The sequence below is a fragment of the Sturnira hondurensis genome, unplaced genomic scaffold (genome assembly GCF_014824575.4).
Source record: "Sturnira hondurensis isolate 20B ecotype Veracruz unplaced genomic scaffold, ASM1482457v3 Scaffold0005329, whole genome shotgun sequence".
NCBI classification, from domain to species: domain Eukaryota; kingdom Metazoa; phylum Chordata; class Mammalia; order Chiroptera; family Phyllostomidae; genus Sturnira; species Sturnira hondurensis.
The window spans coordinates 4,070,321-4,192,216 of record NW_028077960.1 but is presented as its reverse complement, the minus strand read 5'-3'; the positions used below and the strand labels follow the sequence as shown (position 1 = coordinate 4,192,216).

Here is a 121,896-nt window from a genome sequence, read left to right as displayed (position 1 = left end):
CTCTGCTGTGACTGTAAAACCAGGCAAAGTCATATGGCAGGAGGATTGCTCTGGCTCTCCGAAGTGTGGCTCCAGTCATCGCGGCCTGGGTTTCTCCAGCACCACCCTTAAAAGGGTGGGCAGTGGTAGGGGTTGCCCAGGGATGACTGGCTGCACATTCCCTCATCAGCCAAAACTAAATGTGCAGCAGTACCCAACCTTTTCCCAGCTTCCAGAAAACCATCAAGTGGGACGAACGAAACCCTCCTACTTTCAACTACTCCCTTCTCGGCTTAGGCCCCTCCCACTTCCCTAGTCCTACAACTTCCACACAGTTGCCTGGGAAACTGCTTACTTCCGGCCGCGCAGCCGTGGGCGGAGCCAAGATGGCTGAGGAGAGGGCTGTGATGGTGAGTGCAGATCACGTATGGTTCCTCGCGAGGCGGGACTGGACTGAGCAAGGCCGTTCTGGTCGGGGCGAAGCGGAGTGGAGGGCGAGGCAGGATGTCAGGTGGCTTCTGCCCTTGTTCTAGTGCAGACTAGTGCCCCGGGCGAGCGGCTTCCAGCGAGCGCCTTGCGGCGGGCGGGGCGCCACGGGCCAGCTCCCGAGAAGTGGTCCGTCTGGGAGCAGGGTTGAATTCTTTGCAGTGCTGGGCCCGTGGCTCCTTTTGAGACCCACTGGCCGGAAAAGGCAGCTTTTAATCAAAAATGGCTTTTTCCTAGCCCCATCTTTTCTGTTGTATTGGGTTTTGAAAGGCACTAAACACCTTATCTGCAAGGCAGGCAGTTTCTGTTAATCCCTTGGATTAGGAATTGAATGAGACAACCTGCAAGCGTTTAGCATCACTGCCTTCTGCCGGTGGGGCGGGGCCAGGTTTTTTCCCACGGGATTAAATTTAGGAAAGGACTCTTTAGGGATTAAACTCCACAGAGTTGCCTAGTGGAGTGACCTAGTAGTACTCATTTTTGAGGTGTACGTTCATAATTGGGTATTCTTTATAAAGCCCCAAGTGTGAAACTTTGTTTACCTTATTTTGGGTATTGGGTTTCAGAGCTTGTTCTACGCATTTGTTAGAATGACTTTAGTTATTCATTCGGAATTTATTGCCATTTGAGACGCTCCCTGGAAAGCATAGACAAATTTTGGCTGTTAAAGAGCAAGGCCGTTGTTATCTCCCAGAGGGGCCATTTGTTTTCTATTCTCTTTATGTTAGCAGAGAAGTCAAATTATTTTAGTGTAATCAGGAAACTAGGAGTATAGAGGAGGACGCCCAACGCAAAGATTTTTTTAAAGCTACGAATTAAAAAAAGTATGATTAGTGTTACTAGGTTTTAATATTGGAAACATACCAAAAATACTTCGCCTACATAATCTTAAATGTAAGATATCATGGTAACATGGCATTTGCTCCAAATATAGTTTATACTTTAGTGCTCATTGCAGGTATTGAAATGTGTTCACGTACTATTGTGAACTAGATTTCTGAGATGGCAGAATTGTCCTGTGCGTTTCAGTTTCTAATAGGGTTTTATTTTTCTAAGAGAAAATGATTTTTTAAAAAGACTTTATTTATTTCTTTAGAGAGAGGGAATAGGAGGGAGTAAGAGAGGAAGAGAAACATGGATGTGTGAGATACATTGATTGGTTGTCTCTCACACGCCCCCATCTGGACACCTGGTCCACAAACCAGGCATATGCCCTGATTGGGAATGGAACACAGACTGGCGCCCTATCCACTGAGCCACCCCAGCCAGGGCTCTAATAGTGTTTTAAATGAAATGGCTTTTTTATTTTGATACGACTTTAGCACTTGAGCCTGAAGTTTAATTACTTTCATTATTGTCAAATTTATTGCTAGCAGTGTTATATTTACAGTAATATTTTTTCAAGTTACCACTGCATGGAAATTTGAGTTTCTGGGGTTGTTTTGGGAATTGTCATCTTTTAATAAAATGATCCAACAGTCCTCTCAGACCAGTGTCCTATCAAAATAAAAGCAAAACATATGCATATAGTACAAGGATATTTGTTGCAGTACTGCTTATGGTTGCAAAAAGCTGGAAACGGTAAAGGCCCATTGGTGGAGTAGTGGATGACTTCTGATATTTCCATGTGTAAGAAGATTGTGCAGCCATTTAAAAGAATGTTAGGCCCTGGCTGGTGTGGCTCAGTAGATTGAGTGTGGATCTGTGAACTCTCTTGTGCCCCGCCCCATCCTGGGGACCTAGCCTGCAACCCAGGGATGTGCCCTGACTGGGAATCAAACCTGAGACACTTTGGTTCTCATGCTGGCACTAAGTCCACTGAGCCACACCAGCCAGGGCATAAATTCTTTAAAAAAAAAAGTAAGAATGTTAGAACTATATATGTTGACCTGGAAGGATTTCCATGGTGTATATTTAAATAAAAGGTAGATGTGAAGTGGGGGTACGTTGTGTAGTCTTAATTTTGTGACACAAAGGAAAAAAACAGATCTGTAGATATGGGTATATAGATGTGGAGAAGACAGACTTAAAACTCCCAGAGAGAACTTTGAACAAACACATAAATAAAAGTCTACGAATGCTGTACTAATGGCCTTGAGGACAGGTGACATCCCAGCATAATGGAATGAAAGTAGCCCACAGAAATTCTAATTTACTACCCACATTATTTAGTTTACTAGTTCCTTAGGGAGGAACTAGTTCCTTAATGGGGGCTGACATTTATATTTTATTTTATTTAAGAATATAATAAATGGTTCAGAGATCTTTTTGAAAAAACTGAGCAAATAACTGGTGTCCCTGACCTGCAACATTTTTTGTGATTCTCTACTTCCCATTATTTGATGTATTTGTATAAACAACTTTCTTCCAGTAAAGTTTTTCAGAACGTAGCAAAAATCACTACTGCACTAGTTGATTTGGTTCAAATAGAGTACCTACCACATGTCAAGCATGACCTAAATATTTGTTAGATGTACAAATGATCACAGAACTACATAAAAATGAAGAAAGAACCCCCCCCCCCAAAAAAATTTTATTCTACATATATCCCAGCTGTAAACAAGATCAAATGGGTTAATAGAATCCAAGACTGTTCTGGAAAGTCTTTTGAGGGACACATCAAAAAATATATAATTTATTTTACTTCTACTTTGTGTAGGAAGAAGTGTTGCTGATTCATGAAGATGCTTTTTGAACCATTACAATTTTTTACAAAACAGTATAGTTCTTTGGGGTATAATTATATATACCATAAAATTTACCCATTTTATTTATTTTTTATTTTTTAAGGATTTTATTTTTAAAGAGAGGGGGAGAGGGAAAGAAAAATAGGAATAGAAACATTGATCTGTTGCCTTGAGTACTCCCCCAGCTGGGGACCTGGTCTGAAACGCAGGCATGTGCCCTGACTGGGTGTTGAACTGCGACTGCTTGGTTTATAGGCCAGTGCTCAATCCACTGAGCCATACCAGCCAGGGTAAATTTACCCATTTAAACATGAAGTTTTATTAATTTTAGTAACTTTATGTAGTTGTGCAAACATCACCACAACTCACGTCCATCACTCCAAACAGTCCCCTTGCATCAGTTTGCAAGCCAACCTGTACTTACAACCCCAGCCCACTGTTGATTTGCTTTTTGCCTCGATAGTTTTGCCTTTTCTTGTAATTTCACCTAATGGAATCATAATATGTAGTCTATGTGTCTGACTTTAATTTAGCATGTTTTATGAAGTTCATATTATATGTGACAGTAATTTGTTTTTATTTCTAAGCAGTATTCCATTTTATAAATATATATACATTTTATTTATCTGCAAATTGATGGGTATTTGAATTGTTTCTTGGTTTTGGCTATTCTGAATAATGTTTTGAGTATTGGCATACAAATTTATGCATGGGTATGTTTTTGTTTCTCTAGGAGTGAGATTGCTGGGTTGTGTGGTAAATGTATATTTTAAATAAAACCTGCCATACTGTTTTCCAATGTAAATGTAAAGCATTTACATTCCTTGAGCAGTGCATGAGCGTTTTAGTTTTTCCACATCTTTGTTAACTTGGTATTGTCAGTGCTTTTATTTTTTTAAGCCATTATACTGGATGTGTACTCATGGTTATTTGGGTTTTAATTTTTATTTCTGTAAAGGAAAATGATACTGAGTACTTTTTTTATGTGCTTATTCATCTATATCTCTTGGTGAAGTGTCTCTACAAGGTTTTTTTTTGCCAATTTTTAGTTTTATATTTTTTCATGTTTTCTTTGCCCATTTTTAAAATTTATTTATCTTTTAGAGGGGAAAGGAAGGAGACAAGGAGAGAAGTATCAGTATATGGTTGCCTCTCGTGAGTCCCCTGCTGGGAACTGGCCTGCAACCCAGACATGTGCCCCGACTGGGAATCGAACTGCGATCGTGTGGTTCGCAGGCCCGCACTCAATCCACTGAGCTAGGCCAGCCAGGGCTCTTTGCCGATTTTTAAATGGGTTATTTGTTTTAGTATTAAAACAGTATTTAGTATTTTCTGTTTGTTAAATTAAGACAGTTAGTTAAAAGAACAAATTGTTCTCTTGTGTTTTAAGGATTAATTTTTGTTGTTATGAAATACATCTTCTAAAAGAGTGAATAAAAAGGTAAATAAATCTTTAAAAATTAAAAAAAGCTTTATTGAGGTATAATTGACAGAGTTGTAAGATATTTAAAGTGTATGTGGTGATCTGATACACATATATTGATACATTTTGAAAGGATTCCCACCATTAATTTAATTGACATAGCTATTACCCCAACCCCATTTTTTGTGAGAACAGTTAAGTTCTACTCTCAGCAAATTTCATTTATACAATACAGTATATTATTGTCAACTATAATCACCATGCTATACATTACAGCCTTAGGCTTTATTCATCCTGTAGCTGAAACTTTGTACTCTTATACCAGCCTCTCCCTATGTCTTCCAACTCCTGGGAACCGCTTCTCTACTCCCTGTTAGTTCAGCCTTCCACTCCCCATCTGATTTTCAGTTATTAAAAAGAATGCTGCTATGAACAGGGCTAGGACTAGGGTAAGGCAAAATTTGAGAAGTAAGAGTGTCTCAGACGTACCTATGAACATTCTTTTGCAAGGTCTGCCCAGAAAGTATCCTTCCATGTAATATGAAAAATGGAGACATTCATAAAGAAGATACAAGAAACATTGTACATACGACAGTGATGCCTCAGTCCTCTTGCAAGTAGTCATGTTGGGACCTCACAGTTCTGCCAGCGTCTCTTCCACTGTTCAAAACACTCTGCAACGTTTTTTGTTGGGATCACCATTGGCTGCCCTGTCGTATTTTCCTGAATCTCATTGATGGTCTGAAATCTCTTCCTTTTCAAAGGTGATTTTAGTTTGGGGAAAAGTCAGCAGTTGGCAGGGCACCAAATCTGGGCTGTAGGAGGGCTGAGTCACGTGGGTGATTTGATGTCTTGCCAAAAAACTTCAAGACGTGATGCATGAGTGGGTGCATTATTGTAGTGAAGTCACCAATCTCCGGTTGCCCATAGCTGCAACTGTTTTCATTGGTATTGCATCTCTCAACTGATGAAGAACATAGAGTTAGTACTTCTTATTAATTATTTGTCCCGGAGGTGGGGTACTTGTGATGGACAACACCTTCCCAATCAAAAAACACAGTTAACATGGTCTTGATTTTGCTGCTACTTTGCCACGTTTTCTTTGGACAAGGAGAACCAGGCAACTTTCATTGGGATGACCGGGCCTTCCTGTCCGATCATAGCTGTAGACCCACAATTCATCTTTAGTTAGGACCTTCTTGAGGAAATCTAGTTCATTGGTAGTGGTTTGAATCAAGTCATTAGCAACTGCAGCACAATGTTCCTTCTGCTGTGGTAGCAGAAGTTAGAGGATGAATTTTGCTACAACATGTTTCATGCCAGGATCCAGCATGAAAATCTTGGACACAGTAGTTTTTGGAATCCCCACATCAGCTTCTAGCTCTCACACTGTCAGTCACTGATCTTTGTTGATTGCAGCCCCTACACATTCAACAGTCTCAGGTGTTCAGCTTGTTGCAGGTCTTCCAGAATGTGGATCACTTTTCAACAGATTCTCAACCATCTTTGAAGTGTTTGTGCCACACTTTTACTTGTGATGCACTTAATGCATTGTCCCTGAAAGCCTTCTGAATCATCTGAATAGTTTCTTCTGAGGAGTGTTCAAGCTTAATACAAAATTTTGTGCAGTTTCATTGCTCTACTCTCTCAGTCATTTGGAATGTATTGGCCACACAGTGCACACGCTCACTCCATGGCATCTACCACCTCCACTGACTAGTACAGTGAAATCATCATTTTTCATGGATGAGCATTCCAGTCCACTGCCCTAGGTTACCCCAATGTTGTGCATACCATTCTCATTATATTAACCATGGCTGGACTTCTCCTGGACAGACCTTGTATATCTATCCTTATAGAAAAGTTTAGGGTATTTCTACAAGTGGATTGCTGGACCATGGGGTATGTACATCCTCAACCTGATTACTTATAGGAAACTCGAAGGTAGTTACAACAATTTATGCTGCTACCACCAGTTCCTGTTGCTTATGTCCTTGGTACTGTTACTATTTAAGCTTTTGTCAATATGATGGGTATGAAATGAAATGTTTTATGTTATATTAGTTTATCGTTCCTTGATTATTAGTGAGGTGGAACATAATAGGTTGTTACTTTGTCTTCTGTGCAGTGCTGGTTCATGTTTTACTTAGCTTTCTATTTGCTGTTTTTCTTATTGATTTGTAGTTATTTATAGTTTCTGGCCTTTTTTGGGGGGGTTGTGTTCTGTAGTGCAAGTATCTTTTAGTTTTCTGTCTTCCCTTTTGGAACGGAAGTTACTAATTTTAATGTAGCTGAATATTTAGATATTTTTCTTATTTTAATTTATTTTCCAATCACAGTTGACATAAAATAATGTATTAACTTCTGGTCTACAATGTAGTGGCTAGACATTTAAACATCCTATCAAGTGGTCATCCTGATCAGCTTAGTACCCATCTGACACTGTACATAATTATCACAATGTTATTGGCTATGTTTTCTATGCTGCACTTTATGTCTCCGTGACTGTTTTTAATAACTGGCAATTTGAACTCCTTAATCTGTTTCATCTCTGCCATCCATCCCCCCAACCACCTCCCGTCTGATGACTATCAATTTGTTATTTGTACCTGTGAGTTTGTTTCTATTTTGTTTATTTTTCTTGTTTAGATTTCACATATAAGTGAAATCATATGTCTTTCTCTGTTTGACGTATTTTACTTAACATAATATGCTCTAGGCCCATCTACGTTGTCACAAATAGTAACGTTTCCCTTTTTCATGGCTGGGTAATGTTTCACTGTATATATTTACCACATCTTCTTGACCCATTTGTTTATCATTAGACATGTAGTTGCTTCCATATCTGGGCTAACATAAATGATGCTGCAGTAACCATAGGGGAGCATGTAGTTTTTGAATTAGTGTTAGATTTCTTTGGATAACTAAACAGAAGTGGAATTGCAGGATCATATGGTAGTTGTATTTTTAATTTTTTGAACAACCTTTGTACTGTTTTGCACAGTGGCTGCACCAACAGTGCATGAGTTTTCTCTTATCTCCATATCCTCCCCAAAACTTGTTGTTTATTGATTTACTAATGATAACCATTCTGAGGTGTGCAGTGGTATCTCACTGTGGTTTTAATTTGTATTTCTCTGATGATTAGTGACATTGAGCATCTTTTCATGTCTTTTGGCCGTCTGTATGTCCTCTTTGGAAAAGTGTCTATGCAGGTCCTCTGCCCATTTTTTTTATTTGTGTGTGTGAAGTTTTGAGAATTCTTTATATATTTTGGATATTAACCCCTTACAGTGTGTATCATTCTCCCATTCAGTACATTGTCTTTTTGTTTTGTTAATGGCTTCCTTTGCTGTACAGAAACTATTTTAATGTAGTTTCATTGGTTTATTTTTTCTGTCGTTTCCCTTGCACAAGGATTGCATATCCAAAAAAAATATTGCTAAGAGTAATTTCAAAGAGTTTTACTGCCTGTGTTTTCTCCTAGGAACTTTATGGCTTCACATCTTACATTTATGTCTTTAATCCATTTTGAGTTTTATTTTTGTGTATGGTGTAAGAAAATGGTCTAGTTTCATTTTTCCCAACACCATGTATTGAAGAAACCATCCCATTGTACATTCTTGCCACTGGGACAGCGGGAGTTTATATTGGGTTCTCTATTCTGTTTCACTGATCTGTGTTTTAGTTTTCATGGCAGTACCATGCTGCTTTGGTTACTCAAGCCTTGTAGTATAGTTTGCTATCCAGTTGCATGACACCTCCCACTTTGCTCTTTTTTCTCAAGATTTCTTTGGCTGTTCAGGATCTTTTGTGGTTTTATATAAATATTAGGATGATTTGCTCTAGTTTTGTGAAAAGCACCATTGGTATTTTTATAGGATTATGTTGAATTTATAGATTGCTATGGGTAGTATGGACATTTTAAGGATGTTAATTCTTCCTGTCCATGAACATAGTATATGCTCCCATTTATTTGTATCTTCTTCAGTTTCTTTTTTCAGTGTCTTATAGTTTGTCAGGTACAGGCCTTTTATCTCCTTGGTTAAATTTATTCTGGAGTATTTTCTTTTTTTAAAATATTATTTTCAAAATGGAAGAGGGGACAGATATCCTCACCTGAGGATGTGTTTATTGATTTTACAGAGAGGAGAAGGGTGGGGGAGAGAGAGAAACATTGATCTGTTGCGTCCCATATGGGGGTCACACCACAACCTAGGTGTGTGCCCTGACCCATAATTGAACCTACAGTCTTTCGGTGCATGGGATGATGCTGTAACCAACTGAGACAGGTGGGGAGGGATATATTTTACAGAAAGATTTTATTTATTTATTTTTAGAGAGAGGGGAAGGGAAGAAGAAAGAGGGAGTGAAAGATCAGTGTGTGAGTGAAAAACATTGGTCAGTTACCTGTCACATGCCCCCAACTGTGGACCTGACCTGCAGGCCAGCCCTGATTGGGAATCGAACCAGCAACCTTTTGATTCGCAGGCCAGCACTCAATCCACTGAGCCACTCCAGCCATGGCTGGGTGTTTTATGTACGTATGTATGTATGTATGTATGTATGTATTTAATGCAATGTAACTGGCGTTATTTTTTTAATTTTTCTTTCTGTTAGATCTTTTCTAATTGGTTTGTGCTTTTATATCTTGTGGAAGTAATCCTTCCCTATCTTACATATTTTAAAAGGTTTTAAAATTTGCCTTTTCCATTTCAGTCTTCAATATTTTACTTCATTTTCACTTCTCTGATAAGGTTTTTTCTCTTGAAGTCTATTTTGTCTAATGTTAATATTGCTACTTTGGTTTTCATTTTGTTTCTATTTCTGTGGTGTATCTTTTGCCATTTTTTACTTTGTGTATCTTATTCCTTATATTTTAGGTTTGTCTTTATACAAATAGCATAAATCTATAGTTTAAAAATTCATCCTCATAATCTGTCTTTTCATTGGGGAATTTCATTTTTTTCTTATATTCACTGCCACTCCCTCCCCACCCCCCTACCCCTCCACTTTTGGACTGGGTTTCTTATTCTTTTCCTTCTGTTTTTCTCATTTCATTCCTTAGAAGTTATATATTCTATTCTTTGGGCTTCCTTTAGTGAGTACTCCAGTTTTTAAAATAGTACATGCTTAAAGTTCAAACTTAAATTTGAATAATACAGGGATCCTTGAATGATTTATTGCCCATTGCTTTCTGCCAGTTATTGCCATTGTTGTTCATTTTTGTAGTTTTTATATTTTTCAATTTAACACCACAAATTCCAGAGATGGGCGGGGGGTGGGGAGCACTGGGGGGGTGCAGGGCTGGGAATACAAGAAAGAAAACTGTACTTGAACAAAAGTTAAATAAAAAAAAAAACACCACAAATTCTACCTCCTAATCTCTGTGTTTTTTTTTTTAGTTAAAGATTTTATTTATTTATCTTTAGAGGGGGAAGGGAAGGAGAGAGAGAGAGAAATATCAATGTATGGTTGCCTCTCATGCATCCCCTGCCGGGAACTGGCCTGCAACCCAGGCATGTACCCTGACTGGGAATCGAACCGCGATCGTCTGGTTCACAGGTCCGCGCTCAATCCACTGAGCTACACCAGCCAGGGCCGAAGTGTTTTTTAAAGGGCCAAAAATAAGTATTTTGAAATTTGTGGGCCATACAGCCTCTCATGTAACTCAGCTAGGTAGTTCATATTGGCTGCAGAAACACTTAACACTGAGAAATCACATTATTTTAATGTAATCAGGAAACTCAGTGTACAGAGCAGGAGGTCCAATGCAAAGATTTTTTTGAGGCTATGAATTAAAACTGACACTTATTCTCTGTGGTGCAGGTCCCTGTAATGTATATAAGGGTGGATTTATTTTCATTTAACCTGGTCAGAACTGGTTTGAGTATCCAGAATCTAAAGATTAGTGTCTCATTACTTCTGGAAATGTTCATTATTTTTTGCTCATATCATATCAAACATAGGAGGTGGAAAAATACATTTGAAGATTTTCAGCAGAATTATAATGTAAGATGTTATTTATTATATTATTTAATATGGTGTATCCCTTAAAAAAACTCCCTTCTAGTATATTAAGTGCTACACAGTTTTTGTGTAGATAACCTCATAAACTCCCTTTTTAAAACTTTTACTGTATACTGTAAAAGATCTAGAAAACTAGAGCTTCAGTTCTTGTTTTTAAAAAGCCATTAAGCTTAAGAAAAACCAAGTACAGAGTACAAAACTGCAGTAAGGCCATGGTGATTCCGTGCCGTCTACCTCCCCAGTCCTTCACACAGAGCAGTGGCCTCAGTCTGGATATCACGCTGCTCTGCTGTGAGGACACAGGCACGTCCAGCTGTGGGGTGGGGTGGGGTGGGGAGCAGAGCTGTATCTGGGTCCTGTTGTTATTTGGGTATTCTCAACCTGGAACAGGCCGCGTAAGACCAAGAGCCAGCTGGCATGAAGGATCAAGTTGAAACATTCCCTTCCACTCTACCTGCAACCTTTAACGTCTGGGTTTTGGTTCTTCCCAGGAACTGTGTTGGGTTCTTGTAAGTTGACTGTTAAACTCTGTTCACAGTAGGGCCTTACAGCTTGGTCTGATGGGGTGACTTCTGACGCGCTCTCATGTGCTGCAGTCTCATTTCACTGTGTGCTACAGACGAGGAATTTAGCTGACCTTCTCTCACTATCCCTGCTGATCTGCCCCTCATGGAGATCTCACAGCCAGTCGCTTGAAATGTTCTGGAAGATCAGCATATTCATTTCAGTAGCAGATGACCTTAATCCTTTGTCCAGCATGCTTTCCCAAAGCTTCTTGAACTCATCTCCATCTCCTCTCTGAACTGATATGAAATGTTCTAAGTCAGACTTATGCTTGATGACCTCCAGAAAAAGGACTTGGAAAGTGATGTCATCCACAGTCCAGTCACAATCCAGGAAAAGAAATTACTTGTTTTTGTAGAGTTTCTGAATCTCTTGTAACTTGAGCATTCCTGAGCACATTCTGATACCCAGCTGGATGGAGGATGTGCCATTAGGGTTACACACCCATGGGTGTGTAACATGGTCAGCTTCTGCTTCTCTTGAGCCCACTCTAGGACTTTTTTTTTCACCAGTAAGATCAAGGGATTTGATTATTGACATTTGTAGTCAAGACCAGGGCTCCATTTTCCGTCAGGTGAAGAAGTGACTAAATAGCTGTTTTCCAGAGTCTTCCATCTTTGACTCCAAATCATCAAATACTTTATACAAGCAGTCCTTGAAGGCTGGTGTGTCTCAGTGGATTGAGTGCCCACCTGCAAACTGAAAGGTCACCAGTTCGATTCCCAGTCAGGGCTCATGCCTGGATTGCAGGCCAGGTCGCTGGTTGGGGTGTGCGAGAGGGAACCAATTGATGTTTCCCTCACACAATGGTGTTTTTATCCCTCTCTGTCTCCCTCCCTTCCCCTATCCCTAAAAATAAATAAATAAAATCTTTAAAAAATAAAAATAAACAGTCTTTGAAAAATATGGTTTGGACATTACTAGTACGAGGAGAGAGTTTCTGGTAAAAGTAATGGGCAACATGAACAAGATTCTTGTCCTCATGGAGATATTTCTGAAAATTTTTGCTTTCTTCATCTTCTGTTTTTATTTATTTTTAGAGGGGAAGGGAGGGAGAAAGAGGGAGAGAAATATCGATGTGTGAAAATACATCAATCATCAGTTGGGTGCCATGCCCCTAACTAGGGACCTGGCCCACAACCCAGGCATGTGACCTGACTCAGAATCCAACTGGGAACCTGGCGGTTCGCAGGCCAACACTCATTCCACTGAGCTACAACAGTCAGGGTGTCTCTTCATCTTCTAGAAGATCAAATTCAGTGGCAGCATCCAGTAAAGCCTGAATTAGCCTGAATTAACTAACCTGGTTCTAGAATTTCAGGCCAGGAACCTGAGGTACAAATGCAGCATTAATTGGCATTCCAGTCACTGGCATAAGTTCCTAAGGCTTCTGATTTTTTGATCTTGGAACCATCTTCCTGGGCTTTTTGTTGGTGGAGGCGGGGGCACCATCACTGAAGAATACAAAAATCTTGTCTATGTCAGACACCTGGCTCCTGTAGAAGCCATCCAGTTTCGTGCAAAGAATGAGAACTTCATTGTCACTGCTTTCCCTGCGATGAAGCTTCTGAGAAGGTATACCATCCCTGGAGCATCCCTTGTCTGCTCCCAAGGCTGCTGCTCTAACTCATAAGCTTCCTTTTATTAAAGTTAACACTTCTTTTGGTTTAGCTGCTGAGAAGTAGAGCATTAAGCATGATACTAATAGTATGTAGTGTCTTAAGAACTTAGGACATTTATTTGCACACATCATGGATGATAATTATACATATAAATACATGTAAGTATATATTAAAATATGCATTTTACATTATTAATAGTTTGGCATTTGTAAACTATATTCAAAGTAGTTATTTATACCTATATGCAGTTAGTGGATTAATTGCATGATTGGAGAGCTACTTACTGATGATTGTTATTGGAATGGTGGTGCTTTAACACAGACTTCTTTCATTTCAGAGAACTCAACTTCCTGCATCTGCTGAATCTCAGAACCCCCAGCTAAAAAAAGGTCTGTATGCAATTTCATTGTATGTGTATGTTTGCAGATTTCTTTTATTATTATTTTTGTTCTATTCTATGTGCATTAGAGCTTTTAAAAATGTGATTGTTGACAAAAGCACTATTAGTGTAAATGTTTTGCCATACTTAATTTTTATTTTATGGAGTCGTTAGATATGAGGGTATTGATTTTACCTGTAAGTGTTTTTAAGTGGAGTTTTATTATTATGTAAATGTGTATTAATTTTGTACTTGTGGAAAACTACTCTAAAATTCCCATAAGTACATATCAGGCCTCAAATAATTTCATGTATATGTTAAGTAAGTGTGAAGTTTTGTAAATACTGAATCTGGGAAGCCTAACTTGATAAGGACCTATAATATAAAGAACTGCATTTTACACCCTTGGAATCAAATAACTAAGTTCCTACCTTAAGAAACTGAATAAAGGCCATGGCTAGTGTGGCTCAGTGGATTAAATGCCAGACTACAAAGCAAAGGGTCACCAGTTCAATTCCCAGTCTAGGGCACATGCCCAGGTTGTGGGCCTGGTCCCCATTAAGGAGCACGAAAGAAGTTAACCACACAGTGATGTTTCCTTCCCTTTCTTTCTCCCTCCCTGCCCCACTCTGGAAATAAACAAATAAAATCTTAAAAAAACAAAAAGAAACTGAATAAAGGAGAGCAAATTAAACATAAGAAACAATTAGATCAGAGCAGAAACCAATGAAATTGAAATAGAAAAGCAAAGAGGGAAAAATAAAATAAAAACCTAGTTCTTTGAAAAGATCACTGAAATGTATAAACTGGCAGTCAGACGAATTGAGAAAAAGAGATAACAAATTACCAAAAGCAACAATAGAGGGACATCATTATACATCCTACAGATACTAAAAGGAAAATACATGAGTACTGTACATATAATGCCAGTAAGTTTGATAACTGAGATGAAACTGACCAATTTCTTTGAAAGAAAATCATTATCAGAGCTCTTTCTAAAGAAATATATAACCTTAATAATCCCATATCTATTAAAGAAATTGAGTTTGTACTTTAAAATGTTCCAATCGAGAAAAATCCAGGCCTAGATTGCTTCATGGTCACATTCTAGAAAACATTTAAGAAAGAAAGAACACGGAGCCCTGACCGGTGTAGCTCATTTGGCTGGGGGTCATCCTGCAGGGTGAGAGGTGGCAGGCTGATTCCCCCGGCTTGCAGCCCCGTCCCTGGTCAGGATGTGTGAGACAGGCAACTGATCAATGTTTCTTTGCACATTGGTGTTTCTTTCCCTCCCCTTCTCCCTCCTTTCCCCTCTCTTCAAAAATAAATAAAAAAAATGTTTAAAACAAACAAACAAAATAACATCTATTCTATATTCTATATAGAAATAACACCTATTCTATATAAAATCTTCCAGGATTTCCAATACAAGAGGGAATAGTGCCCAACTTGTTTGAGCCCAGCATAACCCTGACACCAGAGGCAAAAGTATCACAAAAGAAGAAAACTATAGACCAACATCTTTAGTGAACACAAATGCAAAAATCCTTAACAAAATATTAGCAAAGCCCTGGCTGGTGTGGCTCGATGGATTGAACACTGGCCTGCTAACCAAAAGGTCCCTGGTTTGAGTCCCAGTCAGGACACACACCTGGGCTGCAGACCAGGTCCCCAGTTGGGGACATGTGAGAGCCAACTGATCAGTGTTTCTCTCCCTCCTATCTCCTCTCTCTAAAAATAAATAAATCTAAAAAAATGTATCAGCAAATTGGATCAAGCCATATATAAAAAAGGTTCATACATGAAAAATGAACTTAGATCATTTTTTTTTGTTACAAGCATTTAATACTTCATATGTCCTTCTAAACAGTGCTCATGTGGTTTATACACATTTCAAGTGTTTTAACTTTTATACAACTTTTTTTATTTTTATGCTTACCTGAGGGCATTTTTAAAATTGCTTTTTAGAGAGAGAGAAAAGGAGAGAGAGAATTGGTTGCCTCTTATATGCACCTGGACCGGGGATTATACATGCCCCAGACCAGGGATCAAGTCCACAACCTAGGTATGTGCCCTGACCAGAATTGAACCGCAACCCTTTGGTTACCAGACGACGCTCCAACCAACTGAGCCACACCGGCCAGTGCACAACTCTTTATGTTTAAATTAATAATAATTTTTTAATATCACCAAATTGTCATTGTTCACATTTCCTTTTTTAAAAATATATTTTATTGATTATACCATTACAGTTGTTCTATTCCCCCTCCCTTCATTCTCCTCCACCTGCACACTCCCTCCCCCACCATTCTCCCCCCCTTAGTTTATAACCACGTGTCTCAAGTTCTTTAGATTCTGTATTTCCCCCACTATTCTTGCCCTCCCCCCTATCTATTTTCTACCTACCATCTATGCTATTTTCTGTACCTTCTCCCCGCTTCTCCTCCTCCCACTCCCCTGTTGCTAACCCTCCATGTGTTCTTCATTTCTATGGTTCCACTCCTGATCTAGTTGTCCTCTTGGTTTGCTTTTGTTTTAGGTATGGTTGTTAATAACTGTGAGTTTGCTGTCCTTTCACTGTTAACATTTTTCATCTTCTTTTTCTTAGATAAGTCCCTTTAGAATTTCATATAATAAGGGCTTGGTCATGATGAACTCCTTGAACTTGACCTTATCTGTGAAGCACTTTATCTATCCTTCCATTCTAAATGAAAGTTTTGCTGGATAAAGCAATCTTGGCTGTAGGTCTTTGGATTTCCTGACTTGGAATACTTCTTTCCAGCCCCTTCTTGCCTGTAAGGTCTCTTTTGAGAAATCCGCTGACAGTCTGATGGGCACTCCTTTATAGGTGACTATCCCCTTATCTCTTGCTGCTTCTAGGATTCTCTCCGTCATTTTAGTCTTGGCTAATGTAATTATGATGTGCCTTGGTGTGTTCCTTCTTGGGTCCAACTTCTTTGGGACTGTCTGAGCTTCCTGGATTTCCTGGAAGTCTATGTCCTTTGACAGACTGGGGAAGTTCTCCTTTATTATTTGTTCAAATACATTTTCCACTCGTGGCTGTTTCTTTCCCCCTTCTGGTACCCCTATAATCTGGATGTTGGAACATTTAAAGATGTCCTGGAGGTTCCTAAGCCTTTCCTCATTTTTTTGAATTCTCATTTCTTCATTCCTTTCTGGTTGGATGTTTCGTTCTTCCTTCTGGTCCATTCCATTGATTTGAGTCCCAGTTTCCTTTCCATTGCTATTGGGTTCCTGGACATCTCCCTTCATTTCAATTAGTTTAGCCTTCATATGTTCCTCTAATTTGTGACTATAATCAACCAGTTCTGTGAGCATCCTGATAAACAGTGTTTTGAATTGTGCTTCTGAGAGGCTGGCAATGTCTCAGTCGCTGAGAGTTACTGGCCCTGGGACTTTTGAGTTCTTCTTGCGCCATCTTTCAGGCTGTTCGTGCCTGTTCCGTAGCAGGATCGGAGCCCTAAAGTGTTCACTAGATCAGGGCAACTCAGTCGCTGGGTTGTGACGTTGTATGTGGGGGCCGGGTCAATGAGGAACTGTGGCGTCCAGTCTGCCGCCTCCCGCCGTGGCCCCCACAGGTGCTGCAGCTGCCACTGTCACCGGGCCCACGCGTTTCCTCCCACTGCACGCAAGTGTGCCACCGCCGTCAGCCCTCGCCCCCTGGGGCCTGCGTGGTCTGTCTCACTGTGCGCGAATGTGCGACCGCGGTCAGTCTGCCCCACACCCTGACTGGTTCCGGGCTGCCTGCACGCCTAGGTCGGGGGATCTGTCCTGCCAGACCCTGCTCTGCTGCTGGCTCTGCCCCTCTTACCGTCCCCCTTGAATGGTTAGTAGTTGTCGGACTTCCGTATAATTCAATTTTCTGTTTTTTGGCTGTGTCTTTGTTCTCCAAACCTTTGTTGTATTCAAACTTGGTTGTGGGAGAAGGCACAGTGTTTCCACCTATGCCTCCATCTTGGCAGAAGTCTGTTCACATTTTCTTGATTGTCTCATAAATTAAATATACAGTTCTTAATATTTAACATTTTCCTTTGTGTTCCCCTTTGACCATGCATTATTAAGAAAAGTATTGATTAATTTCCATATATTTGGAGATGCTTCCAGATATCTTTTGTTATTGGTTTCTAGTTTAATTCTATTGTCGTTACAAAGCATACTTTCTTTTTTTAAAATATTTTATATCTTTATTTTTAGAGAGAGAGGAAGGGAAGGAGAAAGAGAGGGAGAGAAACACCAATGTATGGTTGTCTCTCACAGGGCCCCCACTGGGGACCTGGCTCGCAACCCAGGCATGTGCCCTGCCTGGGAATCGAACTGCGACCCTTTAGTTCACAGCCTGCATTCAATCCACTGAGCTGCACCAGCCAGGGCTTACTTTCTTTTTTTAAAAGATATTTTTATTTTTATAGAAACATAGGAAAGGAGAGAGAGAGGGAGAAAGGGAGAGAAACATTGATTGGTTGCCTTCAGTACAGGCTTTGACCAGGGATTAAAACCACAACCCAGGCACGTGCCTTAACCAGCGTCAAACTGGCAACCTTCTGGTTTGTGGGATAATGCTCAACTGAGCCACACTGGCTAGGGCTTAGAACATACTTTCTTTTTCTTTTGTAATTTTATATAAATATACACACACACATATGTATGTATATATGTATATGTATACATTTTAAATTATTTTTATTGAGGTATAATTAGCATATTATATTAGTTTCAGGTATAGAACATAATTCGATATTTGTATATGTTACAAAATGGTCATCAGAGTAAGTCTAGTTAAACATCCATTACCTCATTTTGGTTTTGTTTTTCCATCACCCCCACCCACCCCAGCCATCCACAGGGAACATACTTTCTTTTTTATTTAAAGATTTTATTTATTTATAGAGAGAGGGAAAGGGAGGGAGAAGTAGAGGGAGAGAAACATCAGTGTGTGGCTGCCTACTGGGGACCTGGCCCACAACCCAGGCATGCACCCTAGACTGGGAACCGAACCAGCAACCCTTTGGTTCACAGGCCAGTGCTCAATCCACTGAGCCACGCCGGCCATGGCAAAATTCACCAATTTTTTTAGTATGGTGTTCTGGGAATTTTGACAAATGAAAATGAACATGTAACTACCACCACAATCAAGAATTAGAACAGCTTAATCACTTTCCAAAATTCGTTTGGACTTTGTAGAAACCACTTCTTCCACTTTCTATTACTTGCAACCATTAATCTTTTTTTTTCTTCTTGTACTGTCGCCTCTCCCAGAGTGTCATAGAAATGGAGTCATACATTATCTAAAATCTGAGTGGCCTTTTTTTCAATCAGGATAATGTTTTTGAGTTATCTATGTTGTTGTATGTCTGATTTTTTTAATTGATGGGTAGCATTATATTCTATATTTTTGCCACACTTTATTCATCAGTTCACCAATTGAAGGACATTTGGGTTGTTTTCTGTTTTTTTTTAATCTTACAAATAAAGCTACAAACATTTGTTTTGTGTAAAATTTTCATTTCATTTGTGTAAGTACCTTGGAGTGAGATTGCTGGATAGTGTTGTGAATATGTTTTTAACTTTATTAGAAATAGTGAAGGCCCTGGCTGGTGTAGCTCAGTGGATTGAGCACAGGCCTATGAAGCAAAGGGTCACCAGTTTGATTCCCAGTCAGGGCACATGCCTGGGTTGTAGGCCAAGTCCCCCAGTGGGGGCCACGTGAGAGGCAACCACACATTGATGTTGCTCTCCTTCTCTTTCTCCCTCCCTTCCTCTCTCTCTAAAAATAAATAAATAAAATGTTTAAAAAATAGAAATAGCGACAATGTTTTCCAAAGTAGTTATATTTCCTTCTACAAAGTATGAAAGCCCTAGTTATTTCACATCCATGATAGCACTTGGTATTTTCAGGTTTTTTTAAAGCCTTTCTAGTAAGTATGCAGTGGTACCTCATTGTTTTCCATTTGCATTTTCTTAATGACTGTTGATATTGAACATCTTTTCATGTCCTTATCCACAATCCCTATAGTTTCTTTGTTGAAGAGTATAAATAATATGCTCCTTAAAAATGTGTTCTCTCTTCTAATTATTTTTTCTTTTTTTTATATATTTAAAAATATATTTTATTGATTATGCTATTACAGTTGTCCCATTTTTTTCTCCCCCTTACTCCCCTCCACCCTGTACCCTGCTTCCCACCATCATTCCTCCACCTTAGTTCATGTCCATGAATCATACATATAAGTTCTTTGGCTTCTCCCCTTCCCATACTATTCTTAACCTCTCCCTGTCTATTTTGTACTTACCATTTATGCTTCTTATTGTCTGTACCTTTTGCCCCATTCTTCCTCCACCCCCTCCCCGCTGATAACCCTCTGTGTGATCTTTATTTCAGGGAATCTGTTCCTGTTCTAGTTGTTTGCTTAGTTGTTTTTTTTTTTTTTTTTTTTTTAGGTTGAGTTGTTCATAGTTTGTTGTCATTTTACAGTTTGTATTTTTGATCATCTTCTTTTTCTTAGATAAGTCCCTTTAACATTTCATATAAGGGCATGGTAATGACGAACTCTTTTAACTTGACCTTATCTGAGATGCACTTTATCTGCCCTTCCATTCTAAATGATAACTTTGCTGGATAGAGCAATCTTGGATGTAGGTCTTTGGATTTCATGACTTGTAATATTTCTTTCCAGCCCCTTCTTGCCTGCAAGGTCTCTTTTAAGAAATCAGCTGACAGTCTTATGGGAACTCCTTTGTAGGTAACTGTCTCCTTTTCTTTTTCTGCTTTTAAGATTCTCTCCTTATCTTTAATTTTTGGTAATGTAATTATAATGTGCCTTGGTGTGTGCTTCCTTGGATTTACCTGCTTTGGGACTCTCTGAGCTTCCTGGAGGACTTCCTGGAAGTCTATTTCCTTTGCCAGATTAGGGAAGTTCTTCATTATTTTTTCAAATAAGTTTTCAATTTCCTGCTCTTCTCTTCTCCTTCTGGCACTGGTATGATTCGGATGTTGGAACGTTAAAGTTGTCCCAGAGATTTCTAGGCCTCTCCTCATTTTTGAATTCTAGTTTCTTCATTCTGTTCTAGTTGAATATTTATTTTTTCCTTCTGGTCCAAACCATTGATTTGAGTCCTGGTTTCCTTCCCTTCACTGTTGGTTCACTGTACATTTTCCTTTAGTTCACTTTTTATAGCCTTCACTTTTTTCTCTATTTTGCGCCATACTCAACCATTTTTGTGACCAACCTGATTACCAGTGTTTTGAATTGTGCATCTGATAGGTTGGCTATCTCTTCGTTGCCTAGTTGTATTTCTTTCTGGAGCTTTTATCTGTTCTTTCATTTGGGCCACTTTTTTGTTTAGGCATGCCAGTTCTATAGTAAGGGGTGGAGCCTTAGTTATTCACCATTGGGGTCAACCCATGTTTTGGTGCTGTACGTGGGGAAGGGGCACAAAAGGGAACAGTGCTGCTTGCTTGGGTCTCGGCTGGCTTTCAGTCACTTTCTCTCCCACCCACAAGCAAATCGGGCCCTTCTGGTGCTGATTCTAGGGTGGGTGGGTTTGTGTGCATTCTAGGACCCTGTGGTTCTCTCCAACAAATTTTCCTGTGAGGCTAGGAGTTTCTCCCACTGTCGCCTCAACCCCCACAGGTGTTTTCAGTCAGAGGTTTTGAGGCTTTATTTCCCTGCTCTGGAACCCTGGGTTGCCTGGTCCATCTCACTCTGAAGTTGTTCCTCTCGGTTTATCTCCACACAAATGTGGGACCACCGACTCCACCAGCCATCACCTCGCCTGTCTGTGAGCCACTGCCTTGCTGTGAGTCCTCTTTGTCCTGCTACCTGTCTCTGCCCCTCCTACCAGTCTGGATGAATGTTTCTTCTTTAACAACTTGGTCGTTAGACTTCCATACAGTTCGATTTCCTGGCAGTGTGGTTATTTTTGGTTTTAAATTTGTTGTCCTTCTTTTGGTTATGGGAGGAGGCACAGTATGTCTACCTTTGCCTCCATCTTGGCTGGAAGTCCCTGAACCTGCAATCCCGGCATATTAAGATGATGAAGCTCTGACCACCTGAGCTAACCAGTCAGGACATAATTAACTAATTTTATTGTTTCTCCATCATGAATCATTTTTAGTAACTCAAATAGACTTTATTTCCACTCCTGTGCAATAGTGCTGTTTTTAAATATATAAAATATTTTTGGTCCTCTGATCAGATGTGACATTAACTGTGTTACATATGAGAGTATATATATTTTGTTAGTAACATTCATGAAATATTTTTTGGACAGTCTTCATATTTACTTTGTATCTAGGGGAGAGTGAGGAGAAGAGACTAAAAATGATTTTAGTTTTTTTCTGGCCAAGTTTCACTTGAAAAACTAACGTAATCTACACAAAGTGAAGGAAGCATATATTTAAATATTTATTTTTTGAGGGGGCGGGTAAGGGAGAGAAACATCAGTAGGATGCCTCTCGCATGTCTGCAGTCAGGGACCTGGCCATCAACCCAGGCATGTGTCCTCACTAGGAATCTTAACAGGTGGCCTTTCGGTCTGCAGAGCAGTACCCAATCCTCTGAGCCACACCTATCAGGGCAGAAGCATATATTTAATGTGTACTAGTAGACGTGTGTCACTTAATAGTCTATATACTTTTGATGCATGGTATTCTTATGGTCAGCACCATGAAGAATTTAATTTGATATTGCAAAATGCTTGTGGTTAGTTTAGATGTGAGGAACAGTGACAAAGGAGAAAACCTAACAATAACTGCATTCTTTGTTTTGTCACAATATGCTGCCCAGCTCTAGAGTTTCCTATTTTGGAGAAGCAGAACTGGTTGATACATCTCCACTATATCCAGAAGGATTATGAAACATGCAAGGTGAGAGATTGCAATGATAGTGAAGTTTGGTTAGGCAGCTAACTGTGTCTGTCCTACAGTTTGTCGCAGTGTCTGTCCCATTAATAATGTATAAGTTACTGTTTCCCCACACTTGGTGTCATTTGTTAGCTTTTTCTATGATCCTGGTGCTTAACAGCCTCAACAGTTCAGTGGCCTCCAACAATAGACATTTATTTATTGGGCCTTCATATTGACTGTGGGTTGGCTGGGTTGGAGTACAAGTTGTGGGTCAGGATCAGGCATGTTCCACGTGTCCTCTCATTTAAAGACCAGGGCGAAGGGGCAGTCGTTCTCTGGGACTTGTTAACCACACGGTGGAGGGCAGATGTTTAACACAGCATAGTATTTTACTTGTTGATCCTTGGTAAGTGAAAAGTGGTATTTTATTTAGTTTTGTTTTACAATTCTCTTGTTCTGGTAAGCTTTATCATTATTACTTTTTTATTAAAAATTTTATTTATCTTTAGAGCGAAAGGGAAGGAGAGAGGGAGAGAAATATCAATGTGTGGTTGTCTCTCGTGCGTCCCCGGCTGGGAACTGGCCTGCAACCCAGGCATGTACCTTGACTGGGAATCGAACCGCGATCGTGTATTTCGCAGGCCCGCATTCAATCCACTGAGCTACACCAGCCAGGGTGCTTTATCATTATTTATATATTTAAAAACCATCTGTATTTCCTTTTCTCTACACTGTATCTTTATATAACGTACTATATGTTACGTATTTGCTGGCAAACAGTAGTATAAACATGCAAGATACATCCTTGGTATTCAGAGATTTGTCATGTTTTTGAGGTTGTGGTTTTTAATTTATACCTGTGGCATTTATACTTATAGCAGTGCATAGAACTAGCACTGATTAATACCAGTCTGAGTCTTGAAAGGTTTCTTTCTTTCTTTTTATGGTGTTATCTTCTCTTTGTTTTCCTTTTTCTTATTTGACCACTCTCTCTGTTTCCTTGTTTTGGCATCTCTTTCTCTGCCTATTTCTCTTTCTCTTTCTATTTCTTAAGAATTGGGGCTATTCCTGTGTCCTCTCCTTGAACTCTTTATCTGCTCATGCCACACACTTCCTCGTGATCTCCAGACCAACCTAACGCCTATTGAATACTTCACAAGCATTTCAAATTCATCTTTCTGTGGCTGAATTTATTTGCTTCCTTCTAAACCTATTCCTTCTCCTGCTTCCTGTCTTAAAGATAGGTACCATCATTCACCCAGCTGTCTGGGTCAGAATCCCCTGAGCCACTTTCCCTGATATAATTTAGGTAATCATCAAATTCTAAAGATCCTTCTCTTACTGTCTCCTGAGATTGTCCACTTTCCCCCACTCTCCATGCCTTAGCTAATCCCATTTACTTTAAGTTAAATTACGACGAATTCTTATATCAACCTTGCCTCTAATTTTGCCCCCTGTCTAAAAATGTTTTTTATTTAATAAAGCAAATAGAATCAGGTTACTTACTGCTTAAAACTTATCAGTATTTTCTCATTGCTCTCAACCTTTAGCATAGCATTTGAAGCCTTTCTCTCTCTGAGTCTCCCCACCTTCTCCATCCCCTGCCAACACAGGATTTAAAGCTGGTGACTCTGGAAAGCTTTGCCTGATCTTCCGAGTTAGAATCAGGTGCTTGCCCTGTGAGCTCCCATAGCACCTGCAGTTTAGCCTATTGTGGTAGAAAGGTAGGGCCTGTGTTTTGCTTGTCAGAGTCCCGGGTAGCATCTACAGTGGTGCTTGGACATCTTTTCATCTTTTTCTTAGCTTGACTAGGTAGATTCTAGATAGAGGTTGGCAAACTTTTCCTGTAGTGGGCCAGATGGTATATATTTTAGGCTTTGCAGGCCACATGCTATCTCTTTTTTATAAGCTTATTACTCCTTTATTTTATTTTTTACATCCTCACCCAAGGATATGCTTTATTGATTTTAAAGAGAGAGGAAAGAGAGAGGGAGAAACATTGACATGAGAGAGAAACATCAATTGGTTGCCTCCCACACGTGCCCTGAGTGGAGATCAAACCCACAACCTAGGTTTGTGTCCTAACTGGGAATCGAACCCTTAGCCTTTTGGTGCACAGGACGATGCTCCAACTAACTGAGCCACCCAGTCAGGGCTTATTGCTTTATAACCCTTTAAAACTATGAAAACCACTTCTAGCTTGAGAGCTGTACAAAAGTAGGTTCTGCGGGCTAGATTTGACCCATGGGGTATCGTTTGCCAACCCCTGTAATCTAGAATAAATTATTATAACAATAAATTATAATAACAAAATAAATTATTAAAAAATAGTAATGAACTACTTTATTAGTAATTATTAGTATCTGGAGTCTTACATCTTTTCTTTGTCCATATCTGCCTTTTCTTAAAAACACTCAGCACTTGAAGACAACCATTCCTCAGAAGTATTTTTCTTTCTTCTTCAGGCTGTTATCAAAGAACAGCTTTGGGAGACCCAGGGGTTATGTGAATATGCTCTCTATGTCCGAGGTAAGACATGTTGTAGATACCTCTTTTCTTCTTACTAGAGGAATGCACACATTGCCTTGCTTCTGGAAAAAGATCAGAAAACTTATAAAATGCTTAAATCCAAGTAAGTGTGATACGAAGGTCTTTTTCAGTATTGTTGTTGAAATCAGAACATTATTCCTATGCTAGATTTGACCTCAGAAATGACTGCTTTGTTTAAATAAAATGGTTACCATACTTCACCCATTTTCTAGTTTCTGGTTGGTGGTTTTCAGAATGGATATTAAGGTCCCTTCGTCATGCAGCAGATTCAGGCCCAGAAGAGGCTTTTGAAAGGGTTCCTTGTAGTCAGGCTCCAAACTTTGAGGAAAGGCTTGAGGATTTTTAGTAAGGTAAGTCAGGATAAAGGAAGCATAGAGATATACAGGATAACGCAGAGACACCTTATTTAAAAAGGTTTTAGCTTGGCTGCACCTCTGCTCTGGGCAGGTACCCCATAGCCGCCAAGGTCATTTCTCCTGGTGATGCAAATTCCTGATGCCCACTTCCAGCATCCACTTCCCACCGAGGTCTTCCAGCCAACAGGAGCAACGTCTGAAGCTGATGGGCAAGAGCGATGGTGGCTGGCAGCTGGAGAGGCCCACGTCTGGTCCTTTTGCCGCCACTCCCACTGCCTCCTAGCTGTTCAAAACCAGGTAGTTTAAAAAGGTGTAGCTGAAGCCGGAAGGAAACTGAAGTGACTGTATTTAAGATTGTAACAGGGCTCTGGAACATCATTTTCAATCAAACCTCTTCAAGGTGCAATGGCCTGTGAAACTTGAGAGCAGTATCAGAAAGCTTATGTGGATTATAAAACAATGTTTTGCAAATACACTACAGAATCCAGAAAGCAAATGACAGTATTAACAGGAGAACAAGAATTTTAATGGGTGTGGATAGACTGAGCTGGCAGGAAAGCTGTTACCCATTCCTTCTGTGCTCACTTCTGTGCTACTGTAAGCTTGGCAGCCTGTGGCGAAGATACCCCCAGACCAAGTGGGAGATTCCTGGAGCCATCACCATCAACTTGGCATCACAAATGAAAAAAACATTTAAAACGTTTACTTAAACAGGGAAATTAAATGTGTAAAGGACCAAAATTACAAAGATGTCCTTGGAAAATAATGTAAATGCTTAAAGAGTCACAATAAGGGATATACCATTTACACAAACAGAGCTCTCTGTTACTTGAAGCTGTGCCACTTTGAAGAGGCAAAGCATGATTGTGACCAGGTGTTTCAGATCACAGGAATGTGGAAGCATGCTGTAGACATGCTCTTGCTCAGAAAGGTCAAGAATCATCAGAAAAGTTTAAACAGTCTCAATAAAGTTCTACTAGACTCAAGAATTGTTGAGTCAAAGGTGGAAATGGTAACCAGTTTCCTTATATTAAGGAATCATTAGGAAACAATAGGCATCATTCAACAAGGAAAAGGAGAGAAGGAAAGTTGAGATTCAAGCGGAGAATGAAGGCTGTGAAGAGCCCGATAGGACCTCGGAGGAGGTCTCTACTGGCTGTCTTGCCTCTGGGAAGGGGGTGACAGAAGCAGTGGGCCCCTAGAGTACTATGGAGAACTTGTCTGCCAAGCAAGCCAGTGCCTGTGAAGGCACTAACAGTGCCTGTGGAGTTAGGCAGCTTATAAACCCTATCACTACTGGGAAAGATAAGCCATTGCACATCATTTAGCCATCATTGAAAGGTTTGCCGATGTTATTGAGTAACAGACTTGAAGAAGATATATTCCTTATTCCCCTTCAGCCTCTGAAAGATAATCTTATTGCCAAATATTTAAATGTCTTCTCCCTTCTCTTTTAAACACGACTATATTTATTCCCTGAATAAAAACGAAAAGTGAAGAACTCATCATACTGAAAGTTCCTTGGTTAACTGAGTCAAAGTAAAGGTATTTCTTACAATAAAACATACAGGTCTCCAAAAAAGAGAGAGAGAACGGTTTTAGAATGCCGATAACTTTGTTACATGTTCCATCCCATCTGAAGTCATATGTTATGTCATGTTAAAGATACAACTATCCAAAGAATTTGTTTGTTATGATTCCCCACCTCCACTTCTTTAATTTTCCTGATACCAGGCTCCATTCTTCCCAGAACATGATTTTCTTTTCTTTGTTTTGTTCCTTGGAAGCTTTGATATTTCGCCTGGAAGGAAATATCCAAGACTCGCTGGAACTCTTTCAGACGTGTGCTGTTCTCAGCCCTCAGTGCGCTGATAACCTCAAGCAGGTGGCCAGATCTCTGTGAGTAAGGGCAGCCTGTGGCCCCGGGGCACTCGCAGTGTGATGAGCATTCTCAGGCCGAGGCTGCTTCTGGCTGCCTGGTCCGCCCGACACCTAGGGGAAGGGATCTCTAAAGGTATACTGGAAGAGTGTAGGTTTAACTTTAAAATTTAACAAAATAACTCATATAAAGAAACTTATATTTCAAACACCATATTTCAAACACCGTATTATTCTAGTTTGACAGAGGAACACTGATACTGGTTATCATCTACATAGTGAGCCTTTGTGCCCTCAGGCCCCTAATCTTATTGCCAACCCATGGTAATTTTCTCATCCAACACTAGGGTAGTGCTCTGTTGAACCTCAGTAGGTTTTTAGTGTTTGTTAGTGGATGCCCTGATGTTTTCTGAATGCAAGTGACTTCCAAAGTCCTTCTAAACTGTTGGGTACACTAAGGGCTTTACTATACCAGTAAAGTGCTCCAATAAAGCAGTAAAGTATTCTGTGGGGTTCTCGTCATTGCTTTCTTACCTACATTGTGATTTATACCTGCTCTACCTTTGTGCAGAGCCCATTTTTCCTGTTTCTCTGGAACCATTATCCAATATCGGGGACAGAGACTTAGGCTTGGGAGGGCAGGCCGTGTCCCTCATAGACGATGGTGGCAAATGATGGCAACTCTTGCTTAACATGCTATATTATTTCGCTTGTCCCTTTTTTGGTCTACATTTGTAGTACACTGTAGAAAGGAAAGTACAGAAGACCCACTAACATTGGTGTAGGATGGGACCAAGGCCCTGGGACTGCACCAGTGTAGTCCCTAGTGAGGAAGTTCTGTTCTTGCTACACAGCAGCCTCACTGGCCAAGCCGGCACAATGAGTTCATAGGGAGAAGCTTCCAGAACTCTGTGCTGGATGGACTATGAGTCAAATGTGGGACTAGAGAGGTTAGGGTTAGAAAAGCTTTGAGTTAATAGTTAATGGAAAATGTAGCCCTGACTAAGTGGTTCAGTTGGTCAGTGTCATCCTATACAGTGTATAGTGTACACCGAAAGTTTGCAGGTTCGATTCCCGGCCAGGAATACCTCAGTTGTGTAGGAGACAGCCGATCAATGTTTGTTTCTCACATCAATGTTTCTCTCTGTCTAAAGTCAGTAAAAACATATCCTCAGGTGGGGATTTAAAAAATTATTATGAAAAATGTATTTCTTCCACAGATTTCTTTTGGGAAAACATAAAGCTGCCACTGAAGTATATAACGAAGCAGCTAAACTTAACCAGAAAGATTGGGTAAGTAGGAAACTAAGTTCTTTGTTATTAGTAACGTGCTCATGGTTCCATTTATCATGTGGCTGTCTTTTGTTGTTATTACTGAACTCTTGCATGCCCCCAGATGTCTTTCTGCTCATACCAGGCTGGTGATTTAGGTAGGTAGAAGAGCAAAAGTCACGTGTCTGTTTAACTCAGTGGACGCTGCTGCGTGGTTTTCTGGCAGGGAGAGTTGCTACTGAGCAGTTTGTTACTAGTCTGATTCCTGTTGATAACCCCACTTTCCTTCTAGGGGCATTCTCCTTTCTCTAAGCTATCTTAAATTAAGGGAGGTTTTTAAAAAGATTTTTAATGTTTTGTTTAAATTTTTAGAGAGGGGGAAAGAGAGAGAGAGAAACATTGATCGGTTGCCTCTCGTACATACCCCAATCGGGGACAAACCTGCAACCTAGGCCCGTGCTCTGACCCAGAATCAAACTGGTGACCTTTCACTTAATGGAATGATGCCCAACCAACTGAGCCACACTGGTCAGGGTTAAATGTAGGGAGGTTTCATAAGGGGAATTCAGGAGATTCTGTAGAAGTCAAGGTCAGGAAATACAAGTTGGTCTTGGAGTGAACTAGAAAGGAAAGCTGTCAGCAACCAGGGTTGCTACTCTGCATTTGTTTCATTTTTCTTTTTGTAGATCAGCAGTTGGCAAACATTTTTTGTAAAGGGCCAGGTAATCAATATTTTAAGCTTTGTGGCTTCATCTAGTCTCTGTTGCAACTACTAAACTCTGAGGTTGTAGTGTGGAAGAGTCATAGATAATACCAATAAAACTTTATTTACAAAAAAAGGCAGAGACAGGTTTGGTCGGTGATTTTTGCTCACCTCTGCTGTGTGCATCTGTAGGCTTACTCCAAATATGGATATTCCATCATAGTGCCCTGCACATGGTGCTATCAGTCCCCAAGTCCACATTGTCGAGTGAATTCTTAGATTCCTAGGAAAGGGAATCTAACGAACACATAAATGTGTACATGTCTCTATGATGAGGCAGGGGCTGTGGGTGGTCTCTTCTGAGATGAGAACGCAAAGGGTGTGGGCAGTGGGCATCTCTTAGAGAGGAAAAGTATGGGGATGGGCTGGGTATGTACCCCAAGATACCACACAGATCTAAAACCTTCTGTTTGTTCTGCTTTCATCTTTTAATCTGTGAGTTTTTTAATATTGAGGAACCCATGTTTTAGTATTAAATATATTTTGCATATGAAATTTCGTCAAAAACTAACTGTAGTGCATAATGTACAGCTTAAACTTTGATGAATAATAACAATCTCTAGGTGTTTGTTTTTTCACTCTAATATGTACTGTGGAACCTTAGCCATTTTTTCGTCTTTTGCGTGTAGGAGATCTGTCATAACCTAGGAGTTTGCTACATTTATCTGAAACAGTTCAACAAGGTAATTTACAGAAGTGTTGGGGGCAGTCCAGCAGTTGCCTGGTGATTTCACTGAGGGTACATTTGTTACAAAGGTACCATTGCTACAGTGTATTATTCCTAGTGCTTGCAGAGACTTTGGGAAGTAAAAATTGAAAGTGCCACATGCATTTATCCCCATTTTCTTACTTGTCATTATCTACCTTTTAAAAAAAGAAAATTTTATTTACTAATTTTTAGAGAAATGGGAAGGGGAGGCGAAAGAGAGGGAGAGAAACATCAGTGTGTGAGAGACACATCAACCAATTGCCTCTCACACACAACCAGGGACCCAGCCCACAACCCAGGCAGGTGCCCTGACTGGGAATCAAACCAGTGACCCTTTGGTTTGCAGGCCAACACAGTCCACTGAGCCACACCAGCCAGGGCTTTTATCCACCCCTTTCCCCCCGCTTTTAACAAGAAAATGAGACATTCTAGAAATATGAGGGAATAGTATTCTAAGTTCTCTTTATCTCATCAACCTTGTCAGGCACGAGACCAGTTGCACCATGCCCTACATCTTAACAGGCACGATCTGACTTACATAATGTTGGGGAAGATTCACCTGCTGGAGGGAAACTTGGACAAAGCCATCGAAATCTACAAGAAAGCTGTGGAGTAAGTGAGTCTGATTCCTTCAGAGCAAGGAACAACTTAAAAAAATGGGAGCAGGTATATGAACTCCCAAGCCTAAGACAGAATACGTAGCTGATAACTAGTTGTGTGAATTACGGTAAATGTTAAGCTAAGGTTAAGAGCACCCAGTGGCTTAAATAACGAACACTTGTGTTTCTTTCTCACTTATTAATGTGGCTGGTTTAGCCTAGCTGGCAGCTCTGCTCTGCAAGGTCATCAGGGATCCAGGCCCCCTCCTTGGGGGGTTGTCTTCCCCTGCATGGTTGAAACCAACTTGCTATCGCATCCGTGTGCAGGTTGTGGTGGGAGGAGGTGATATGGGAAACGAAGTGCTGAATGAACAGCTAATAGTGTTTCAAATGGCCCAGAAGTTGCACACAGCGTTCCCGCTGTCATTCCTTGGTTTGAAATTAGTGAGGTGGCCACAGCCAGCTACATGGGCAGTGGGCACACGTGCCTGAGAGGAGGATGGATGATTAGCATGAGACCAATATCTTGTTTGTTTTGAAACAGCATTAGAGGGGGCCAGACCCCTATTAATGATGACACTGACTTTCCCAGGATGGCGTTCCATCTTTCCTCCCTAGAATCACATGTTAGCTTGCCTTTTCTGTGTAGGGTCTTGCCTTAAGTGGCATAGTTGTAGCAAAGTGCTTTAGCGTCTCGTTTGTTTAGTCACTGAACAGAATGCCTGGTCAGAGCCTACTATTTTTGGTAATTAGGCTGTGAACTCAAACTTCCTGTGTTAAATTAATTTGTTAATTACTTTTGTCTTCTACTAGAGTTGTAATGTCATAATTTTTCTGGTTATATCAGTCACAATACAGTTTTCTGAATTTTATTCATATTTTGTGTCTAAAAAGATAAAAATCCTTTGGTTTGTTAACTTATAAGAGACTTTTGTCATCAAGGGGATAAGTTTATGTGGATAAGTAGGAAGGAGCACTGACCTGTGACCCCTGCCTTCTAAAAGATTAGCTCGCATAAATATGAAGGGCGACCTTCATGCAGAGGCTGGTAGAGGACTCCAGTCACAAAAATTTTCAAGGCAGAAGAGGGGGCAGCTGAGCACTTGGAGTCTCCCTGAGAATTTGGAGACCCGCAGCTTGGAGATGGCAGTTACGCTTTGGTGGGGGGATGGGTGCCACTAGAATCATGGAAGCTACTTAGTTTGGGGAAAGGAGGTGATCAGAATGGATGTTTACCGTAGCACAGAGTGAGGGGTAAATAGCTGAACCCGGTCAGCTTTGTTTAGCCGGCTCAGGCCTCCCTGGCAGGGGCTGTGGCCCATCGAATCTGGTCTTCCCGTAAGTAACCAGAGCCCTGCGTCATTCCTTAGAGGCGTGAGACGTTGTTGCTTGCTTTTGGCATTTTCACTGTTGAAACTGTCTGATGATCCTACAGCCAGATCAGCTCAGCTCAGTGTTGCTTTGGTTTTATAACAAAGATAAATGTCAGTAAGGGATAAATATCAGTGTTGACTCCCCAAATCCAGTAGCTAATTCTTTCCTAGAAATGATATGTCTTCTTTCTTTTGTTCAATGTGGCTATTTAGTATGGCCTTTTGTTTAATGTGGAGGGCAGAGTATTAGGACCTTTGGGATCCTAAATTACATAAAAAATTATACAGACTATCATTGTGAGTAGAGTGAGGACAGAAAAAAATCCCACCTGAAGAGAACTGGCTAAAACTCTGTGTGTTCCAGACTTACTCAGTTTATAAAGCATTGTTCTTTAATTCTATCAGTGTAATGAAGACAATTACACAAAATATTCCATAGGTTCTTTCTTAGGTCTTTGACCCGAAGAAAAGGTCCTGAAAAGGAGTCTGGATTCTAGGCCCCATTTCTTTCTCATTCCGCAGTCCTTCCTATAGCCAGGGTGGGGATGACCTGTGGTTGAGGGCAGTTCCCCAGGCACCTGGGGGACTTTCCATGGGGTGTAAGGCACACAGTAGAGTCTCTCAGGCATGACACACACACGGGCGTGTGACTGTGCATGTGACTGTGCATGTGCCTCGGGGTCTCATCCATGTGTTTCCCTCCAAGTGTCTCTGTATTGCCCTTTGTGTTGCAGATTCTCACCAGAAAACACAGAACTTCTTACAACTCTAGGATTACTCTACTTACAGGTAAGGAGAACTCTTTACTCTTTCACGCACTGGTGTTAGAAATGCTTTTGGATTTATATGTATTGTGGTTCCCTTGCAATTTTGATTAGCACATTTCACCGAAGCTCATATGAAGCACATGAACCTTATATGTTAAAGGAATTAACTTAGTTTTCTGCATTCAAATGAAAACTGCAATTGCAATTTTTAAAGGGAAGAGCGTATGTGAGAAATAACTGTCTGGTCATGAGAACTGTGGTTTTGTTGTGGGGGACTGTCATTTTGTCATACAAGTTAGTGCTGTCAGGGCTTCGGGGCTGAGGCCATTTCTGTTGTTCCTTCTTCCCAGCCAGGTCCTTTGGGAGAGAGAAGGCAAAACATTGTCTAGAGTAGTCAGTCTCCTCTCCTCTCCACTTTCCTGAGTGTGAATGAAGTTATTTTAGCTCCATCAGTTCCCCTTATCAGCCTGAGAACTGGGCCTGGGTGTCCTGGAGGGCCTTCTGCCCATCCCATTTCCCCATTTACTCTCCTGGTTCCCTGTTCAGCTGATCTTGCCTCCAGCTCTGCCCCTTTGGTAGCCTTTCTGTCTGTTTCGTCTTTCTTTAAAAGGAATTGGAGTTGAACCCTGGACCTTCCTGCTTTGTCTTGGGAGGTTGGCCTCAGGGGAGATGAGGCTAACCAGCCCGTTTCCTGCCTAGAAACGCCAGTGTGCAGCGGCACCAGCGTGGCGGAGGCGGTTCCTGGCAAGCAGATACTTGGATATTATCAGGGGACAAATGTGGGGTTTTTAGTTTTCTTTTTCTATCTGGTATCGGTAGCTCTCTTTTCATCAATAGAACTCAGGAAAGTCAGGGTGCTTCAGGGTGTTTGGCCAGACTCCTTAACTCTCATCTCCCCGCTGATACAATTCTCTGCTTTGTTTTTTCTTCAAGCTTGGCATTTACCAGAAGGCATTTGAACACCTTGGAAACGCACTGACTTATGACCCTACCAACTACAAGGTACTGCGGGCTGTCAAACCCCAGAGCTTTCACACACGATGGTCCCACTGCTCCTAGGGAAGATCTGGCCCAGGAAAGCATCTTGAATACCTGAGAAATTACCTTTTTCTTAGAAAAGTTATAAACATGGCTCTTCTTATTTGAAAATATTGTAAAGTGTTGGTGCTCTGTTTCTTATTTTTCAAAAGAGCACATTTGTGCCCTGGCGAGTTTCTCAGTAGGTTGGAGCGTCGTCCCAAATACTCCAAGGTTGGGGATTCGATCCCCTGTCAGGGCACATACAGGAAGCAACCAGTGAAGGCATAAATAAGTGGCACAACAGATTGATGTTTCTCTCTCTCTCAAATCAGTAAATACATTTGTGCCCTGGGTATCGTGGCTCAGTGGATTGAGCACCAGCCTGGGAACCAAAGGGTTGCCAGTTTGATTCCCGGACAGGGCACATGCCTGGGTTGTGGGCCAGGACCCCAGTAGCGGGTGTACAAGGGGCAACCAATCTATATTTCTCTCCTTCTCTTTTCCCTTATAGATAGATAGATAAATAAATAAATAAAAATTGTGGTTTTTTAAAGAGCATATTTGTTAGGCCTGTGTCTTATACAGAAAGTAACATTGTAGTGCTGGAAGTGTAGTGTAGTGTAGTCCAGAAGTTTTATGTACTGTATTTACAAAATTAACGCAGCTTCCACAACTGCTGTTTTCACTTCTGGTGAAATGACTTCCAGATTCTTAATGAATTTACAGTGAGAACTACTGTTCAGATGTGTCTTTAGGGATGAGAAGACCCTCAGCTGGATGAACACCACTGCAGGACATGCGGCCAGCAGGCCGTGAAGGGCACAGGCTCGGTCCTGTCTCGGATTCACATTAGCCTGACTGCCGTCAGCTCCCCACCCGACACCTAGACTGAGGAGGCCTACACTGAGTCACCCTTTGTCCTGTGGCAGAAGGAGCTGTACCTTAAGTGGCAAAGAAAGGAGTGTTTGAGTTGTCTGGAGTAGCACTTGGTGTATAGGGCTGCAGGGAACAGATGAAGGCAGTGTTTACTTAAAGGGCTCTGAGGCTCAGAGATACTGACTTGTCTGGTGAGAAGTAGGAAACAAATGAGCTGGGTAAAGTTCGTGACATTTTATCTTTTCTTTTTCTGCACTGTGCCAAAAAGAGCCACGGTGTGGGGTGCAGGGACATTCTCATGATCATTTATCTCAATAGCTTGAATACATTAAACCGTATTTGCCATGTATAACACACACCCATGTTTTTGTGCACATTACACATGGGGTTGTTATACCCATGGTATGTACTCATTGTATCTATGTATAATGTGCATCCTTGTTTTTCCCTTAAAAATTTGGGCAAAAAAGTGCACGTTATACACAGCAATATACAGTATTATGTCCCTGGAACTTTTCGAGTCATGCTATGCAACACCCAGGAAGGCTCCCTCACTGCTACAGCCTTTTGGGAATGACTCAATTATCAGCTGTCCGTGTCCTGTGTTTTCAGGCCATCTTGGCAGCAGGCAGCATGATGCAGACCCACGGAGATTTTGATGTTGCCCTCACCAAATACAGAGTTGTAGCTTGTGCTGTTCCAGAAAGTCCTCCACTCTGGAATAACATTGGAATGTGTTTCTTTGGCAAGAAGAAATACGTAGCAGTGAGTGTCTCCCTGCCCTCCTTTTTTGTGTCCATGCATGCCATGGCTGGGTCTGCCTGGCCTGCCCACCCCCCCTGCCCCCCCCCCCCCATTGAGTGCCTCTCTCTCCTGCAGGCTATCAGCTGCCTGAAACGAGCCAACTACTTGGCACCCTTTGATTGGAAGATCCTCTATAATCTGGGCCTTGTCCACCTGACCATGCAGCAGTATGCCTCAGCTTTCCATTTTCTCAGTGCAGCCATCAACTTCCAGCCAAAGATGGGGGAGCTCTACATGCTCTTGGCTGGTAAGAGACAAGTGGAGAACCCTCGCCACAGTCTGTAATTAGGGGAGCATGAATTAGAATCACTGGAGGCCAGTGGCTAAATGTCCCGTAGAAGCCATTCCCATGCAGATTCCATAGTGAAACCAGAAAAGCCGGGGTTTGTGCTGCCTGTCACTGCCAGACCCCACAAGCAGAGACAGGGATTGAGTCTTCGTGGGCGCTTTATTCAGATGGTTGATGATCTGAGAACACGGCGGGTTTGTGCCCTAATAGACCATCTTACTTTCCTTTTCAAGCCAGCCTTTATAAGGGGGAAGGAGTGTAGGTAGGGATTTGGGACTCAGGAAAGAGGTTAATCAGATAAAAGCTGCAGTCTGGCAATTTCCCTAACATCCTTTCATCTGCTGACTGGTGATTGATTGATTGATTGATTGATTGATTTGTTTGTTTATTTGTTCAAGAACGTTGTCTCCATTTTCTCCCCATGATTTTCTTTATCTGTGTCCTGTGTCCTGGGAAGTTTTCTTTATCCATGTCCTGGGGGGGCAGACTGTCTCTCCCTGGAACACAGTGGCTCGGACACCACCTGGGCTGCTTCTGGTCTCTCCTGGAGCACAAAGGCCAATCGCTTGTGGTTTAGAGTCAGGGTGGGCCGTACCTGAAGTTTCTGAAACAGTAGCTTTCCACATGCAGTAACTACTAGGCTCACTAACTATTACCTAAAACTAAAATTTCCCAACTCTTGAATCCCCCATCAATAGGAATCTGGGTTTCAGTGCTAGAGCTTGGAAAACAACGAAGAGAATGATGACAAAGAGCTAGGTCGCGTCTAACTTGGGGGAATTTCACTCAGGACCAGCAGGTGGAATCCAGATCACCCTTAGTTTATCTTCTACCAAATGGTTTCCCTCGGCTTGACAATTCATTTATATAACAGATTTCATCAAATGTAAGAGATGTATCTTACAGGGTTGATGAAGGGATTACATGATTAAATAGCAAGTGAATATTAACTATTGGTTTTATTGTTAGCTACTATAATACAAAAGTATTGACTGAATATTCTTTCTAGGGGATAGTTTTCCGTGTGCTGAACTTACTCAGTGTAAGCCCCAAAGCAATTTGCATGTTTCATTGACATTGGTCTTCAGGTGCTTTTTTAGGGCATTATTGTGGGGTTCTTACTTGTAAGAGAAAAGTTGCAAAAGCAAATTGAGTGATGTTTATTTGGGGGTTGTCTGAATACAGAGCTAGCCTAGTTGTAATGGGGATAGGATGTAAACAACTTGCCTTCGTTACAGAGTAGAGAGGGCTTTCACCTGTTCTCGGGGATCAGCTGGACTTCAGGCACACGAGGACCCTGCAGTAGCCGGGTTAGCGTTACAGAAGGGCGTGGGGAGGTGAGTCAGGAACATTTGGAGGTCACGTGGTGGAGGGCCACAGTGTAGTGCAAGGACTTCAGACCTTATCCTTGAGGCCCTGCTTTTCCAGCTCTATTCCTGGATCTCTGCAGTGTCGTCCAGAAGTGTGTGCACATTGGTGGGGAGGTGGGGAGCCCAGGGCTTCCAGAGCAGCCCTGTTACTGTTTTATAGGTGAGGCTTCCAGAAAATACTGCTAAAAAGGTGAGAGTGACCTGGTGCTAAACAGAGTTTAAATATCACGGTTATAGATGGTCGAGGATTCGTGAGGATTCTTAAGTGGGATAGTGACATGTTCAGATTTGTTTGTCAGTGAGAAAGCTGGCAGCATTGTGGCAGGTGGATGGAGGCAGAGGGGGACACTGTCACAGTCTGAAAGAACTTGTGCAATGTCAGAAAAAGAAACTGCAAAAAAATGGGATTCAGGGAACTTGGCAACTGAGTGAGTGAATAGAAGGTGGTATCAGGAGCTGAGTGGGCAAAGGAGCAGTTAAATTTGGGGGCCGAATGAACTGTGGTCTTGAAATACTCCTTTTGCTGTCTAAGCTGGGCTTTCCAGCTGCAGTTCTGTTCTTTTTGTTGTTGCAGTGGCTCTGACCAATCTCGAAGATACTGAGAATGCCAAGAGAGCCTATGCAGAAGCAGTCCACCTGGACAAGTAAGCTGCTCTGTCGGAAATGGTATTCGGGAGGGCTAGGGTCTCCAAAGCCACGAGGTGGCGCCAGATGCTCTCTCTCCATGGCCTCTGTGCACAGGGCCTAAGTGTGGATGTGATGCTAAGCGTGCAGTGGCTTAGCAGGAACTGACACTGGCACTTTCTGAGAAAGTGTTTCCAGCCTCAAGGTTAGTAGTCAGGAGGCCAGAGAAGGTCAGCTGGCAGTGGACTTGTACTGCTGATGGAATACAAGATGTGACTCTGGGTTTAGTCAAGTCTTTGACTCTCTTGGGATTTATTCCACTGGCATCAGCCAGGCAGCAGGGTAGGGGCCCCTTCTTCAGCCCACCTTGGTGGTCTCTGCTAAGGGTGGCCCAGTTGGCTCTCGTTTCTTTACGGCAAGCTGTATATTGGGTAAGAGTTACTGGCTTGATTGAATGGCTAGTACAATGGGACTTTACAATAATCACGTTTAGAAATATACTAACAGTACTTTCTGTTTTGTAGTCTTGCTTTAATTCTGTCTTAACATGAGTTGGCATGGTGCAGGTAATTAAATACCTGCTTTGCTTGTTGGGCAACTATTCCTTGATTTTCTCCCGCAAGTCCACACAGCATGGGTGTTTCTACCTCGCTGCGCAATGGAGAAATCTCTACTTATAATCAGTTTTGTTCTGTTCTTGTGTCATGAGGATCTCCACGTGACCATTTGTTGCAAACCCTAAGCTCCGTCGAATGCCTGTCTGGTTGCCACAGGTGTAACCCGTTGGTGAACCTCAACTACGCTGTGCTGCTGTACAACCAGGGCCAGAGGAGGGACGCCCTGGCCCAGTATCAGGAGATGGAGAAGAAAGTCAACCTGCTCAAGGACAGCAGCTCTCTGGAATTTGACTCCGAGGTATGTCATTTCTTAGCTCCCAGGAGTTATGAGTAAGCTGTCAGGAAACTTTTGAATCAAGCCCAAATAATCCAAATATAACCTATTATAAACTCATGCTTGTTTTGTCTTTGGTATTCCTGGCAGCATGAATTATTCAACTAGTAAGAGCCAGAGAAAACCTTCTCTGGAGGAAAATAGTAAGGGGAAATTCAGGCTTACTGAGTCTGTTATTGATAAAACAATTCATCTGAGTTGAGGCCTATGTCGTATTGCAGCTTCCTCCACTTCTCCTGTAGGAAAGGTGGGGTTGAGCCCAATAACACACCAAACTTGAATTGTGGTTTGAGATCCTAGATAGACTTCCTTGCCATCCACTAAGGGCAGCCTGTGTTTTCTGCTATTTGAGAAAGATTTCCTTGCAATAAGTACTTCTTCCCTCAAATGCTAGTACCAGTAGTCAGTATTTTAACCGAAGCCCCCCTGGGAGGAAGGTCTAGAAGGAGGTGGGTGGGCTTGTCTCTGCTGCTCACACCTGATTCTTTATTTCTTCCCATGTGGGTACAAGATGGTGGAGGTGGCTCAGAAGCTGGGAGCTGCTCTCCATGTCGGGGAGGCCCTGGTCTGGACTAAACCCGCTAAAGACCCCAAACCACAGCACCGGACCGCTTCAACCAGCAAAGCCGCCTGTTTCCAGCAGCCCCTGGGCTCCAATCAAGCTCTAGGACAGGCCATGTCTTCAGCGGCTGCGTACAGGAAGCTCCCCTCAGGTAGGAGGTCACACAGCAACAGGACGACCTTATGGGTACAGTCACGTGTGCCAGCAGAGGTTACTGCTTTGAGTGAAGCCTGCACTTTTCAGACTCAGAGCATGTCCAGTGTAGTGTTGCCTCCAAGGGGGGAAAGCCACGGGGCGGCCCAACTGGCTCTTCTCTAAGGCAAGCTGTGTATCAGCTGGTACTGGCTCACCTGGGTGGTTCATACACCGGGCCTTTACAGTTTCAAGTTTAGAGATACATATCACAGTATTTTCGGTTATATACTCTTGCCTTAATCCTCACTGACTTATTGTAAGTTGGCATGGTGCAGGTAATTAAAGATTTCTGTTAGTGAGTCATTGAAGGCAAACTCAACTGTTGCTTTATTTCTTCAGTGAGGGCATAACTTCACCCCTGCAAAGATCTACCGCAGTCCCACTGGTCCCAGAATATACGGGGTTTCTTGAAATTTAACAGTGAAAATAATGATTTCTTTTGGAATTGTGGAACCAAAAACTCTAGCCACTATCCCCTCCCCTGGAGCCGTCACCCGCTACAGGAGCACAGCCATCCAACAGAAGCACCAGCACAAATAAGAGAAAAAGGAGCAGGATGACCCCAGAGTAAGGGTTTTTCTGGCGAGGATATACCAAATTAAGACAGGTCACAGACACAACTAGAGTGGAGGCCAGCACATTTCTTGGGCATCACAGAACACAGGATGGGGTGTGTAGTGATTACCATGAGGAGCCTGAAGTCCCGACAGCCCCCCACTGGCCCTATCACGCAGGAAGTAAAGAGAAACCAGCCCAGACGGGTCCCTTAAGAGTTGAGAGCAGGGCCCATGGCTCTACGCCTGTGGCTTCCAGAGTCGGCAGCGTACCTGCTGCTCTTTGCTCAGCAGCCTCGTCATGATGAAGCCTTGGCTTAGCTGAGGTGATCCTCAGGCTGTGGGGTGTCAGTCCCCAAGACAAACACAAATCTTGCACTTACAATTTAGCTCTACTAGTCTTAATGTTTTTTAAAGGTGATGAAAAAAGCTCTGTAAATGGAAGGCTAGCTTACTGAGTATCCTAGTTGTACTTGCCCCAGGGAATCCAGAACAAGGCCCTGCATCTTGTTCTTGGGAGAGATCAGCATATAGAGCCAGAACATGTCAGGGGGACAAGAAGTGGAAGAGAGGGCTGCTCTGGTATCATTACCAAGGACTAAAAAGTAAAAGGAAGACCTTCTTAACCAAGATATTTTATTTTATTTTTTATTTTTTGCTTTTAGAGAGAGGAGAAAGGAGGGAGAAAGAAGAGAGAAACATCGATGTGTGAGAGAAACATTGATTGGTTGCCTCCTGCACACACTGTGACCAAGGACCGAACCCACAACCCAAGCATGTGTCTTGACCAGGAATCGAACTTGCAGCCTTTTGCTTTGTGGGATGAAGCCCAACCAACAGAGTCACACCAGTCAGGGCTTAACCAAGGAATTTTAAGACAGTCGGATGATACCACTGATGAAATGCTATCAACATACTATCTATATGTCCTTTTTAGAATAAAGATGATATATCATCATCCCTTTGGGAAAGTTGTTATTCGGGTATAAAAATAAGAGATCACGATAAAAACTTTTAAAAAGAAGCTGTGATCATAGTTTTCCCTTACCTATTTTGAAACAGAGTTTGAAACTGGAGAAGGAATCTCATGCCAGGTTTCCGCTTGGTGCCAGCCCAGTCTCTGCTGCAACCCTGATGGATGGTATGTCAGCAATCTGCTTCAGGGCCAGTCCCCATTTTGTACTTGAAGTGCCCTTTAATCACCGTAATTTGAAGGTGGACTGAGCTATTGCTACCTCAAACTATGTTTGGAGTTCTTTATATTATGACTGGGTCTGTTTTAACATTGAAATAGCAGCTACCTGAACAGAAAACTCAGTCGTTCTCATATCAGAAATAAATAGTAAGGTCACAGAAGCGATGCCCTTGTCCATGCAGCTGGTATGTGGCAGAACTGGGGTTTGTACCCTGAGCACTGAGAAAACTCACTTCTATATCACCGTGGAGTCTGGTATGCGTGTGAATGAAAGGTCTTGGTGATATTTAGGGTATAAAATAAGACAGATGGAGAGGAAGGAGGTGTGAGAGAGATTTAGGAGGTAAAGTCAGCACAGCTGGGGCCTGACTGAGAATGGCAGATAAGAACAGACTAGGATGGATGCCCACTGCTGGGGAGAGTTACACAAGTCAGAGAAAAGGAACACTCGGGGACTGGGGTTGAGTGTTGTGGAGTCTAGTTCTACATGTTTATCTTTGAGGTGTCCAAATGTTCATGGCTGTTAGACACTTGTACAGCTAGACTTCAGATGTGAAGTCTGGCTTGATTCAGGAGTAATTTGAATTTGGGTGATAGCTGAAACCATAGATTTGAAAGGAGCCACCCAAGGAAAGCTAGGAATAAGAATGGGAGACCAAAAATGGAAACCCAATACTGAAAGGGAGAAGAGCCCACAGAGGACACAGGAGACGCAGATACCAGGAGAGTGATGTTAGGGAAGGGGGAGAGCAGTTCCCAAAGGGTATGACCAATTCTTCCCCGAACCCTTCCAACAGAGAGGGGCTGTTATCCTCATTTTATAAAGGAGAAAGCTGAAGCTGGGAGAGACAGAATGAATTTTCCAAGGTACGTGACAGGATTAGAATTTCAACCCAGGCCAGGATGCACAGCACCTGTTCTTAACCATTAACCACCAAGCAGCGATGTACCAGTGGCAGCAAGAGACCCAAGGGCTTGCAGACTGAAGTGGAGACTGAACTGCTGTTAAGGCACAGTATAGGGAAGAGAGGTTTTCAGAGGGCAGAACTGAGTGCATTACACCAATCTGAAAAAATTAGCATTTGGGGAGACAAGGGCAAAAAGGCCTTTTAAGTGAAGCATGGTGACGGCCGAGAGAATGCAAACAGCAGGACTCTTCGGTTTCTCTGGCCCCCCTGGGGCTAGAACACAATGATACCTTGCATTGCACAAAGGGACAGCAATCAAGAAACATGCACTTTCTACATTAATTTGAGCTTAAGTTTTTTTTTTTAATTTTCTTTTTTTTAAAGATTTTATTTATTTGTCTTTTAGAGAGGAAGGGAAGGAGAGAAGGAGAGAAATATCAGTGTATGGTTGCCTCTCGTGAGTCCTCTGCCAGGAACTGGCCTGCAACCCAGGCATGTGGCCTGACTGGGAATCGAACCGCGATCCTGTGGTTCACAGGCCCGTGTTCAATCCACTGAGCTACACCAGCCAGGCCTGAGCTTAAGTTTTCTTAAAATATAAAACTAGGTTGTACCTGTCCAGTCATTTGGGCATGTGGATTTGCCATTTCTTTCACTTTGGTGAGAAAGGAGCGATTCTAATTTCTAATATGGGAGGTGCTCATGTCATCACAATTTTTAGCAGAAAAGAAAGGGGGGCCAAGTACATAACTGCAGATAAAAATGTGGTTCTAGATAGCTTAAACTAGAGACAGGAAAGTGGAACTATGGACTGATAAAGGAAAAAGTGCCCTTCTTACTGAATACTATTAGTACAAAACCGTGCATTTGAGACAGTATGACTTCGAAGTGTGTGACTGAAATGACTGTGTCCCTGAGGAAGAATCATTGTGCGACAACAGCAGGGCTCCTGTTGGACCAGCCCTCCCATTACTGACACATACGAACGAGTGACTAAGTATAAAGTGCTATCTTGGGTTTGTCATTTTCTTTTACAAGGTCCTCACCTGAGGACATCCTCACTGAATACTGATTTTAGAAAAGAAGGGGGGAAAAGAGGCGGGGAGAGAAAAACACCGACGTGCCCTGACTAGGAATCAAACCTGTGACCTTTCGGTTTACAGGCTGATGCACCAACAAACTGAACCACACTGGCCAGGGCAACACTGTCTTGGTTTAATTTTAAAAAATACATATGACTGTTCCAAGCAAAAAATTACATTATATTGTGAGGTTTAAAATACACAAATTTAACTAAAGGAAAAGGGAGGTATATAGAAGTTTACAGCTGAAAGGTCTTTATATTTTACATAATGTGGTACAAAACTAATTCTAAATAGTTTGTGCAGAGTTAAGAATGCATATATAACCCCTAGAGCAACCATTAGAAAGATATAAATAAATATAGCTAAAAAGACAATAGAGAAATTAAAATGAAATTCTAAAAACTATTCAACTAGCACCCTCCTCCCCTAAAAGGACAGGAAAAAAGAATGAAGAAAAAAGAAAAAGATGGAAAAAAGAAAATAGCAAATATTAAATGTAAATTAAATCATATTGATAATTACATTAAAATGTAACTAACCTAAAAAATGTAATTGGACTAACCATTCCAATTACAAAGCAGAAAAAGAATCAAAAACCCATAAAATAAAACCCATAAAATAAAATAAAGCCACATACATGTGCCATTGAAAGAAAAGGATGGAAAAAGGTAGACCATGGAAACCACAGGCATAAGAACTCTAGTAATATCCAGAGTGCTGTACTGTCAGCTGTAAACATCAAAACAAGGAATATACTAGAAATACAGAGTAATTTGTCTGACAGAGAATTCAAAGAAATAGTCAAAAGGACATGCACCAAACTTGAGAGAGGAATACAGGGACTCAAGGAGAACTTCAACAAAGAGTTAGAAAGTACAAAAAAGAACCAAGCAGTAGACAAAGAATACAATAACTGAAATGAAAAACACTACAAGGAATCAACATCAGATTAGCTAACAGAGAAAAATGGATCAGCAACCTAGAGGATAGACTAGTGGACATCACCCTGTCAGAAGAGTGAAAAAAAACAACAACATAAGGATAGTTTAAGAGATCTCTGGGGTAACATCAAAGACACAAACATTTGTAAGAAAAGAGAGGAATAGAAACTTTATTTGAAGAAATGACTGAAAACTTGCCAAACCTGGGAGAGGAAACAGACTTTCACATCCAGGAAGCACAGAGTTTTCCCCCTCCCCCACAAAAAAGAACTCAAAGAAACACAGACCAAGACACACTAATTAAAATGGGAAACGTTAGATAATTTTCAACACAGCAAAGGAAAACAACTAGTTACATGCAAAGTAAAGACCTTAAGGCTATCAGCTGATTTCTCAGCAGCAACTTTACAGGCCAAAACAGAATGGCAGGACATCTGTTTTCTTTTTTAACTATGGAATCAGACTATTCACTTTATAATGTAGCTTAAATATATAAAAAAGGCAAATTCTTGTCTGAGCAGTCTTTTTAAAAAGATTTTATTTATTTTTCTTTAGAGGGTAAGGGAAGGAGAAAGGGAGAGAAACATCAATGTATGGTTTCCTCTTGTACGTCCCCTGCAGGGAACCCGCCTGCAACCCAGGCATGTGCCCTGACTGGGAATCGAACCGCAATCCTTTGGTTCACAGGCCTGCACTCAATCCAATGAGCTATACCAGCCAGGGTTCAGCAGTCTTTTTCTTAGTTTTAATTTAGCATGGTTCTGCATTTCACTCCCAATAAATTATTTATTTTGTTTTTTATTGTTCAAGTAGTTTCCATTTTCACTCCACGACGTGCCCCTATCCCACCATTCCCACCTCCCACCCTCAAACCTATGCCCTTGAAAGAAGCCCTTGGGCTTTGTCCGTGTCATTTATGCATATTTCTTGACAGCCCTTTCCCTACTTTCCCCCATTATCCCCTACTCTCCACTCTGGTCAGTTTGTTCTTTATTTCAATGTCTCGGGTTGTATTTTGCTTGCTCATTGACTAGGTTCCACTTACAGGTGAGATCACATGATATTTGTCTTTCACCACCTGTTTTATTTTACTTAGTATAATTCTTTCCAGTTCCATCCATGCTGTTGCAAGGAATGGACTTCTTTCTTTAGGAATTCCTTCTTTCTGCTGCGTAGTAGTCCATTTTGTAAACGTACCATAGTTTTTTGATCCACTCATTCAGTGGTGGCACTTAGGTTGCTTCCAGCACTTGGCTGTTGTAAATTGTGCTGCTATGAACAGTGGGGTGCATAAGGATGGTCTGGATTGGTATCTCAGGATTCTTAGGGCATAATCCCAGCAGTGGTACTGCTAGCAGAACATCTTTAGAGTGCTGAAAGGAACCTACAGCTCAGAATAATTTACCTGGCAAGGTTATCATTCAGAATTGAAGGATAGATATTAAGAGTTTCATAGACAAGCAAAGCTGAGGGACTTCATCACCATAACATTTCAACATTCACAAGAAATGTTAAGCAGAAAAGGTAAGGCCATACCAGAAATAAGAAAATATGAAAAAGGAAAACATCTCACAAGTAAAGCCAATCAATACATACAGTGAATCAGACATTTTATTTTTTGCCTCACCTGAAGACGTATTTTCATTGTTTTTGGAGAGAGGAAGGGGGGGTGGGGAGGTGGGTAGAGAGAGAGAGAAACACTGATACCTTCTTGCATGTTCCCCAACCAGGAACTGAACCCACAACTGGTATGTACCTTGACCAGGAATCAAACCTGCAGTCTTGCAGTCCATAGGATGATGCTCCAACCAAATGAGCCACACCAGCCAGGAACAAATAAGACATTTATAAAGCTCCCACCAACCCTGGTTGGTGTGGCTTAATGGATTAAGCACTAGCCAATGAACCAAGAGGTCACTGGTTTGATTCCCAGTTGCGGCACGTGCCTGCGTTGCAGGCCAGGTCCCCAGTGCGGGGGGTGTGGGAGGCAACCTTACAGTGATGTTTTTCTCCCTCTCTTCTTTCCTTCCCCTCTCTCTAAAAAAGAACAGACAAAATCTTTGAAAAAGAAATAAAAAGCTCCCACCAATGTTAAAAGACAAAAGTACCAAACCGAACCCAAAGTATAATAAGTAGTTAAGAGGTACCCAAAACAAAGATCTAAAATGTGATATCAGACACATAAAGTGTGGAGGAGGAAGAATGTAGTCCTTTTATAATGTATTTGAACTTATTTGAACTTAAATACCTATCAGCTTAAAATAGACTGATACAGGTACAGAATGATACACACAAAACTCATAAAACCACAAACCAAAAAGCTACAAAAGATACATAAAAAATAGAGAGGAACCCAAACAAAACACTAAGAAGAAAGGAACAGAAGCAAACTACAAAAACAATAAAAACAACCAAATAGCAATACGTGCATACTTACTCAGTAATTGCTTTATTTTTTGAATTTTTTTAAATTTTTTTTTAAAGATTTTATTTATTTATTTATCTTTAGAGGGGAAGGAGAGAGGGAGAGAAACATCAATGTATGGTTGCCTTTCGTGTGTCCCCTGCTGGGAGTTGGCCTGCAGGGAACCCACCTGCAACCCAGGCATGTGCGCTGACTGGGAATCAAACCGTGATCCTCTGGTTCGCAGGCCCGCACTCAATCCACTGAGCTACGCCAGCCAGGGCTGAATTTTTATTTTTATTGATTTTGAGAGAAAGAGAGACCTCAATTTGTTGTTCCACTGATTTACGCATTCACTGGTTGAGCCGTGTAAGCTTCCTGATGGGGAACAGAATCCACAACCTTGGCCTCTCGGGATGACATTACCCAACTGAGCTCCCTGAACAGGCTCTTTAAAACTTTTTACTTTACTCAATAATTACTTTATGGATTAAAGGCAATACAAAGACATGGGGTTACTGAATGGATTGGAAAAACATGTCCCATTTGTATGCTGCTTCCAAGAGACTCACTTCAACTTGAGATGAACAAGACTGAAAATGAAGGAATGGAAAAAGGTATTTCATGCAAACAAATGAAAGCTGGGGAGCAAAACTCATATTAGACAAAATATACTTTAAAACAAAGAATGTAAAAAAACACAGAGGAACACTATATAATTATAAAGGGGTCAATCTGAGAAGAGGATATAACTCATAAATATCTGTGCACTCAATACAGGAGCACTTAAATATATAAAGCAAATATTAATGGGCATAAAGGCAGAAATTCACAGTAAGACAAAAATAAGAAGTTTCAGTAACTCACATTGATGGAGAGATCATTCAGACAGAGAACTGATAATGAAATAATGGCCTTAAATGCCACGTGGGACTAGATCGACTTCATGGACATTTATATAACACTGCGTCCTAAAACTGCATAATACTACATTTTTCTGTCAGGTGCACATGGACCATTTTCCAAGATAAATAGCATATTAGGTCATAAAATGTGTTTCAATAAATTCATGAAGATTCAAATCATATCAAGCATCTTTTCTGACCACAAAGGCATGAAACTAGAAATCAACCACAGGAAGAAAACTGTAAAAAAGAAATATGTGGAGATTGAACAACATGCTACTAACCAACCAATGGATCAAAGAGGAAATCAAACAGGACATGAACTATCTTGAGACAAATGAAAATGAAAACACAAGTTTTCCAAATTTATGGGTGCAGCTAAGGCAGTTCTGAAGGGGAAGTTCATGGCCATACAGGCCTACCTCAAAAAAGAAAGAGAGAAAGAGAGGGGAAGAAAGAAATGAAAGAAAAGAAGTATCCCAAATAAACAAATACAACTTTATGCCCAAGGAACTAGAAAAAGAACAAAAAACAAAACCCAAAGTAAATAGGAGGAAGGAAATAACTAAGATCAAAGCAGAAATAAACCAAATAGAGATTAAAAAACAATAGAAAAGTTCAATGAAACTAAGCTGGTTCCTAGAAAAGATAAACAAAATTGACAAACCTTTATAGCAAACTCATCAAGGAAAAAGAGAGCCCAAATAAAGTTATAAATGAAAAAAGTTGAGCACGGGCCTGCGAACCAGAGGATCGCGGTTCGATTCCCAGTCAGGGCACATGCTTGGGTTGCAGGCCACTTCCCGGCAGGGGACACACGATACATTGTGTGTCCTCGGCAGAGGCAACCATACATTGATATTTCTCTCCCTCTCTCCTTCCCTTCCCCTCTAAAGATAAATAAATAAAATATTTTTTAAAAAAAAGAAAAAAGTTACACTGACACCACAGAAATAGAAAGGATTACTAAATAATATTACCAACAATTATATGCCAACAAATTCAATAATCTAGAAGAAATTGATAAATTTCTAGAAGCACATAACCTTCTAAGACTGAACCAGATAGAAACAGAAAATCAAAACAGACTGATTACTAGCAATGAAATTGAAGTAGAAACAAAACAAAACAAAAACAAAAAAATCCCAACAAATAAAAGTCAAGGGCCAGAAGGCTTCACAGGTTAATTCTACCAAACAAAGAATTAATGCCTATCTTTCTTACACTATTTCAAAAAATCAAAGAGAAAAAAATACTTCCAAATTCATTCTACAATGTCATCATTACCCTAATACCAAAACCAGACAAAGACATTACATAAAAAGAAAATTATAGGCCAATATTCCTGATGAACATAGATTTAAAAGTTCTCAACAAAATATTAGCAAATGGGATTCAACAGCACATTAAAAGGATTATACACCATAACCAAGTGGGATTTATCCCAGAGATGCAAGGATGGGTCCATATCTACAAATCAATTAATATGCATCACATTAACAGAATGAAGGAAAAAATCATATGATCACCTTAATGGATGCGGAAAAAGCATTTGACAAAATTCAACATACTTTCATGATAAAAATTTTCAACGGAATGGGTACAGAAGGAGCATACGTCAACATAACAAAGGCCACATATAGCAAGTCCACAGCTAATATCTACTGCGCTGAATGGTGGAAATGGAAGGATTTCCCTCTAATGTCGGAATAAGACAAGGATGCCTACTATCACCACTACTACTCAACACAGTACTGGAAGTCCTAGCCATAGAACTCACATAAAAAGAAATAAAAGGCATCCAAATCAGAGGGGAAGAAAACCCTCACTGTTTGCAGAGGACATAATATCATATGTAAAAAACCCTAGACTCCACCAAAAAACTATTATGATAAATGAACTCAATAAAGTTACAGGATACAAAGTCAGTATGCCGAAAGCTGCTATGTCTTATAAACCAACAATAAATCACCAGAAATTAAGGAAATATTTCCATTTGCAAATGCACACAAAAATAAAATATCTAGGAATAAATTTAATCAAAGAGTTGAAAGAACTGTATTCTGAAAACTATGAGATACTGAAGAAAGAGAAAACACAAATAAATGGAAGGATATACCTTACTCATAGGTTATAAGGATTAATATTTAAATGTCCTTAGTACCCAAAGTAATATGCAAATCAGTGCAATCCCTATTAAGATACCAATGGCATTGTTCTCAGAACGAAAAGTAATCCTAAAATTTATATGGAACCACAAAAGACCCTGAATAGCCGAAGAAACCTTGAGAAAGAATAAAGTGGGAGGCACCATACTTCCTGATTTGAAGCTAGACTACAAAGCTACAACAATCAGTTGGTGCTGGAAAAAAAAAAAAAGAGCCAGATACATAGATCAACAGAAGAGAACAGAGAGCCCAGAAACAGATCCTCACTTACACAGTCAATTTACAGCAAAGGAGGTGGGGTGCACAGGGGGGTAAAGACAGTTTCTCCAATAAGTGGTGTTGGGAAAGCTGAACAGATACCTATAAAAATGAAACTGGAACACTTTCTTACACCAAATAGAAACACTGGTTTAAAGACTTAAATGCAAGACCTGGAATTAGAAGAAAACACGGGCAGTAAACTCTCTGACATAGGTCTTGCACCTTTTTGGATGTTTCCTTGGACAAGGGCAACTAAAGAAGAAATAAACAAATGGGCCTACATCAAACTAGAGTTTTTGCAAAGCAAAAGAAACCATCAACAACATGAAGAAATAACACTGAAATGGAGAAGTTATTAGCAAATTATATATCTGATAAGAGGTTAATATTAAATATACATAAGAAACTCATCAATATAAACGCCAATGCCCCCACTCACACAAACAATACCATTAAAAATGGGCTGAATACCTGCATACACATTTCTCCAAAGACATACACATAGTCAATAGACACATGAAAAAAATGCTCATCATCACCAAGCATCGGGGAAATAGAAATCAAAACCACAAGGAAATGTCGCGTGTCAGAATGGCTACCATCAGAAATAACTAGTGCTGGCGAGAAAAGGGAATCCTTATATACTGTTGGTAGGATTATAAATAAGTGCAGACACTATGGAAATCAGTATGGAGATTTCTCAAAAAAAAAAAATAGAAATAGGAGCTGTCATACCATCCAGCAATTCCACTTGCAGGTTATTTATGAGCAGGTAACAAAAACACTAACTCAGTAAGACATACGCACCCCTATGTTCACTGCAGCATTATTTACAACAGCCAAGATGCAGAAGCAGCCTCGGTGGGTGCCCGTCAGAAGATGAGTGGGTAAAGGAGATGCGGTTGATAAATACGATGGGACATTACTCAGCAACAAAAAGAACAGAAGCGTGCCACCTGCAGCAACATAGATGGATCTAGAGGGCATTACAATTAAGTCAGATAAAGAGAAGTATCTGACTTTATTTGTAAAATCTTAAAAAAAAATAAAACAAATGAGTAAACAAAACAGAAACAGACCCATAGAAATAGAGAACAAGCTTATAAATGCCAGAGGGGAGCAGGGTGAGAGACGGGTGAACTTTACAGCAAAAAAGAAGGAGCCCTGGCTGGTGTGGCTCAGAGGATTGAGCGTGGGCCTGCGAGCCAAGGGATCTCGGTTCGATTCCCAGTCAGGGCACATGCCTGGGTTGCAGGCCAGTTCCCAGCAGGGGACTCATGAGAAGCAACCATACATTGATATTTCTCTCCCTCTCTCCTTCCCTTACCCTCTAAAGATAAATAAATAAAATCTTTTAAAAAAAGAAAGAAAAAGAAGAGGGAGACCCAGTATAGCATCATATATAGTAATCATGGAGATATTAGAGATAGCATCACACATGATAAAACAAAATTGAAAATCTTGTCAGAGACATTGCAAAATTTGTATGATCCAAATAAACTTACTGTTTTCTTATTTTGATCTTATTCTTTGATTTTAAAATTGATGAAATGCAGACTTGTCTGAAACACGAACAAAGGGAAAATGAAGACTGATGGGGGAGCTAATGAAATAGAGTCCTATGAATTGTTTTAATTGTGACTTTAATTTTTTAAATATTTTTAATTCACTTTTATTTTTAGAGAGGGGGAGGGGAGAGAGAAAGAGATGGAGAGAAATGTCAATGTGTGGTTGCCTCTCGCACGGCCCCTGATTGGGGCCTGGTCTGCAACCCAGCCATGTGCCCCGACTGGGAACGGAACTTATCGTAAGCTTTAACTAATAAGGACAGTTCGGAGCACATATCCCCAGGGACATAAGCTGTGTTCGTGCACTGGAAGACTAAATATTGTTAAGGTAAAAATTCTTCCCAACCTGGTGTACAGGTATCATTATCACAGTAGGTTTTGGGGTAGAAATTAACAAGCCGGTTCTAAGATGTCATGGAAATACAAAAGGACCTGGAACATCCAAGGCAATCTTGAACAAAGTTGGACTTATACTAACTACCTCCATTCAAGACTTACCCAGGCCCTGGCTGGGTAGCTCAGCTGGCTCCAGTGTCCAGTCAGGGCACATATAAGAATCAACCAATGAGCGCATCAATAAGTGGAACAACAAAATCGATGTTTTTCTCTCTCCCCTTTCCTCTCTCTCTAAAAATGAATAAACAAAAAACTTCATAAAAGACTTAAACATAATAGTTTAATTATGTGGTACTGGCATTCGGATAGACACATAGATCAATAAAACAGAACAGACTCCATACTTACAAAGTCATTTGATTTTCTTTTTTTTTTTTAAACATAAGTGTCAATATTTTTTTAAAGGTTTTATTTATTTACTTATTTTTTAGAGGGGAAGGAGAGAGGGAGAGAAACATCAATGTATGGTTGCCTTTTGTACATCCCCTGCTGGGAGTTGGCCTGCAAGGAACCGGTTTGCAACCCAGGCATGTGCCCTGACTGGGAATCGAACCGCAATCGTCTGGTTTGCAGGCCTGCACTCAATCCACTGAGCTACGCCAGCCAGGGCTTGATTTTCGATAAAGGCATCAAAGCAACACAATAGGAAAAGGAAAGTTGTTTTTATTTTTTAAAAATGGGGCTGAAAACTGGATACCTGTGTAGAAAAAAATGAATCTGACCCAAGACTAACACCTTGTACAAAATAACTCAGAGTGGATTGTAGACCTGAGGGTACAACCTAACATTATTAAGTTATAGAAGAAAGTATGAGACTATATTCATGACAAGGAATTTCTTAGGACACAGAAGACCAATAAAACATGAAGAAAGTTAGTATCAATCTATAAACTGGGAACACATTCTGGGAGAATATGGTCACAAGATATGTATGACAAAGGATTTATATCCATAATATATAATGAACTCCCACAATTCAGGAATAAAAACACTAAGACAACAACATATATAAAATGTCCCAATTGAAAAAAAAGTAGGCAAAAAATTTGGGCACTTCATAAAAATAGCCAAATGGCCAACAAACATGTAAAAATGTGTTCATCGTTCATCACCAGGGAAATGCAAAGTAAAACCACAATGAAATACCACTAATGCACCCATCATATGGCTGAAATTCATCATGGAAAACTCCCAATGTCGGCACAAATGAGAAGCACCTGAACGATCACAGATCAGTGGTAGGAGGCAAATGGTCCAACTACTTTTGAGAAAGGTCCAGTCCACCACTTATCCCAAAATATATATTTATCCCAGTAATTTCATGCCTATGAATTTTTACACAAGAGAAATGAGAATGTCTATAAAGACTTGCTGATACCACTATTCATATGGGCCCCAAAGTGGAAAACACTGTACTCCCAGTAGAATACTGGTTAGCTACAAAAAGTAACAAACTACATGGAACAACAAAGATTAATGTCACAAACTTTATGCTGAACAGAGCTTTATACAGAGGACCAAATACTTTGATTCCATTTCTATGAAGTTCCAAAACAGGCAAAATTAACTTATGGTGAAAAAATAAATAATGCACCTTTTGGGGGGGCGGTTAGGAGTGGGGTTAGAGATGACTTGCAAATGTCAAGAGGTGACAGAAACATTCTGTATCTGACAGGCATTTGGGCTAGACAGGTACATGCATTTTTCAAAACTTAGCAAATGGTACTTAAAATGTATGTTGTTTCACTGTTGTGAAAATTTTTCCCTGAAAAAGGACCAAAAAAAAAAAAAGTGAAATAATCATTGTGGTAGCCTTTCAACGATTTAAAGTAGTTCTCAAGTTTCAGGAAATTCCCTGTTCCCTTTAGTAATAGTAAATGACAATTATGTGCCATGTGCTGTGGTAATTATCTTGCACATCATTCTCCTTCAGTCAAGAACACTATGAGAGTAGGGACCACTATTCACCCATTTTACAGATGAGGAAAGTGAACCTCAGCAAGGCGAACGGATCCAATGTCATATAATACTTACCATCTCAAAACCCTGCATAGAATTTGGATTTCTATTGATGAACAATTATCCTCGCCCCACTCAACTTGACAGAGAAACTGCAAACTGAACCTGCGTGACAAGACTTTACTGATTTTTCTCATCTCCTGAAAATGTTTTTTGTGTGTTGTAGCTTCTCCCCCACCCCCGCCCCACTCAGTGTTAAGTGAACTTCAAGAGAATGGAAGAGTGTTAGAACACTTTTACGAAGGCTCAGTTTTCAGCAGCCATTCTTTCTAGTCCAGTGAATTTTCAAACTTTTCTTCACATCAAATCATATGTGAAAACCTTTGTAAAACATAGTTCAAAGCAAAGGGCTGAGGGGCTGGACGCCCTGCCTTTCCTGCTCACTTCTGCAAGAGCTGCCCCGGGTGACGGTCACTCACGTACACGTGTGCTCACGCAGGCATAGATGAAGTTCTACCACACAACATTCGTAACACCCCTGTACGGGACATTTTGATACTTTCTGTAATAATCACCAAACTGACTTAGCAACTATTAAAAGTTCAAAATCCATCTTTTAACAAAGATGAAATTTTTTTCATCTTTTCATTTTTTCATCTTTCTTTCACTGCTCTACGGTGTGTGCTGACTACACTTGCTTGATTAGTCTTTACTGATATTACTGAAAACTGGAGAACTTGCTGGAAATATACTGATTTCAGGGCCTGAGCAGATGCAACTTAGAGACAACTCGGAACAGGGTCCCACGGAGAACACTGAAGGACTCTCCAAGTGTTCTCAGGTTTAGAACATAAATGATGGCTTGTCCCAGTTCTTCTTGGGATTATAAAAACCTCATTTAATACTAATAAAAATAGGCTAAAATGTTGGTATTTAATGATTTCTAATTGAGGTTGGGGGCAGATCCTGAAGTAGCAGCCAGAGATTTCCTTTAAAAAACTACTTTTGAATTTCAAGCTGTGTAGGTTCTCTAGGCTTAAATGATTTAAAGAAATTGCTTTTGATACACAGAGGGGAAGGAACAATGGCGTGAGGCAGGGACACCGACTGCATCCCAGCTGGGGACTGCTCTTGCAACCCAGGCATGCGCCCTGACCTGGAATTGAGGGGGTGACCTTTTGGTTTGTGGGATGATGCCCAACCAATTGAGCCACACTGGCCAGGGCGAGATTTAAGTTTTCTTTGAAAGAGTAATTGAGCCTTTTCTTCTTACCCAAAGTAGGCAAGGAGCGGCCATAAATGAAGAACATGAGCTACACCTGAGATTCCAGAAGCTGTTGCTGTGAGCTGGGTGCAAAACCACTGTCCTGCCATCAGCTGCCAAGACTGCTCTTCGAACAAACCGAGAAGGCTCACCATCCTTTCCAACTGCTAATTAGCTCAGTCCAACTGGATTAGCTACTTGATACTAGTATCTTCTTTCACTTTAAAACACAGAGGACAGACCTGCAGTTCAGGCTCAGCGTGAGGGACTGTCCAGGCAGTGACTGGGAAGGCAAGATGACAAAACACCTCTCAAGAGCAGAGTAACACAGAACTCATGACTCAAGGTTGGAATGACTTCTACTGTATCTGGCTCCAGAGTGGTGGTGGGAACAAAATCAATTGCAAACAGACTTAGGATTCCTGAAATGTAATTGTTTTTAATATATTTAAAAGCACATAGAAGTCTCCTTGATTTATAAAAAAAAAATAAATACATAACACGAGCAATATCTTCATGATCCTGGGGCTCTTGTGAGGTCAAACTCTGTAATGGATGTGACATGTCCACGTAAAACACACACAGCCAGTCACACACACAGAGGCACATTCCAGTTGTAAATGCAGATTCCTCCATGGACCAGCACGAACAAAGAGCAGTCTTCTGCTGGAGACAGTATGTCCAGAACTGGGCAATGAGGTTGGGCGCGCACAGTAGTCTCTGACGAGCTGGCATACAACCTAAGAGTCAGGGCAGGACGGCACAGCCCTTCAGCTCACGGGGCCACCCTGAGGTCAGCCAGGCTTCTAGACCCACGCAGAACGGCCGATTCCCTCACTGGGCCCAGGCTCCCACCTCACTGCAACTATGATGCACAGCGGGGAAGGATTGTGTCCTCACTTGTGGCTCTGTCTTATGTTTGAGACAAGACTGAGAAGATATACTCAGTATTTTCATGATAGCACTGAATGGAACTCATGACCCTGACCACGAGCGCTGAGTGGAGAGGGAACTGGAGAAACTCACAGTGGCCTTCACTAGACACGGTGCGTGAGCGTGCACTCCTGAAGGGGGGAGGGGGGAGGGGCTTTTTCCAGCTGGCATGCGCTCCAGGGTGAAGAAGTTTGGCCTAAAATACTTGAGAATGCTGCATAAACTGGGGATACGGAAATCAGGTTTTTAGCCCTGTAACACACAACATAAAAAACCAAAATCCAGTCTCATTAGTAGATAAATTTTGATTAAAACCTGAAATCTTATTGTGTAATTGTCAACAGGCTGGAATGTATCTGATACAGTTTAATCTGTTGTTGTGTCTTTGGCTGTCTTTGATTTTTAAATCTAGAAACTGTTCTGATGCCTTGATCCTATTTTCCAAACCACTTAATTCCTATATTCTTATATTCGCTAGTTCTCCTTGGGAAAAATTATTCACAATCACCTCCCTAATAGTGAAGGTGCACTTCTGAGTAGAAGAGACCTTCAGCCGAAATGGCATCTCCGAGGCCCACAGTCCGCACAGGATCGTCACACACCAGTACCGGCGTGAAGTGGAAGGACACGCCCTCCCTGCGCCATTCCACCACTGGCTCATCGGGGTTGAGTACGATCCTGGAGCCCGCCTCTGAATGGGAAGTCAGGAACTCCTGTGGCGCCCGCAGGGACACTCGGCTGGTGTCTATGGCTTCAGTTGCACAGGCCTGTGTCCCTGCCACACGAGCTCCTGCAGCCACGGCAGCCAGCTGGTTGGCCCAGTGTCCATCCACAGTGACCAGGATGTGGTAGACCAGTGTGTGGAAGTGGATCCTGGTGAGGTCTGAAGCTCTGCTTTTACTCTTCCCATGTTCCTTCAAGATCCAAAACAGGATGTCACTGACCATGCCCACATCAGGAACACCATTCCAAGAAGACAGAGAAGAGTGAGGTCCGGCTGCCGACTGGCTCAGAAATAACAGCTCCTGTTCATTCAGCCCAAGGGACGTCACCGAATGAAAAACCTGCTAACAAAAACAAAATGACATCTTTCTGATTCACATCAGGAAGGTATCTGAGGACAGAGCCAATGACTAAAATCAGGGAAGGAAGGCAGGATGGATGATTTCTTCCTCACAAGACTCCCTGCCCCTAAAGTCTGTGGTGGGGAAGCAATAGATTGAAGGTCACTGTTTTCACTATTACTTCCACCTGCACTTCCATCATCACTCAGGATAAACAGCGAGGTTGCAGTCACACTGTCTTAGATCTAGTCTTTTGCTATCTGCCATTACAAGACAAAGGGCAGAGGTGTACCTGTGTTGTATTTATTCCCATGGTGCCTATGTAATGATATTTAAGAAATGAGTGTCTGCAAACACAGCAGACCTGCCTTTGATCGGATGTGACTCTCAGCTCCAGATTGTCGGCAGGCGCCACACCAGTAAAGTACAGAAGGCCCTAGCAGCACACAGTCAGGGTCACAGTGGCTCTGTGTGTGACAATACCGAGGAGCAAGAATAGTTTCAGGTCAGAGCTACACTTTTAGGCAGGTGTGGGTGAGGAAAACATTTAGTAATAATACTGTATGAGAAAGAGAACTACACAAGAGCCACTGAGCTTGTTTTCTTTCTTTTAATTAAAAATTTTTATTTTACTTGTAAATTACAGTTGACGAACATTATATTAGTTTCAGGTGTAAAACCACATGGCTTGGCATTATATAACTTACTAAATGATCACCTCAATACATCTAATACCCATCTGACACTATAGTTATGAGAACATTATTGGCCATATTTTCTGTGTTGTACTCTACATCCCTGTGATTATTCTCTAACTACCAGTTCGAACTTAATCCCATCTCCCTTTTCACCCATCCCACCAACCACCCTCCCATCTGGCAACCATCAAAATGTTCTGAGTCTGTTTCTTATTATGCTTTAAAAAAGCTACTTTTTCTTATTGATTTTAGAGAAAGGGAGGGAGAGGGGGGAGGAAGGGGGGAGAGGGAGGGAGGGAGAGAAATATCGATCGGTTGTTCCACTCATCCATGGACTCACTGACTTTCACGTGTGCCTCAACCCTGACTTACTGTGGCAACGAGCTAACCAGCTGAGCTACCCAGCCAGGGCTGTTCTGCTTCTTTATTTTTTTTAGATTCCACATATAAGTAAAATCATCTGACATTTGTCTTTCTCTTTCTAATTTCACTTAGCACAATACCCTCTACATCCATCAATGTTGTTGCAGATGACAAGAGCTCCTTTCTTATGGTTGAACCATATTCCGCTGTATATATGAATCACTTCTTCTTCTTCTTTACCCACTCATCTACTAAGGGACAGTTAGGTTGCTTCCATATCATGGCTATTGTAAATAATGCTGCAACAAACATACGGATGTATATGTTTTTTTGATTTAGTACTTTGTTTTCTTTGGGTAAACACCCAGAAGTGGAGCTACTGATTTGTGTGTCTGTTGTTATATCCTTTGTTTTAGAGTCTATTTTGTCTGGTATAAGTACTGCTACTTCAGCTGTTTGTTTGCTTCCATTTTAATGAAGTATCTTTTTCTGTCCCTTCACTTTCAGTCTGTCTTTTGATCTGAAGTCAGTCTGTCATAGCATAAGTAAGGGTCTTGTTTTGTTATTCATTCAGTCACCTTGTCTTTTGATTGGAGCATTTAATCCACTTGCATTTAAAGAAATTGTTGATATGAATTTATTGCCCACTCATTATTCACATTGTTGATGTTTTTCTTCTTAAATAAGACCCTTTAACATTTCTTATAATACTGGTTTGGTGGTAATGAATTCCTTTACCTTTTTCTTATCTGGGAAGCTCTTTATCTGTCCTTCGATTCTAAATGATAGCTTTGCTAAGCATGGTCCTCGCTTTTCATCACTTTGAAAATTTCTGGCTTTGCAGTTTCTGTCAAGAAATTGAGCTGACAGTCTTATAGGAACTCCTATGTAGGCAATTAATTGCTTTTCTCTCGCTGCTTTTAAGATTCTGTCTTTAACCTTTGGCATTTCAATTATGATGTGTCTGGGAGTGGGCCTCTTTGGGTTCATCTTGTTTGGGACTTTCTGTACTTCCTGGGCTGATATGTCTATTTCCTTTGCAAAGTTAGAGAAGTTTTCTGTCATTATTTCTTCAAATAGGTTTCTTTCCATTCTGGTACCCCAATAATGTAAATGTTGTTACACTTAATGTTGTCCCAGAGGCCCTTTAAACTGTCCTAATTTTTAAAATTCTTTTTTCCTTTTGCTGTTCTGACTGGATGTTTTCTGGTTCCTTATACTCCAAATTGTTGATTTGATTCTTGGCTTCATTTATTCTACCATTGATTCCCTGTAAGATATTGTTCATTTTAGTTACTGTGTCCTTCATTTCTGACTAGTTCTTTTTTATGGTTTTCATGTCCTTTTTTATGCTGTTGAAGTTCTAAGTTCCTTGAGAGTCCTTATTATCATTTTGAACTCTGTATCTGGTAGTTTGCTTGCCTCCGTTTCATTTTTTTCTGGAGATTTCTCCCATTCTTTCATTTGGGGTCTGTCTCATTTTGGCTGCTTCCCTGTTTGTCTCTAAGTAACAGGTAGAACTGCTATGTCTCCCAGACATGGTAGAGTGGCCTTATGTAGTTGCTGTCCTATAGGGCCCAGTGGCATAGCCTCCCTGACCACTGAGCTAGGTGCTCTGGGTATGCCCCATGTGAGCTGTGTATACTGTCCTATTACTGGCACATCACTGGGAGGGAATACTCCCTCGGCTGACTGGTTGTAAGGATGAGCTGCAATTACAGCAGAGGAACTGCTGTGCAGGGGCCCAATCCCATGGAGTTGATCTCACTTCACTGGGGCTTTGGTGCCTGCCAAACCTGCCCCCCTTGAGTGTGTCACACTCATGGAAGTGGTTGGGTTGTAATCCACGATGGTCTGAAGCTGTCCACCAGATGCTCTGGGGTCTCCTGGGAGGTGCAAGGTCAGCCACCGCCTATGCCCTGCCCAGGGCCACCTGGCATGAGTTACAGAGCAATGTGCAAATGGCAGCTACTTGTGCTGGGCCGGGGGTGCTCAGAAGCGGCCAAGCTGCTAAGGTTGGCTCCTGCTAGTGCCAGGTCCAGGTCCACTTAGCAAGAGGTATAGGTATGCACAGGCCAAATACAGGTTGTTTGAGAAATTTTAGAAAAGTCCGAAGCATGAGCCAAGAGAGGCTGTTTGTATGGACAAGCTACTGGGAACAGCTTGGGTAGGTCCAAAAGTTTGGTGGGGCAAGGACTCAGGTAATCACCAGGTGGGGCTACCAGTGTTAGCCAGGTTGACAGAGACAGGTACCGCGCCCACATGCCAGCTCTGAAGGGAGGGCTCGTCAGAGAAACAATGGTGCTTGCCAGCACTTCTGAGAGAAAGCTGTCATTCCTTGTATGTCCCTGGTGCATTTCAAGGTGCTGCCTCAGCACTTGGGACTCAGAAGCCCTGCGTCTCACTCAACCACAATTCCCATTGGTCTTTACAGCCAGAAGTTATGGGGACTTCCTTTCCTGGATTCGAGCCCTGGACTGGGGGTTCTGATGTGGGACTGGGACCCCTCACTCCCCTTAGGGGGCCCTCCTCAGCCAAGATATCCCTCCCAATATTTGAGCCACATGTGGATGTGGGACAAGCCTGTACCCTGCCCCCACTCCTCCTATCTGTCTCAATGTGGCTTCATCTTTATATCCTTGGTTGTAGGACTTCCATTCCGCCAGATTTCAGGTGGTTCTGAATGATGGTTGTTCTGTAGTTTAGTTGTAATTCTGATGTGGTTGTGGGTGGTTCTCAGTACTGTGTTGACTTACAAAGTAATCTTGACTGGACCTCTCTGTGCAGCCTGTTTTCTGCACAGAGGTTTAAAAGGAACCACTACGTCCACCTTGCCATCCTTCTTACTTAGCACTTTCCTCCTTAGAGCTAGAGAAGTGGATCTAAGGTGAATATTAGTGTAAGAGATGAGCCCCTGTATGTGTGCGGGCATGCAGGCGCAGGTAGGTGCCCATGCGTGTGTATGTATTTATATTTAATTTAAAAATCAATGTCCTATACCTTTGCTAATGTAATAGCACTGCCATTTACTGCACGTTCTTTGCCGGACATTGAACTATTGGCTTTATTTCATTCAATTCTTACTGTAACCCTTGAGGGAGGGAGGGTCTCAGGGATTGCCTCCACTTTACTGATAAGGTGTCTGAGGAGAAGTTAAGTAGTTACAGAGAAAATGAAATAAAAATGGCTTCTTTTAAAAAGTGAAAAGATAACCTCCCAAACAGAAATGCAAGTGAAAACTATACCAAAAAGCACCAAGAGTGAACCCTAAAGTGAAACATGCATTTTGGGTGGTAAGTATGTCCAGTGTAGGTTCACTGACTGTACCAAGTATCCCGCTGTGGTGCAGCAGGTGTGACAGTGGGGGAGGGGGTCTGTGGGCCTGTGGATAGAAGGTGAGTGGGAACTCTCTACATTCTACTCATTTTGCTGTGAACCTAAAACTGCCTTGAAAAGTAAAGCCTTTTTAAAAAAAATTATTCCAGTGCTCACTCTGGCAGCACATACACTATAAATGGAACGATACAGAGAAGATTAGCACGGCCCCTGTGCAAGGATGACATGTAAGTTTTTAAAGCATTCCATATTTTTGGAAACAAAGGAAAAATAAACAAATGGGACTACATTAGATTAAAAAGATTCTGCAGAGCTAAAGAAGGCATCAAAATGAAAAGGTATCCTACCGTATGGGAGAACATATCTGCTAATGATAGATCATATAAGAATTTAATTTTCAAAATACATAAAGAACTCATACAATTCAACACCAGGAAGACAAACAACCCAATTAAAAAATGAGCAAATAATCTGAATATTTCTCCAAGGAGAACATATAGAGGGCGCATAAACATATGAAAATGCTCAACATCACTAGCTATCAGAGAGATGCAAATGAAAACCACAATGAGATATCCACAGTCACACTGACCATCGTTAATAAATCAACAAACAACAAGTGTTGGTGAAGATGTGAAAGAAAGGGAACCTTCATCCACTGTTGGTAGGAATGCAGATTAGTGCAGTCACTGTGGAAAACAGTATGGAACTTCCTCGAAAAACTAAAAATAGAACTTCCTTTAACCCAGCAATTCCACTTTGGGGACTACATCCTAAAAATCCTGAAACACAAATTCAAAAAATATATACACTCCTATGTTCGTAGCAGTGCTATTTTCAATAGCCAAGGGCTAGAAACAGCCTAAGTGCCCATCAGCAGATGAGTAGATCAGAAAGCTGTGGTACATTTACACAATAGTACACAGCAGAAAAAGAAAAAAAAAAAGAGCTCTTACCTTTTGAGACAGCATGATGGACCTGGAAAGTATTATGCTAAGTGAAATAAGTCAGTTGGTGAAAGACAAATACCAAATGATCTCACTTATATGTGGAATCTAACAAAATAAACTAACAAAATAGTATCAGAGGCATAGAAACATGGAACAGACTGACAGTTTTAAGTGGAGAAGTGGGACCTGGTTGTAAGAAGGTGAAGGGAGTAGCTAAAGAACATATATGCATGGCCCATGGGTATGGACAATGGTGTGGATTGCCTGAGGGAGTGAGGAGGACTGGGTGGAGGGGCGTAAAGGAGGGAAAAATCGGGACAACTGTAATAGCACAAATAAAATATTTTTTAAAGAATATTTCATATTATTAGGATTAGAAAAAATAAGTAAATAAAACTATTCTGTAATACCATTTTTCACCTGTCAGAATGCTAACAACGCATGCTTTTAAATCCTTCTGGTTTCAAGGAAATGAGGAAACATAAGCACTTGTGAAGAAGTCTAGTAGAAGTGAATTGGTATAATTCTGATGGAGGGCAATTTGTCCATCTCAGTCTTACAAATGCCTTTTCTGCTCCAATCCAGCTAATTTTACTTCTGAGAATTTATCATACACATGCATGATAAATTGCTAATAGGAAAAATAAAGTCATGGGCAAAGTTACTGGTGGCAGCACTGCATGGAACAGCAAAGGGACATCACGCCAAATTGCCATCGAGAGGATCTGGGTTCAATAAACCGAGATGCCCCGTGTTCCTTTTAACCACGTGGCTAGGAAATGATAGACGGTGCTTTCCAAGTGATGACATAAAAAGATCTCCAAAATCCACTTAGGAGCATTTGCAATCTTGCTCCCTAGCACATGCTATCCATTTGGCTCAAACAGACCCTTATAAAAATTTTTTTTAAAAAGTCCACTCAATGAAAAAGAGCAAAATGCAGAACAGTATATTCAATATATTTGGGACTCTCTGAGCTTCCTGGAAGTCTGTTTCCTTTGCCAGATTGGGGAAGTTTTCCTTCATTATTTTTTCAAATACGTTTTCAATTTCTTGCTTTTCCTCTTCTCCTTCTAGTACCTCTATGATTCCCATGTTGGAACGTTTAAACGTCCCAGAGGTTCCTAAGCCTCTTTTCATTTTTTTGAATTCTTGTTTCTTCATTCTGTTCTGGTTGAATGTTTCTTTCTTCCTTCTGCTCCAAACCACTGATTTAGTCCCAGTTTCCTTCCCTTCACTGTTGGTTCCCTGAACATTTTTCTTTTTCCTATATTTTGCATAGCCTTCACTTTTTCCTCTACCTTGTGACCATACTCAACCATTTCAGTGAGCATCCCGATTACCAGTGTTTTGAACTCTGCATCTAATAGGTTGGCTATCTCCTCATCACTTGGTTCTATTTTTGGAGTTTTGATCTGTTCTTTCATTTGGGTAATATTTCTTTGTCTCGGCAAATGTAACACCTGTTACGTTTTAAGGGGCAGAGCCTTAGGTATTCGCCAGGGCAGAGCAACCCTCATCGCTGCGTTGTCATGCTGTATGTGAAGGTGGTGCCTGAGAAGGAGTTATGCTGCTTGCTCAGCTCTCGGCTGGCTTTCAGTCAGTTGCCCCGCTACCCACAAACAAACTGGGCCAACCAGATGTTGATTCCCGGGTGGGTGGGTTTATGTTATACGAACCTGTGGGATTCTCCTGTGAGCCTGTGGGAGTTCTCCAGCATACCTCCTGGGAGTTTATTTGCACACAAATGTGGGACTGTCTGATCTGCTAGCCGTAGCCTTGCTGCATGTCCTCTTTGCCCTGGCTGCCCGTCTCCACCCCTCCTATCACCTATCAGTCTGAATGAATGTTTCTGCTTCAACTCCTTGGTTGTCAGACTTCCATACAGTTCAGTTTTCTGGCACTTCTGGTTGTTTGGTGTTTTTAAATTTGTTGTTGTCCTTCTTTTGGTTGTGCGAGGAGACAAAGTGTATCTACCAATGCCTCCATCTTGGCTGGAAGTTCCTGTATTTGCATATATATGTACACAGTAAAACTGGAGGGATACAGATGAAACTAAGATTACTAACAGTAGGAAAAGGGTGGCAGGAAAAAGGAAGAGTGGCTTCATTGTATAGCTTTTAATATGAATATTACCCATTAAAAAGACTAAATAATAATAAAATGAAAAGTTAATTAGCTTGCCTAATTTCATACAGCTAGCCAGAAGCAAAGCCAGCAGCAAAGCCAGCAGCAAAGCCAGCATTCCGACCCAGGTTCCCCAAGTCTGCGTTCCAAAGCATCACCCTCCCTGATTCAGCTCCTCACTGCTGCTGCCCCAAGGCAGGCGGTGAACATGGGATGCCTGGTGGTGTGGGAGTGAAGCTCTCCCAGTTTCCTTTCTCTGAACTCTTGATGTTCAGTTGAAAGCAGCTGAGCAGGGCTTTCAGTGTTCCCCTATGAGTTCCACTGTAGACCACTCACTCCCAACTTCCCCATTCCGGAAGAAGAAACAGCCCATGAACCCGCTGATACACTGCCACATGTCTAACCTAGAAGGAGATTTTGCTTCAGAACAGTTCTGGTTTCTTATTTCAATCTCTAAGGACATAGGTCTGAGTGGCATGTCAGCCGCACCTCAGTAAGCTGGGCCCTGAGCCCAAAGAGCTGGTCCTGCCGGACAAACGCACGTCTCTGCAAGTCCCCATGAGAGTCAGGGCCAAAGAGGGCCCCATGTGCCGCCCACATGGTTACCTGATGCACAATGCTGCTCATGAGCTCCCTGTTAGTCATACTGGCCAGTTCTAGGTGAATTGGAATACCAGCTGGGATGTCAGAAATGGAGGTCACAACCTGCAAGAAGAGGATAGCACTGCCATTAGATAAGAAGTCAGGCAAGAGGAAGAAATGATCAGGCCCTAAGAGGCAATGTGTACTGTTGCTGTCTTCTTTGCACCCTCATGAAAGCTCCCAGCCAGGTAGGCTTCCACAGCTTCTGTGGATGAGGGATGCTTTTCCCAACAGGGACATCTAGGCTCTGTGTATTTCATTACTGATACAGAGAGGCACTGTGGTACAGACTCAGGAGAGTACAAAGGGCCGCCCCTGTATGTTCATGCAGTCAATCTGGTCCTGGGGATCTAAAGTGAGCAGATGGCTTCAAATGCTGTTTGAATCTGCAGCTGATGAGAAGTGAGATGACACAAATAACACAAAGACACAAACTACAGACACTGCAGCTTTCAGTCATTCAGTTTAGCACCGTATACAGAGGCTCAGTCAGAAAGATGTTCTGACCTGTTCCGCTAAAGCTGCTGCCTGTGTCTGCGAGAATACCGTGAGGTGCCTCTCTGGAGCAGAAGGCAGGGTCAGAGCCAGCTGCCATGCCATGAACTGGGGAGGTCAGGACTGAGGACCAGACAGCATCAGTTGCAGAGGGCAGAAGGCAGGATTCTGAAGAAACACACTAGCTGACATCTGCACAATTCTTTATCAGTGCTGTTACCTCCAAGAGTCTCTTCCTCTGGAGCTCCTTGCTTTGTCCCTCCATCATGTGCAATCCAGAGAGGACCACCAGGTCTGGCTGAAACTCCTCCAGGCTAGACACAAACACCTCCAGCATATTCATGGCCCCGTTGGAGAGGTCGTGGGAGAAGATGAATCGGTTGGCATGGGGGGCTTTTAACTGGCCCCACTGCTCCCCTAGGAAAGCCCAGTCAACACAATGGAAAGAAAAGGAAGAGGCTTTAAATCTCCTAGCTATAGGGGGCTTGCAGGGGCCCCAATAGAGCCTTTGCTCTGGGCAGGCTGGCTTCTGGCTGAGTAGACCCCCACTACAATGGCCTCAGGTAAGCACCACACTACCTCCAGGGAGATAGTTATCAGTAACGAAACACACCAAAGAAAACCCAAACCCCAACCCAACAAAAACACAGAAACACAGTATGGATGCTATATACCTTTATCAAAGGGCTGGCAATTAGCTCCCGCCAAGTCTCAGGAAAGCTCGCTGATCACTGAGCTTTTCAAACACAGGCTACCTGTGTCCTTTCCCAGTTACAGAGCAGCAGCATGACTTCCAAATACCAGCACAGAGTGCATACAAGTGTGTCCCATATACAGCAATGCTGCCTTTCTCTGTCTGCACCTGACAGCAGTGCCTGGAGCACCTTCCACTTAGGTGGGGCCTAAGGGGGCTGAAATTTCAAGAGTCAAGCTGACTGCACTCCCTCCTCCCTCCCAGTGTTTCCCAGGCACCTAATCCAGAAGACAAGGGCATCTGGCTGCTCTAAATAGCATCCTCTGAGTGAGCTACTATGGAATAATGACTGTTTAAATGCTACTTCGTTCCTGAATGGATTCTGACTGCTTCAGCCTGAGGTACTTGCACCACTCTAAGCATCCACAGAAATGTTCCTTTCCATGGTTTGTGACAATCATTATGCTTTGAATTATTTCCTCTATTTTGAACTAGTTAAACCTATATATCATTACTTAACTTTTCACATATTTGGGTCATATTTCCCAACAGACTGCCAGCTCTTTCAAAGGAACACTACATGTCTGGTTCCCATAGCATTTGTCACAGTCCCCACACAGGGAGTTAAATCCATCCTCGGGTGGGTCTCCTGGCAGGAGGAGGATTCTGTGCTCATCTATAGGACTGGTTCTCAGCACTGGCCATGCATCAGAATCTCCTAGGAAACCTAGCTTTACATATGCAGGTGTGTGGCCCTGGCCAGTGTAGTTCAGTGAACTAAGTGCTAGCCTGTGACCCAAAGGGTCAATGGTTTGATTCCCAGTCGGGGCACACGCCTGGGTTGTGCCAGGTCTCCATTAGGGGGCATGCAAGAGGCAACCACACATTTATGTTTCTCTCCCTCTTTCTCCCTCCCTTCTCCTCTCTCTAAAAATTAAATAAAAATTTTAAAGCAAAACAAGCAAAAAAAATCAACCAATGAATGCATCAATAAGTAGAATAAAAACCGGTGTTTCTCTTCCTCCCTCTCTCTAAAATCAATAAATACAAAAAAATTTTTAAAGTGCAAGTGGCAAGGTCCCATTGCTGAGGATTCTGATGTGCAATAATAGGTGGAGAAGTAACTGATTAAGACTCCACAAGCTGCCCAGAACCTGAGAGGAGTACGAGTCCGAAAGCAGGGAAGATGAAAGAGGCTCTCTCCAAGCTCACTTGGTGAAGCTTTTCGATCAGAGGCTTCACCACACAGAGCTCACCTTCTTGCCCATAACGGGGTTGGGAGAAGCAGGGTACCACCAGCACGGGCCCTCTGGGGCAAGGACTTACATGGCAGGTTTACATGTTTTTCCCTCCACATGAGGGATTCATCCCCTTTATAAAATCCAAGTCCATACACTGAAACCTAGTAGAAAAATTTGGTTTCTATTATTGAATTGGCCAGAAAGCCTGTTACGATTTTTCTGTTAAAAAAAAAGGCACGTTTTTCATTTTCACCAATAACTTTATTGATTTGGGTATTTTGAATATATTGGCTATCTCCTGCTATTGGCTTCTCGTGGGTAGAGGCCAGGGGTGCTGCTAAATATCTTCCAATGTGTAAGAACTGGAAGCCCCACAGCACAGAATTACTTGACAAAATGTTAATAGTATCAAGAAACTTTGCAAACCACTCTTGCTACATTCAATCAGTCATAGCACCTTTTCCATACACTGCACAAATCCTTTTTTTGAGTTTCAATTGAGTTTTTATATTTCTTGAAATAATAAAGCATAATAGGCCGAAAATGCTGCATTATTTCTTTCACCTTCAATATTAAACTAGCTGCACAAAAATTCACCAATTTAGATAAGTTTTTTTTAAACGCACACTGTTATGACAGCTATCACAATACAATCTAACAAAGTTGTTTCGAATGAAGTTAAAGACACCACTAGAGCCATCGCATGGAAAAAAGGTAAGGGACTTTTTAGCCAACCCATCCATTTGCTGGATATTCCTCTAGAAAGGCATTTCCTCATCTTGCAGTTGATGTGCCAACTGCAGCTGGCAACCTCCTTCCTCCTTTCTGCAACGGGCCCCTCCGAACGGCAGCCCTGCCTCTCTGTGGTAAACACGGTGCACACACACGTGTAGGGCTCACTCTAGGGCAAGTGTCGAAGCTGGGAGAACCCATCCTTCCTTTGCTTTGAGTTCAGCTTTCTTGCATCCATTCCTCTGAGAAACATTTTATATGTGGGTCACTTATATAAAAATCTATAAAAATAAAAATAAAAGACAGTACCTATTTACTAGCGCCCAATGCGATGGTTATATTTGTTAAAACTGAATTCCTTTCTTAGCTCCTGGCCCAGGTTCAAAGAAAATACCCAATGGAAGTCTGCAGAGCTGAGTGTAGTGTTTCAGCTTTGCTTCATTTAAAGATCAGACACAAGGGAGACCTCCTGTGAAGTCTTTCCCAACTCTGCTCCCCCAAGAAGACCCCCAATCACTTCCTTTCCTGGGCCAGAGCTACACCCAGTTACAGGACTTGGCACATGACTTCGCAATCATCTGCTCAGGAGTCCATCTCCTGCAGCGGACAGCGAGCAGAGGGCAGAGCCGGGTCTTCTACAATCATCACTCCCACTGCCGCACACGGCCCCGGCACAGAGCCACCTGAACGAACAGCAACATACACAAACAAGAGAACAGACCGATGACTCTAATGCCTACAATGACAAGAAATATGGGCATGAACTCCAAGTCCAATGATCTCCCCAAATAATGAGACACTATACAAGGGAAAAAGACATGACATTAGTATTCTCCAGAGGGTAAGACCTGGAACTGGCCCTTAAACAGTGAAGCTGCCAAGAAGCACAGCCTAATTTAACCTCGGAAAAAGAGGCACACAGCAACTCAAAATAAATCAATTCCTTCAGGAAAAAAGTGAGAGAGGCAAAAATAAACAGGCTTCCGCAAGGTGAAGACAAGGAGGGATGTTCACTGGCTGTTTCCGATGGACACAGGACTGAGGGCATGGCCTGAGAAGCAAAGTGACTGGAATTCAGACAGGTTGACCCCCTAATAGTGAGTGCCCCTCTCTTCTCACAAAACTTTGAATTTATTTAAGTGACTACTTCTTTCAATTTATCAATCTGTCCTTCAGCCAGTAAGTTAGCAAAACCCATGTAATGACTCACTGGATCCCCAGCCCAGAACCTGAAAATAAGCTTCTCTGCAGGAGTCTGGCAGGAGAGGAAGAGGAACAAAGTTGACAAATCCCTCTGGGAATGTATTCATCCAGGTTAGAGAGAAGCAGTGGGTGGATTTCTGATTAGAGAGCTGACCCAACAGCTGTAACCACCAGACTAAGTTCCCTCCAGGAGCTGGTAAAAGTGCAACTTCACATAGAGTTTCATAAAAGGTCACTGCTTTGTGCTAAGAAAATATGGCTAAGAAAACAAAAAACTAAAATGTAAAGTTTATAATCCCAAGGATAAAGACAATCTCCTGTCAAGATAAGCTGTGCCATCCTCTGAATTACATACAAGGCGCACCTGTCAAATACAACAAGAGTCTTGGTGAGGAAAGCCGTCTCCACTCTGTTGTCTCCAAGGTATATGACAAACCGGGAACCAGAAAAGTCCCGAGTCCATGACGTGAGTGCCAACCGAAAGTGAGGAGAGTAAGGAACTGGCAGCAGCATCAGCAGCACGTCAAAGGCACAACTCAGTTATCCTGGCCCTTGCAGTCAACAGTCTCGTTCTTGCCTTTCATTTAAGCAGCTCACAGAACTTTAAACACACTAACCTCTTAATCCTCAGCACAACCTTCAGGCAGTAGGGAGAAACTAAAACTGAAACTCAAAACTTGTATATTGTTAAATGTGAACTGCCTCCCCCAACATTCTGTCCCTAATTTTCAGACCCTGCCTTCCCTAACTTCTTGACTGATTCTAGTAAACACTGAAAGACAACCCAAAACAAGGAACAATTCTCTTTTTGTTCTTGGAGAAAGGCATAATTTTCAAGAAGCACTGTATTTCTCTTACATTAAAGTTAATTATAATTACTCTAGTAGGTGAGGTTCTTTCAACTGTCTGACTTGGAAGCAGTTCACTGAAGCACATTAAGTAAGTACTGCTTTAAGGTACCAATTAGTCCGTTTTGATGCTTGAGTCTTTAACTTGATTAATGCGTTGAATCATAAATTCAAGAGGCTGACTTCTGAACAGAGGAAAGATACCACAGCAAAATACACAGAATCATATGCACATTATGTTCAGGTATCTAGGATTCTTTCAGAAATCCGATCTGCAGTGTGTAACATAAAATCTGCCGGGGGAGGGCAGGATGGGGTGGTTTGAAGTGATAAACATTGGAACATTACACAGTGGGAAAGACACACGCTGTTACACACCCAAGGCAACACAAAATGCTTCACAGGAAGCTCGCCAGAGGCCTAGAGTCAATTCTAAGCAGCTTGAAGCAGTTGGCCAGAAATGTCTAGGGCAGAACCCAGCACAGAGCTGGGCAGATGTTATGTGCCCTTCTCTTTCCTTAGTAATAAAGAAAAACTTTATAGGCGTATGTTTAGTGCATTTTCAATTCTACTCAAGATGCCAGATTCCTCCTGTGTTTAGATCATTCTGTTTGTACACAGGGGAGTTCTCTTCACTGCTGCAATACTCTAGCATCTCCCTCGACACAATGGCCAGTATCAGCACAGAAATCTTTGTTGGTGAACAGGGTCCTAATTCACACAGACAAATTTTTAGCATAGTCACACCTCACACTGACAAAGCAAGACTCCTCTGATGAGTCTTACACCATTACTTACTCATTTCTCTCACCTGCTTGGTACTCTAAAATGAGGTGGAACTCATCCACTTCCTGCAGCGACTCTGGTGGAACAAATACATTGTCATCTAGAAGTTCATGCAGTTTGGGACCCACTGGACCACAAAGAAGAACCTGGAGACAAGAAATATGAAGTCTATCAGACCTGTCCCTCTTCCCATGAAATCTGTATAGTAACTGAAAAGGTACACCCAGGCTACTTCTCATTTTAACAAAGTACTGGGGTCCCAATCGAAGTTTGGAAGCTTCGGGTTTGGGGGCAGGCGACAGGGGACTACTACCAGGGTTTAGGTGTTGAGCACATGGCCAGTGTGCCCAGAGATGAGAGGCTGACCAAAGACCCATGCCACGCGCTAGTCACCCACGCAGCTGCTGTACCCCATATACCCTGTTAGGGACTGAACATTTGTGTCCCCCCAAAATTCAGAGGTTAAAGTCTAATTACCAAGGTGACGGTATTTGAAAAACAGCTTTTAGGAGGAAATTAATGCAAAATGAGGTCATATGAGTAAGGTCCTAATCCAGTAGGGTTGGCAGCCTTATAAAAAAGAGATTTCTTCTCTCCCCCAACCACACACACTGAAGAAAGGCCATGTGTGATCACAGCTGAAAGGCAGCCATCTGCAGGCCAGGAAGTGGGCCCTCATCAGAGACCGAACCCTGCAGGAACCTTGATCTTGGACTTTCCAGCCTCCAGAGCTGTGAGAGAATAAATTTTTATTGGTTAAGCCGTCCAGTCTATGGCATTTTGATATTATGACAGACTAACACACCTTACCCTACTTTCTCTTTTTCTTTACTCACTCACATACTGTGTAGGCAAATAGATATGAGCTACTGAAACAATTCTGTCGGAATTTTAGGCAGTACAGAAAAGACCCAACCTCAAGGATCACAATACCCTTCCACAACCAGGTGACCCGACAAGTGAGATCAGGCTCCCTTCTATACTTAGCTGTTATGAGAACAGGATAGCCTTCCGAATATGAGAATTAAAAAGTACTTCACTGCAGAAAGTTTGGACGCAGGTACTCTGCAACTTTTCCAAAACCTTTTCCATTCTGACCTGGGTCTCTCCTGGCTTGTCCTTTTAGAACCCACTTCACACTGCTGTTGTTTTTGCCATGCCAGCTCCAGACACCACTCGGAGCCAGGCTAACGGACTCAACACCACTGGACGATGAGGGCTCGGACGAGAACCCAAAGAGGGGTGCTCAGAGACACCACCACGTTCAGATCTAACACGCTCCACCCAGGAGCTTCAGAGGCACTTTTACTTGCTAATTAACTGCTTATTTGCACAGAGGAATTTTCATGTGTCTGAGAAATACCAGCTTCTGGGTGAAAATATACCCCTATCCCCTTGACCTACTCCCTTTATGCCTTGATATGTATCCATTATCTGCCAATTCTGAAAAGTCTTGCCCCTACCATTTTATTTTATTTTCTCTAATTCTTGGCTAGAGCTGCAGCTTCTAAGATGAGATGACAAGAGCCAGTTTACCATCCTATCTGAAATATCAATGGAAAACAGATAAAATACATCAAACAATGGTTTTCAAAAAATCTGGACATTGGGCAACAAAGGACAGTGATTCCTAAAAAACAGAAAGACTAAGTGAGTCCCACAAATGATTCAGCAAATTACCTTAAAAGTTTCCAGATATGCAAGTCTAAAAGAATTCATCACCAGCAGACCTGCGCAATAAGAAATGTGAAAGGAAACCCCTCAGGCAGAAGGAAAGTGATACCCTACCCTACGGAAATACAGCTCTAAACAAAGGAATGAAGAGCACCAGGAACAGCGATGGATAAGCAACATGTGAAAATGTCATTTCTTTCTTATTATTTAAATATCTTCAAGATAATTAACTACTTAAAAATATTAACAACATACTGTGAGATCTGTATGATACATAGGTAAACTATATATGGTGGTATGCTAATATTGCTTGCAATCAGACTGTGATAGCTAATGTACATAATAAATCCTAAAGCAACGATTAAAATAACAAAACAAAAAATAACAAAACAGCCCTGGCTGGTGTAGCTCAGTGGATTGAGTGCGGGCCTGCGACTCAGACGATCACGGTTCGATTCTCAGTCAGGGCACACGCCTGGGTTGCAGGCCAGTTCCCTGTAGGCCAACTCCCAGCAGGGGACGCACGAAAGGCAACCATACATTGACGTTTCTCTCCCTCTCTCCTTCCCCTCCCCTCTAAAGATAAATAAATAAAATCTTTAAAAAAAACAAAACAAAACAAAGAACTATAGCTAATAAGCCAGAGAAGATAATATGAAATCATAGAAAATAATCCAAAAGACTGTAGAAAAAGAGGGAAAAAGTGAAGATAAACAGATGGGACAAATAGAAAACAAATGCCAAGATGTCAGATTTAAACCTAACCTGATATAGCAACAATAACATTAAATGTAAATGGTCTAAACAATACAAATAAAAAACAGAGATTGTCAAAATGTATTAAAAAGCAAGCCCCAACTCTATATGCTGTCTACAAGAAGTACATTTTAAATATAAAGACACAAACAGATTAAAAGCAGAAGGATGAAAAAATATGTATCATGCTAACATAAACAAAAGAAAGCTGGAATGGCTATTTCAAACAAAACAGATGTCAGAGCAAAGAATATTATAAAATAATTTTCTTTATCCCTAGTAATGATAAAGGGGCCAATTCATGAAGGGGTTGTAACAATTCCAAAGACTTGGGCATCTAATTACAGAGCTTAAAAATACTGCATGCCAGCCCTGGCTGGTGTGGCTCAGGGGACTGAGTGCTGGCCTTCAAACTGAAAGGTCGCCAGTTTGATTCCCAGTCAGGGCATATGCCTGGGTTACAGGCTAAGTCTCCAGCTGGGGGCATGTGAGAGGTAATGTATCCCTCACACATCGATGTTTCTCTTCCTCTCTTTCTCCCTCTCTTCCCCTCTCTGTTGAAAAATGAAAATAAATAAATAAGATCTTTAAAAAAATACTGTACACAATGCATAAAGTTATAGAACTGCAATGGAAATAGATACAATTATAGTGGAAGATGTCAATATTCCTGTCTCAATAATTAATAAATCAAGTAGATAGAAAATCAGTAAGACTATAGAAGCTAGAACAACAATTACAATCAATGCAGTCTGACATTTCTAGAACATTCTACCCAATAATAGAATATAGCATGATAAACCACATTCTGGGCCACCAAAAAAGTCTCAATAAATGGAGTCAGAGAAGCATATTCTCTGACCACAATGGAATTAAAATAGAACTCAGTAACAGAAATATATCTAGAAAATCCCCCCAAAATTAGAAATTAAATATACTTTGAAGTAGTCCATGGATGGGCTACTAAATAGCCCGTTTCCAGAAATCAAAGGAAAATTAAAAAACATATGAACCAAAGGAAAATAAAATGCATCAAAACTTGTGCATTGCTGCTCAGTTCTTCAGGAGAATTTACTGCACTGAACATTTTACATCAGAAAACAAGGTCTCAAATCAACCGCTTCAGCTTCTGTCTTAAGAAACAAGAAAAAGAAGAGGAAGCTAAAGTCAAAGTAAACAGAAACCAATAAAATAGAAAAGAGAAAAACAATATAGAAAAATCAGTGAAACAAAAAACTCATTATTTATTGATCAGATCAATAAAATTGATAAACCTCTAGCCAAACTGATCAAGGAAAAAAACCCATAATTTACCAACATTAGAAATGAGTGATAACAAACATCACCACAGATTCTAAAGATCTTAAAAGGGTAACAGAATATTATCATTAGTTTTATGCCAATATGCTCAACAACTTAGATGAAATGGACAAATTTCTTGAAGGATGAAACTACTGAAGCTCACTCAAAAAAGAAATCTGAATTTTCCTAGACCTATCTTTTTTTTGAGAAAAAAAAAATCAAAATTGTTAAAAACCTTCATCAAAAACCCCAGGTCTAGAGAGGCTTCACTGGTGAATTCTACAAACATTTAAGGATGGCACAATATCAATTCTACACAGAATCTTTTTAAAAAAAATTGAAATACATCCCAACTCATTCCAAGGTCAGTATTACCCTGATGTCAAAACCAGACATACAAGAAAAATATAGATCTATATCCCTCTTGGAAATTGACATAAAAATTTAAAACAAAATTTTAGTAAACTGAATCCAACAACACATAAGAAAGACAATAAATATATCAGGACAAAATGGGGTTTATCTCGGGGATGTAAGGTCGGTTAACATTTGAAAATCAACGTAATTACCACATACCAAACACAACCCCCCCCACAGTCATCTTAGATGCAGAAGCAGCATTTGACGAGATCCAACATCATTCTATTCCTGTTTGTTAAGTTCCACAAATATATTTTCTTTTTTCTCCTTTTCTTCCTCCTCGCCCCCCGTTTAAAGCAGACACTCTTGCCTTGTTCCCAATATTAAGGGTAACGTTTATAGTTTTTGCCCATTGAGTATGATGTTGCCTGTGGGTTTGTCATATACGGCGTTTATGTTGCGGTGTGTTCCCTCTATTCCCACTTTGCTTCAAGTTTTTATCATAAGTGGGTGCTGGATTTTATTGAATGCTTCACAAATATATTTTCTAAGGCATTCTCCTCTCCTACCATCTGGCCTCTACTCCGCCATTCCATTAGATCTGCCGTTGCTATAGTCACCAGGGTCTACTTCTGAGACACAACATACAGGAATCATTAAAAGAATGGACATTGGAGCTAGATTGCTTGGGTTCAAATCCCAGCTGTACCCCTTATTAAGTATGTGACCTTGAACAGTTTTAACTTTCCCAAGCCTCATTTTTCCTATGTACAAAATGGGGATAATATGACTTTCCTTACTGGGTATTCTGAAGATTAAATGAGTATATATACTCATATATTAACACTCAAAAGAGTGCCTGGCATATAGTAAGAACTATGTAAATGTTAGCTATTATTATTATCATCATTATTATTATTACTACCTTTGCAAATACCTAGTCCTTAACCTCTGGTAGTTCTCAGATGATCACATTCTGGCAAGTTAAACTGAATGAGAGCAGCTGTAAGGTGGTGAGGTCAAGGCAGAACCTGGCCTTTGAATCCCAGCTCTAACATTCCTGGCTAGGTGACCTTGGGCACATTACTTAACATCTCTGGACCTCATCTTTCACCTTTAAAAGGGTGACAATATCTTACTTCGTCAGATTGTTGAGAGGATAGAGTAACATATATCTCTTTTCTTTCCTCAATCTCCTACCAAGGCCAAAGCATTCACTAGAATGCTTTCCAATGAGACTGGTCCCAGGCCTGGCTTCTGCAGAAAACAGCAGCAAAGGCTCTCTCAAAGGGAGGTCAATCTCGTACTAACCCAAGACTCGCAGGGTGCTGTCCTCCCAGAGGCCAGAAGTACTTCTCAGGGTCAGGAGGGTGGCCTACCGAGGACCCACCAAACACCCAGGGTTCTGATGGGAAGAGCGCAGGCTCTAATAAGCTTATGATTAATCTTTTCTTTTTTTCTATTGACTGGTAATATTTCTGAAGGTTAGCCCTGGAATTTCTAATCTTCTCTTCTTGGGAGTTAATTACTATCTATAAAGATAATGACTGCAAAAAAATCTGTATTTTCCATCCTAATACTTCATGAGAATTTTTTAAAAATGTGAATGTGCACATTTTAATATGCTCTCCACATCGAAGCATGTGCATTTCCTGCTGTACAGTGTGGCTCCACACAAGCTTTCCCCTCAAACTGCCCATCTATCTGTACACCGGGTCCACCTCTGGGCTTTTGATTCTCTGTCCTGACCCGTAGATATATATATATTTTTTTCTTTTTTTCTCCCTTTCTCTCTCTCTCTTTTCTTTCTTTTTGAAGATTCTTATTTATTTATTTTAGAGAGGGGAAGGGAGGGAGAAAGAGAGGAAGAGAAACATCAGTGTGTGGTTGCCTCTCATGTGCCCCTTGTTGGGGACCTGGCCTGCAATCCAGACATGTGTCCTGACTGGGAATAGAACCAGCAACTTTTTGGTTCGCAGGCTGGCACTCAATCCTCCAAGCCACAACAGCCAGGTCCCATATTTCTATTTTGAGGCTGGTTCCTGAAAATTGTTTATAGTTCCTTTTCTCTATTGTCAGTAGTCACATCTATTCTGTACTCTGAATACATACAAGTTTGTATTCTCTGAATACAAGTTTCTCTTCCATACGAGTTTGTTTACTCTGAAGTCATCTTTGTTAAATTTATCTTCTTTGTTCTTAAGTATGGTCTAGCACCATGTATCCATTTTAGTAGGCTTTAGGCAGACGAGTTTCTCCTCTGGGGGCCACTCTAATCCAAACCTTAATCATTTTAGAGCAGACAACAGCAATAACTTCCTTGCTGGCCTCCCCACTCCAACCTATTCCACTCATAGCAAAGAACCTTCTTACTCACATGTTATTCTGAACAGCAGTAACTTTGAATTCTATTAAACCAATGGTTGAAGACTTCAAGATGCCCCCCACTACTGACCTCCATCTGGCGGACTTCATTTTTCAACAGTAGGGTCGGAAATACAACCAACTAAGTTTACTCCCATCACTGTTTAATCCCCAGTCCTAGGCACTGACTCTTAACCATTACTTGATCCAGTATTTAAGAACATGACTCAGGGTGCTAAGTTAGAATGGTTCCATTTCTTGTTAGCTGTGTTGTTTATGCCTCAAACTTCATGTGGAAAGACAATGAATAGTACCAACAACAGTATCAACTAGCCTTAAGGGTTGTTGCAAGAATTACATGATATAATCTACATAAATCACTAAAAGCAATATAAGGCAAAGAAATGTCGGGCACAAAGTAGGCACTCAGGAAGCACTAGCTGCTACAACTCTCCTACTATATTACACTGGTTCCTAACAAGAGGTCAGGATCTGGCACATAGTAGGTGCCCACACATTGAATCGGGAACAGATACTCATTCCTGCTCTAAAATTATTGGAAATTAGAGAGAGGAACAGGTTTTAACCTGGGAATTTGACCTACCTTTAAATCTGAGTTGGCTGCAAATTTCTGTCCAATTAAAGCTGCATTTCCTCCTACATAGTGCTGTAAGATAGTTCAAGGTTATTAGACAGTATTTTAAGCATAACTAAGTTACCCAAGCTTAATAATTTTTTAACTTTTTCAATTAATTTAGTCTATTTCTTCCAAAAACAATTTTAGGTGACTTCACAAGGACACATATATGAGGTTAATAAAACATTAAACCCACAGGTTAAATGACTATGAGTTACAAGGAAAGGTGAAGAAAACAAATACACTAACTATGGAAATTAGTATAATTGCCTTAATTGTGCATCAAATTTGGCCTTGAGCTTCCAGGCAGCCAGAACAAGCAAACATAAAAAGTGTTCACAGATCTTGTATTCTACACTGTAATCCTTCTAAAATGAGATATGATTGTTACTCTCCCCCTGATAGTCATCAATAAATACCGCGATGAACTGAAATCCAAGTCCTACATAAGGCACACAGGCCTCTACCTGTCCCTGCTCTCCCGCCTTCGTCTCCTGCCCTTCCCTTCCCCACTGTGCTTGTGGTTCTCCAAGTCTGCCTTCCCCTCTCTGTGCCTTTAGCACATACTTTTGGTTTGATGACACCTGTCCTCCTCATATACTGGTAAATCCCGGATCATTTCTCAAGAATCAGCTGCAGTATCTTCTCTTCTGCAGTGCCTTCTAGTCCCCTTTCCCTACTGCCTAACCAGCGTCCACAAACGCCTCCCAGACAGGATTACAGAGCCCCTGCTAACCCTACACTCTGAACAAACCCTACTCCAGCCCTTGCCCTCTTGGGCTATTATCATGTGGGTACGTGTCTAGCTCCTTCGGGGCAGAAACTGTCTTTTTCTCGCCGTAAGAGCTCAGCAAATGTTTGGTGCTAAATTTTGAGAAAGGAAGAAGAAACACACTGATGTATTAGGAAACACAAAAGCTTTTCTAGAAGAAAATGTTGTCTCCTAAATACCACCTCTCTCAGCCGAGCCTCCAGGGCTAGAGAACAGATAATTCAAAGCTGCTGTTTCATGCTGACTAAGGGTGAGTCCATGTGCTTTGGAAAACTGACAAGCGGGAGATAAAGCTGATGTTCTACTATGAAAGCTGAGAAGCCACATCAACAGAATGTTACCACCTCACCTTCCTAGTCCTCAGGCCCACACAGAGGCATGGACTAAATAAATGATTCAATTCTAGACACCAGACATCACTTGATCCCAAGTTTTGTCAACCAACTACTGCGTTCAGGTGGGGCAGTAACGCCTCTCTGTGGGTAAATTTAAAACTTTCTGGGTATACAGGCTGAAATTTGGACTTTTAACACATTACCTTAATTTCTTATTTAACTATGATGGCTAGAATGTACTAAGTATCTTAGAGGAAATATTAAGATTCTATGAGGTAGATTTTAGAGTTTTCATGTAATAGTTATTAACTTCTGTTTATCAGTCAACCTACTTCAAGGGAGTTTGAAAAAGCACTAAATAAAGTGCTACCCTAGTGGAAGATAAATAACACATTTTAGGTTTTACAATGTTAAGAAATAATTTGGATGACCTAAAAGCTAGGTAAAGTTTTGTAGAAAAAACTTTTTTGTTATGAAACAAGTCAGGATGAAGTTAGAGAGAAGACAGTAGAAGTCAAGCTGGTGGTTTCAATCTACCATCGCAAAGACCTTTAAGCAGGAGACATGTCATCATGTCAGAACTATCAGGATTTCTTAACGAGAGATCAGAATCTCATTACGGAGTTCAGCTGCAAAATGATTGTAACTGAAATTTTAACAGCTGCCATCTCCTTCAGAAACTCAGTTGGGTAATGTCCATGCCCATTTCCAACGTTCAAATGGGCAGCTTCAAAGGAAAAAAAAAAAACCCTTCAAAGTAAAAGTTATCAAAATAAAAGTGGTCATAAAGAATAGCCTGTGAAAGGTACAAATTAGAAATGGTATTAAGAGCTTCCCTAGTAAGAGTCACACCCAGGCTTAGGGGACGAGCCAAAGGAAGGTTTTAGGTAAGAAGAATTAGGGGTGGGGTGGAGAGATGTTTAAACAAACTACCAAAACTCAACCTCAAGAAACAGGGGAAAGGGAAGACTGAATCAGACTGACTAAGCTGTTTGACTAGGATCTGGTGTTGAAATTAGCCGGAAGGTGGAAACACAGAAAGAATACACGTAAGGAAAATATGGTGAGTTTAGTTTCTGATTAAAGTTTGAGACCTTATTTGGGGGGAGTGCAATAATGATGGCATGTAACTAATAAAAAAATAAGCATTTTGTACTATGCAAAACCCCAAAACTCGACTTCAAGGGGCGTGAGAGCACGTGTCTCAGCAGGTGTGCGGGGCCCAGGGAAGAAGCCATGGCGGGATCTCCTGTCCGGGCACTGCTCTCACTCTGGGGGAGCCTGGCAGAAGTTGTCTGGACTGTGCAGGCCCCAGAGCTGTGTTTCTGATCACCACATGGGCTTGGGGCCCCCTAGTTCTATCTCTGACAGGTCGGAACCCTGTAAACAAGGTGCTCAGAACAAAAGCATCAACATAACCAGGAAACTTGCCGGAAGGGTAAAATCCTTGGGTCCTATCCACATATGCTGAATCAGAAGCTCTGGGAGCGGGCCCAGGAATGTTTTCATACCCCTTCCTGGAGATCCTGGCGCAAGTGCTTAACTCCAACCTACTTGGAGAACCACCAACCTAGACCTGTGGTTCTCAACTGGGGTGATTTTACTTCCTCCTCTCCCGGACCCTGGCAACGGTTTTAACCGCCACAATTGGGGAAAAGGAGTGCTACTGTCATCGAGTGGACGGAGGCCAGAGAGGCTGCTAAACATCGTAAAATGTGCAGGAAAACCCCCACACCAAAGAACTGTCTTGCCCAAAACATCAATAGTGCTGAGGTGCAGAAACCTTGACCTGGACCAGCAGAACAGAGTGAGGCCCCAACTGCCCTCCTTTCCCAGGCAAGGCTGGACCTTTCCCTGTGGGCCTGGCCTTGCCTTCTGCTCAGGAAGGACTAGGCCATGTTAAAATTACTGCAAGTGACCAGCCACAAGCAATACCCAAACCAGTTAGCAGATATCATTTCCACCTTAAACTTCGGTAACACGCAATTTAAATGGATGAACCAGAACCAAAATTTTAGTAACTATGCTTCATAAATGCTGGCTGAATGGATCTGACTAAAAACAGCAGAGTTAATGGAAGGTCAGATATACAGTTTTACAAAAAACACTGCAGAACTGGATTCCCAACAATCATCCCCTTGGGGCCAACTGGAGGAAAAAGCTGCTTGGTTGCTTCTAGGAACCATGTAAATTAGGTATCTTTTCCCAACACCTCCCCCTTTTTAAAGATTTCATTTAATTTTACAGAGAGGGAGAGACAGAGGAAGAGACACATCCATGTGAGAAACACTGACTGGTACTCTTGTATGTGCCCCAACGAGGGACGAAACCCACAGCCCAGGCACATATCCTGACCCAGAATCGAACAGGCGACCTTTCGCTTGGTGCGATGATGCCCGCCAACTCGGCCAAACCAGTCAGGACTCCCACCCTATCTTAACTTACTGCTGGTTAACCAAACACACCTGGGCTCCTGGGAGCTCGGATGCAACCTGGGCAATGTCATGGAAAGTCTCCTTATCGCTGAAGAAGCGCTCTGCAGCTGCTCCCTTCCCCATGAAGTGAGTGAAGGCATCTTCCAGATCATTCCTTGAATGCAGGATGGAGTGATCTTTCCCATCCCCAGGATTCAGGGCAAGTGCCTGCAAGAGCTTCACCCCTGAGAGCACCACATCCACACATGCATTGACTCTGGAAGGAAGGACAGAGATGTGAAAGAAATGAGCAGAAGCCCGAGGGGACAGCTGCTTTGTATTTCACAACAGGAAAATGTTTCAGAGAACTGTATTCAAACAGAAAAACAGATGAAATGGATCTGAAACCTGAACTGCAAAGTACACACAGCACAGGGAAGGCTTTATCGGAATGTATGTCTTAGGAATAGGACACAGGACTCTCTTCAATAATTTGGCGAACTTTTACACTAGTTACAAAGAGAGAAGACGGGTGCTCAGCATTTCAGAATAGAGCCATCACGGTAACACAAATACAGCATTTCTGAGAAAATGCCGGTGGAGCCAAACTGTCTAGATTCACACTGGCTGTGTGGCTAGGCAAGTCACTTTTAATTTTTCTGTCTTGGTTTCCTCATCTACAAAATGGCATAATATTTAACTTGTGGAGTTGTTGTGAAGATTAAGTAAGTTAATATACACTTAGGAACAGTGTGAAGCAAGAGGTAAGTGCTGCATCACCAGGTTGGCTCCATGGAAATTATAAAGTATTAAGGTTGTCTGGCATGGCCTCTCCTATGTGTGCATGGACAGCTCTGGCTCATGTTGTCAGTGTTTCTTTGCTAAAAGTTGGCCCTTAAAAGAGAAAGGCCGGATAATCTGGGTAGCTAGGTGCAGTCTTCCTACCCACCCCTGGTCACTAATCCTGCCTCTGCCTACTGGAAATGTCATTCCTGGCAGTGAGGGTGGTGACCACACAGGCAGTGCCCAGTCTCTGAGAAGAGCAAAACTCACAGCAGGCCAACCAAAACAGCTCCTGGTGATAAGGTAGCTGGGCTCCTAGTAATTGTGGGCAGCTTTGAAACCAGAAGGTAAACTCATCAATAAAGAAGGCTCAATGGATTGAATTTTAGGGTGAAATGAATAGCTATGTTTCTTTTCTGGTTGTTCTAAAAAATCTCTTGATCTGGAAATTAACACACCAAATCATTAATGGTTACAAACTCTAAGAAGAGGAATGAGACTGTTAAGGGAGAGGAATTTTATTTTTCATTAGATGTATTTCTAATGTTTACAAACATGCATTACTTTTATAACTTAACAAATAACAGTTTTAAAGGTTCACGTACAGGCTAGATATTATTACAACATGCAAGTAAGGTTTATACACATAATGAAGAGAGACATCCCTCCTTATGACACAAACTACATCCTCACATAAGATTTCTTTGATTAATTCTCCCTCCATGGGGTCCCATGTTTTTGAAAAGATTTTTGCCCACAAACATTTAAATACCCCTTTTCTTACTCTTAAAGTCAAAGGCACATAATTACTCTGGTCAACTGGAAAGGCTCTAACCATCAGCCTTTCTGAGTGTAAAGCAGTGACACGCATGTGGCAGGTGCTGAACAATGTGTTTAAAACACATTCCTTTCACAGCCTTATGTGATAATAAACCAAAGACACTGTAAACTCATCCCAACTCCACCTCATACAGTGTCCTGTATTTCTGTGGAATGCAATGTAAGATGTACGAAGGGAGAATCTTTTTTGTAAAATAATTTTTTAAATTTATATATCTTTAGAAGGGAAGGGGAGAGGGAGAGAAATATCAATGTATGGTTGCTTCTTGTGTGTCTCCTGCTGGGAACTGGCCCCAGCTAGGAACTGGCCTGCAACCCAGGTATGTGCCCTGACTGGGAATTGAACCACGATCTTTTGGTTCGCAGGCTCGAGCTCAATCCACTGAGGTACACCAGCCAGGGCTGAAGGGAGAATCTTAATAGGAATACAGTTCTCCCTGGCTCTAGTAGGTTCCCAAGTTTCAAGCAGTAAGAGCTTGGAGAGTGACAGATATTATTTCTACCAAATGGCTCTATTTAGAAAATGTGTCCAAATAGATTTGGGTCCTGTGTCTGGGCAGCAAAAATTCAAATACTGGGCAATACCCATATTTGGAAATAATGACTTCAGTAAACACATCACCTTCATATCTAGTTCTGCTGTGATCTTAAACAAAGTTTGATTCTAGAAAGATGGTAATGGAGGAAGTTGAGCTTGTAAAAGTTACAAAAAAACCAAAATTCAGCATATTCTGCAACACAAGACAAAACACAGCAGGGCTAACTTGGAGTTAAAAATACATAACTACCAAAGGAACATTTTTCACCCACCCCCAACCATGTCGTGAATTCTTGGACTGGGGGAATAATCATACAGAGGAAGGTTTCACCTTTGGTAGCTTATGAAAAGATCACTGAACATCTACTATGTGCCACATACCAATCTCAGTATTTTTACATGTGCTTTGTAGTTATATTTTATTAAACTTTAACCAGAGCAAGAAACCTTCTCTGCACTTACCTCATTCAACAGTGTACTAAAATATAAACAAGCACATTGTTTACAGGTTCAGGTGCTTCATTATCAGGGGAAATTAAGGGAAGGAGGGGGCAAAAGGATCAGAAGAAAAAATTAGCCTCATGTGACAGGCAGAGTTTCACACTCTGATAAGAAATGTGTAAAGGATTACAACGTGAGTTTCGAGAAAACACAAATATGGATGACGTAACTGGAAAATAAAGCAAGGCGACAGATGCTGAAATCTCAATCGAGAGGCTAATGGGGTGAGCACAGAGGAAGCTGGGAGCTGGAGGGTCAGTTCCTATTACTAGAGAGGGGCTGGGGGAGGGGAAGGGGGCATAGTTCTCCCTTCTAGACGTTCAGTTCCCTAAAGGCAAGAACAGTGGTTCTTACCACTTCCCTTCTGTTTCACCATCTGTAAGATGTTTCCTAGGGTTATTTTTTAGCGTAACACCACACCAAGATATTACAAGAGCTAATCATAATCACTACAAGACATGAAACAGCAGAAATCCAAAAGTGTCCCTGGGCTGAACCATGGACGGTGCTCTGAAGAAATAAGGCAGGCATTTTCAGATCATACCAATTTGCAAGACATCCTAAGACAGGAAAGTGGTCATCGCCATTTTCAGTTGAGAAAGGTTGAGTCCTCTACCATTCCAAAGGCCATGGCTAGAGGTGCATTTCAAATGCAGATTTATCTGACACTAAAGCCCATGCAGGGAGCATGCACAAGAAAAGATGTGAATGAAGGGATTAACCTCGTGTTTGGACATAAGAAGAATGCTCATCTCTCCTGAGCATTCTTCAGGAGAGATGAGCAAGACAGGTTTCAAAGGTTGGGGGTGAAGCCAGGTATGGAGGAATATAAGCTGATTGTTCCCAAAGATGAGGGGCTTATCATTCACCCAGTGAGGCTTAGATACCAGGGTACACTTTCAAGTGGGGAGGCGGGACACATTCTAGAAAGATGTGGTAGTGGGCTCAGCATCTTCTTGAAACTCCTACATTTTACATCTCTGGCCCCTTTTCCACCAACCCCTGAAATGCTGGTGCCTCCCCAAATACCACCCTCACCATTTACCTTCCCTTCTGGTTCTCTCCCTGGGTGAGGCTATCCACTCTCTAGCTTCAACCTAAGTGCTGGCCTCTCCCAAATTTGCAACCCTGCTCCCCAGTACGCTCCTCCTACTCCAGCCTCTTACAGTCAGTCAGCAGCTGGGGCTGAGTTTCATTTGAAATCCCACAGCAGGTGCACTTCCCCTCCTTTGAAGTCAAACTGGACCTTCTACCACAAATGAGTTCCTTTTTCTTAATCTCTATTAATGGCAACAATGTGGCATGAACATGGTTGACCTAGGAATCAGTTGGGCCTCTGGCACTTGGTAACTAGTCTGGGGCAAATCAATGTTTCTAAGCCCCAGTTTACTCATCTGTGAAAACTGGATGACAATACCTGTATCTGCCTACTGAGGGCTGTTATAAGGTCCCAAATACTAAAAACCTGACATTTTAAAAAGCCTTTCTTTACTCTAACACTTTCAACCTATCAAATCTCACATTCCAAGAAAAGGCTTTTTCCCCTGCACGTAGACCCCATGGTGGCCTCTTAACTAGCATCAAGGTCTCAGTCCTTTCCTCCTTATAAAACACATTAAATTTTGTGTTGGGTTATGAGTATATCTCTGTAGGTACATTCTCCTGGGAAGTGAACTACAATATGCACACCCCCCAAATGGGATTCTGGTACAGGTGCTGCACCTTCTCCCACCTACTACCCCTTGCACATGCCCATCTTTAGGCTAAAAATCCCTTTGGGTAATGGGAAATGTTACCGATGGATGTTACCCACAAAAATGACATGAAGCAGTCAAAGAGGTTAGAACCAATGCTTAAAACCTACCTTTCACATCTCCATGTTATTCTCAGCAAAGAACTTTGCATAATTTACCTAATTATAAACAAATTCATCACCTACCCTGATACTATAGGCCCTTCTTGACATCTCTCTACCATAAGGTCCTTCCTTGCTCTAAACATAGGGACAACTTAGCGTTCCCAAACTATGTACTTTTTCACAATCGGTTCTCTTTGCCTACGTGGATTTATCCTCCCACCTTCATGTGAAGTGCCGTTTCTTCCCTAGGGCCTATCCCATGCAAGTTGCTACAGCAGAATGTATTTTCTAAGACGGCCACAGTGTGTTATGATGCACAGCCTTCTGTAGTTTACTTTTGTCCATAATAAGTAAAGCTCTTTTAAAATTTATTTTAACTGTGATATAATATTCCATTGTGTGACTGTACCAATTTGTTTATGCATTTTCCTATTTCTAGCCAAGAGAAAGAAGTAGTTATTGAATTTTTGCTACTATAAAAAGTGTTTTAATTAGGCGAGAAAAAAAGCTGGCCCATCTCATGTTCTTTTTTCACATTATGCCTACACTCTTGCCATCAACACATATTCTATGTTCCCTCCTCTTAACTGAGGGAACAGGCCCCCTTAAATACAGTTGGGCCTGTGATTATGATAGAAGTGCTTTTAAGTTAAATCATAAAAGGCATTAAGGCTCTGCCGGGTCCTGTTGGGCTATTCTGTCTCCTAACCCACTCATCCTCCGTAAGAAAGTCAAACGGCTACATAGAGAACTTGTTGGTATTCAGGTACAAACCCCAGCCATTATCTGACCAAAACTGCACAAGACCCCAAGCGAGAGCTTGGCTGAGCCTGATCAAATCTCAGAATCATGAGAAATAATAATAGAAAGACCATGCTTTAAGCTACTAAGTTATGGGGTGACTTGTGGTATAGCAATGATAAATGGAACATCACCTTCTCAGATGGAGTTTTCTTCTGGAACCTCATCTTACAAAGAATTAGTTATCCTTCTTTGTGACACAGGCTACTTGTTTATGCTACTAGTTCATCAAAGGACTTTTCATAATCCTTATGGACAACATTGTATCCCCCCCTCTCCCACCCCCATTCATATGTTGAAGCCCTAACCACAATGTGACTGTATTTGGAGAGACTATTGAGGAAACAATTAAGGTTAAATGAGGCCACAATCCAACAACACTAGGGCCCATATAAGAGGAGATAACAGGAGTGACCACGCACTGGGAAAAGGCCACAGAAGTACACAGCAAGGAGGAGGCCATCTGCAAGTCAAAAAGAGAGGACTCATCAGAAACCAACCATGGCCCACCAGCCTCTAGAACTGTAAGAAAATAAATATCTGTTCAAGCTTCCAGTATGTGGTATTCTGTGATCCAAGCAGACTGATACATATGTGCGTTTCCAACAAATGAGGCATGGACCTTGCTCCCTACATCCCTGTATCCTCAGAACCTAGTGTGGACCTGACACAAACCATGTAGTTGATGAATACTGTTGAGTGAATGTGCATAAAGCCAATGAAGACCAATGAAGCTGATAAGGAAGTGGGTGGAAGGGCCCAAATTTTTAAAAAGAGGCAAAAGGAGATACATCTAAAGAAACAATAAATGTGCTGATATGAAAAACACTAGCTAACATCTGAGTGCTCTTGAAAGCAAACACCATGCTATATTACACGGATTACTTATTTATAATCTTCACAATATCTTCGCTTTACTTTACCCTTCTTAGCCCCAACAATCACAGAAATTAAAAGCGCCTGGCAGAAGGCCTACTTTTGTATGGTGCTTTAGAGGTGCTGGTAAGATATTCAAGTCAAATTGAGACATGAACTAGTTAGCATAAAAGAAATACATTCTCAGAGGAATACAAAGAAAGGAGACACTGTGATTTGGGAGCACCCTAAACATGCAGTATGAGTTTCAAGGACAAAGGCATGTGTAACGCATGGAAGGCTGCAGAGACTAAATGGAACTGAATTTGAACATCAACAAGTTACCGTTGAGCTTTGGGACAGGAGTTTCGTGGAGTGGTGGTCTCCAAACTAAGGTGCTAAGGAAGGGGAAGGCGCTGGCAGCTCAAGGCAGCTACCACTCACACCCCACTGCTTCAAGTTCAGAAGCAAGAGGAAGAAGAGTGCCGTCAAAGCGGGAAACGCCCAAAATTTAGACTGCAAAAGAGCAGTCGCCAGAGGAACAGGAGGAGCTGAAAGTGAAACGAAGGTGGCTCGATAGTAAGGTGTCCCGCTGAGCGGGACTTCCAAGAGGTGACAAGGCTGGAACTGCGGAGATGAGGGAAGGGCGCAGGATCCAGCCAAAAGAAGAAAGTGGTCTCTTGAGTCCCTGCAAAAGTGACGAAGAGGGCTAGTTTCAGACGTGCAACGCTTCTCGCCAAGGAGGCAGCAGCGTGGACATTTGCGCGGAGGGGCCTTCCGGGGACCTCTGGGAACCCGTTTCGCGCGGGCTCCAACTTCCCAGCTCCCAAGCCGCTCGACCTCTGCCAAGGCAGCCCTCGGAGGTCCCGGGCGCCCTCACCTCCTGGACTGGCCCAAAGACGCAGGCCCCGAAGGCACTCACCCCACGGCCACGCGGCGCCAGCGCCGGACGGGCCGCACGATGAGTGCGTCCCAGGCGGCCGCCAACCGGCCCTCAGGGGAGCCGGGTCCCGGAGACGCGGGCCCCAACGGCAACGAGCTCCACAACAAGCGCAGCGCCGAGTTCGGCAGCTGCGGCTCCAGCAAGAAGACACAGCCCACCGCCAACGCTAAGAAGCCCGCGCACGCAGAGCCGCGCCACAGCGCCATGGGGATGAAGACGCTCAAAGGCAACCGCCCGACTCCTTTCTCGGCCCGGGCCTCTTCCGGGCTCGGAGAGCGCGGTCGTCGACACCAGCGTTGCGTCATGCCGGCGCGCCCTAGGCCCCGCAGGGGGCGGGGCTATGGGCGCTCGAGCGGACAGGGGATCCCTTTCCAGCTTTCAAATCCGGGCACTTCCGCGCGCGGTTTCGCGGCGCTTAAATCGGCTAGACAAAGGCGGAGACACTGCATTCCTTCCCAGAACTCCAACTGTACCCTAAAAGAGAGGGGCGAGGGTACCATTGCTCCCCCCCAGTAAAACGAAGCGAAGGGACTATGGGGAAGATTGCAAAGCTTACATTACTCCGAGCCAGTGTCCCCATTTGCGCTGCGCCTGCAGTTCCTCTGAGCGTCACGAATCTCACCCCCCCCCCGCACCCCCACTTTTAATAGGTCCTTTCGCCCCGGTGTGCATCCTCCAACGTTTACTAAAGCTTATCCTGTTTCAAGCCCCGGGCTGGGCTTTCCCGGGAGGAATGGCAGCAGAGCTGCAGCAAGCCCCTGGGGCACAGGTGGCAGGGAGAGTCTGCCCCTTAGGAAGGTTGCCAGGACCTTCAGCCAAGCCAAGTCGTGGCCTAAGGCAAGACTGAGGAGAGTCCACAGCCATCTCTGGATGACCAAGTTCAAACCTAAAATAATCCTTTTGGGGCGCTGTTCCCTTTAACGATATCAGGAAAATGTACAAATCCACACAATCTTGTGTACAACACAGGGAGGTTATGGACCTTCATTATGAAACCCTTGTTTTCTCTTCCCTCGTGATATGGCTTAAACCCGGCAGGCCCTGTGGTCCTTGTTGTGACCCTTGTGTGTGAGCCTAGGTTGAGAACCAGTGAAGCTAGGCTTACTGGCAGCTCAACCTCATTAACTACTATGCCAGGCCTTCTCTTGTTCCCTGGACTGTTTCCATTTTTCCAGTCCTGCTGGCTCCTGACTTGGCTCTGTGTCAGATTTTCCACTCTGCTCCTGACCTTTGGACTTGGCAGTGAAACTTTATTTCCCTAGCTTTGATCTTGGGCATTTGGCTTTGTTCCCCCTAACACCACTGTACAGCATCTACCCATCCCATCCTGATCATCCACCCTGTCCTAGTTCACATCACTCCTGACCCCAACCCTGCTGCCCCCAGCCCACCTGACCATAGCATCTGTTTCAAAGAAGAAGTTCACACAGTTTAGGGAACTGCTTGGAGAGACCTGGAGAGGTAGCTCAACACCCACGTGGAAAAACAGTGGGGGGCGAGTCCGCAGGCCTAAGCTCCCCCCTGAAGAAGTTCTCCCATGGGAAATCAGGCCTACATTATACCTAGGCTGCTTTGTGACTTGCTCTTGCTAAAAAAGTAATCAGTAACATCCCTTCCACTGCTATCTGTAAAAAGTAATTACCTAAAGCAAACCCAAAGTATAATGATGAAAACCTTGTTTGATGTATGCTATTAGAAAGCCAATAAAAGCTTGTCAAGGCAAGGGCTGGGGCGCTCTCTCTTGAGAGAGTGACTAGGCCACTCTGAGGTGCTTTCCCTTTGAGAGAGTGGCTGCGCTATCCCTTTTTCTCCACAGGACTCCGTAGTCCATGTGAATTTGTCTTATTTCATCCATAACGCTGAGGACACTGTGGGTGGGTGTCCCAGCCAACACAGGAAGAGATTCAGGCTACCATGGAAAAGAGTGAAGCCAAGGAGCCAATGAGATCTCTGAGGTGCCATGAAGCTGTCTTCCCTAGAGTTGCCTGTTCCTTCTCTGTCCTCAGACAGACATGGCAGTCAATTCTGGGACAAACTGCTCCCTCTCTCAGCTCTGAGTGGGCAGGTTTCCCTATCACCCCAGACGTAACTGAACCAGAAACTAACTCAAAAGCAGTGAATCGCCCTGGCTGATGTGGCTCAGTGGACTGAGCTCCCACCTGAGAACCAAAATGTCACCAATTCGATTTCCAGTCAGGGCACATGCCCGGGTTGCTGGCCAGGTCCCCAGTAGGGGGCATGTCAGAAGCAAGCACATGTTGCTGGTTGTCTCCCTCTCTTTCTCCTTCCCTTCCCCTCTGTCTAAAAATACATAAAGTCTTTGTTTTTTTTTTTAAGCAGTGAATCTACTGATTGGCCAGAGACTATTTTTCTCTAATGGGAATATGAACCAAGAAAGAGTCAACAGCCTATAATATAAACCAAAATTAATTTCAGATTGTAATAAAAAACACTTATTTGAGCTAAAGAAGCTGCATCCCAGGACATGCAAATTCAAGTAGCAACCTAAATTGTGTACCACCAGACAAAGGGGATGTTTTTTTTATAGCAAAAGCTTCTGCCATGTTCCCAACTAGGTCCATTTTATGTAAATGAAGTATCCAAATTTGTAGACCTCTCATTGGTCCAAATCTCATAGTCCTGATTGGTTGGCATTATGCGTCCTGATTGGTCATTATGGAGCAGTTCTGATTTGACAGGGTAGAGCTTGGTCCATTCATAGAAAGATGAACTGACTCCCTTATGATAGTTGACTCATAGCTAAAGGGGCAGGGCACATGAGTGCTTGGACACCCTCTGTCGACAAATGGCTACTAGGTTCTCATAAAATTTTTATGAGATTTTTTTATTTGTAAAATTTGATCCCTCAGTTGAGCATAGTGATTCCATCTCAGCAGATGGAATCTCACCTTTCTTCTCAGGGTTCACATTAAATGAATCTTTCTTGTTGGGGTACACATTAGCTAGTTGGTTTTGGTTGTGGACCTGCAATTTCACTTTGGGTTGAAGGTCAAATAGAGTCAGTTAAATATATTTTCAAGGTGAAGTTTTGGGGAGAGAGAAGGAAGATGAACTGTGGGAAGGTCATGGAGGAGACAGGCCTAGAGGAGCAGGAAAGTGCTTCACACCAAACTGATGTGGAGAGAAAGTGCCTGGGGCCACCCTTCTGGCTCCCTGGAGAGCTGCTGAGCTGATAGCACTTTGTGTCTATTTCTTCTGCTTCTTTCTAGGCTTGCCTGACCCTGCCCTCCAGTTTAACTGAGATATAATTGACATAGATCATTGTATATGTTTAAGGTGTACAACATACCGGTTTGACATACGGATGTATTGCATGATGATCACCACAATAAGTCTAGTTAACACACATTAACTCACACAGTTACAATTTTTTTTGCGATGAATGCTAACTTTTACTTTCTTAGCTACTTTCTAATATACAATACCAGAACTTTTGATTTAACCATAGAAACAAAACAAAATCAGCTTGACCAAAATGGAAGTTTATTTCTCATTATAAAAGTCCAAATGGGGTGCTGGCACTTTATGGGCTGCAATAGCCAAGGAGTCCCACCTGGTTATTACACAGGTGCTCTGGGGCTCCCGTTTGTTGGGCACTCAGGGTAGGTTTGCATGGTGGGTGATGGCAAGGCTGGACAAGGTGCCCAGAGCCAAACGTGATTTAGATTGAAAACTAAAGAGGCAGGAGCTGCAGGAAGTGAGGAACTCCAGGGACAGCTGCCAGTCACAGTGGAGCCTGGTGTGGCTTCTGGTCACATACACACAGTGACTTCTGTTCCTTCTTACCCCCCACCAGGGTCTCAGGGGCAGGCATTCAGCTCTTTTGGTACTACAGTCTTGCTTGATATATTTTCTTAATGAAAAATAGTCATGTCAGATTCCGATCATATATCTGTGTAATGAGCCTGGAATGCTTTGCAAACCGATTGTTTTTTCAGAAGTGAGATTTCTGGGGCAATCATACAAAATAGCCTCAGTGAGCAGCTGTGGCTCCATTGCCTAGGCTAAACAAAGATGAAAGGGCTGGGTGGGCCTCAAGACAGCCCCTTCCCCACACAAATTGCTTCCAGACATTGCTTTTGCTATTGGGTCTCTCTCCTAGGACCTTGAAATGAGAGAGGGAGCACGTGCCAATTCAGTTTCAGAATTTCAGAGGCGAACTGAGGCTCCAGGAGTCCCAATAAAGACCCTGACCTGGAAGGCCAAGTAGCAAGTCTCCTATTTATACAAGGAATTAACAGAGTCCCTTTTTTCCCCAAATTAGCCTAAGGCTTTGTTTTTGACAGGTACACCGTCCAGGCCACCTGTGTGATCTAAAATGTTTAAGGACCAACTTCAGTTCCTGCACTGGAACTGAAACTGAAGCGGGACCGAACAATTCTTATGAAAGCTGGGCTAGCCCACTGTTCCCACAGTTCCAGGCCTCTGGGGTTCATCCAGGCTGCTCTCTCTTCAGTCCACACTGGGTCAGGCCTTTGCTGACGCCAGGGACTCAGCCCAGCACAGGCCTCACCCAAAGCCCAGAGTGAGAGCACAGCCTTGACGGTTGGAGACAACGCCCAGGAAACAAAAGAGAATCCCAGGATTTGAAAAGAGAGGGCTTTGTGTTGGCAGGCACAGCCCTGAGCGATCAGACACCCTTTTCCCTAACCTGCCCTTAGGAAGGCACTAGAAGAGCCAGAAAGTTGGAGTGCTGGCTGAATGGGGGGAGGGGGAGGTACTGAAGGCACAGGGGCCAGGTGACCAGAACGTTAGCATCAAAGCATTGAGGACGGTGTGATGTTTTTTTTTCCTAGGACTTCCCACACAGATTGGGGGCAGGAAACTTTTTAGCTTGTGGGGATGTTACAGTGTGGTGGCCCTGGATTTCCACTTTGGGATTATCTGCTGTGGACTAGGAAAAAGGGCTGAGTGTGAGAAAATGGAAGGGGCGGAGCTGTTTGGGCTTCTGTCTGCAGGGCCTATGAACTTCACAGGGCTCATGAGTAAGCAGACAGGGCGAAGCATGGGTCTGGCCTGCGGTGGTGCTCTCTCGGATGTCTTAGCACAGAGCATTGCTATCACACTGCCTGGGTAGCCCCTTCACACTCATGGCCCCCCTGCGTGGCGCTCCTATGCAGGCCGAGTGAATCAGCCCTGCGACAGATCCTGCAGCATTTGGTGTGCATGTTTGATTTGGGTTCTGTAACACCTGCAATGTACGTTTGGAAAGGAATGGAGAATTTGCCTTCTAACTGCATTTCTTCTTGATTCAAGAAGCTTGACAGTTCAACAACCCCTTAGCCTAAGAGTTGCTCTCCAAATGAAATTAAAGAAAAAATAATAAAAGGAAGCAAAGGAAGCAAAAACATCTAGCTGTGCTGCTCCAGAGTCATTAGGCGCCCCAGGTTTGTTCTGCCTTTTGCTCTGCTACCCCTAGGGTGACAGCACAGAAGAGGGGGGCGTCAGTACAAAATCAGGGCTCTGAAAGAAAGGAGAGGGGTAAATGGTTGCTGCAAGGCCACCAACAGTTTCTACTTCAATGGAAAGAATGTGGGGTTTGATGCCTGATTTTAAACTCCACTTCTGCCATCCCCTACTGCGTGACCTCAGACAAGTCACCTAACCTTTCTGTCCCTCATTTTCCTAATCCACAGAATAATTCCTACTTTACCAAATGGTTGTGGGAAGTAGAGGCATCTTAAAAGAGACTAGCACAGTGCCTGCTACAGGTTCGCACACGCCTGAACACTCACTGCCACTGCCACGGTCGGTTCCTGGGAATATATGTCCTTTTCTTCTCAGCCCGCTGATCTGCCACTCTCACACTCTAAGGACAAACATCTCTACATACATGTGCAGTGGCCTTTTCTGGGTTTTGGCTGCTCAGCATCTGCATAATATTCAATCAAGTGAAAACACTAAAATTTATTTGTCTATTTTACGATAAATAGAATGAACAAAATTTTCCAATTTTTTACTATTATGTGCAATATTGCTATGTACACACTGCTGATACATATATATAGAAATTCTTTTAGGGCATAAACTAAGGGTCATATGATGCACCTGTCCTCAGCTTCATTACCTAGTACCAGGCATCTTTCCAAAGTGGTATGCTCACTGAAGCATGTGCCTATGTTCTTTTTTTTATCATGTATTTTATTGATTATACCATTACAGTTGTCCCCTCCCCCCCTTCATTCCCCTCCACCATGCACGCCCCTCCCACCCACATTCCCCCCTTTAGTTCATGTCCATGTGTCATAAATTCTTTAGCTTCTACATTTCCCACACTACTCTTGCCCTCCCCCCGTCTATTTTCTCTCCACCATCTATGCTACTTATTCTCTGTACCTTCTCCCCCCTTCTCCTCCTCCCACTCCCCTGTTGCTAACCCTCCATGTGATCTCCATTTCTATGTTTCTGCTCCCGATCTAGCTGTCCTCTTAGTTTGCTTTTGTTTTAGGTGTGGTTGTTAATATCTGTGAGTTTGCTGTCCTTTCACTGTTCGTATTTTTTTTTATCTTCTTTTTCTTAGATAAGTTCCTTTAGCATTTCATATAATAAGGGCTTGGTGATGATGAACTCCTTGAACTTGATCTTATCTGGGAAGCACTTTTTCTGCTCTTCCATTCTAAATGAAAGCTTTGCTGGATAGAGCAATCTTGAATGTAAGTTCTTGCCTTTCATGACTTGGAATACTTCTTTCCAGCCCCTTCTTGCCTGTAAGCTCTCTTTTGAGAAATCAGCTGACAGTCTGATGGGAACTCCTTTGTAGGTGACTGTCTTTTTATCTCTTGCTGCTTCTAGGATTCTCTCCTTCATTTTAATCTTGGATAATGTAATTATGATGTGCCTTGGTATGTTCCTCTTTGGGTCTACCTTCTTTGGGACTCTCTGAGCTTCCCAGACTTCCTGGAGATCTATTTCCTTCGCCAGATTGGGGAAATTCTCCTTTATTATTTATTCAAATAAGTTTTCCACTTGTTGCTGTTCCTCTTCCCCATCTGGTACCCCTATAATCCGGATGTTGGAACATTAAAAGATGTCCTGGAGGTTCTTAAGCCTCTCCTCATTTTTTTGAATTCTTGTTTCTTCCTTCTTTTCTGTTTGGTCGTGTCTTTCTTCCTTCTGGTCCACTCCATTGATTTGAGACCAGTTTCCTTCCCGTCACCATTGGTTCCCTGTGCATTTCCCTTCATTTCACTTAGTATAGCCTTCATTTTTTCATCTAATTTGAAACCAAACTCAACCAGTTCTATAAGCATCCTCATCACCAGGGCTTTGAACTGTGCATCTGATAGGTTGGCTATCTCTTCATCACTTTGTTGTATTTGCTGTGGAGCTTTGATTTGTTCTTCTGTTTGGGCCTTTTTTTTTTTGTATTGTTCTGCCTGTTACTTATGAGGGGCAGAGCCTTAGGTGTTCATCAGGGAAGGGCAACCCAGTGGCTGAGTTGTGACACTGTTTGTGGGTGACGGTCTAAAAGGGAACAATGGTACTTGTTTTGCTTTCTGTTGGATTTCAGTCCCTTCCACCACTTTCCCCAATCAAACTGGGCCTTTCCAGTGCTGATTCCTATGTGGGTGGGTTTGTGTAGGTTCTAGGACCCTGTGGTTCTCTCCAATGAACTCTCCTGTGAGTCTGGGAGTCTCTTCCTGTGCCTCAACCCCCACAGGTATTTTCAGTCGGTGTTTTGAGGCTTTATTTCCCAGCACTGGGACCCTAGGTTGCAAGGTCTGTCTTGCTCCCCAGTTTCACCTGGTTTATCTGTGCATGAATGTGGGACCACCTGGTCAGCCAGCTGCCTTGGGGGTAGTGCCCCGCCTGACAATCGCTGCCTTGCTGGGTCTGCCCATTGCCACCCCAAGCCCCAGGTCTGCCAGCCACCGCCTGTGGGCCCAGGGTCTGCCTGCTGCCATCTTGCGTGCCTGGGGTTCCTTGTGTGCCCTGTGCCACCTCTTTTTGTGCTGCGACCCGTCTCTGCTTGGTCGCCTGATTCCACCCCACCTACTGGTCTGGATGAATGTGTCTATTTTAACTCCTTGGTTGTCTGACTTCCATACAGTTCCATTTTCTGTCAGTTCTGGTTGTTATTTTGTTTCTAAATTGTTGTTGACCTTATTTTGGTTCCTCCTCCTCGTACAGTGTGTCTACCTACACCTCCATCTTGTCCAGAAGTCCCAAAAATCTGACATGTTAGACTTTTATATGTAAAAGCTTTGCACATCTTTAGCATGATTTATTTCTAGACACTTAATATTTTTAGTACCTTTACTGAGGTAAAATTAACATATAATGAACTGCACAGTGTGCAGAGTGTACAATGTGATAAGTTTACCATGTGTATACACCCTGAAACCATCACTATGATCCACATAATAAACCTATCCATCACCCCAAAAGAATAGTCACGTCCTTTGTAACCCTTCTCTTCCCCTCCTTTCTGCCCCAATATCTCCCTCGCCACTACTCTGGACCCAGAGAGTCAATGATGTGCTTTCTGTCACTGTACATCAGTTTACACTCTTCAGAGCTTTATGTAGATGAAATCATACAAAAAGTACTTTTGGGGATCTGGCTTCTTTCACTCAGCATAATTATTTTGAGATTCATCTGGGTCGTAGTGCATATCAATAGTTGATAGATTAAAAACGCTTTTTATTTTCAAATAGTGTTCGATTCAGAGGAAGCTGCAAATCCAACACAGAGCGGTCCCCTGTACTCTTTACCCAGTTTCTCCCTGATCTTTGTAATCCAGGCTGCTTTCTGTCATTCACATCTCTCTGATCAAATGCGATCTGCTCAGAGCTTTCCTGACCAACCGATAGAACATCATCAGCCTGTAGGTCTCTACCACTTCTCCTTTTATTTTCTGTCCAGAACTTATTAATGAATGACTTTCTCATTTGCTTAACCATTGTTTGTTTATTGTGATCTCATCCAATTAGAATATGGATTCTACGAAACAGGGGCCTTGTCTGTCCTAATGCCTGGCACTCAATAAATAATTGTTGAGTAATAAAATAATAAACCCTCCAGCAACTGCAAAAATGTGGATATTGTCTTCTTGCTCTCTCCATTTTACAGATGGGAAACTGAGTTGGGGAAAGATCTGCTTGCCTCCAACCACAGTTTTTGGTAGTGATGCTGGGGACGTTGGGTGCTAAGATTTGAATCCCTGACTTCTGAAGAGATATAATAGTCCCCTTTCTAAATTCTGAGACAGGGAGCAGGGCAGAATGAAGCTGGTTGCTTGTGCCCTTCTATTGCAGTGGTCTTCTTTTATCCCATGGACTCTGACCGCGGTGCCCCGACCGGGTGGTCCTCACCTGGACAGAGCAGGTGATTTCATTCTCCTCATTTCCATTCATGATTATGGTTATTTTTTAATGATTTAATACTTCTAGCAACTTATTTCTAAATCTTTCTTTAAAGGGGTACTACAGTTCATTGTAATTTATTGTAAACACACTTCTTTCTTTCAGATTTTGTTTATTTATTTTTAGAGAGAGGGGAAGAGAGAAAGAAAGAGAGGGTAAAAAACATCAGCCAGTTGCCTGTCACATGCCTCCAGCTGGGGTCTAGGCCACAACCCAGGCCTGTGCCCTACACGTCGTGCCCTGACTGGGAATCGAACCTGCAGTCTTTTGGGCTAGCACTCATTCCAGTGAACCACACCAGCTGGGGTACAAAAAGATTTCTTCGAGCAAGTCAGTCCTGATGTGGAAAACATGATACATATTTTTCTTAGTTTTTGGCACTACTTACTGTTTAGAACAACAGAGACTAACTTTTAAATGAAAAAGTGGGTAGTACTTCATTGGGAAAAATAGTATAATAGATTTTATTTTCACACCAAAAATCTACATATTTTCAGTTAGGGTTAGATTAAAAAGTTAATTTCCAAAAAGATACCAAGGTTAAAAAGTCATGATGAAAATTAGCTGTGTTCTCTTGAGAAATGAAATGAAAAAGACTTTTCAGCAAATTCCGCTTTACCAGGTTTCAAAAGGCAAGAGCCTGTCATAGTCTCCAGTGTTGCCTCCTTGCCAGGAGAATCTAGAGGAGAATAAAGAATAAAGGAGAATCTTGCTCCTTTCTGACAGCCTGCCTGTCTCGCCTGATCCCACTCACAGCGGACTCTATCAGCATGAGCTGCACATCCAGGGTGGAGAAACCCCTGCCACACCAGTGGAGCTGTGGGTGTCAGGGGTCACTGTGTGCTCCAGTCAGTTTGCATAGAGCCACTACAATGAGGGAACTACGTTACTTGTGGCATGTTTGTCCACTTTCTGGATCAGATATGTGGCACATCAGACAGTTACTTTACAACTGGAGTAGGTAGCCCGTAGCAGTTTTCCTTGCAAAGCTCCTTATCTGTGGACAAATGCTCGACCCACCCATTGGGGCATGTTGAGAACTGTGTGAGAACTGACAGTTCGTAAAATGTGTCATTGCTGTCATATTCTATAAAAGGAGCAGCTCTTGCTGACCATGATTCCTGCGGTTGTCCTTTTCCTATGTCCCTGATCCAACTCTTTCGGCTGCTCTGTCCTTAGTGGGGTGGTAAGAGAGTACTGGGCTTTTTCTGCTTAAAAAATAAATCACAAAACAAATTCATATTCAGTGTTTATTATTTAGAAAATACAGAGAGGTACAAATACTTTTAAAATCACCCTAAATCCCCTAGTGGTAAATTTAATTTCTTTATGTACATCTTTGCAGACTTTTTTTATTGTGTGCATGAGGACATATATCTTCACAGAAATTATAATAATAATTTTATTATATATGTTGTGCTGTAACTTTAAAAAAACTTTTATTTATTTATTTCTAGAGAGGGGAAGGGAAGGAGAACGAGAGGGAGAGAAACATCAATGTATGGTTGCCTCTCACATGGCCCCCATGGGGACCTGGCTTGCAACCCAGGCTTGTGCCCTGACTGGGAATCAAACTGGCAATCCTTTGGTTCACAAGCCCACACTCAATCCACTGAGCGTCACCAGCCAGAGCTAACTTTTTTCTTAACAATAAAATGCACATTTTGATATAGCACCAAAAGTTTTTTTATCCAACATGCTTTTTCATGGTTGTATAGACTTTTATATATTGAACCTACTGGCAGAGAGTTATTATGAACAGTGAGGGATGGCCATCACCGTACCAAATCTTTGCTCTTTCTTAACTCTCTCCCTAGGATAGGATTGCACAGTGGAACTTCCAGGTCCAAGGGCACTGCTGATGCTGTTCTCAGATTTCCCTCCAGTGAAGCTGATCTGCCCGCCTTCGGTAGTGCATAGGAGTGACCCCCAGTGCATACGCAGTCCTGTCCACACCACAGATGCTCTGACTTAGAGAAACAGGGTAGGGAGGGCACCTGGATGCACCTCAGACCACTGAGTCTGTGGTCACACCTAGGCCCGCTAGGGCAAAGGAGAGAGTCCCCAGGCAGAGAGCCGAACACGGGTGAGGATGGGCCTCGTAGTCCTGGAAATCCTTCTTAGTGCTTATTTGGGTCAGACTCCATCTCTGAGGCTCGGTTTTCTCATCTGCAGAATGGCGACGGGATCTCTTGGTGACGGAGATGCGTGGATGTGGTGCCTTCGCGGGTGAACAGAACGGAGCCCAGCCTGGAGGGGCGCCCACGGCGCACAGAGGGGACCAACGATCAGACAGCCTGGCTGGCACCCTGGGAGCGCCCTTTCGAATCCACCGACGCCTCTCTCAGCACGTCCGCGCCAGGAGAGTGGTTCGGCGCCCGCAGGGGGCGCCGCGAGTCCACCGCAGGAACTGCAGAGCAGCTAGGGAGAGACCACGCTGCTCCGGACAGGCCGGGTCCTCATCTCGTGGGATGTCTTGCGACGAAAACACTTAATGAGTCGGAGCTTAGAGGCTTTGGATTTTTACCTCCCGGGATCCGTGCAGAGGCCGCCACGCAGCCTGTGGGCTTTGTGTCTGCTCTCCAGGGTTTTCAAACCTCAGCACGAAGGCTACGGCCTCCAGGCAGCCTCCGTGGACTCTCCACAGACTCAGGGCCATGGCACCCCGGCGGCGCCTGGCTCCCCGGGTGTGTGGCCCACTTCCCAGTTAGTCTGTGTCTGAGGATGCTTTCCTCCCTCCCTGCACTTGGGCCCTTTATCACAGCACCTGAGTGCCACTCTGCCTTTCGCTCACCTCTTCTGCCTGCGCAAGTCCGTAGGAAGGGCCCAAGCTCCAACCCTAAACCTTCAGCCGCTTTGCTGTAAGAGTGTGTATCCTATTTTGGTGGTGGTGGTTGCGGTGGGGGAGGGGGGAGGGTCTGCATTTATGTGGCAGGCTGTGCGGCATGTATATTTGTGAGAAAGCATCTTGTAAATGAACAATTTGCCTATATGGAAGAAGTGTTCCAGGCAAATTGGAAAAGATTTCAGTCCGTGTTACTTGATGATGTAGGTAAAACAGCCAAGAAATCTGAGGGCTGGGGACTAGTACTATGTTTACAACCATAAACAGATCTCTTCCTCAACTGGGCTTCGTTGTCTCCACTTTGTTAGAAGTTAACTAGTCAAATGGAAACATTAGAACCCATAAAAATATGAAATGAACACGTGTCATATTTTATTTAATGTACTAGTGAGCGAACCAGTGAAGTGTTAAAAATCTGTTCAAGGGGCGGGGCAAAGACCAGACACACCTGCTGGCAATCAGGAATATAATGCAGTGAGTTTGTTAATTGATTAAAATTGGCCTCTTCCACAGTGGAGGAAATAAACGACAAGTCCCTCATCTTCACAACCCCGCCCCCGTCCGACCGCCACACCCAGGATTCTTTTGCGCTGCTATGGACAGGAATTATTTGTATTAGTTTCAGTTTTCTACTACTTACTGACTCAAGGACAGCGAGAGGTGGAAACTACTACAGAATCAGATAACCTGGAAGTGGGCCCTAGCCCCGCATTCCATCGGGTGCCTTTCCTTCACATTTCCAAAGTCGTTCACAAATTTTCCTGACAGTTTGTGCACTAAGGCTGGTTTGTGTACGTTTTTTTCAAAGTTTTTAGGGGACATTTCTTTTTCTAAATGAAATGTCCCAGGAAATCCTCATATGCTTTAAAAATCTCGGTTAAAATAACATTATACAGTTAACACATGCTCATTGTAAAAACAACAAATAGTACAGAAGGTTATTAAGTAACGCATTTGTCTCCTTTCTCTTCCCCTCCTTCCTTCTCTTTCCATTCCAGAGCTATGTCCTGTAACTGTGTCTTGTATACGTCGTGGATACCCTCTATGCACATACGAACATGCTTCTAAGAACACAACTGGGATGAAAACAACTTGCTCTTTTATACCTTACTTTTTTCCCAATTAAAAATTATACTGGGGATGCATTTTCATGTCAGAACATAGAGGTCCATGTCATCATGTTAAATGGCTAATATTCCACAGAATGGGGTATTCTATTAGTCAGTTTTCTATTAATGAATAGTTTTTAGTTGTTTCTAATTTTATGGTATTATAAACAAATGCTGCAATGAGCTTTCTTAATCACTATTTTTGTTTTGTGGTTTGTGTATATCTATATCTACATATATATATGTAAAGTTTTACGAGTGGAATCGCTAGGTTTAGGGCTAGCTGCATGCAATACTTTCACATATATTGCCAAGTTACCTGACCCAGAAGTTATAATCATTTATTTTTTTCTGCCAAATGGCATATCTTTATATTCCCACCAACACTGGGTATTATCAAACTTTTAAATCTTTGCCAATCTGATAGAGGAAAATGACACCTCATAATTTCAGTGTACTTTTCTACAATTATCTCCAGCAGTTAAAATCTTCCCTTTGGCGGAAAATTGCTTCATTATTTGTGTGACTTCCCTCTGCAAAATAACTCACATGCATAATTTGAAGACCCTGAACTGGATTGATTCTCTGGGGTCACCTGTTCCAGGAGGCAGGTTCTGTGCGGGTGGGTGTTGGGCTCTGCTCTGTGTCAGTGTGGGGACTGGGTCACCTCTGAGTATGAGTGCTCATGTCAGGGGTAGTCCCATCCCCCAGGCTGTTGGGACAGAGAACTGCTCACAACAGCACAAGTTCCCAGGGCTGCAATGTAGGGCACAGAGAGCTCTCCCAGCCAAGAACAGAAGAGCAGCTGGACCTTTGAGACTTAGAACTGCGAATGGGAAAGGCGTGGAGGACAAAGGCAACTTCACGCTCTCTGTGTCTCTCACCGTACTCTGCTTCTTCCAGTGAGCTGCACCCTGCTCTCCACACACCCATGAAACTTCCCATGGGCCCAAGAGCATTCACCCCAGTCTGACTCGGCGTGCCTTCCTGCTGAAGAGGTCATTTCTGTCTTAAGAAACCAACCTCTCAGTGTGACTGGGGGAGAGAAAATAGCCACCAACAGGTTCTTCTGCAGGTGCTGAGAGTTAACTTCGTTTGCCTTTTTTCCTACCTAAGCGCTTCTGCCACTCAGATCTTCCTCTTAGCTGAAGCAGTGTCTGTCTCTGGTCCTTACAGAAATGCAACCCAAAAGCCTTTGTGACATTTGGACACAATTGCTTTTTGTGTTGAGGACCTTGGGCAGAAGCTGCAGAGTGGTGTGTTCTTGGGGCCTAACGGTGCCGTTACCTGCAGGCTGCATGCGCCAGCTGAGCGCCAGGTCGCATGTGCTTGTAATCATTTATTTTCTGTGTATTTGTGATGTGGCAACTTCCCAAGCAGGGCTTCAGAAACTTTCTGTGCTGTAGGATTGGTTTTCAATTTCCCAGTTCTGAAACGAACCAATGCTTTTGTAAAAATCCAATAAGAATAAATCACTGGAAAAAGGAAATTTAAAAATCTACATGAAATATAAGGCTAGATTTTAAAAGATTCAACACCTTTAACAGGAACCTAAACAGCAAAACAAACAAGCAAGCAAAATATAACCACAGACACTGAAATAGAGAACAGGCTGACAGTGACCAGAGGGGAGAGGGGAGAGAATTTCAAGGGAAAAGGGGAAGGGTTTACAGGAACGAGTATAAAGGACACATAGACAAAAACTAGGGTGGGGGGTGGAAATAGGAGGGAGGTTGGGAGCACGGTGGGGGGTGGGCTGGGATGGGAGTAAAAGACAGAAAACTGTACTTGAACAACAATTAAATTAAATTAAATTAAATAATAGATTCAACAGATGTAAGCCCATTCTCAGTTTCTGCGTGTAACTCATCAAGAACCAGTGCAGACCGTTCATGGACTGACGCTGCTCTGCAGACCACAGGGCCCTGGGGAGGCTCCTTTGCCTCTGTCTGGGGAGGCACCCGAACTGCCCAGGCTGAATCCTACCTGGTGGTCTCTTCAATCTGTGAGTATTTTTCTATGTCATGTGGTTCTCATTTCAGACCGCCAAGTCCTCGATTCTCTCCCTATCCTGACACAGATGCAGATCTCTAAGGTGCTGCCATCTCCCCAAACCTCTGCAGTCCTTGCTTCTCCCCAAGTCACGCCCCATCCATNAATAAATTAAATTAGATAATAGATTCAACAGATGTAAGCTCATTCTCAGTTTTCTGCGTGTAACTCGTCAAGAACCAGTGCAGACTGTTTGTGGACTGATGCTGCTCTGTAGACCACAGGGCCCTGGGGAGGCTCCTTTGCCTCTGTCTGGGGAGGCACCCGAACTGCCCAGGCTGAATCCTACCTGGTGGTCTCTTCAATCTGTGAGTATTTTTCTATGTCATGTGGTTCTCATTTCAGACCGCCAAGTCCTCGATTCTCTCCCTATCCTGACACAGATGCAGATCTCTAAGGTGCTGCCATCTCCCCAAACCTCTGCAGTCCTTGCTTCTCCCCAAGTCACGCCCCATCCATACACAGTGAGGGGCCTTGAGTGTCTGTCATGCTTAGGGAGGAGACTTTGGAGCCATGGGTCATGCTGAGAGTGATATTGCCTTTGACACAACCAGGACCACCCCCTCCCCACCCCCCGCCGTCAGCTCCAGACACTGTTGGGAGAGGGGGTCAGGTTCAAGATGGTTCTTCTGCCCCTTAAACTTGGGGAATGTAGCTATTTCTCTAGCAGGGCCACCTGCAGAGGACAGGTGCATTTCTGCAACTAAGACGAATACTCTCACCTGGCCTTTCTCTTAGGGGTGGGAGCTGGAACCTGGGGCTGAATTGTTTCAGTTCTCTCTGCTGGACAAGTCAGGACCCTACATCCAAGCCAAATGTCCACGCCATGCCGCTGGAAGCAGGAATTTGAGCTATTTATGAATATCAGAGCAGAAAGGCTATAGTCAGGTCCCACACAGGCAGATGGTAAAAGAAAAAGGCGTGTACAGCTTGTCAGAGCTGATGTTTCCCCGTGAAGGGAGAACAAACAGAAGGGGGAAGAAGGTTCCAGAATACTTGGGGCTTTCTTAGTGGAGGCAGGAATTGCACCCTGGGTGGGGCCAGCAGCAATTCCAGAGCTCAAAATGTGCTTCCAGAACTCCTGCATGGGGTAGATACATGCCTTTGAGGCCATTCACATATTTTTTATCATCCACATTATTTTTTATGACCCAGTTTAAATTTTCTTTAAAATTTTTAAAATTATTTTTATTGATTATGCTATTACAGTTTTCCCATTTTTTCTCCCTTTATCCCCTCTCCACTCTGCCCCAACCCTCCAGCATTTCCCCTCCTTAGTTCATGTCTATGGGTTGTACATATAAGTTCTTTGAGTCCTCTATTTCCTGTACCATTTTTAATCTCTCCCTGTTTATTTTATGCCTAACCATGCTTCTTCTTCCCGGTACCTTTCCCCCCATTCCTCCCTTCCCCCTCCCCACTGAAATCCCTTCATGTGATCTCCATTTTTCTGATTCTGTTCCTGTTCTAGTTGTTTGCTTAGTTTTGGTTTTCATTGTTTTTTTTTTTTCCTCTTAGGGTCATTTGTTGATAGTTGTGGGTTTGTTGTCATTTTACTGTTCATGTTTTTTATCTTCTTTTTCTTAGATAAGTCCCTTTAATATTTCATATGATAAGGGCTTGGTGATGATGAACTCCTTTAACTTGGCGGTATCTGGGAAGCATTTTATCTGCCCTGCCATTCTAAATGAAAGCTTTGCTGGATAGAGTCATTTTGGATGTAGGTCCTTGCCTTTCGTGGCTTTGAATACTTCTTTGCAGCCCCTTCTTGCCTACAAAGTTTCTTTTGAGAAATCAGTTGACAGTCTGATGAGAACTCCTTTGTAGGTAACTCTTTCCTTTCCTCTTGCTTCTTTTAGGATTCTCTTTTATCTTTAATCTTGAGTAACTTAATGATGATGTGTCTTGGTGTGTTCCTCTTTGGGTCCAACTTCTTTGGGAGTCTCTGGGCTTCCTGGACTTCCTGGAAGTCTATATCCTTCATCAGATTGGGGAAGTTCTCCTTCATTATTTGTTCAAGCAAGTTTTCAATTCTTTGCTGTTGTTCTTCTCCTGGAACCCCTATAATTTGGGTATTGGGATGTTTCAGAGGTTTGTAAGACTCTCTTAACTTTTTTGAATTCTTGCTTCTTCATTTTGTTCTGGTTGGATGTTTATTTTTTTCCTTTTGTTCCAAATCGTTGCTTTGAGTCCCGGTTTCCTTCCTGTCACTGTTGGTTCCCTGAATATTTTGCTTTATTTCATTTTGGGTGTCTTTCATTTGTTTTTTCATTTTTTAACCAAGGTCAGTCAGTTCTGTGAGCATTTTGATTACCAGGGCTTTAAATTCTCCATCACGCAGGTCGGTGATCTCCTCATCACTTAGTTCTCTTTCTGAGGTTTTGCTCTGTTCTTTCATTTGGGCTTTGTCTCGGTGTACCTGAGAAGTTGGAAGGGGGCAGGGCCTTAGGTATTCACCAGGGCAGGGCAACCTTCTTTGCAGCGCTCTGGCACTGCCTGTGGGGGAGGGGCCAGAGAGGGAACAGTGCAGCTCGCCTGCTTGTCTGTAGTGCACTTTTCAACGGAATCTTGTGTCAGACTGGAAGTATCTCCCACCGTGGCACTCACCGTAGTCCCCAGTCAGCTCTGAGTCTCAGTTTCCCCTTAAGTCAGCCCTGCCCCACGCAGCCCACCACCTCACTGCAGCCAGCCCTGCCCACCTGGTCTGTGACTCACTGTGGTTTTTCTCAGCCTGCCCCACAAGGTCTGCCGTCTTACCAGTCTGGTTGTTCTGGTTGATTTTTTCTTTAATTCCTTGGTTGTCAGAGTTCCATGCAGTTTGATTTTTCTGGGACATCTGGTTGTTTATTGATTTAAGATTGGTTGTTATTCACCTTTTTTTATAAAGATTTTATTTATGTATTTATCTTTAGAGGGGAAGGAGAGAGGGAGAGAAACATCAATGTATGGTTGCCTTTTGTGCATCCCCTGCTGGGAGTTAGCCTGCAGGGAACTGGCCTGCAATCCAGGCATGTGCCCTGACTGGGAATCAAACCGCAATCCTCTGGTTCACAGGCCTGTGCTCAATCCACTGAGCTACACCAGTCAGGGCCTGTTATTCACCTTTTGATTGTTCGAGGAAGCGAAGGGTTTCTACCTATGCCTCCATCTTGGCCAGAACTCTAAATTTTCTATTCATTTCTCCTCCTAGATATTCTTGCAGTGGACTTAGCTTTATTCATTACTAACTATTGGCAATTCATTTAAGCTTTCTCCTTTAGTGTTTTAAAATTACAGAAGGAATTCAGAAATATATAAAGTGAAAGTCTGTCTTCATCATTCTATGTCCTGTGTTCCTCAATCCCACTCCCCTGAGTGAGGGATTTTTACCAGCTATGAATAGTATGACCTTCCCAGTTCCTGTCTGCACATTGACAAGCACCTGTCTCTCTCACCACTCACTCTAGGGGAGGCACTGTCATGAGTAACTTTGTGGAGAGAGCCAAGTGGAGAGGAATTGAAGCTTCTGGCCAGCAGCCGTGTGAGCGAGTTTAGAACCAGGTCCCACTCCAGCCTTCAGATGAGACTATAGCCCTGGCTGACCTCTTGACTGCAACCTCATGGGAGACTATAGTCAGGACCTCCCTGAGGAGTTCCAGACATCCAGAAACTGTGTGAAATAATAAATGTTTGTTGTGTTAAAATGCTAAAAAATGGAGTCATGGGTTACACTGCAATATAATCAATACACATTTATTTATCTCCAATTACCACACCATATTTTAGTTTCTGTCTGTTGCAAAGCTCTTCAAAAGCATTGTCTAGTCTCATCGTCTCCATTTCCTCTCCCTTTCCCCACTCAATCCTATCTGTCCTAGTGTGTCAGCCCATGTCTGCAACCTGTGTGATTAAAATGGGACAGGGCAATGCTAAGTTTTGATTAGGTGAAATGTTTCTATGTTATCTGTCTTATGTACTGTTGCAGACCCTGTGTTAAGGGTTTATGTGCAGGAGACTTATTAAGGAAGATCTTCTACTGGAAATTGGAAAGAGGGTGGGGGAAGCAGGAAAGGGAGGAGGAGGAAGTGAACCCAGGGTGAAATTTCAGGCAAAGCCTACCTTTCAAACTGATCCTGGACAGCTCTGGAGAAAATCGTGCTTTAAAGCTTGTTCCACCTCCAGGCAAGAGAGCTGGGCATTCATACCGCCATCTAGTCAGTTGTTGTGTGGGCTGCGTGGGGGCACATTAGCTCCCAGACACTTTGGCTGTCTGCATGTACAGGCAAAGCAGCTCCAGGAAGCCAAGGGCAATGCCGGAAGAAGATCACAGGAGCAAGCTCTCAGAAGTAAAGCAGCAGGACAGGAGCTGGGGTCAGGGGGAGCACAGAGAGCCCGTTCAAGAGTCCTTGGGGGAGCAGGACAGAGTATAGTCAATATTTGATAGAGCAGTGCTTCTTAAACTTTAATTTGCACTCAGTTTATCAGAGGGTCTTGTTAAAATGAAGACTCCGACTTAGTAAGTGTGAGATGGGGCTGAAATTCTGCATTTCAAGCTTCCAAGTGATGTTCAATCTCTGATAGCAAGGAGCTACCATACCATTCAAGGGAACTACATTTTACAGGAACTGACCCTCCAGTGGAAGAACATTCAGGTTCTTGTTACCTAGTGTAGTGTACCCAACCACCCCAGAGTGAGCTGTTAAAAACACCACGTAGTATTCAGCTCTTCTTACTGGAGGGCTCTAATGCAGTTGCCGTAAGGAGTTGGTTGGAGCTGTGGTCTTCTGTGTGGAATGTCCAAGGATGCTGACTCACATGGCTGGCAGCTGACACAGGCTGTTGTCCGGGCGCTCAGGTGGGGCTACCGACTGTCATACCTTCACGTGGCCCCTCCACATGGCTTGAGCCTCTCGTAGCATGGTAGCCGTACCAGGCTTTGTTTTAATCAGGTCTGGTCAGACACACAGGCGTGGACATGACTGTCAGGGGGGAAGATGTTTACACTCACTCTGGATGCTTAGAAATGTCATGCAGAGTCACACGAGGAAGCACTGGAGTCACTCAGGAGGCAGGAAGGGTAGGGAGGAGAGGATGCCTTTGCTGGCATTTTTGCAGGGAGGAGGGTGAGGCAGGGCAGGCAGGCTGAGTAAGTTTAGGATTGGATAATTTGAATAATTTTGGTAGGCTTTGGCTATAGGGATGGTCCTTTGTTGTCTGGTAACTGAGGTGATTACGGCAGGGGGAAGATTGGTTTGATGTGGGAGAATACGATAAAGGAGACAGATGGTTGGAAGTTGGATTGGTTGATTTGTGCATCAGTGATGCGTTCATAAGAGAGGCTGTACAAATTAGCTAACCCTTGGAGGATCAAGGCTCCAAACATCAGAGTACCAATGGAGGAGCTGGGTTCTGAAAGGGATATGCCAAGGGCGAGCATTCCAAGGGTCCGGAAGTAGAAGCTTCCAGGACAGTCAAAAGCTGCGGCTGGAACTGGCACAATGTCACTTCTGTTGTATTCTGCTGGTGGAAGCAGACATCGCATGACTCACATACAAAGGGCGAATAAACCCTACCTCTTGATAGGGTGTGGCAGGTTATATCCCAGGGGACACGTGGGGTGCGTGATGTTGTGGTGGCCATCTTTAGAAAGTATAATCTGTCAGATGCGTATCTTAACCAGTGGAAATAAATATCTGACAGCATTCAATTTGGTAGATTCCAGGTAAAATGCTCCAAACAAAAATATTTCGATGTGTGAAGGCTCTGCAACCACACCCATAAGAACAGCAGGAAGTCCGGTCCTTCCAAGAGTTTCCGTTGTCAGGATTTCCGAAGTTTCTGGGACAGTGCCCCCCTAATCTGTGGCTTCACTTTCCAAGGTTTCAATTACCTGCAGTCAACTGTGGTCCGAAATATTAAATGAAGAATTTCAGAAATAAGCAATTCATCAGTTTTAAATTGTATACTATTTCTAATAGTGTGATGAAATCTTGTGCCGTCCCACTCTATCCACTGGGACCTGACTCATCCCTTTGTCCAGCGTGTCCACACTGTATTTGCTCTCCACTCATTAGTCATTTAACAGTGATCTGGGTTATCAGATCAGCTGTCACAGTATCACAGTGCTTGTGTTCAAGTCGCCCATATTTTACTTAACAATGGCCCCAAAGCACAGAAGTAGCGATGCTGGCAATTTGTCATATGCTGGCAATTTCTCTATATGTCATAGAGAAACTGTACAGTGCTTCCTTTAGGTGGAATGGTATGTATAGGAAAAAACACAGTGCAATATATATAGGGTTCAGGATTATCCATGATTTCAGGCATTCACTGGGGGTTTGGAACATTTTATGTAGATGCACAGGGACTACTGTAACCCAGAAGGTCCCCTACACACTGCTCTAGTTTTTGCTCTTTGGTGCTCCACTGCTGGCACATCAGAAGTTCAGATACTCCCTACCAGCCGGGATTCCAAACCTCTGTTCCCCACCCTCATCCCTGCCCTTGGTGACTCGAAGTCCCAACCTTAGATTCGAGTGCCATTAAAGAGAGCCCCTCCCAAGAGTTCTAAAATGAGATGTCTGTTTGGAGCTGCCCAGGTCAATTAGATACATTTTTCTCTCCTCCTCCAAGGAGTAAGAGCAATAATCATTTTTTCCCCAGAGCAATGTGTGGGCACAAACAGGCGACTGCCTGCAGTGTCCAGGCCCTTCCCGTGGGAGGAGCTACATTTTCAGCAGCTTTCCCCGGTGGCAATGTGTGGGTGAGGCTTGAAGGAGAGAGAGAGGATGTGGTTGTTTCTTTATCCCAAGGCACGTGGGAAACCCAGTGACCACCCAATAAACAGGGCCTGTGACTTTAGATTTTATAGTTTACAGAAACTGCCCTTTGCACAACTGAAGCATGGACATTTTTTCCTGTAAAGATGAATTCTTCCACTTTCTTGCTTTAGTCTGGGCCTCAGTTTCTTGTGGTCTGGTGAGTCCTGTGCACATGTGGGACCCGAGTCCGTCTCTGGGTGGAGCTGCCTCTGCAAGAGTCGTTAGATGGACCTCTGGGCAGCCTCAAGTGCATCACAGACTGCCTGAACAGGAGTGAGGTGGCTTATGAAGGCTCCTGCAGCCACCATGACCACTAGGACTGTTCACTCACCTCCAGCTAGACCTTGCACTGGGCTTCTCAGGAGCTCTGGTGCTCATTCACGAGGGGAAAGAGTGGGATGTGGAAAAACGGTGTTTGCTATTTACCGCTCCCCACTGCCATCTGGAGAAGATGGAGCCCAGACTGTTAGTTGAGTGGGGGTCATAGGAGGGAGACTGCAAAATTGGAAGCAAGGCAGGGCAGAGTTACACTGCTCTGCAGGAAGAGAGGGACACGTATGGGATCGGGGTAGGTGGGAATGGAGACTGAAGCTTTGTGGAGAAAGGTCAAGGGGGAGGACACTGTGCGGTGGAGGAACAGCTATCTCTTCAGGGAGAGTGGAGCTGCCTAACTAGACTTTCTGTGGAGTGTGCTGCGTGCTCTGTGATGTGAACCCCCACTACATCTCCCCTGTTAAAACTTCGGAACAAAATCAATTTCTTACTCTGTGTGCTGGATTTTCTTTGGAGGAAAAAGGAGAGTGCTGAGTCTTGCTTCAGGGTTGGTGATGGGGAGATGAGAGGTTCCCATTGGAAGAGAACCAGGCCTGGGAGACACAAAACACTGGAACCTCTGCCCTCTACACCGGGAACACTGGGAACCAAGTCCTTTCTCTAAGGAAAAGAACAATTAATGTAGAGGGCACAACCAGGACAAAGGTGAGTGTCAAGAGGGCGGAAGTGTCCCATACAGGTGGGAATGTGTGTGAGCATATAGGGAGGAGGGCTGAGGATCAAAGCAGCCAGAGACGGTGGTAGTAGGTGGGTCAGGGCTGTGGGTAGGGCCTTGCACAGCAAGGGTTCTTCCACATCAAGAATTGTCCCATGTATCTTACCAGTCAAAATCTTAGGGTAATCCACACAGATCTTAGTGTTCCATGTGGCCCAGGCTTGATTCAGTATCACATTCAAAGTGACACAGTCCACTTCCATTGTGTAACCCCTATCAGCTCCAACTGTCCAAACAAAGCCTGCAGTTCTGCAGAGCAGGCTGCCGCCCGTTTTCTATCCCTCCTGCAGGTGCAGCTGCCACTCTAGGGCTTGGCCAAGGCGTGGGACAACTCCAGGCTGCTCCGGACGGTTGGTCAGGCACACTCCAGTGGGAGGGGACCTAGCTCTGGGAGAGTGGTGTCCTGTTGGCTGTAATGAGGCACTTCAGACACCTCATTCCTCTCTGTGTGTTCTTACAGAGGTCCCCGAGGAGCTTCCTGGCAAAGACATTTCACATTTCCTAACTACTTAGCAAGTGGTTTACAAATCCTCCTAAATGCCAGCAGATTAGTCAGTGGAAATCCAAAACTTAAGCAAAAAAATTAATTGAAAGAGCTATTGAATTGAGGAGGTTCTGCCTAAGTAAATAGTTTCTCTGTGGAATTCTGATCTGCTCATTGAGTAATCCTAATTATGGTTTTGTTAATTTGGGGCTAGTTTCAGAGAAAATGCTTTATTCCATCAGGACCGTCACTAGGTTAAGAGGATTTTGTTTTTCATTTGTGTTGTTTCAAAAGAAATTCATTTTTGCAGCAGCTTTAGCTATTCTTTGCTTGTATCTGTCTCCCTGCTGCTCAAGGCAGACAAGAAAACACCTCCGGCTTTTGTTAGTTCCCATGGCTGGTCACATGTATGCCAACCACACTCTCCCTCTACCACGGCTCCTGAGGACTCACAGCAGATACAGGCAGAGGTGTCTGGGCTGAATTGGTCAGGAGTCTTCATTTTCTTCATGGTCTTTCAAATGACATTCAGAGCAGATAGCAAGCTCTCTCAGGCCTTGGGGGCTTTGTGTATGCAGTGTCGTTTACCTGCAACACTCCCCTCCCCTTCCTCTTTACCTGGCTTTTGCTAAGTCATTCTTGGGTTCTTAGTTCATCTATCACTTCCTCTGGGAAGTCTTCTCTGACCCTATGTGTACATCCATAGCCATGAACCTATCTTCTGAACTCCATACCTGTGGAATCATTAGTATTGGGCATTTCATTCAATGTCTCATAGGCACCTCAAATAAGTGTGTGCTAAACTGAAGACGTCATTGCCCTGTCTTCCTGCTTCCTTCTCTTCCCCCTAAACCTGCTCCTTGTTCATGTTCTGTGTCAGGTAGGGCGCTCTGGGCCGTAAAGTCATCAACACCAGAAACCCAAGAATTATTCCAGAATCTTCTCTTTCCCTTGTTTCTATGTCTCTCTCAATTCTACTTCATTTTTACATCCAATGGATCCCATCTCTTAAGTTTCTCATAGATCTGTTCTTTCTGGGTTTTTTTTTCCTGTTACGGATGGAATGTTTATGTTCCTTCGAAGTTTATGTGTTGAAACCCTAATTCCCAATGTGATATTTGGTGATAGGACCTTTGGGAGGTAATTAGGTCATGAGGGTAGAGACCTCATGAATGGGATTAATGACCTTATAAGAAGAGACATGCGAGAACTTACTTTTCTCTCTGTTCTTCACCATGTGAGAATACAATCAGAAGGCAGCCATCCTTAAACCAGGAAGATGGACTTCACTGAGAACCTAATCATGCCAGTACTCTGATCTTGGACTTCTAGACTCCAGAATTGTGAGAAATAAGTGTTGTTTAAGCTGGCCAGTGCATGGTAGCTTGCTATATAGCACACTGAACAAAGACTCTCTTAGTTTGGGGTGCTAATTTTGTTTACTTGCAGACTGCATTAGCCTCCTAACTGGCTTCTCATCTCCGATCTTGTCTTCAACCGTGACCACCATAGTGATCTCTGATGTGAATCATGCAATTTTAGGTTCTGCTCTGGATTCTTCAGTTTCTACAACCCCTGTCTTACTGGATGTAATACAAACTCCCATCTGGTTCTTGCCTATTTGTCTAATTTTATCTTCTGTCACTTTGGACCAGTCAGAACTCTTTAAATTGCAAGGAAAAAAATCCCAATTCAAATTAATTTAAGCAAAAGGAGATTTATTGGTTCATGTAACTGAACATCAGGAGATAGATATGGCTCAGCTTGGGGCATGGCTGGGTCCAAGGGCTCAAACAATGTCATTAGAAAGCTGTTTCTCTCTCAGTTCACTCTTTTTTCTTTATTGATTCCCTTCTATGTCAGGCTTCTCTTTACGTTGAAGCAAGATAGCTGCCACAGCTCCAGACTGCTACATCTTCACAGGAACAAACCCAGCAGCAAGAGCATCCTTTTCACATTGGGATTGAAGCAAAATCCCAAAATTGGCTCTGGTTGAACCTGATTGGCTTGCCTTGGGTAAGGTACCCACCCATTAACCTATCAGAGTGACTAGGAGCAGGCACTGCTCTGACAGTCCAGCTCTTGAGATGTCTCTACAATCCTGGATCAGGGTTTAGGATTAGCGTTTCCTGAAGCACATGGGAGGGCAGCTTGCCAGAGTGAAAATGGAGACCGACTCTGGGAGAAGCTGGAATGCAGATGCAGCAGGCCAACAGAGCTGTGCAAACTCACTCCCTGCCTTGCAGGTCCACTCTTCCTGCTATCTCTTTTCAGCTCTCCCTCCTTGACTCCTTTCCTATCAACTTGCCACCTAAATTCTGCCCCTCAAGGACATTTTACCTAATCTAATCTCCAGAGAGACTGCACTGCTTTTCTTTCCTCTGTCCCTATGCCCCTTCAATTACAATTACAGCAATAGTGCTGGCAAATTGTAACCTTGGATGTTCATGTCTCTAGACAGTGAGCTCCTTGAGGACAGGGACCTTTTCTTTATATTTTTGTATTGCTTGTGTTACTGAACTCAAGGGGCTCACCCTTTGGGGTGCTGCATTCAAGAATGAGACGTGGTTGTCACAAGGTAGTTTTATTTACTTGCAGCAAATAAAAGAGGCAGTGGATTCATATCCAAAACTGTCTTCCAGAAGGGAGGCTTAGCTATTGCTTGTATACACTGTTTGCTTAGTTATACTTTTACTTCTTCTTTTCTCTTGGCTTCATTTATCCCACCGAGTTCCCGTCAAGCACATCCTATATACAGCTAGTCTGCAAAATACTGGGCATTTTAATATTCAGCAAGGACAACATTTAGTAATAACATTTAGAGCTGCTCAGACCTTGAGACCCTGTCCCATCTACACACTTGTACCTGGTATAGGGTCTGGCCTACAGTGTCTGCCTGGTAAGAGTTAAATGAGAGAAGCTTTAAGGAGAATGCAGATGAACCTTCATTCTGTGTACCATTAAGAAAAGAAGAATAGCTAGCATCGTGGATAACAGAACCAGGGTCTATAAAGTGCTTTATGACCTGAAAAAATAGATCAAATATACCGAGGAGAACTGAAATAGCACTAAGTGTGGAGTCCTGGATTTTGGTTAAAAAAACAACAACATTTGTTTGGGAATTGGATGGGGGTGGTAGGAATATCAAGAAAAGATACCTAGTGGTCTTTGTGTGGCTACTTAAAATGCTAATATGACTTTAGGCCATGTTATGGGAAATATAAAAATCCCTCCACCTCTGATTCTTGGCACATCACCAATACTGGTACACACCAGTCTCCTTCCTTATTTTGTTTGTTTTTTTAAATTCACCTTTTCTCTCTCCATTCCTTGTTTGCCTAGAATACATTTTTCTTATTTGTATGTCCTCTTATAAAGTGTGTATTGCTGTTGTTTTAAATTTTATAATGATATGATGTCATTGAGCTCATATTGTCTTATTTTTTATTTTTATTTTTTAAAAGATTTTATTTATTTATCTTTAGGGGGGAAGGGAAGGAGAGAGGGAGAGAAATATCAATGTATGATTGTCTTTCATGGGTCCCCTGATGGGAACTGGCCTGCAACCCAGGCATGTGCCCTGACTAGGGATCGAACCACAATCGTCTGGTTCTCAGGTCCGCGCTCAATCCACTGAGCTACACCAGCCAGGGCTCATATTGTCTTATTTTGCCCACTTAGCACTTTGCTGTTCAATTTCCATTGGTGTCGCCATGAGTACATGAAGTTCATTGTTTCTTTTTTTTAAAAAGATTTTATTTATTTATTTATTTATCTTTAGAGGGGAAGGAGAGAGGGAGAGAAACATCAATGTATGGTTGCCTTTCATGCATCTCCTGCTGGGAGATGGCCTGCAGGGAACTGGCCTGCCACCCAGGCATGTGCCCTGACTGGGAATCGAACCACGATCCTCTGGTTCGCAGGCCTGTGCTCAATCCGCTGAGCTATACCAGCCAGGGCTCTCATTGTTTCTAAATGCTCCTAAATGCTGAATCCCCCAGCATTTCACCCAATGACTCCCTTGGTCATTAGGTACTCAGATTGTTTTCAAATACCTGCAATCACAGACAACTGCAATGAACATCCTTGTACATGTCCCTATGGACCCATATGAGAAAGCATTTGGGATGTATACCCAGGCAAGGATCTGCTGGGTCAGAGGGCAGTGCATCCTTATCTATCCAAGCTATCCAGGCTGCTGTCTTGTGCAGTTGCTTCATTTGACATTGGTTAGAGTTCTACTGTTGGTTAGAGTTCTATTGGTTAGAGTTCTACTGTTCCCACGTACAGTGAGTTAGAACTCACCAGTGGTTAGAGTTCTACTGTTCCCACGTACAGTGAGTTAGAACTCACCAGTGATTAGAGTTCTACTGATCCGACATCCCTGCCAATGTTTGCTATCACTCAACTTTTCTTTTTGCCAGTCTAACATGTATAAAGTAATCCTATTTTTATTATTTTAATTTGAATTTCTTTGGTTACTGGTTTGGTTTGACCATCTTTTCTAATCCTCCTTAGCTTGTTGAGTTTCTTCTCCATTATTCTCTGGTTGTTATTTTTTTCCCTATTGTTCTATTGTTGTATCTGCTTTGATCTGCAGGAGTTCTCAGAATTGCCTAGATATCAGTCCCTATCCCACCTTGTTCTGAACATGGCAAATACTTCTCAACTGTCCTGAACACTCTGATCTGACAGTCTGGAGAATCATGTTCCATCCTGGGAGTCATAGTTCCAGAGATACGACAAGGCTGGCAGAGAGAAGAGAAACTTGGTTTGTGACTCTATCATAGGGTCACAAAAGATAAGAGTGTATCAGTGAATGGAATTTGCAAGGGCACTGATTCCAGATAATATAAACGTGGCATCTGCAGTGATCAGAGCCGCCTGGGATGGCAGTGGGCGCCTTGGATGGTGTCAGGCATGTCAGAACAGCACGTGCTTCCTTGAGTGGCTACTGCAGGAGGGTTTCAAGTGTTAGATGGTTCCATCCAACTGTGAGATTGTTTTAGAATGTATGTGAATCATCATGTGCTGAATGACAGAGAAGGAATCATAGAAGAGGAGAATAAGGGAGAAACACTATTAATTGCTCCAGTTCCTTTCTTAGTTTTCTAGGGCGGCTACACCAGAATACCATTCACTGAGGGGTTTAAGCATCAAATATTTATTTCTCCCCGTTCTGGAGCTGGGAAGGCCAAGATCAAGGTACTGGCAGATTCTGTGTCTGTTGAAAACCCTCTTTGTGGTTTATAGGTAACCATTTTTCTCTTTGTCTTCATGTAATGGAGATAGACAGAAAGCTCTCTGGGGTCTCTGTTATAAAGGCACTAATGCTATTCATAAAGACTCCACTCTCATGACCTAATCATGACTCCCAGAGACCCCACCTCCTAATGTCATCCATTGGGGGTTAGCACTTCAACATATGAATTTGGGGATACACAAACTCAGCCTTTTTCTTTTTTTTTCCTCATCCTCCAGATTCTCCATTACTGCAGTATGGCACCTCTCACTGCCTCGTGCTTTGTAGGAGCTGAATACACACCCCTTGTACCCAATTGTGTTCATATGAGCATTTGTACATCAGCTGACCCACATAGACCCCCACACACTCACACACAAGTTTACAGGCACATGCACATTGCCATTAATATTGTGTCCCCCAAATATACATGATGCTACACATGTACACCTGGCCCCATGCAGTGACTCACGCATATTGTGTTTGCTTCCAAAGGCTGGGGGATGGTTTTGAGGTCAGTGTGAAAGGCACAGCAGTCTGCGAGCCTCCCTGGGCTCACAGCTCTATCTTTGGCCTTTCAGTCTGCCAATGTGTCTGAGGGAAGTGGGCCTGTATTCTGCAGGAAGGTGATGCCCTCATTCCACAGGCCAGGGTCTTGTGCAGGCACAGGGAAATTGGGCTTTGCACCAACCCTCTCCATTCCCAACTTGGTGCCTACCAGAAGGATTCTTCAGCTAAACAAACCTCTGGAAGTTGGCCTCCTTACTACTCCCAAGAAGCCTGCCTACCAGACGGTTGTTCCCTAATGCAGCATCTAGGTCATTGAGCTTCTGGGTCTTGTACCTTCTTCACCCTGTCTTAGGGCTACTCACTTTTCTAAGCACACGTGGATGATATAATTCAGGACACTGAAGCTCCAAACAATGGAAGTTGTTTCTGCAGGTGAAGATAACTCTGGATAATGCCCAAGAGCCTGTGAGAAAAGCCAGGCAGCTGAGAAGCACCCCTGTAGAGCAGTGGGCAAAGAATTACAATCAGACCAGGGACTAAGGAACTTGAAAAACTAAGGAGTATTTGAAAAGATGCTCAAACTGCATTATTGATCAAAGAAATGTAAATTAACACAGTAATGAAAGATTATTATGTGTTACTGGCAAAAAAGAAGGAAGGAAGGAAGGAAGGAAGAAAGGAAGGAAGGAAGGAAGGAAGGAAGGAAGGAAGGAAGGAAGGAAGGAAGGAAGGAGCTGAGTAAATAGCAAGTGTCTGCAGGGTTCTGGGAATGGTGGAGCTCTTACCACCTGACTCCAAGCACACTCTCTGCCCACAGACATGGAGAGAGGTGCTGGCCACAACTTCTCTCCTAGTGACCTTTGAGGTGCTTGGGCCTGAAGAGCCAAGAGCTGTGAAGGTGTAGGCCAGAACTGCCGAGGTGCCCTCCCAGACTGTGTAGGTGGGAGAAGGGAGCGTACTGCACATCCTGACTGGGAGGAGCCTTCCCAAAGCTGCCATGGGAAACTTAGAACAGATGTGCCATGAGGAGCCCTGCCCCAAGTGATGACACACTGAGCCTCTGTCTGCCCTGGGGTCTGCCCTGGGGGAGGGAGAATCATCAGCACCTGGTGGCTCTGCATAACTTAAGGGACTCTTAAACTCAAACTCTGGCTAATCATTGGCCCCCAGAGGCCTGCAGCAGGCAGCCAGGTACTCACCAGACTGACACATGATTTGAATGCATGTCCAGATGAGTTTGAGAAGCACTGGTGTGCAGGGAGCAGAGAACCAAGGGAAGAGCATGGAGGAAGAGCTTCATGTGCATGTGTTCAGAGGGGAAGGGGAGCCCCTGGGAGGAGGCGCGGGTCCAGGAGCCTGGCAAGCCAAGAAAAGGAGATGATGGGTGAGAGAGGGCCATTCGCTTCATGACAAGAGCAAAGAGAGACTGCAAGAGATCATGAAAAGGTTTTTTCTCTCTTAAAGGCTGACCAGTATTCAGGTGTGACTGAGGAGAAGAAAAATTCTGATACTGTGAACTGAACATCCCACTAAAATACATTGTTTCTAAGTCTGAGGCTCATTCAGGGAAAACCAGTAAGTTTGTCCAAGGCCAGAAAGTGTCCAAAATCCTTCACTGTGAAACTGGAAAAACTGGTGTTCAGGCTGCCTGTCACCTACCAGACCCAATCAGCAGAGACAGGGATTGAATGTTTATGGGCATTTTATTCAGATGGTCAGTGATCTGAAAAGACTTCAGGTTTGTGTCCTAAGGGTCTGTCCCCTAACTGACCATCCCACATTTCCTCTCAAACCAGCCTTTTTATGACAGAGAACAAAGTGTGGTGTGGGATTTTGAAATTCAGAGAAAATTAGATACCCACCCCGCTCCCCACAGTATTCTTGTCCTGGGTAGTTAGTCCCCGTGTTCCCAGGGGCGGTTGGTCAGTGGTCTGTCTCTCCCTGGAACACAATGGTCTGTCTCCACTTGTCCCCAGGCGGTGACCTTTAGCAGTGCCCAGGTCGGATGTCTTTCCTGGGAGCCAGGATGGGCCTTATCTGCAGTTTCTGAAACAATAACTGTAACACATGCATTATTAACTATTTACCTTAAACTAAAATTTTCCAACTCTTGAGTCCCCCATCATTCCCCACTGTTAGTTTTAAAATATCTTATTTCTGTGAGATCAGTTTCATATGGAAGTTCTCATTTTGCTGTTGAGCATGTAACTTAACAGCATTAGACTGTCTGGTAGGGGGCTTAGAAATACATTTAACTGCAGATCACATAAGGGGGCATATTGGATGCAACAACAAGCTATGATGCTGAAATAAAATGATAAGAATAAAAGCACTAAATGCCTCTCAAAGACCAGTGATACTAGGCAGCCAGGAGGTTAGTTTAGACAAATCAATACCAAAGGATTCCTCTCTTTGTTTTATATTGGACACTACATCATTTGCTTGCTTTAACTTTATGGTCTATCAGCTGTGAACTGTCAGTTAGGTTGAAACAGCAGAGTCCTTTCAGTTGTCTGCATCCATAGTTATGTCTCAAAGGAGGTAGTCTATGCTGCTTGATTTTCTAATACCACTTCTCTAACTTGTCCTGGTTCTTGACTAACGGCACTGATGGCTTGTGAGGTGGCATTCAAAGCTTTTGCCATAGCACAGGCTAATCTACTTATTTCTATATTCAAATAGGTTACCATGGCTGGCATTACAAATATGGTTAGAGACACATATTTAGCAAGGCTAAAAAGATGTAAATCACTGTTATAATCAGATGCAAGGGAGAGGTCCATTCGAGCCCGGGTTGGGTGGGACTTCTGAGGTATAAACACCATCAGTCTTCCCAGAGAGATGGTTCCCCCAGAACTATTTGCTGGAACATAGGAATAGACAGTCCTTCCACATATTAGAAACCATCCTGAAGGCAATTTAACATGAGCAAAAACATAGGATATATCAGTGGTGGTGGTGCATTTCATCTCCAACCTGCTGAGAGCACAAAACAGTTTTTATTACAGTTGACAAAAGTTGCACACTCTCTGGATGGGGCTACATGAGCGACCTTTAAGGAAAAGATTTCCCTGCCCTTTATCGTTACCACTGGTCCCCAATTATAAATATTGGAGTAGGTAATTTTCTTTTTGATATGCTCAAACACAGTATAATTTCTAAGGCTTTCCAAGAGAGTACACACACACCTACAAGACATGAAGTGAAAGTTTGTTGAATGTAAGGTTGACCTGCAAGACGAAAGTCATAAATATTTAGAACTTTTTTTTGCTAAATATACCCAAATATTTGCATCTCATTTGAAAGAAATAAGTTTTTCATTAACAGGGGGTTAAGCAAGAGGTAATGAAAAGAACATAAGTCATTGATTTCGAAAGATGACTTTCAGGTCTTCTTGGGGTTCAGTGGTCCATGGTTCCTCCAGTGCTTTCTTTACTCTGGGGTGGTGAATCCAAGGTTTTATTCCTGCCAACTTCACCACGGTGGGGGTGGGGAGGAGTAAGTCCCAAGGTTCAGTCCACTTTTCTTCTAGTTGGCTTTCTGTAGATGCTATTGTCCAAGTCTCGAGGAGCACCTTATCTGTAAGCTCAAAGGAATACAGTGAACCTGTAGGAGAGAGGACTCTGATACAGGCAAGGTCATTACAGCTGAAGTCTGACTTAAGTGTTGTACGTATTTCTTTACTTTCACTTCTTGATCTATATACATATCTCCCACCCCAATCATAGCCTGAAATTGTTGCCTGTACACAATTTCATAAGGACGCAATTGAATCCCACTTTGAGGACCCAGCCTTATCCTGAGTAGGGTGATAGGCAAAGCTTGATCCCAATGGAGATGAATTTCCTGACACAGCTTGTCTATATTTTTCTTCAAGATTTATCTTCTCTACCTTCCCAGAAGCCTGAAGTCTCCGTGCCATGTGGAATCTCCACTTGATTCCTAAAAATTTACTAACCTTCTGTGTAATTTC

The 121,896-nt window shown here is 42.7% G+C and overlaps 2 protein-coding genes, 1 long non-coding RNA gene, 1 other non-coding gene and 1 pseudogene across 10 annotated transcripts in view; 3 read left to right on the top strand and 2 right to left on the bottom strand.

Annotated features, from left to right (window-relative positions):
* Nucleotides 1–321: 321 nt before the first annotated feature.
* Nucleotides 322–55,837, top strand: BBS4 (Bardet-Biedl syndrome 4). 4 transcript variants are annotated; one of them, XM_037047095.1, is made up of 16 exons: nt 322–389; nt 13,129–13,180; nt 21,978–22,057; nt 24,502–24,565; nt 26,730–26,841; nt 28,041–28,113; nt 29,485–29,538; nt 30,049–30,176; nt 32,271–32,325; nt 33,237–33,305; nt 34,812–34,964; nt 35,079–35,250; nt 37,237–37,306; nt 38,060–38,201; nt 38,749–38,950; nt 54,621–55,837. In XM_037047095.1, the coding sequence occupies exons 1-16, from the start codon at nt 366–368 to the stop codon at nt 54,635–54,637; spliced, it is 1,467 nt and encodes a 488-aa protein (XP_036902990.1). In that variant the 5' UTR covers nt 322–365; the 3' UTR covers nt 54,638–55,837. The 4 variants fall into 4 exon arrangements, with proteins under 4 accessions (XP_036902990.1, XP_036902988.1, XP_036902987.1 ...); XM_037047093.1 differs by having other exon boundaries at nt 54,618–55,837; XM_037047092.1 differs by lacking the exon at nt 54,621–55,837 and adding an exon at nt 40,214–40,560.
* Nucleotides 11,151–12,764, bottom strand: LOC118987657 (protein FAM118B-like; annotated as a pseudogene).
* ADPGK (ADP dependent glucokinase) lies at nt 55,706–88,737 on the bottom strand. Of its 4 annotated transcripts, none has more exons than XM_037047097.1 (7): nt 88,427–88,737; nt 81,380–81,605; nt 77,775–77,837; nt 70,740–70,860; nt 65,431–65,627; nt 64,680–64,778; nt 55,706–56,602 (listed from the first exon to the last, which is right to left on the bottom strand). In XM_037047097.1, exons 1-7 carry the CDS (start codon nt 88,651–88,653, stop codon nt 56,048–56,050), a joined length of 1,488 nt encoding a protein of 495 aa, XP_036902992.1. In that variant the 5' UTR covers nt 88,654–88,737; the 3' UTR covers nt 55,706–56,047. The 4 variants fall into 4 exon arrangements, with proteins under 4 accessions (XP_036902992.1, XP_036902993.1, XP_036902994.1 ...); XM_037047098.1 differs by having other exon boundaries at nt 55,706–56,599; XM_037047099.1 differs by lacking the exons at nt 77,775–77,837; nt 81,380–81,605 and having other exon boundaries at nt 88,427–88,512.
* On the top strand, nt 61,145–61,251 carry LOC118987851 (U6 spliceosomal RNA). The gene has a single exon (XR_005066655.1). It is a non-coding gene; the product is annotated as a U6 spliceosomal RNA (small nuclear RNA).
* Nucleotides 88,738–114,103: 25,366 nt separating the features above from the next.
* The window catches only part of LOC118987831 (uncharacterized), a 19,433-nt gene continuing 11,640 nt past the window's right edge, over nt 114,104–121,896 (top strand). The window contains exon 1 of the long non-coding RNA XR_005066646.1: nt 114,104–114,187. This is a non-coding gene — a long non-coding RNA (uncharacterized LOC118987831). The remainder of the gene's footprint in view (nt 114,188–121,896) is intronic.

Excerpts from the sequence above, each read along its gene's own strand:
- ADPGK (XM_037047097.1), bottom strand. The coding sequence starts at position 88,653 with ATGGCGCTGTGGCGCGGCTCTGCGTGCGCGGGCTTCTTAGCGTTGGCG. Across the intron at positions 77,838-81,379 it reads CCGAGCTCCCAGGAGCCCAG|CACTATGTAGGAGGAAATGC; the intron begins GTGTGTTTGGTT and ends ACTATCTTACAG. Across the intron at positions 65,628-70,739 it reads CATTTTAGAGTACCAAGCAG|GGGAGCAGTGGGGCCAGTTA; the intron begins GTGAGAGAAATG and ends GGGCTTTCCTAG.
- BBS4 (XM_037047092.1), top strand. The coding sequence starts at position 366 with ATGGCTGAGGAGAGGGCTGTGATG. Across the intron at positions 33,306-34,811 it reads ATGACCCTACCAACTACAAG|GCCATCTTGGCAGCAGGCAG; the intron begins GTACTGCGGGCT and ends CTGTGTTTTCAG. Across the intron at positions 37,307-38,059 it reads GAAGCAGTCCACCTGGACAA|GTGTAACCCGTTGGTGAACC; the intron begins GTAAGCTGCTCT and ends TGGTTGCCACAG.